This window comes from Amphiprion ocellaris, chromosome 15 (genome assembly GCF_022539595.1).
Source record: "Amphiprion ocellaris isolate individual 3 ecotype Okinawa chromosome 15, ASM2253959v1, whole genome shotgun sequence".
In the NCBI taxonomy this organism is placed as follows: Eukaryota; Metazoa; Chordata; class Actinopteri; family Pomacentridae; genus Amphiprion; species Amphiprion ocellaris.
The window spans coordinates 18084359-18228537 of NC_072780.1; the positions used below are offsets into that span (position 1 = coordinate 18084359).

The window sequence follows — 144179 nt, forward strand, 5'->3', positions numbered from 1 at the left end:
CAAAACACATGTAGGCTTGACTGGCAAATTCTAAAGACCTCTCAATCACTCATTATAGAATAAAAAGCTGCTCCCCTGTGCCATAGACTGACTTCCATTTCCTCTTTCTCTAAAACAGAAAAAAAAAGTTGTGATGACTAAACCTCAATATGAGGACAGTTACATAAATTTATCCAATTACATGTGATTTGGGGTGACTAGGTAGCAGATACCCAATAAATAAAACTACGCTTGACTGTTAATAGTAGTAGTTGCGTAGCGTCATAGTGGCAAGTGTGTATTTGGAGCTCATCTGCTAAAGGGAAAGCAAAGAATATGACTGATGTCCGATTTGTTTTTACTTATTCGTATTATTTTGCCATCCTCCTCCCAGTTTGACAGCACAGGTGAGGATATGTGTTGAGGCCAAGGTCTAGTCCTCTGCACCTCCTGTGCACCATCATTCTGTGTTGCATTGATATGTTTACTAAGCTCCGCCCACTTTTTAAATGGCAGTGAGAGTAACTGCAGAAACACTGTTAATGCATGACTAAAATGTATGACTCACCATTGATTGCTGTCTTTGTTGAACTGTACTCTTTCCTCTGAGCGCTGAGTTACTTGATTATCTGGAGCTACTTCATGAGCTCCACCATACTGCCTGATGCTGTAGCCAACTTCATCGCCATTACTACAGATGCTGACAAACCAATCATTGCTGGCTGACGTAAAATGCTTTGCCAGATTTAAAACTCGGGAATACTGCAAAATACAGAGAGATGGTGCTGATAGGCCGATTCGGCATTATGTGAACTTGTTTGGCTAGAGCTTGAATATAGTAACGGTTGTTCCTTTACATGTTGCCCCACTTTCTAGCATTGAGATCAAATGCACAACAGGTTGTAATTTTATGAGTTGGTATGTGAGAGCCTGTATCTTGGTTCCTTGGACAGACCCAGGCTAGCTGTTTATGCTAAATTAAGCTAACTCGCTGCTGGCTGTAGCTTTATATTACTCTATCACCATGCAAATATATATTTTTCCCAAAAATATGCCTTCAAGCCTCAACTCAGAGCAAGTCTTTAGGCAGTCAAGGAAGTAGGTGAACTATTCTTTACTCCTTTCTCCAATTTGACTTTCTGCCTCTTTTTCTCTTCTGCTCTCTGTAATTCAAATATATATTATTGAAACCGCATTAATTGATATGAAATGAATCTCCCGCCCTCTAATTGAAATATGCTTTATTGAAAAAGGCATGAATATAGCATGAACCTCTTCCCTTTTGCTTCTATGAATATTCATGAGGAAGTGTGTGTGTGTCCATCATCCGCATTGGTTGTCATGGGAGACAACCCACTGAGCCTGTCCTCATCCTCTCATCCCTCTCTTCCCTCTTTCATCTCTCCTGTCCTCTGTCACCATCCTCCCATTGATCTTCTCACTTTAGTACTGTTCAGCATTGGCTCAAATCCTCTTTTCCCTCCTTATTCTATTCACACAGCAGGAAAAAAAATTGAATTATCTCTTACGTGCAGATTTTTTGTATCACAACTGAAGAATTTGGATTTTTTATTTTTATAGTTCACTGTTACGATAACAAGGGCGGACTGGGAAGATACAGTGAGTATGAATGACAACACATAGCAGTGATGTGGGCCTATTCCCTCAGTGAGAACTGATATAATCTTATTCATGCTAATTGATGGGCAAGTTGGCAGCCTGATAATGAAATTCAAACCTCCATTCATGTCTCGGTGTGCGTCTGAGGTTGTGCGCGAGCGGTGTGTAATTCGGCGCAATGGCGGCCTGTAAACTGTCTAATTGACCTTTCCACACTCCACAAAGGACGGCTCTTCCACCCACCTCCTTCCGCCTGCTTTTCCCTCCCTTCTCCTCTTTCCTTCATCCTCCTTTTCCATTCACCCCTGATGCTTCCACTTGTCTCGTCCTTTAGTTCCTCCTCACTGTTTTTACGCCTCTTTGTCATCCATTCATTCTTTTGTCAAACTGTCACTGAGGGCTGTGTATTTTACCACTGCAATTTTAAAGCCACCTGGCGCAGAATTTTTTATCTACATAATTGCAGCATCTTTCAAATGATTTTGGCAGCCTCTTGGATTGAATAGTGCTACCACAGTATGTTTTTGATAATAGGACGAGGTGAGTGTCAGAGTCAGATGTAGATAAATTTTTTAAAAACTGAACCAATGGGGTACTGCAATTATGTGTCTAAAAATATTGTATCATGGGTTGGATATAAGAGACATTTGTTAAAAATGATGAGTGGAAATGGATGAACGTCACTGGAGAAGAAAAACATTATTATAGTTTCCCTGTACTCCAAGATAACTTTAGTGATTTTGTATGTTTTTTGTGATAGTCAAAAATGACACAATGAAAAGATCAAAACTAACAATGAATCATCTGTGCCAAAAACACGTTAGTGAGCCATATTATTGCACTGGGCAACACATTCATTTAAAAAAAAACATAGGTACTGTTGTTCATTTTGAAGCTTCAGTTCAAGACTCATTTCAGCGATTAACTTCATGTCTGAAAATTTGTGAATAACCTGCAATGCCTGTATTTTTGTAATGAAGAAACATCACTCAGTGCAACAGTGTGGTTCACTGAAGTGCTTTGAATAGTTTTGGACAGCAATACTTAAAGTTTCCTTTTTGACTGTTTATTGAACCCCTAAAAAGTCATCTATCTGAGTAAAAGTTACGTATGCAGAAGTTTTTATAAATGAAAATAATCTCTTCCTGGCTTAAAATGCCTTAGATGTAACTGTATTTTCCTCTGAAACGTGCACTGCCTAACCTACTGCTATTTGCACACCAGCTCACCTATGACTCTGCTGAAACACTGTAAGGCTACACTACACAATGGCAAGTTTTAAAACTGGGGTAACTCAAACATACATGTTCAAACAGGAAACTGAAGAAGAATACTGATACAGAAAGCCTCATCCTGCAAGTTGACAGGATTGATTCTTTAGGTTTGTTACATATAAAACATTAGAAGTCTGAATCTGTATTTGTGAGACTTTCATCAGTATACTACAGTTTTATAGTGGAAATTCTCTAGCATGGCCTTGACCACTTTTGCTTCTGATGTCTATTCAAATAAAAAACAAAAACAAAAACCATCATATAGACATGTTAACAGGGTAAAATTAGATTTTCACATTTGCATCCCGCTATCTTCTCTTTTCCAGGTAAACAACACACTTTGCTCTGCTGGCCATACAATTCAGGAAAAAACATGATTCATCAGACCAGGCCACTGTCCCATAGTACGTGATGTGCTTTCGGCGGTAAACAGGGGTCACATGGGCACTCTGACTGGTCTGCAACTACACCATCCCATACACAACAAGCTGCAATACGCTGTGTGTTCTGACACTTTTCCATGGTAGCAGCATTAAGGTTTTCAGTAATTTGTTTTACTGTAGCTCTTCTATAGGATCAGACCACACGGGTCAGCCTTCACTTTCCAAACACTATAGTGAGAGTTGGCTGGCATTCCATGTCACCAGTTCAATGGTTGTCCTTTTTTGGAACACTTTTGGAAGGTACTAACCAATGCATACTAGGAACAACTCTCAAGACCCGCTGTTTTGGAGATGCTCCAACTGCATCCTCTAGCCATCGCACTTCAGCCCTTTTCAAAGTCACTCAGATCCTCACGCTGCTCATTTTTTAACTTCAAGAACTGACTGTTCACTTGCTGCCTTATTCATCCCACCAACTGACAGGTACACTACATTGCCGAAAGTATTCGCTCACCTGCCTTGACTCGCATATGAACATAAGTGACATCCCATTCCTAATCCATAGGGTTCAATATGATGTCGGTCCACCCTTTGCAGCTATAACAGCTTCAACTCTCCTGGAAAGGCTGTCCACAAGGTTTAGGAGTGTGTTTATGGGAATTTTTGACCATTCTTCCAGAAGTGCATTTGTGAGGTCACACACTGATGTTGGACCAGAAGGTCTGGCTCTCAGTCTCTGCTCTAATTCATCCCAAAGGTGTTCTATCAGGTTGAAGTCAGGACTCTGTGCAGGCCAGTCAAGTTCATCCACACCAGATTCTGTCATCCATGTCTTTATGGACCTTGCTTTGTGCACTGGTGCACAGTCATGTTGGAAGAGGAAGGGGCCAGCTCCAAACTGTTCCCACAAAGTTGGGAGCATGGAATTGTCCAAAATGTCTGGGTATGCTGAAGCATTCAGAGTTCCTTTCACTGGAACTAAGGGGCCAAGCCCAGCTCCTGAAAAACAAGCCCACACCATAATCCCCCCTCCACCAAACTTTACACTTGGCACAATGCAGTCTGACAAGTATGGTTCTCCTGGCAACCACCAAACCCAGACTGGTCCATCAGATTGCCAGATGGAGAAGCGTGATTCGTCACTGCAGAGAAGGTGTCTCCACTGCTCTAGAGTCCAGTGGCAGCGTGCCTTACACCACTGCATCCCACACTTTGCATTGCACTTGGTGATGTATGGCTTGGATGCAGCTGCTCAGCCATGGAAACCCATTCCATGAAGCTCTCTACTGAAGCACTGTTCTTGAGCTAATCTGAAGGCCACATGAAGTTTGAAGGTCTGTAGCGATTGACTCTGCAGAAAGTTGGCCACCTCTTGGCACTATGTGCCTCAGCATCCGCTGACCCAGCTCCATCAGTTTACGTGGCCTACCACTTGGTGGCTGAGTTGCTGTCGTTCCCACACACTTCCACTTTCTTATAATACAGCTGACAGTTGACTGTGGAATATTTAGGAGCAAAGAAATGTCACGACTGGATTTGTTGCACAGGTGGCATCCTATCACAGTTCCACGCTGGAATTCACTGAGCTCCTGAGAGCGACCCATTCTTTCACAAATGTTTGTAAAAGCAGTCTGCATGCCTAGATGCTTGATTTTATACACCTGTGGCCATGGAAGTGATTGGAACACCTGATTCTGGTTATTTGGATGGGTGAGCGAATACTTTTGGCAATATAGTGTACCATTGTAACAAGAAAATCGATGTTATTACCTTCATCTGTCAGTGGTTTTAATGTTGTGGTGCACTGGTGCTTAAACTAATACAAACACATGGATGATCTACTAGTGAGACAAAATGGCTCCCACTCACATCCTCATATATTCTGAGCAGATCATGAACTGATCAAGAATTAGATAAACACTACAACAGATTGGTGGGCCATCTGTATGATCTAATATATAAAATTCACTGGAACAGCTTCTCTCCTCGTCTCAAGTCAGAGGGAGAATGACAGCTAATTTCAGTGTTATTTAACTGACATGGTCACAGGGGGCAGACCCTATAGAGGCTGTTTCATCAGGCTGATCTGTATACTTGACAGATGCATTTACACCTCTCCAGCATGTATTTCATTTAAAGCAGCCAGATTTTAGTCTTAAATGTTTCTGGAATGCAGCATTTCTGATATCAGATAACACTCTGATATACCCATGAAACACAAAGTAATAAACTGTAAAGTTGTTTTTTAGCGAAGCCCAAACTTAACCAAAGAGATCAAAATGGATTATTTTTGGAGGCAATCCTAGTTGTTACTTTTAGTCCAATTTCTTCTACATTTGCTCCATATTTCTTATTAATCTACCGTTCCCCACTAACTCTTCCTCTTTTATTCCCCTTCTTGCTCAGTCAAGTGTGACAACAAGGGTGTGAGCGAGCGAGATGTGGATCACGGAGATGTGAATCTGTCCTAGCCGCTAATTACCAGCACCGATGATTAAACACAGTCTGAAATCAGTGTGTGTTTCAGTTTTATGGATCAATGTGACTCAGTACTCACAGTGTACCACAACTTTTACAGTCACTTTTTCAGGGTTCAAACCTTCTGCTATATCTGCAATAGGCTCCTTGGACTTTTCAGAGAAGCCTAATCAGTTTCTTCCCATCCCTTCTTTTATTGACCCTTCTTTTCTCTCCTTCACCCTCTCTTGTTTTTGCTTCCCCTCCTCTCTTCCATCTGCGGCAATGTAATGGGATTAGGGAAAATGTCTTTAGATGGCCTTTCCATCGCAGGTCAACATCTGCCATTTTGTTTGATGGTGCAGATAGAAACTTGGTGTCAAGCTGCCTGAGGCAGTATGAGTACAGTAACATCAGACCAACAGAAGAATTACTATGCATGGAGGTTCAAAAGTAACGAAGTTTAACCTGTGCGAAAAACAGGTGTTTATTCAGTCGGATCTGATTATTCTGATTGAGTTCAAACTCCTCATTCCAGGTTGGCAGGAAGAGTGGAAGAGCCATTTTAAATTAGCTGACAGATTGTTAGATAAGATAATCAACTTGCTGATGAAACAAATCATTCCAGTGTGAAAGTATTTGTCTTCAAATTTAACACACATAATCAGGACTCTTTTGTGAGTTAGCTTCTTAATTTATCTTGCAATGTAAGGCACATTTAATCCAAAAATTACTATAGGTCTGCACCTATCATCTATACATGTAGTATGCCATTAAAGCTGTCGCTAATATGCAGTTAATGTGAAAGACCAAGCTCTAAATGTGGTTGATTGGAAATATAATTTAGGTGAGTTTCTGTCTGTGTTTTCTGTGCGCTGACCAGACTGTATGTAAAAGCTGGACGTAGATTCCAGGTCTAAAAAGTGAAGTCAATGCACAAGTGTCTTAAACCTGGATTGTTTTTTTCATCAGCCAGCAGAGGCGATTCCTCTGGTTGCATAAAGAAATCGGACACAAGTCTATGATAAAGTGACTCTGTTTCTTACTTGATTTGTTACATAAGTAAACATTTTCCTTATGGTCTCAATTGCGAGTTTCCAGTCTCTTTCAATTCAGCATGATGTTCATTTTGTTAATTATAGCCCAATTTAGGGTAAAATAGATCATAAAACATTGATCCATCGATGTAAATCAGTTAAATATGTATTTCATCGTTGCTGTGAAAACATCTTGCATTGTCCTCCAAAGTTGTCATACAAAGCTATATTAATTACTGCCTGTTTACAAATGTCATTTGTTTTTTAATGTACAGAAGATACAAGGTTTTCATGGGTCACAGGCAAGTTCTCCCTAGCATGAAAATCTACTTTATGCATATTTTGAGTGCATAATGCTTGCTATAACAACAAAAAACGGACATCAGCATTGGCCTTAACAATCCTACATTACCTTATGTCACTGGCATGAACTTTGATCTCTTTTCCCACTCTTTTTCTCTCACCTGTCTGGATGGAGCTCGCTGGTGTTAATGACCCTGTCTTTAGCAGACCAATGGATGTACCACCTTGGGCACTCAACCGCTTAATCATGAGGGGCCAAAAAGGGAGCAGACAGGGAGAGATGAATTGAGGGGAAAATGGGGAGGGCAGGGTGGAGGGTTAGGCAACCATGACGATCACCTCGAATTGGACAATGATTCCACTCCAGTGGCTTCACATGGCAAGAGGCGCAAGGGGGTGATGAGAAAAAAAAGAGGGAGCGTTGAAAAGGGTAGTCTGACAGATCCTTAATTAGCTGTGGTAATGAGTAGGAGAGAGAGGGGTGAGGAAGAAAGAGGGGGAAGAGAGGGTGAGGTAATCAATGTACAACAGTACAGGTCATTTGATACTGTTACTACACCTCTGAAGCATACATGGAGTTTACAGTGATAATTGTGGCAGAGTTGTAGTTTTGACAGCTGAATCACAGGAAACACTGGCTGGCTAATTGAGCTCCATGACTTGGCTGGCTCAAGAACTGTGTTAAAATGGGACTACACACTAAATTAGTTTGCACACATAATCACATATGGTGGTAATTGTGATGATTAGCCACAAATTGTGTGTAGAAAGCTTTTAAAAGCTAAAATGAGTTGGATGCTTGGATTTGAAAGTTTGGTTCAGCAGAAAGCAAGAGTCTGAGGTGTATTACATATGTTGGTTGTCCACCCTGACTGTGGAGGCAAGTACTGCCCCAAGTATTAAAGGCAGAATATTGTGAGAGCTGCTAGCATAAGTGAATCCGATGAATGAATACATAAACATACATGTTATTGTAGGATTTCTTAATTTATATCTGGAAGGGTTAAATAGCTTCTCCACCAATTATAACTGTAAGATTATTAATAAAGTTTCTCCACCAATGTATAAAATGTTGGATAAATGTTTGCTTAAATGGGGTTAAGGTGTTTATGCAGAATTATTACATAGTCTACCTGATATTCAACCAGCAAAGTATTTAGACAAATATAATAATGCAGCATATGAAATACTTCTTGTTGCGCTGTCAAGAAGGGTTTCAGGAATTGTAAGGGGAATTATTTATCTTGACAGGTCATGTATTCAATTTAGGTAGCTGGAATCTATACAAGTTAGGGACCAAAATGTGAACAACAAAACAACTGAGGCACTGAACTTGTATTTGTGTACATTTATTAAACTCAACAATAACAATAACAGACATTCGGATGAACAACAACTACAACACAAAACAAATAAGATGGTGAATTGTGACTGAAGGAAAAGGGAAGGAAGAGAACACAATATTTTAATGTAACACAGGGATTAAGGTTACACTTGAAATATGGTGTTCTGAGGGAAAGGGATGAAGAGACCACACCTGAAAGCAGCTGTCAATTTGATAGTAGGCTAATTTGTTAGCCTGTAAATTTTATCTTTGAAAAGTTAATTTGGGAAAGTTGCACCAAGTTCCAGTGACTGAAAGGTACTTGTGATGATGATGATGATGATGATGATGATGATGATGATGATGATGATGATGCTGCCTTGGTGGATGGTCCGGTCAGCCTTTGTTGAACAGCGGTTGATAGAGTGGAGCCTTGGAATTTTTGCATCTCATTAAGGAAGGGGGGCATCTGGACCAACCTCTGTTGGGGAGGGCTAAAGTCCAGATGTCCCTAGCATAATTACATTTGCAGATAATTTTGTGGTACCTATAACTCCAAAAATATTGTAATTTGGTGAACATAATTTTTCTAGATGCATTACTGACAGGCAGCGGATCAGCGCGATACCAAATATGACCATGTGAATGGCAGACATGTTATGAATTACTATGTTGATACCAATCTGGAGAAATAAAAGATTAAAGGCAAGGCAAGATGTAGATTGATGAAGTTTTTGAAAAGTTTGTATGTTCTGTGAAATGGACGTACAGAAAAAGGAGTTGTGTCCAGAATTGTGGGATGATTGTCTATATTGGTTCTGATGGGAGTCCAGAGTTCCTTTGTCAGTGAGTGGAATGTCTTTGAAGTTGTCATCCAGGTTCCTGAGCCCCCCTTCAATGGCGCAGGAATCAGTCCGAATGTTTATTGGCAGCCATTTGGTCCCTTGTAGGCCTGATAGTGGCTGGGGGTTTAAACCAGTCTCTGGGCTGAGACAGGCCTAATTTACATCCTGGAGGTCTGTGTAGGGGAATCCTTTAAAGTCTGGTCTCATATTTTCGTACTGATTCGTTACTTTGCACCTACTTGTACCAGATCTGGAAAGCGTCTTGTTTGCAGTGTCTTGGTGTCTCGGCTCCACTGATCAAAGTGAATCCCGTCACCAACCTGTGGCTGTGAAGATGTTAAACCCAGAGCAGGAAAGGGACAGACAAAATCTGCTCTTGTCCTGTTCTACTGTGTAATAATGGCTGGTGGATCCTACATTGTATACATAATACAAGCGTATACATGAACTCATACAGATTATGAAAACAATCCGCATCGACATATGTGTGATAAAAGGTCTGTCAGTTGGCAATTGGCAGATTGCATTGTGCTATGAATTCATGAGTTAAGCTGCAAGGCTTTACTTCACACATTTGTAAGGGCATCAAAACTGGGATGCACTAACATCATCTGTGGCTGATTCTCCCTCTGATGCATATTCCTCTGATGCAGTTTCAATTTAAAATCATCATTTGCATCAAACACACACAGAGCTGAGCATTCTTTTTTTTTTGTCAGTATGATGAACACTACTTTTTTAAAGTATCTAATACATTTTGCTCCCATTTATTGACGTTACAAATTTTCTATTCATTTTATGGGTTTTTCCCAGGGTGACACAAGTGGACATCCAAAGGGGTTGATGCATATATGTTAATGAGTTTTTTCCCCTTGCAGGAGCAGAAAAGACAGATAACTGTGGTGTTTTCAGAGTTTAACAGGATATATACAGCTGACAAACAGCACCGTTATGCAATAAACAGGATCGCTATACCCCAGTGAACCTCTTGAAGGAGAGCTGCTAGCTGAGTTTCCCACGCAGTGACACTGTCAAAACTCCACCAGACTCCCTGTCTTTCCAGCAGCCTTCTTATGGCAAATATAGCTGTGATTAACCTCTGTGTCATTATGCTGCATTGCATAAATACACTGTCAGAGTTTTCTAGCCATATTTGAGGGTGTACTGTTACCCTTGTATTTTTTTTTTAACATAACATCTTACAAGTCTTAGATTAAAACTTCCTGTCCCAAGAAAAAAGTGAGCATTCTCATAAAGTAATGATCCAATTAGAAGTTTGCATACTTTTGTGCATTTTCCATTGACTGTATATAAAGATTGTTGAACCCTCCATTACATCTGGTCTTCAGTTTTGAAGCTCAGTGTGGTGACTCTGGCCAAAGACATCTCCACAGTGCCTGACTCCTCCTAACTCCTTGTTGATCCAAAAGTAAGCATATAGTTGGATCTGAGGCAGTCCATGCAAACGTCACTGAGGGATGCACTGTCCTCTGACGGCACTCGCCTGTCACTCAAAGTAGCCAGATATCTAATTATGTACAACTTTTGAGCCTCAATACAGTTTAAATGGGTGAATTCTATTTTTTTTAAATTACTTCCTGTATAGTTTTTGTGAAGGCTGTTATTTGCCATAAAGACAAAAAAATATTTTGTACCAGGCTGTAAATATACTTTTTTCTTTTGCTATAAAATTGAACATTTTAACATGGGGGTCTACAGGGGTTGACTCACTTTTAGAGCCAGCATCAAGTGGACATTTGAAGAACTGTAGTTTTTGATACTTCCACGCTGGTATAATTTTTCAGCCCCAGAGGTTGCTGCTTGACATTTTCAAGCAGTCTGTTTTCACTCTAAAATCACATGAGAAAAGGCTTATACACTGAGAACTAAAAAATACATTTGAGACATGTATTGCTTTCTTGAGTAACATGGACTGGAGTTGTTCAGGTGTAAAATTACCCAAATCCAAAAAAGAGAAACACAGAGCAGCTGACACTAACCTCAAAACTTAAACACTGCATGTGAGGGTTATGAACACAGCTTTGAGTTGGATGTGAATATAACAAAATAAATGAATGTCACCTGGTCAGTCAAAGGAGCCTAGCCTCGGAAGCAACTCATATGGGTTGTAACTTACAGCTTCTATTACACTGTGTACCAAAATTTGTTCTCCCTACTGGACAACATGTTTGATTGTCACCAAAATGGGTTCCACCTGGTCAATCAGGTACTGTTTGCTTGTTTGTCTGGTCAAACTGTCAGGACCCAGTATAGAAAGTTCTTTGACCAAAATGCATTACACTCACAGCCAAATTTTGGAAGTGCTGTTTCCATGGCCTCGAGTAAGGGTGGAAAAACTCCAGACTCTTTCAGAGTCTGAGATTCGTGCACAGGCCATTGCTCTTCAAAATGCAGGAAAAACTGGCCAGCAGGTAGCTCAAGCCCTTGGCAGAAGTATCTGCTGGGTGCAGAAGTGGCGGCAAAGGTACAATAAAGGAGGATCCTTCAAAGACTTGCCTCACTCAGGACGTCCATCTGGCCTAACTGCAAGAGCCAAGATCTGATGAGAAAGGCCAAGGGTAAAAGACACCAGTCACAGGCTGAAAAATCTCATAGAAGATGTTTCTAAAAGCTCTGTGCATCATTATTTAACAGAAGCTCTGGATCTGAAAGCTTACAAGACCCAACGTACCCCATGACTCACCAAACTGCAAAAGGAGAAGAGACTTTTGCATAGAAGTACACAAATCTGACTCCAAAAGACTGGGAGAACTGGATTTTCTCTGATGAATGCCCTCTCTGCTTACACTGCCCATATGACTTGGCAATGGTGTTCTGAGTATCTTCCTGGCTTTCTGCATAAGGAGGAATGGCCACTAAACTGCCCAGACCTCAACCCAGTTGAGAATTGTTGGGGAATCCTGAACAGTCGCACCTTTACCAGTCCACCACCGACCACCATGAAACAGCTCAACTCTAAGGCTGTGTGGAAGTGGAGGAAGGTAAAACCATCCACACTCAAGAACCTCGTACATTCCATGCTTGAAAGACTGAAAGCCATGATCAAAGTGAAAGGTGGAAATACCTTGTGGTTTGTGTGTGCATAAATTGATTATATTGCATATTCAGTGTTTGAGCTTTGTTTTTCTGGGGAGAATGAACTTTTGGGACATGGTGTGGAGCAAAAAATTGCACATAGGGTGCTGCTGCCATTCAGGTCAGTGATGGAATATGAATATAGCAGCAATATTCCACTACAATATGGAATTATAGCAGCATCAATACAGCCTAATGTGCAATGTTATGTCATAGTTTCAAATGCAGTATTACTCAGATGTCACTATTATTCTAATCAAATGATTCATATGTCGTCATTATAGTTGAATATTGTGACTGCTGTGATGTCAGTGTTCTCGGTTCATTACATTATAAGGCAATATAGACGTCAAACACAGATTCACACATGAACACAGTGACGTGCACAGACAGGTGTGCACGCATCTGGTTGCATTCTTGCTTTTTATCTCCCTGGTCTGTCTATTTCTAGAATGCCCCCAACCTGCACACACATGTCACCGCATGACACACACACACACCTGTTTTAGATTCAAACACATGAACACACACAAATACACACACACACACCTGTCGCAGGAGAACATACACATTTCACTGCCATGGCTACCGTAAAGCTGACCCAGTTTCCATGGTGACAGAGACGGGGTCGGTTACCGGCCGCCAATCCCCAGGACACACCCATGTGTCACTGTCAGAGAGAGGAGGACACAGATGGAGAAACGGAGGCATGAAAGAGTTGGAGAAGCCAATGGAGAGATGATGACATGTGAAGATACATGAGTAAAGCAGTTAGAAACGGTGGAGAGAGGAAGTTAGCCATGTGGAAAACATGGATACATTTAGAGGTAGGCTTGAAAATAAGGTATAAAAACAAAGAAGATCATGTTAGAGAACAACGATGGCATATAGGATGGAGTCGTAAAATATTGAAGAGAAGCATTTTCAGTGTAATAAAAAGCAGGTCACCAACAGTGGAGGAAAAAAGTACCATCAAAGAATCACCATCTAATGAATTTTGGAATTATACTTTACAATAGCCACTAGCTCAATGCAATGCAAAAATAGTGTTCCATTGAGAGCATGTATATAAAATCCCGAGACGTATGCCACCAGATGAATGATAATAAGGCACAGCTATGTTGTCATCCCAGTGTGTCGACAAATATACATATTTCTTTTAAATTTGTACAAAACACTTCACATACTGTATTATTATAAGTGACTTCAGAAATTCCCTCTCCATAAACTACAACTTCTTTGCACACATTTGCATTGATGTTCATTGCATGATTAAGTAATAAGTTTGGGTGTAAATGTTTGTAGCATCACACATCATGTGATGTTTACACAAACACTAGCAATGTAGGTCGTTTTATCCAAGTGTGTGGTTATGTGAGAATTTTTTCATACAAATCTGGGGAGATGTGTTGCATTCATACAATATACATTCCATTCACACACTGCCCATTCCACAGGACCCACAACCCACAGCCCACAGGACCCAAAGAATCTGTTGCCATCATCCTGGCGCCAGACACCACAGGAAAAATCCTAAAGTCGTGTGGTGGTTTTATTGTTGCTGATCAGTGTAAATATATATAATATAGAGACTAGTAACAAATTAAAGAAAAAAACTGAACCCTGGATGCCTACAATGAGGGGATCTGGTGGCTCTGTTATGCTGTGGGGGCATTTTGATGCCATGGTTTGGTTCCACTTGTGTTCTGAGAGGGAAGGGTCACTGCAAATCTATACAAACTTGTACTGAGAGATCACCTTTTATCATTTCATGTTCTGATGAAACATTTCTGTTCTGATGGTAGTGGTCTCTCCAGGGTGATAATTTCTCCACCCATAGGACACGAAGGGTCACTGAATGGTTTGATGAGTATGATACTGATGTGAATCATGTGTTTTGGCCTTTACAGTCACCAGATCTTAACCCCACTGAATACTTCTGGGAGTAGTTGGACCAACATATTAGACAGCGCTCCCCTCTGCCATCCCTAAAACACCAAAAGAGGGAATATACTATATGTTGGAAGAATGGTGTTCATTTCTCCAGTAGAGTTCTAGAGACTTGTAGAATCATTGGCAAGATGCATTGAAGCTGCTGTAGAGGTACATGGTGGCCCAGCACTATAAGACACGCCAGCTATATTTTTCTTACTTTAAATTTGTCACCCTTCCATATATATATATATATATATGTGGTATTTTGCATGTTTGACAAAACTGTATGATGACATGAGGCAATTTTATGATTAAATATCATTCATTTTTAATCTATATTAATCACGTTTAATTTTTGATTTTCATTTGCATACACAGAGAAATATAATATACAAACAGAACTAGATATATTTAGACTAGCAAAATGAACACAGTGCAGAATTTTACATATCACCCAAGAAACCAGTTGAAGCCAGTACACAGTCCATATTTAATAAACCTGCTGCAGAGAAAATGTTTCTGCTACTTACTTACCTGACGTGTTGATTGTGCTCACCTAAGCTCAGCATCATCTTAACTTAGTGTGTTAGTGCAATAATTGCTAATCAACACTTATTGCCAACTACAGTCTGATGGGAATGTCGTTAGTTTTGCAAGCAGTGTGAGGTAGAAGTCAAACACAAAGGCAATTCAAAGAGCTTTATAAAATGCAATAAAATGTTTAAATAGAAAACCACCAAAAAAAAATCCCAAATTCAAACAAGAAGAGCAGGAAAAAATCTCAGATAAAGCATTAAAAAAATAAATAAAACCAGACACAAGTTTAGTGAAAGCCTGGACAAGTTTAAACCTAAATGCGACGAATACATGAAGGTAATTAAAAGCAGTGGAAAAATAGCATCTTAGGTTTAAAACATACTACAGCTGGGGCAAGTTTCATAGAATGCTGGTTCCAGCAGTGGGCAGCATTATGGCTAAAAGCCATTTCACCATGTTTGGTTTGATCTCTGGGCACCACTAACTGACTATTTTTGGCCCACATTGTTCAGAGACTTGTAGACAATAAGCAGGGCCTTAAATCCAGTTCTATATTGAAAGTTGGTGGAGGGATCTAGGAATCTGACAGATGTGCTCCTCCTGTTGGTGTTTGTCAGTATTCTAGCAGTTTAAAGGGGTTGCATTTGGCTAATAGTCCTATTAGTCAGGCTAGTCTGCTGGACAGTCATTCACTTTATAAGAAATAAAGGCGTCAGTGAGCTTTTCTGAGTCTTGCTTAGCAACAAAACTAATTTTAGCTGTTTTAAAGATGCTAGAATGATGATTTTGTTGCAGCTTTGATGTGACTACTGAAATTTAGGTGCTCAACATCTTCATTGAACCCATCACCAAGATTCTTGATGTGGGTTTTAGTTTATAGAGTCCCAGACTCAAGTTAATCACTGAGCGCCAGCCTTCATTCTTTACTGCCAAAAGGAATTATTTCAAGTTGAAGGAGGTTTTGTTGCATCCAGTTGTTGATTTTCTCACAGATATGGCAGGTTTATAGGACCATAGTCATTTGATCAGAGCACTAGACAGATCTGGCTGTCTGCATAGCCATGATGGGTGAAAGGAGCGCCATAATCTATGGTTCAGATCAAATTGAACTTTTGACCAAAAGAAGGCTCTGATCAAAGTTGTATCATAGGTCCTCTCCAGTCATTGATTTAACTCCTAAAAAATCTCTGTCTCTAAAAGTTACAAATATAGAGGGGTTTTCAATGAAAATATTCCCTTCTCCTTGACTTCTATGAAGACCCTGCTTCTCTCTTCTCACACCTCTTTCCACTCACTGCAGCTCTAGCACACCAGCTCATCCACAACTCTGCTCAAACTCTGTTAAACTGCTCTACATTACACGATGGCAAACTGTAATATTGGAGTAATTCAGCCACACGTTGGAACTAAATACCAATTCTGAAGAAGAATAATGATACAGGCAGCCCCAGTTACATATAAAACCCTGGAAGTCTGAATCCATGTTTTTTTTAGACTGTCTTCAGTACACTGGACTTCCTTACCTGAATTCTTATTTTGCTCACGATGTGTTTTCCTGCATATATAAGCAACACATGGATATGCTAGCAAGGTAAAAAATAAGATTTTCACTGGAGGGTGTCTTTGTGTTCATCCATAATTAACAGCTAATTCATCATTAATGTGGTACTTGAGTATTGTATGTGTTTTTATTTAAGAGTATTTAATATAATTCTTCATGAGATGGGTTTTCAAGATGCTCTCTGGTGAAAATTTAGGTTTTTACCTTGTTAACATTTCCAATAGATGTTAAGGCGTTCACTCAAAAGCACAAATGAACTAAATTTTGCATCAGTCAAGAAGATGTGGAGAAGCAGCAGCCAGGGGGATCTTCAAAGTTAATAGTATTCATCCTCTAGGGACTAGAAATGTTTGTCAAACAGCTGCTGAGGTCTTTAGATTGGACAAAGTGGAGGACCAATGTGTGCCATTAATCCATTCATCCCATTACCTTTACCTAACATCAATGCTAATTTGTTGTTTAAGCACAGTACACCATCAATATTGATTTTAAAGAATGATTGGCTTTATAGAGAATTTTTGTTCTCTAAAACTTGCTTTCAAATAAGTAACATTTCCCCCTGCAAAATATGTAAATAAAAGTGACATTTCTCTCCTCCTGTCCTGCAGACCTTTTCTTTCTGTACTGATCTTCAACCAACCCACTGTGGTGCTTTCTTCCAGCCATGAAATGACTTCTTGTGGCAGAACAAAGTTGGAAATCAGTTTCTATTCCTGTAGATATAAATGTATTAGAGCAGAAAGAAGGTGATGTATGTTACCCCCAAAATAACTGCTGGGGTAAATTTAGGCATGGATCGCTGCTGGCACAGTGGAATAGAACAGAATATATGAGTGAGGGCTGGGCTCGTAGATGAGCTGCATGTCTACATTTACTATGACAAAGATAACAGGTGGTCATTTGTGGTTTGTTTGTTTGTTTGTGTGTGTGCAGAGAGGGAGAGAGAAGTGGGGGGAGCGGGAGGCGAAGGTGACAGTGATTTTCACTTCAAAGGCAGGCAAGAGCACAGCACAGATTAAAGCACACCAGGAATCAAAGAGCCTCAGGCGGTAGGCAACACACAGGTGTCCCCCATATGCATGTGTGTGTTTGTTGTGTTGTGGAAGAGGGAGCCTACATCTATTTTTTACCGCCTATCTCTCCCAAGACCTCTTGGTTCTTGCTGCCTTTGCTTTGTTTGTGACTCAGGACATGTATGGAAGTGCTGCTGTCAGAGATGAAGGAAGCCTTCCAGGGATGAAAGCTGCTCTTCTGTGGATGTGTAGATGTCCACATAAGGTGCAGCATTTGAGCTCCTTTTACTGTGCCACTTCCTTTAATGCACAAAAAGCCAAAAAGAACATAAAAACCACTCCTTCGGTGAACATCCTGGCTTCCAAGTAGCGAATTACTCAGCAAAATATTCCTAACATTTAAAAATAAAATTATTATATATGTGCATTTAGGGCTGCACAGCGGCTCAGTGGTTGGCACTGTCGCCTTGTAGCTAGAAGTTCCCACGGTCTGGGCCTGGGATCTTTCTGCATGAAGTTTGCATGTTCTCCCCGTGCATGTGTGGGTTTTCTCCGGGTATTCCGGGCTTCCTCCCACAGTTCAAAAACAGACTAAGGTTAATTGTAATTGTAAATTATCCGTAGGTGTGAATGTTAGTGTGCTTGTTTGTCTCTATATATAGCCCTGTGATAGACTGGGAACCCGTCCATTGTGTCCCCTGCCTTCACCCTTAGTCAGCTGGGACAGACTCAAGCGCCCCTATGAACCTAATGAGGATTAAGTGGTATATAGATAATGGATGGATGATGTCTGTATTTACTTACAAACCAACTGAAACCATGTCATGTTAATGTCAATTATGTTTACCTTTTTGTACATTATTCTGGCTCTCGAGGTCTCACATGAATTGCAAATATGTCTATATTTTTGTTGTAAATGATAACAAATAAAGCTTCCAAATAAGTCTTGCAACATGAACATCATCATAACCAGTAAATGATGAATAATAACCACAAACCTTCACTCAAAGCTTAATCAGCTTTTCCAGTCAAACCATGACTGTCATGATCCCTGTTCCAACTCATGTTCTTCTACCTCCTTCTCCCTCTTTTTCCCTCTTTTTAAAGCTTCCTGCTTTGTTGTATGGACTTTGTTTTTGTGAAAAAAAAAACAAAACTTTTTTATAGTCCACCTCTCTGCCTGTAGCCTGTGTGTGCACTTGGGTTCCCTGACATCCCCGTAACAGTGGCACTGACCTGACTGATTTCAAGGGCTGCCAAGCAGACATCTATCAATATGATAAACATTTTTAAAAAGCAGCACAACCAGTTAATAACATAGGAAACAGTTTAGAGTAGCATTAGATGAACTCTCTTCCACAACTTGACAAGAGACTGGAACTACCAAATTTGAAGAACATAAGTCATTTAGATTGGCATCAAAATTCTGCCTAAAGCTGCACCAATCAATCTTTTATATTGACAATAGGCCGATGTACTAGTTGATCATTTCGTGTGAAGTAATTTAGTAGCTAAAGAGATAGATATTTCTCTCTGGTGTCAGTGGACAACAAATACAGAGCAACAAGGAGAGTGAAGTTATGGATGATAAAACTTCTGAGTTTGATCATTCAAAGTCCTTATACTTGATCGGGTGGTGGTGGCAGCAAGTCATTCCAGATGTCCTTCTTCCCAGCATTGCTTCCCGTGCTATCCTAAGGCATCCCTAAGTCCATCTCCCAACTACGCATGTCCACAAAACCTACAAAGGAAGGCGCCCAGTATGCATCCTAGTAAGATGCCTGAACCACCTTACCCGGCTTCTTTCAACATGAAGGAGCAGGAACTTTACTCTGATCTCTCTCCAGATGTCCGAACTCCTCACTCTATCCCTAAAACTGAGCCCAGCCACCCTATGGAGGAGGCCTTGTATCCTTGTAACCTTATTCTTTCATTCAATACATAGTGCTCATGGCCATAGATGAAGGTTGAAACATCGACTGACCAGTAAATCAAAAGCTTAGCCATCCCGCTCAGCTTCGTCTTCAGCACAACAGTCGAGTTCTGGGTTTGTTTTCGGGGATTAAAACTGCATTTGCATGTAGACAAAAAGTCACAACATATAGAAAAAGGAACAGTGTAAATAATATCCATGTACCTCTGAGCAAAGTACATCTGCATCAAAGTAGACTCGCTGTGGGAGGATTTTATAACCCACTTCCACTCAATGTTAATCACTTTGGGAAAGCACTTAATGTGGCAGACCCTTCATACGAATGTGCAAACGGAAGTGGAAGTGGGTAGGTGCAGGTTGTGGTGTGAGAACAGCCCAGAGAGATAAATACAGAGAGGAAAAGTGAGAACTGTGAAAAGATAAAGGCGGGGGAGGAGATCATACTGTACAGCACACATTTCAAGGCTGTATTTCTCTCTCACTTCTGACAGCTGGCACGTCTACGTCTCCTGTAAGTGTTTTCACACCAAGGACGGAAAACCTCTAACAGTCAGTCAGACATACATATGTAGGTGTTTACCACTGACAGACAGACAGACAGACAGATATATGGGCAGAGAAGAGAGGAAGCCACTTCAGACTATTGACATTTACCTTGTGTTTCACCTTGCGAGTGAAGTGTGTAAAAGTAGCACTACATAGAGGGAGAAACAGGGCGGCCAATTGAACACACACACACAGATACACAATCCCTGAAGTGCTTCTCCCTGATCCTGTTCGGAGTGCTAACCATGCAACCAAGCCATTAGAGCCCCTCGCTGCCTCCCCCCTCCCATCCCACCCAGCGTGGGCCACAGGGCTGAACCTCTCAGCCTCCCCTCGCTGCCGGCCACAGCTCTCCACACGCCCACTCTCCACTCCACCGGCGAGGAGAGGAGTGTGTGAACTGCTAAAGTAGTACCGTGCGACGACTAAAAGTGTCTCTCTGCGCTCACGCTCACCCCGAGCAAAGGAGCAGAATCCATCAGCCCGGCACCCCTCCTCTCTGCCCTGTCTTGGCCGTCCTCCGAGTACACGTAGCCATGCACATGGGTAAACACACACACACATAAATACACTTACACAAGCCGACAAGTGTCTGCTTCGGCACAGGTTGCCATAGCAACACGGTCAGCAGCGTTCTTGCTCTTTGGCTTTGCCGTGCATCACAGCGAGGTATTTGAAGTAGGCTCATGCACACATGTAGCCAGTGCACGCACATTCACATCCACGGGAAGCCAGACATGCATGAACTCCTGTGAACTCATATGTTGCATGACAGTGTTAGATGGAAGGCTGTATAATACTTCTGCTGGTCTTAAAGGTGATTTTGTCACCTGTCTCGACATATTATGGAGCAGAGGTGCAAAAAAAAATTATTTCATTGAGAAATACTACCATCTACAGCACAAACACTGCAAATGCATCAACAACCACAAACACCTCATAACATGCACATTGTGTACAGTCATGGAAAAATAATTAGACCACCCTTGTCTTCTTGAATTTCTTGTTTATTTTAATGCCTGGTACCACTAAAGGTATATTTGTTTGGACAAATATAACGATAACAACAAAAATAGCTTATAAGAGTTTCATTTAAGAGCTGATATTGAGCCATTTTCCATGGTTTTCTTGATAATAACCAAAATCACTTAAGTTCTTACATCAATAGCTATGGCATTGTACTGTCAAAAACAGTGCTTTTAGGCATTCCATGTTTTCTTTTCTGTCTGTTTTAGTCACATGATGCACACAGGAGTTAGTACTTGATTACATAACCATTGTTTGTGATGACTGCAGCCATGCATCTTGGCATGCTCTCCACCAGCTTCTGACATTGTTCTGCTGTCACAGCAGCCCATTATTGTTGCACTAATTCAAACAGATATGCTTTTTTTGGGGCTTGTAGTTCTCCATTTTGTGTTTGATGATTTTCCACAGGTTTTCAGTTGGATTTAGATCTGGTGATTGAGCAGGTCAAGGCATGGTTCCAATGTTCTGGTTCTCCATCCAGGCTTTAACTGACCTTGCCATGTGGCAAGGGGCATTGTCTTGTTGGAAAATCCAGTCATTCGAGGTAGGAAAGAGATTTCCAGTTGATGGAAGAAGACTGTTTTCAAGAGTAGCCCTGTACATGACCTGGTGCATTCGCCCTTCACATAATTGCGTTTGCCCTGTTCCACTCATACTAAAACAACCCCAGATCATCACTGATCCACCCCCATGTTTTACTGTAGGGGCAAGACAGTCTAGTTGGTAGGTCTCTCCAGGCTTCCTCCTAACCAGTAAATTGGCATTAAAATGAACAAGAAATTGAAGAAAACAAGGGTGGTCTAATCATTTTTTCCTTGACCGTATATCACAGAAGAAAGTGAGCAGCTGGACACCCATTGAACTACTATGTGATTGTTGGATGTGACATTCCTAAACATTTGACAGTAATCTCCAGTTTCCTTGAAACTTGCAAAAGTATTTGGAGGGTTGCACATTGATGTTGGGTCAATTCAAGTTTTATATAGCACAAGTGTCTCCAGTGAAGAAGAATATGAGTGGCATTATAAATTAACCTAACAAGTTTCTATATTTGGGACCCTGTAGTGTTATTTATTGTAAGAGTAATTTACATATTATGGATTAAAATCCTACTAAAATCATATAAAATACTACTACTACTTTCTAGTAGAGGAATAAAATTGGCATTACAAACTATTGAGGTTAACACCTTACAGTTTTTATTTATTACTTGGGTTTACCTAAGTTATTTAAATATTATAGTTCAAACCCTATAGTAATGTTGAAAATACAAATTTATCTAAGATCCTACGATATTTTATGTCATACAAATGATCCTACAAATGTATAAGTAGAAAATACAACAATTTTTCGTTTAGATTCCTTTTTAGCAATTACATTGGTGGTAGTGGAGAGGAAGAACTTTCTTTTAACAGACAAAGACATCAAGCAGCACTAGGCTCAGGGAGTTTGGCCGTCTGCCTCCACTGGATGGGATGAGGTTAAAGGTGAAACAGAAAAGGACAACAAAGAGAAACAGACAGCAGGCAAAAGAGCAGAAACACTGGATAGATTGGTGGGACCAGCAGCTGTAAGTCAGACTCATGCAGTTCCAGAGCCAGAAATACAAGGAGAAAGAGGACAAAGCACAAACTATGGAAGTAATGAGAAGGCAAAGAGTAAAATGCATGGAGATACTGAGAAGAATCACAGAACGCTCAAGTATAAACACATGTGTAGGCAACCATATGAGAAGGATAGCTAAAGTAAAGCATACTGGCTAGTTTGAAGAGTAAAAGAGAAAAGTGGAAGAACCAAAACAAGGGAGCAAAAGGTGAGACTTTAATTTTGATTTGAAATTGCCAATGGTGTAACTGGATTTAATGTTAAGTAGGCAATAACCTAAAAAGTCCTTTGGTATTCAAGCATGACTGTGGGAGTTGGAGAAGCAACCATGACAATGACCTCAGTGACCGAGGGGCCGAAAATGAATTTAACTTACTGGGTGTGTATTAGGGAGCTGAAACATTATAGGCTTTAAAACAAATTTTAAATTTAACACCAGGCTCACTGTCAGGGTTGCAGCTCGTCCAAAAGGGCTGCTCCTCAGCAAATTGGTTCTTTACAGACTTGGCCGTGTGCACAGGGGTATTGTCATGATGAAATAGTAAAGGGCTAAACACAGCAAGAAGCAAACCACCATCTATTATCTATAACAGCTTTACCCTGTGGAAGGATAAAGTAGTCCATTTCAGATGACATGGGGCAAAATGCAGGGTACATCCTGGACAGATAACAGTCCATCAGAGGGTCAACCATGGACAGTCACCCTCATACCTACAGCCAATTTAGAGTAATCAGTTAACCTACCATGCAGGGAAACATACCAGCTGGAGATTCAAAGACCTTCTACCTGTGAGGTGATGCACACTAACCACTGCTGCTCATTAGAAGCACAATGTTATCTAAAATCATCACCAGCTGCAGAAAAACAAGGTTTTTCTTAACAGGAAGTAAATATGAGGGCAGTCTAAATACCTATGTTCATACAGCGTACCAGAGTCGTAGCGTTCACTAATATACACGTCTAAGCTGAGGAAGGAACATTTCAGCACCATGGTCAGTGGCGTGAACTCTCTGCAGTGAGCACGTTCACCACTAGAGGGGGCTGCAGCTTCATGTCAGCAGCACTCTGATAAAGCATGAAGTAAACGGCGGACATGACTTCTAAGCATTATCTTTTTTACATTTTCACATACTAGATATCTGAGAGATGCAGAAATCTAAGTGAGGAAGTCCTAACAGTGACACATTTAGTTCAAATTGAGGGCATTGGAGGAGGTTGGATTATTTTATTCACCCTCTTACCGACTGGTTCCTGTCATGTATATGGTATTCCTAAAAGATTTAGTAGCCTCTCAGTAGCATATCACTAAAATACCAATGGAAGTGTTTGAAACAGGCAGTCTAGCTATGATATTACCTCCCCCTTTTCATTTATTTCACGAAGCTGTTAGTCTGTTTACCAAATATTCCAAAGAAAGAATAAAACCGAATTCAGAATAGAAAACAGGATGAAGAAGGTCCTGGCTTTTACCTTGTAAGTACTGAATTTTAAACGAGGCTAGGGCTAAACATATTTTCCACGAACTGCTATTAGCCAAATTCATATGCATTAATATCTCTTGAACCTTTTGTAAATATAATACAGTAACTATTTTACATTTCTTGTGTGTGTGAAATATTTCAATTACATTCTCTGTAATTTAATTCGCATCACGCATGTCTAATCGATACGTGCTGCTGGTGTTTATTTGAAAAATGTCATAACCTTATTTTGTTTAATCAAAAAAAAAAAAAACATCTGTACCCTTTTTCTTGTCTTTCCCACTCATTCTGTAGTTTGTCCTTTGTTACTCTCTGACACAACAGATAACCAGCACTACAATCCACCAGTTCTCTATTTGATAATCATCCATGAGATATGAGCCTCTGAATGAAAGAACCTGATAAAGTGCTAAAATGGGAAAGTGAGTCAGCTCTTCGGTTCATGACTGATGCTAATTTCACACTCAGTGAAAGGCTGCAGCCGGTAACATTATTCAAAGGATCTTGGGTAGATTATCAGCAAGCTTCCTATCATTTAAAAAAAAATGATAAATCTTTTATATTAACATGACTTTAATATATTTGATTTCTGTTATCAGCATGTATTATATCATCTTGTCTCGTAGCTAAAAGCGTATCCACATTGTCGGGCAGGTCAGCATATATTGGATGTGTATGTTTGATTCAGTGATAAGACTGGCATACAATTAGCATGGATAGACTAAAATGAACCCAGCATAATAATGAGCATTGATGCTGTCAATTCAATAACCTGCTGCAAGATTTCTCTAAATGAAAAGAAAAACCATTAACAAAAAACATCTCCAGTGTTTACATCACCTTGGGAACTTTAAAAAACAAATATTTTGCTGTTTTTGTGAGTCAATAACCCAGATCACTCAACTACGAGCACAACAGCAAAGTGGTGGTCCCATAGACAGTCATCTGTGAGTGGAAGAATTTAGATTCAGTTTCAATTTTTAACACCATTTTCTGTATGATGGAGGTAAACGTATCCATCTGATACTTCCAATAATGCCATGAGAGCAATTTCAGACCACCAGAACTAGAACTTTAGCGTGAAAAATGCCAATTTCGATGTTATAATACAGACTGACTGTTTTCTCCGCATCTCTAACTTATCATATACAGGCTTCAATGATATTTGATAAATTATCTGATTTAATTTTGTAATCTACTAATATAACAATGTCTGTTTATAAATAGGAAAAAAATGCTTTGAAATGCTGCTATCTTGAGGTTAAAAAAAGTTTCAAATTTATTAACACACTACTAACATTGTGTGAAAAAAAATCTTTATTTGGTTATTGCATGTTATATCAGAGCACATAGGTAAAGAGTCTATCAGAGGGGCGTACTGTGAAGCACAATTAGTGGCTTAGTGAGGTTTGTTGAGCCAAAAGTTTTTTAACCTGCTAGATCACCATGGCAACTGATGCTACACAGCTAACCGGATGGTAAAAAGGGCCAGTCTTTCACCAGTTTTTGTCCTGACAGTATTCTCTCCCAGCGATACCGATTCTCAGCTTAAGGACTACATTATATCTGCAAACCTGTAGAGCTACACATTAGTAATGCCACTGAATGAAGCTGTGTAGTTACAGTAGCACAAACTGTATGCATAGTGTTGTCATAGCAACCTACATGTATTCAACTGCTGCTGCAGAAATTGCATAAATATGTTTTTATGGGTTAGGATCAGAGTTGGCTCAGGTTTCATTGCTCTTCATTTACAACAACCAGATCCTCTAACTGATGTAGCAGTTGGCTCATTTTGTGTGTAACAACAGTCTAATGCGTGTCAAATGCCTTATTTTATATGAACACACAGAGAGTCTGGTGAAGAAAACTTGAGTTAACAAATAACTGTCAGTTTACCAATTATCCCTGATTGAGGTTTTACATTTTTTTTTGAGCCAGCTTACACAAAGAAAGCCTGACGATGTTAAACTTTCTTCGCAGTGCACCCCTCTGATGGCTAATCTAAGTGCAACACCACACACAGGAAAAGAACAAAGAGTATATGATATGATATAACTGCACATTATATTATGTTGTATTGAGCTCAGAAATAAGCTGCATAGATTTAATCAACAGTATATTCTCCCAGAACTTCTGCATATTAACTCATATCTACAAAGTACATAGTGTAAACAACAGAAGGCCTGCATGTCTGCAAAAACAATCTATCATCACTGGCAGCAATTCTACATAGAACCTCTGAGTGGATTACTCTGGGAAATACTGGACATTAGGTCAACATAGAAAAAAAAGTATTTTTGGTGCATAGTTGCAAAGTTAAAGGTGCAATAAGCAAACTTTAGGACATACACACGGCATTAATATAGCAGCAATCAATTATTTGCTACATACAGATATAGAGGAGTAATAGCAGAGAATGAAGTCACACTCCCTCTGTGTTATTTTGGTAGACAGTATGTTATTCCCTCCTTATGAAACTTTTAGTTCTCTTTCTGATAAAGCTGAAGATCAGGAGTGATCTTTGATACCGCAATGGAAAAGCCAAAAAGCAGACCCCCAAAAAAAAAAAAATAAGAAAAAGAAGAACTGGAATAATCTTGTTTACCTAAATTATGAGCATGCGTTTCATTTCAGGAGGGTGGAGTTGCGGCCAGCGTGCCATTTGTTTTGAGTTGCTGGAGCTTCAGCAACATCCAGTGGTTCTAAATTTTACACACAGAACCTTTAAGATGTGCCTTTAAGGCTTTAAACTACAACACACTGACTATAGTGCTGGTTACTGCACGCAGCTGACCAGGATTAAATGCGTTTTAGCTTCAGAGCAGAGTCGTGCTCTTAGCTTTGCAGACAACAGCTGACTACCTTTTAATATGACAACATACTTTTCTTTGGTGGTAAGATTTGAATGGTTCCATCGCATTACACACACTGGCAGGATTCGCAAGTAGTGTGACGTATCTCCAGTAACCGCTACAGAGACCAGGTGGCCGTTGAGACCACTAGAAGCACAGAATGTTAAATATGTGCAAAAGGTGTGTGTTAAGTGCACTGTTGTCTGCTACCTCAAGGCTCTTGAACACACACTTTACTGCTCAAGTGTAAGTATGACTCCCTTTAATATTTCACACCAGAGGCAGTGTAGGGCAACAGCGTTCTGACAGGGAGAACCCAGCATTGTTCACAGCTCTTACTGTACCAGCAAGTGTAGGAGGACACACATACTGTGCATGTAAGTATGCTGGTGGTAAATGGCAGCTATGCGCCAGTAAAAGAGGAGGAGAATGCCACAACAAATAAAGATGTAAACTATGCAGGCCTTTGAGATATTAAAAGGTGCCCTTGAAAATACGCTCAATGCTCACTTTATGAGGCTCAACTGTAAAATGTAATGCAATCCATAAGAACAGCTTAGCTATGAATTCTTCTACTTTTGATATGATAATAAAGTTTAGTTATGATGACACTGTAATTGAATTATGTTTACCATGACTACATACTGAAAGAACATACAGAGGCATTAACATTTGTGCTGGATTGCATTATATTCAGGTTATACATGGTGTGTGGTGTCCCTAATTAAGTGGCCAGCGAGTGTAGTTTATGAGGTAGCAATGTGTTTGTTACACCTTGAAGGTACAAGCTAGATTTTTTTTTTTTTTGGTTAGTAGACTTTAAAAGTAAAAAAACATGTTTGTTAATTACACTAAATCTCTACAAGGAACCTCCAAGTTTCTGCATTCTGATTTGACATGCTTTGGAAACAAATGAATCACAGTATAGTAGCACCTGGGAAAACACAGACATCTGGCTCAGCTTTTAAGTGATTTTAACTCAGTCCCATTTCATGAGTGGAGATAAATGTGCAGTGTGGATCTTTGTAGTCGCCTCTAAAGTGAGATCACTGTTGGCAAGGTGGCAGAAAATCCTCAGTGTTTGGAAGTTACATGAAAAGACCTCATCAGACGGATGAACTGTCACTTTGAGGTGGGCTGCTCTTCCATACCTGCCTGTGTCATGAGCTCAGCCACATTCTTCTCAAGGTCATCGATGCGAGTTCCCATCTGATCGAGTGTGACAGTTAAGAAATCGGCACATCACAAGGTAATAAAAGAAGAAAATGTAATTTTACATCTACATTATGTTCATGTTTCAGAGCCATGTGTATTATAACGCATCCAAATCAGCCTTTAAAAGTAAAAACAAGATAACAGCATCAAAACTAGGCAGTCGGAAATAGAAGAAATAGGACTGACAAGGCTAAAAACATACAACGCATGATGGTGTCACATGCCAGCAGGATTTATTTATGGAAAAACACCCGGAACTGTTATTGTAGAAAAAGCATAACATACATACAACATATAATAATAAAAATTAATTTTGACAATTCCTGTACTTTGGCTAATACTACCCTATTCACAACTGGAATTTGAGTGACATCAGTATCAGAATAAATTATTTGGATAAGAGAAAACACATTGATGCAAAAGGAAAAACTGACAAAAAAAATAAATATGTAGGAAGGTCACCTACATCCATCTCTTCATGATAATTTAAGCAGGAAGAGGTTAGGTCAGCAAAAAAACACACAAAAAAAAACAGAGAGGCCATATGGCAGCGTGGCTCTCTTGACCCAAGATACATCATGTTTGTTGCCATTCCTGCCTAATTGAGTTGCACGTGGACGGTAGATCAAACTATGGGCATGATTAAGATAGAAAAAGACACGTTTATTCCAGGTGATAATACAAACACACATGGATCAGATATACTTCTCCAGATATTGTAACCTGATACGGATCACGTATAAATACAAGGTGTAAATTTAAAGAGCCAATGATGGATGATCTCCATGTCTATCTATGAATAAATAAACACTACAAGACTGTTAGAAACACGTTGGCTTTAGAGTTTTGTTCACAATGCTATGCTACCAGGAACATGTCTCACAGGCCACATAATCAGAATCATTCTGTAGCAGGGCAAAGAGTCCAAACACAAAGTAAGCATCATGTGGAACTACTTTTAGAAGAACAAGGAACCCAGCAATAGATTCACAGCATCTGACAAACCGACAGAAGACCCTGAGACAAGCTAAATCAATCTTAGAACTGTGGCAAGGTCTCCAAGAAGCTGAAGAACCTGGTGAGTACCTTAAAAAAATATATGTGCAAACATACGCTACCATTCAAAAGTTTGGGGTCACTTAGAAATGTCCTTATTTGTGAAAGAAAAGCAGTTTTTTTCACTGAAGATAACACTAAATGAATCAGAAATACAGTCTAGACATTGTTAATGTGGTAAATGACTATTCTAGTGGGAAACTGCTGATTTTTAATGGAATATCTCCATAGAGGTACAGAGCAACATTTCCAGCAACCATCACTCCTGTGTTCTAATGCTACATTGTGTTAGCTAATGGTGTTGAAAGGCTAATTGATGACTAGAAAACCTTTACAATTATGTTAGCACATGAATAAAAGTGTGAGTTTTCATGAAAACATGAAATTGTCTGGGTGACCCCAAACTTTTGAACTGTAGTGTATATGTAGTAAATCTGATACTGTTCAAAGGGAAAGGATGCCCACACCGAATATTGGCTTGATTTGTTGTTTTTTTCTGCATACTGCATTTTGGATGGTGTTAACTGATATAAAAATAACATCAGTGAAATCATTTTTGAAAGCGTCCTCAGTTTACTTTGAGTGGCCAAATCTTGTACAATATTGGACAGATGCAGATTAAGCTCAATATCATTCATACTCATGCCACATTTCTATTTATAGCAATAATTTTTATTAGGTTTCCTCTGGCTGGAGATGACATAAATAAGTGACAAAAGACAGTGAGACACTGTGTTAGAGATTTTATTGTGATTCTATTATTTTATTTTTTATCTACATTTTTAATGAAAAATGCAATGTCAAAAATATTTGTAACCATTCTTAGGATTTGCTTCGACAGTAGTCAAATGGTTCTCATAAAGTGACTGGCTGTCTGCATGTTTTCATCCTCAAGAAAGACGATGTCCAGGTCTTTGTAGTTGAAGGTTTTCTTCCATCACTTTGGATTTCAGTTCCCTCCACAGATTCATGATGATATTCAGATCTGGACTCCGGCTGGGCTGCTCCAATATGCTGGTATTATTTTTTTATTAACCATTTTTGACCGCTTTGGCTGCATGTTTCAAATCACTGTCTTGGTAAAATGCTTCAGCGCTGCCCAAATCCAAGTTTCTCAGCAGACTGCCAGATGTTTTCCTCCAGAACCTTAACGTCCTCCTGTCTTCTCACGATGGCTTGTATTTTGACCTGCCTGCCTGGTCAACTGATTAAAAATCTCCATGTTAAAACATGGGGGTGGAGTTTGTGGGGCTGAATGATTTTCCTTTGTTTTGCCAAACAAAAGCTACGTCCCTGTGTCCAAACAACTCTATTTTTTTTTTCATTTGACCACAGAACTAAAGACTAAAAGCTTTCTACTTTGTCCAGGTAAGCTTTTAAAAATCTGATTCATCGATTCATCGAAAAAATAATCGACCGATTTATCGATTATTAAAATAGTCGTTAGTTGCAGCCCTAGTTGGTACCAGAATTTCTCAGATCCATCAGGACTGTCTTGGTGGTGATGCTTGGGTTCTTCATAGCCTCTTACATTACCACTCTTGCCAGTGCAGGTCTTACTTTTGGCTTCCTAACATATCATTCAAGATTGTTCATGCAGTGGAACTCCTGATTTTTTCATGCTACTTTGCACTTTGACCACTGCTACTTTAAAACACTTGGTTATGGTTTCATTGCCTTTCCCCGTGTTGGGAGCAGCTACTGTACAACTCCCTCTTTAACAATAACAAGCTCACTAAGCTCTTTGGTTTTAGCCATTACTTACAAAGCACTAATAACTGACTGAAGAACCACTACATTGGCTGTCCTCAATTTATAGTGTATTTGAATGCTTTAGACTGTGCTAGAATTAAGCAGAACCACGTGGAATGGAAAATAAGCTGCACTTTCTTTGAAAAATGACAACTATTTCTGAGGATATGAATAAGTTTGGGCAAAAAAAAATTTAGAACGACCATGGAAATAGCTAAAATATGTCATTAACACACACAGCACAATGTCTTACTGTCTTTTGCCACTTGTTTGCGTCATTTCCAGCCGGAAGAAGCCTAATGCTCGAATAAAAAAAATCCCTAGAAATGAAAATTTGACTCAAGTAGATACTTTAAGTTAGTATGAGTTTGACCGCCCCCTAGCGGCCATGTTTGATGCAACAGAGACATTAGTGTTTAGTTAATGAGTGCTCTCAGGTGTGTTTAGCTAACTGCACTATCAGACTGCAGGTAAACTGCATTTTACTGCGTCATTTCCGAGTTGCCCCTCAAACGCCTCACCGTAAACACAATGTCACACAATAAAGGATATTTTTCGATTCCAGCTGTTCAGACATTGTCTGGAATCTTCCCTGAAGTCGCTGCATCGTTGTCTCCATCTAGAGGGACAGAAAGCCGTCAGAAAAAGTCTCCATGCAGATGTTTCTCCGCCCAGCTGTTCCTCTACAGGACACACATAAACGTCCAACAAACTTACCGCCTCGGTCATGTCGTTAGCTGCTCTACACTCCGTCTTTGACATCGTTATTCTCAACAACACACACACCCTTCAGACGAATTTAACCAAGCGACGCACAACCAGATTGTGAGGATTTGTTTGGTCGAACTGGGAACGTTAAACTGTTCAGCTGAGAGTCCTTTCACTAGTGTTAGCTGTGACTTCTGTAAGTTTGCGGCACCGACACCTCACAGTGAAAACACCGACCACCGCCCGGAGCGACTGTCACTTCAAAATAAAAGCCCTTTGCAGAAAGCAGCGCTTCATTTCACCGTCTGTGACAGAACAGGTATATTTGAAAGAGTGAACGTGTCAGTGAATGTGCCCCCCCAAAACTATTTTAAATAATGTACTGATGTTTATTTAATTTGCATTTCTTCATGTATAGTCCATCACTGACGTGTATTTTATGTAACAGGGTCAGTTGTGCAGCAGTGGTTATGGGTTAAATATATGTACTATTGTATTAGTAATATATATTATACCATATATATTTTATTTCATTGTTCTTTTATTGTTATGATTACACAAAGTTTGGTCTGTCTCTCAACTGTTGTGTAGAACCTTTGCTGGGGGCCCTGTACCCCTATGTACACTTTTAGCCGTCCTATAAATGAGTTTTTCCCACCTTACATCTCCCCTTTTGTTTATGTGTTCTGAGAGAGGGGTAAACGAGATTGTGCTGTAAATTAATTCTACCTATAACTTTACTTTCCCATTCTAATGTGGTTATGCATTATTTCATTTCTGTAGGAGTACAAGTCTGTGTGACGGAAGATTTTGTGTGTCTTTTTTATCGATTGTAAAGGTATGTGTTCCATCTTGTACTGTACATCTACTGTACATGCACTGAATGTTTCCCGCCTTACGCGGTGCCCTTTTGTTTATGTGTTCTGAGCGAGAGGAGTAAAACTCTGTGTGACGGAAGATTTTGTGTGTCTTTTTTATCAACTGTAAAGGGCTGTAATAAACAGAGATCGCTTCCAAAAAAGATCTATGTGTCGGCTGAATTAACACATACATTTGTACAAAAGTCAAAGCTGCATCGTATCATGAAATCATATCTATGTTTTAGTTTAAGGGAGTTTTGGACATCTGGAAGGAGACCTCAGAGCACACCAAGAACTCTCTGAAAGGATTACATATCTCATCGGGCCCAGGAACTCCTCTGAATCCCCCCGAGGAGGACGTAGTGGTGGATAGTGGAACATGGTAGCCGCCTGCATAGCCTGCTGCCACCACAGCCTGACTCTGGATAAACAGAAGAAAATGGATGTGTGTTGAATCAGTGGTGAATATATTTGAAAAATCAATCTACAGGACAATAAATACTTGAAAGCAGTTCAGAGTTCCTGAGAGTCTCGCTGCATAATATTTCATTATGATATAAATTGTCACCTAGTGCCAGAATTTTGCGTTTTCCTTCAAATATAGACGTATCCACAAAAATTTGATGCTGAAAATAAACACAAATTGGTGCATCAGAATGAACTCCTATGCATCCAAACAGGTGATTGAACATTTTCAGGGGGCAGGCCTCCAAACCTCTGTTTAATCAAGGCACTATGCATTTAAGGATTTTATCTACCGCAAAAACAACAAAAAGAAACCCATTTCCCCACGTGATGTTTTACGCTTTTAATATGAAGGTGTGTTGGTTACATTTCCGCTTTGTAGCTTGACTTTAACATAGTGAATTGTGTTTGTATGCATGGTCTCACATGGGAAGATCTTTTTTATTAACTCTTTGTAGACATGTTGATCCTGTCAGAGAGGCCACTGTGTGTTCTGTGAGCTGAGCAGCAGAACTCCCCCTCACTGAGGCTTTGGTTTTATATAAGACTTTATCCTGGCTCACTGTCACACATGAGAGATGAGGAGCTGTCTGCCCTGAGAGTTACATAACTGTCATTAAGCCTTTATAAATCTTTATAATCTGTGCTTTTTGTCAGTGACAGTCTGCATCCACTCCTGCTGGATTTGATAAATGTGTACTGAGCAGTATAATTACAGAAGCCTGTTAATATGGATTGCAGCGCTCAGTCTGCCTCGGTGGGTGCTGCGGTGTTACATGCTGAGCAATAAGTCAACTAAAATAAACCAGGTTGCATGAAATATTGAAGATGTAGCTCCACAGTCAAGGGTGAAAACAGGCAGAGCAAGATGTGTCGCATTCTATTGGATTCCCTCTGTAATGGAAGTTAGTCATAAATACAATATTTATCATCTGCAGTATGGTGGAATCTATAATTCTGTCTTTTCATCCAAACAGAGAAAGGCCTTTTATAAAGCAGAAAAAGCTAATATCTACAATACATTGTTCTATCTATTACTACAATTACTGTATATATGTGTTGGTAATTTAAAAATGCAAACAACATTTTGGTTGAAGGTAATCCTAAAGCTCAATCAAGTTCAAAAATAGAATGTTGATCCTCAGATGCTTTTGTCTGTATGGAAATACTTGACCATTTAGACTACATAAAAGTTTAGGTTGTGTAATTGCACACAAGGTCAGATCGTTTAAAACAGGGATGTGAAACTCATTTTAGTTCAAGGTCCACATTCAGCCCAATTTCATCTCAAGCGGGCCGGACCAGTAAAATCAGAGCAAATTAACCTAAAAATAACCACAATTATTCACTTTGTTTTAGTGCAAAAAAAGTTCATTCTGAAAATTTTCACATTTAAGGAATTATCTTTTTACAAAGCATCATGAACAACCGGAAATTTCTTAAGAAAAATAAGTTAAATTTCAACGATATTATGCCTCAGTTCGTTTACACAGAGTATCTACAAAGGCACAAAACATTTCGTCACCAGTATCTGGAACTGAACAATATAGTATTTTATTTTATGATCAAAATGACAAAAGTCAGACAAAAAAAAGACAAAAAACAACAAAAACAAGACAAAATAGGACAAAAATGAGACACAAAATGACAAAAACGAGAAACAAAATGAGACAAATGACACAAAATAATAAAGAGACCAGAAATTAGACAAAAGAAGATATAAAGCGGCAAAAAATGGATAAACGGCACAAAACAAGACAAATAAATAATTCCTTGCATTTCAATAGGGTCTTCGCACCTTTGGTGCTCGGACCCTAAATATTATGCAAATGACACAAATGAGACAAAAAATGGCAAAAGCGAAAAACAAAATGACAAAAAACAGACAAGCAGCAGAAGCGAGACAAAAAAAACACAAAACGACAAAAACGATACACAAAACGATGAATAAACACAGAATGGCAAAAATAAGACAAAAAACACAATTGAGACAACAAGGGAAATGACAAAAACGAGAAACAAAACGACAAAAACATGAGACAAATGACAAAAGTCAGATAACAAAGACAAAAAACCCCAACAAAAACAAGACAAAATATTACAAAAATGAGACACAAAATATTACAATAATGAGACACAAATTAACAATGAGCCATATAGTATTTTACCCAAATTATTTTAAATTTACAGATTTACAAATTTACAATTTGCAGTGGACGTCTTCTCTGTAATTTTTACTCTTGATAAAGTCATCCCATGGGCCGGATTGAACCCTCTGGTGGGCCGGTTTTGGCCCACGGGCTGCATGTTTGACACCCCTGCTTCAAAATATGAATTAAATCCGATGTGAGACAAAAGCAAAACGTTATACACTTGAAAATGAAAGGAAATAGTAATACTGAATCCTAATGACGGGATATTGGGATTTCAAATAACAATTATCAGCAAAAATGAGTTTGTTTGGCCAGTTGTTTAAGGTTAATGTGTAAATTATTCCTTTTATTCACTAACTTTACTTGCAATTATCTGTAATTTAATCACACAGGAAAATCTCTAATATAACAGTAAATTGTTCTTGAAGCTCTTATCATTTCTGCTGCTGTGATGCTGCATTTATTAAAGTCAAAGGAAAGGTTGTGATACACAGCAGCTGTGGGCAGCAAACTGGGCTTCACAAGGTCTGCTAGTTTTTCTGCAACAGTCTAAATGACATCTAGTGGCACCTGAATGATATTAATATATTAATGTAACATGAATCCAACCCTCCTGAGTCAAGCTTCTTTTATGCTTGGTGTGTCTGCAAGGTCCGTGTGGCTCCGGGTGTACGAATTACGTCATTTTAGCAGCCACGCCCCCTCGCGGGGTCCCAAGTTGTGCACCCCCAGCTCTTCTGCTACCAGTAGCTCCTGTTCTTCCGCCATGTTTTCCGCGCGTCTCCGTCCGCGTTGTTCCAAACGTTTGGAAGTGCGCATGCGCGAGGCGGAAGCTTCCCGCTTGAGAAGGACCGCGCGAGGGGGCGTGGCTGCTAAAAGGACGTAATTCGTCCGCGCGGAGCATCGCGGACCCGAGGGACACAAAAAAAGTTGAACTAGCTTCATAACAGGGACACGCAGATAACATGGCGGAAGAACAGCGGCTCCTAGCAGCAGAAGTCATGAAACACAGGCATTTATATGATGCATCACACAGTGGTCACAGGGACCACACATATGTGGACTATTCATGGGGTGAAATTGCGGCCACAGTTGGCAAAGAAAAGCAATGGGTGAAGAAAACGTGGAAAAATCTACGCGATAGATACGTGAAGGCAAAAAGGAGCTACACAAAGCAAAGTGGAGACCCAGGGAAAAGAAAAAATGTCCCCTCGATTTTAGAAGAGTTGAGCTGGCTCTCAACTTTTGTCTCGCATAGGGAAACAGACTCAAAGTTCCATGAGGTTGAGGTAAGTCAGTTGATAATCGGGTCATTCCAGAATTGGAGGACATTTGGGCTTCAAAATTTTTGAAAAATAAACCTTCTCTTTTACAATTTTTTGCTATATGTTCATCAATAATAGATAAACTATCAAAGGCTCAGCTTACACATCATTACTCACCATTTTTATTCCATGTTTTATTTGTTGTTAGCTTTTTCTCAGGAGTTTCCCGCTAGATGTTTAGCTAGCTGTTACTGCTGAGCAAGAAGACAAACTTATGTAAAAAAGTATAAAGTACCCATCCATCCATCCATTGTCTATACACCGCTTAATCCTCACTAGGGTCGCGGGGGGGGGCTGGAGCCTATCCCAGCTGACTCAGGTGAAGGCAGGGGACACCCTAGACAGGTCGCCAGTCTGTCACAGGGCTACATATATAGACAAACAAGCACTCTCACATTCACACCTACGGGCAATTTAGAATAATCAATTAACCTCAGCATATTTTTGGACTGTGGGAGGAAGCCGGAGTACCCGGAGAAAACCCACGCATGCACAGGGAGAACATGCAAACTCCATGCAGAAAGATCCCGGGAAAGCCGGGACGCGAACCAGGGATCTTCTTGCTGCAAGGCGAAAGTGCTAACCACGACGTCACTGTGCAGCAGTATAAAGTACCTTATCCTGATAATAGGCATAACAGGGTTGCATGAGGTAGAGGTGAAACATTCAATCAAGGCTGACAATGTTATGAAAATTTGAAATAGAACAGCTTTGCTCTACCCATTCTTTTAGAAAACTGTTTGAGGATGTTAATTCCAGCGTATCGTGTGATTCACTGTTTTCTGCTTCTTCCACCAGATAAAAAGGTTATGCTAACAGTGTTGCTGTGGGACACATGTTCTGTGCATTAAAATTATTCAAAAATATTATGTTGATTAAAAAAAAATGTTACCACAATTACGAGACACATCAATGAAAAAAAAAGCCAAAATAGGAGATTTAAATTTAATTTTAGCTGTTTTATTTGTGATTCAATATGGTCATCAGGGGAGTGGGACAAGAGAAAAATGGCATTTTAGGAGGAACTCCAGACTTATTTGATATTTTAAAAAAATATTTTCAAACATTCTTTTCTCCTAGTTTTTTTTTTTTTTTAGATTTGGTCTCAGGACAAGTAAATTTATACAACTGCATGTTTTGGTATTTTGTGCATGGATTATTTGACATTTGATGGGTGGGATGTAAAATGTCCTCCAATTCTGGAACGAACCTGAAAACTAACTGCTGAAATGCAAGTATTCGGTAAAAATTAAGTTTATCACATTTATATATTTAAAGGTTGCTTTGGAGGAGACAGAAACAAACAGCTTCCAATCTCCCCCTTTACCCTCAATTTCACCTTCATCTTCGACATGGTCGGCAGTTTCGCCAACCTACTTTTCAACCCCGGAGAATACCCCCGTACCAACTGTGGAACAGATGTCTCCTACTGTCAGTGGTGGTAGGTGCTGTTTTTATACAATGTACTGGACTAATTATTAAGTTGTTCTATACTGGTATCCTACTACAGGTTCATATCGTTCTACATACACTACCGTTCAAAGGTTTGGGATCACCCAGACAATTTCATGTTTCATGAAACCTCACACTTTCATTCATGTGCTAACATAATTGCTCAAGGATTTTCTAATCATTTATCAGCCTTTCAATGTGATTAGGTAACACAATGTACCATTAGAACATAGGAGTGATGGTTGCTGAAAATGGACCTCTGTACCCCTATGTAGATATTATATATTTTTTTAAAAACTGGCCCACCAGTGGGTCCAATCCGGCTTGTGGGATGAATTTGTAAAGTGCAAAAATAACAGAGATGACATTAAATACAAATTGTAAATTTATAAAACTAAACTTAAAATAATTTCGTGACCATGGCAAGTTGTTTTGATCATCAAGTGAAATATGATATTACTCATTGTTGTTTTCTCACTGTGTCTTCTTTTTTAAATATTTTGTCTTGTGTTGTTTTTTGTCTTTTTTTTGTCTGACATCTCGTTTTTGTCATTTGTCCCATGTTTTTGTCGTGTTTTTTTTTTTCCTTTTTGTCTTGCTTGTGTATTTGTGTTATTTTTTTTTATTGCCATTCATTGTTTTGTGTATCGGTCTTGTAGTTTTGTGGGTTTTTTTGTCTCACTTTTGTTGTTAGTCTGTTAGTCCCATCTGCAGCACAGAAGGACTCAAAATAACCGAAACGTGTCTGGCAACGCATTTCGGGCAGTTTGTCCAAGTAGACTTACCGTCGCGCCTGCCGCCGCGCATGCGCAAATAGGTAGTTGATTCAGTAGTGGCGGAACCAACCAACTCGAAATGGAAGACCGTAAACAGCACGTTGGCCCTCTCGGTGGGAAATTTGAATATAAAAAAAACCAAGACGGAACAATCGACCGACAAACAGTAATATGCACACTCTGCTGGAAGGAATTTTCCTTTCACAGAAGCACGACTAGCTTAAAGTACCACTTAAACGCGAAACATTCGTTCGTTGGGGATTCTGCTAGCACCTCGGCTAACGCGTCGCCTAGCTTGCGACAAAAAACCCTCACAGAATGTCGGAGCCTTGGTAAGTCTACCTCATACAGATTGACTGACACAATTGCCAAGTGGTTTGCAGCAAACTGCAGACCCATTAATATCGTCGAGGACACGGGCTTAACAAAGGCTTTGCAAGTTGGCTCTCAAGACGCCAGCATCTCTAAAGCTCTTTGTTTACATCCCATACTTTGTAAAAGGTACAAAATCAAGCTTTTGCTGTGCTGGGAGGCAGATTTGTCTCAGATTTTGTACAGTGCAAGGGTATCTGTTTCCCCTTGCAGCTTCGATTTACAGAGGCCAATATTGGCCATAAAGGACACGTGATAATGCTAAATGCTGCAAGTTATTCCAACAATATCACAAGTAGTCGGGTATCTGTATTTTACTGGATTTATTTTTCAGACAGCCTTTTAAATTTTAAGTTAAAATGTTAGCATTTTTTAACACAAATGCCAGTCTCAGTAGCTGGCTGAAAAAAAGGAGTAATAGGGACACAGTATGGGTAAATGTTTGTTTGGGAAAAGATAAGTTTTTTGTTAACATGAACCTTTAAATGTGTTTAAAAAACACGTTAAGTGCATATGTATTCCTTTCTTTCTTGAGTCTGCTTGCTCATGGAAAATGAAACGCGATTAATATAGATTGAAATGGATGATATTTAATCCTGCTTTATCAAAATTAATCCACAGCAACCCTGTGATTAATCTGATTAAAAATTGTAATCGTTTGACAGTACTGCTTTTTTTTGTCTGACTTGTGTCATTTTGATCATAAAGTAGAACACTATCATTCATTTCCAGATAATTGTGACTAAATGTTTTGTGCCTTTTTAGATCAACTGGGGTCTGTAAGTTGTAATGCACAAATGGTAAACTGAGGCATACTGCTGTTGAAATTGAATTTATTTTTCTTAAGAAATTTCAGGATTTTAATAATGTTTTGTAGAAATATAGTTCCTTAAATATGAACATGTTCAGAGCATCCAAAGCATACAGTGAAATCAGAGCATTGGTTAATATGCTCTGATTTTACTGCTTCGGCCCTCTTGAGAACAAAATGGTCTGAATGTGGACCTTGAACTAAAATGAGTTTGACACCCATGGTCTAGACTGTATTTCTTTTTAATGTTATGTTTTCTTCATTTAAAAAAAGCTTTTCTTTCAAAAATAAGGATGTCTCTCAGTGAACCCAAACTTTTGAATGGTCACGTATATTCATATTATATTGCATTTTGTACCTGTTCATATATTTCATATTGTAATACTGACATCATTTCTGCCTTTCTGCTCAGGAAAAAGAAGTCCCTCAACGAGTGCGGGGCCAGAGCTGAAGACAAGGAAGATTGAAGATATGGTTTTAATGAGACTTGAAAACTTAGACAAAGAGAATGCCACCCATAAGGACATGGAAAGTACAAGATTTGGATATTTTGTTGCTGACATGATGGAAAAAATCCCAGATCATAAAAAGGATGCAGTCAAATTGAAAATTTACCAATTGCTTTATGAGGCTGTTCAGCCAGAAAAGATCCCTTCCAAGCCACTCGAGAACGGCAGGGACAACTCTGTGGAGGATCCGGCCTCTGCAGCAGGGCCCTCCACATCCTCCCAGTCCATAGATAACATGCTGCCCCCGTCAGAGGAGGAACTGTTGGGATTCCTGCCAGAATACACAGGCTCCTCAGATGACGTGGCGATAAAGCAAGAGCCTGACACTTGGAGCTCTGACAGCGAGCACACACAGGACTCCAGGTAACAGGAACTAAACAAGAGACATGTTGTAAGATTGTGTGTGCATGTGTGTCTTTTAATCACTGCTAATGGTAATAACAATTTGATAAAACAGACCTTTGTATTCTGTTGTTTCAGCAAAGTCAAAATTGTCTGTTTCTGACATTTTTGATGTTTTTGATGCATTAAAAGTGGAATGCATGTTATGTTAATTAAAAAGAGCTAAAAACAAGAAATTTATGTAATATCCCATCACATGGAGTAGTCACTCCAATGCATTAAGTGAAATGGGGTTTTTACATTTTGTTCTCGATAGATGTTCCTTTTTAAAATTGAATAGTTACCTTCACTAAAGGAATATTTTATAATATTTCAAACTTAACCACTCCAAATGATGTATTCCACTACAGTAAAAATGTGACATAGGAGTCATTTTGCCAAGCTAGGCTTATTACCTTTTTACCATTTAGCATCAGTTTTTTTGTTTTCCATTTACAACATATCAGTTAAAAACACGGTAAATTTAAATTGGGTGAAACAACAAGAAAATAAAATACATTTAACAACTAAGGCTAACCCTATCTATCTTTAGCTTGCTAGCTACAGCTGGATTTGACTGTCTTGCTATGGCTGTGTTTGGTATTTAGCTTCATTTTGATAGCTAAGTACTAAGCAAAGTTTCCACTCAAAAATTATTTATTTATTTAAGACCTAAAAAATGTCCATGATTTTGAAACAAATTTCTCAATTCACTTTTAGTCTAAGTGGGGCGGTACAAAATCAGTCCCAATTTCACAACAATATAACTTTAGTATGTTGAATTACTTTGGAAATGCTTTTATTGCTTGTTGATGATTTCTGCCTTTGGGAGAGAACTACAGATGTTCAGAAATTGCACAGATAAGCATTGCCGAAGACTGTAGTGCTAAAATGTGATCTGTTCTGCCTTTTTTTAACGTTTCCTATCTGTTCTCTAGCTCCCATCATATTTCAACCCAGACGAAAAATGCCAACAAGCATATGTCCATGAAGAAAAAGAAACTCCAAGTTATGCAGGCCATGCTGCAACAACAAAAAAGGTCGAGCCAGGCCATAGAGGAGACGGGCAGGGACGTCCGTCAAGCCATGCAGCAACAGAACCTCCTCCAGGAGCGCATGGTGAACCTGCTGGAGAAGATGATTCAAAATCCGTCCAACACATCCGCGTCATCGGCTCAGAGTGGGGTAAATGAGGGTAATCACGAAGGATAGAAGTAGTTGTTATTTTGGAGAGGTCATGATATTGCAGCCTTGTTGAGGGAAGGGATATATTTTATTATGGATATGAGTTAAGCATTAAACATTTTTAACATTCATCGTGCTATAGGTATTGGCGTTATCAGTGCAGAGATGGGATGGACAAGCTTTTGCCGTTACTTAAGGTGTCTGATGATCATTATTATTAGATGACCATGCTGATGACTGTAATGACATGTTGGTAGAGCAAATCAGGCTCCAATGTGATTTAAAGATAGCTGTATCAGATTTTTCTTTGATCATTTGCCAAGTACCCTAATAAAATTACTTGTGAACAAAAACCATGCAAAATTCTTGTCACATCATTACATTTAAAAATTGTATCAGGTTACTTGCATGTTGAGAAAGACTGATGCCAAAACAGGGCAATTTGAAACATTGCCACCCTGGAAATTTAGCAATAATCCCTACTGTTGATGAAATATTAGAAATGAGCTACGAGCAAATGGCAACACAAACTGCATCGGACTTCTAGGGAAAGGAAATTCTTACAGCTCTGAAATATGTCATTTATGTGCAAAAAATAGCACTAGAACCACTTCTGCTAAAACGTGGGCCAACACTAGTCTCTCAAAGGACTTCATGACCACAGACGCCAGAGTGAGATGTCTGTAGTCCTGTGATGTTGGGTTTCTTGGGGACTGGGACGAGGGTGGAACGTTTGAAGCAGGAAGGAACCTCGCACTGCTCCAGTGATCTATTGAAGATCTGAGTGAAGACAGGTGACAGTTGGTCTGTACAGGCTTTCAGGCAGGCAGGTGAGACTAGGTCTGGACCTGCTGCCTTCCTGGTCTTTTGTTTCCTGAAGAGCTGGCAGACGTCTTCTTCATGGATCTTGATTGCAGGTTGAGTGTCAGAAGGTAGGGGGTGCAGGGCTGCAGTAGAACCGGTTCAGGTCATCAGCTGGTTGGCTCCCTACAGAGGTGGGGTGTGGAGGCTTGTAGATAGTGGTGTTCTTCAGGCCTTTCCACACTGATGCAGGGTCGATTGCTGAAAGATGGCTCTTCAGCTTCTCCAAGTAGCTCCTCTTAGCTGCTCTGATCTCCTTTGTCAGTGTGTTTCTGGCCTGGTTTAAAAACACTTTGTCCCCACTCCTGTAGGTCTCTTCTTTGGCCGTCTCAGTTTTGCAGTGAACCATGGTTTGTCATTATTAAATATTAAATGATTCCTGGTGGCAACTCACAAGTCCTCACAGAAGCTGATGTAGAATGTCACAGCATCGGTCAGCTCATCCAGGTTGTTAGTAGCAGATTCAAAGACACTCCAATCTGTGCAGTCAAAGCAGGTTTGCAGGTCACCCCTGCTTCTTTGGTCCATCTCTTCACTGTTTTCACCACAGGCTTAATAGTTACCAGTTTCTTCCTGTAGGCTGGGAAGAGATGGACAAGAGCCCTACAGCTGCTCTGGGAACTGAACGATAGGCATCTTTAATAGTGGTGTAGTAGTGGTCCAGTGTGTTATTGTCTTTGTATTTCGGCAGTTCACGGGTTAATTTTGCTCTATTAAAATCTCTGAGGATAATAAGAGAGTCAACATAACAAGAGATTAAAGTGAAGTAATATAGTCAAGGTGATGCTTATTCAGTTGTAATAAATGGATTGTTTTGGTACATAACATTAAAATGGTAAATAAGACACTGACATGGAGAAAAATTTTAAAGGCTGAAAGATTTTTAAAAGTAAGTATTGTTGGTGAAATAGATGGTACATGTTACAAGACAAATAAAACGCTGGGTAGAATTAAATTGGTCCTCCCCAGATTCTCTATCGTGCTGCCAGGATACTAAAGCTGTTCTCTGCCACCCAGCTGGTGATTCAATGGGCATCATCAAGGTTTTTTCCTGTAAATGTAATGAAAATAGTTTAAGTTTTTATACATAAACAGTTGAAAATCTCTGCTCTAATGCCTCGTTTCCTCAGTTTTGCTGCAGGTCTGTATGATGTGCGGACTATGCCCTCTGGTGTTTAACAAAAGGAAATGCATTTCATTACAGATCGATGGTAACTTCACAGCCAGGGGAGAGAAGCTAATCAGAGGCTATTATGTAATATTCACGACACCCTGGTTATAATCAAGCAAAGGAGTTCTTCTATTGGTTTTATGACTGGCATTACCTAAGTTCTATAATAAAAGACACAACACTTTGTTTTGAAGGATGAAGCCTTACATGCAACACTGTGTTAACAGTGACTTGGCCAGAATTGATGGCTGCCATGTTGTACACACTATTATGTGCTATAAAATTAAACCAATAAAGCCATTAGAGTATTATAAGTCTCACAATTGTAATTTAACAAGTGGGCTGAGATTTGCCACGATTGTGTTTGATACAGGTCATAATGATCATGGAAATCTAACGTCAAGATCAGGGAATAATGGTATAAAATAATCGAATATTTACAAAACAAGGCGGATATCAAATTAAGGAATAGAAGAAGTGGATTTTAAGGCCAAATCCACTGCCATATCTTGCTAAATTCACAGTAAATTTAACAATTGCACATGACTATGGCCTGGCTCTTAGTTTTAATTTGTTGTTTTGATATTCATTCAGTTTATCAGTAAATGCGGTTAAAGTTTTGATGGTAGTTTTAAGTGCTGTCGAAGATTTGAACATTTCTTGGTCCACTGAGGAAGTTCTTCATGACACTATTGATTTTTAATGTCCAGTTTAATGGAATATGTACATGGAGCTTTATGTGTCTTTGGCACAAAAAGAGGACCGATAGTACAGAATGTATGAACCAGTGTGTGTCCTCTGTATGTTACACAGCTAACATGAGTCAAACTAGCTAAACAAGCTTCTTATGTACACATTTACATGATCTGATTGTCAACATAGTCAAATAACGAAATAGAAAGTTAGCTCATTTTTCCAGGTTTCTATCACACCTTCTCTGTAATCCATCGCTAAAGTTCAAAAGTTTCAATTACTTGGGGCAAATTCCAGACTGGAAAAAAAGGAGTTATAAAAAAAGCATTTGCTCCCCGACAACCTTCGCAGCTCTGACTTTCTCACTGACATCTTTGACAGTTAACTTCATCTGGTGACTGACGCCAAAGAGAACTGTGGGTATGACTCACCCTGTGCTTCAATCTTTTTTTAACAGGGTTAGAGACTAGCAGGGGGGGATTTCTGGTGTAATTATGATAATGCCACCAGGGAAATGTTGAAGAAGCTACTATGGGACTACACAGAGAGACAGACAAGCACACTCACATTCACACCTACAGAAAATTTAGAATCATCAATTAACCTCAGCGTGTTTTTGGACTGCGGGAAGAAGCCGGAGTACCTGGAGGAAACCCACGCTGCATAGGGAGAACATGCCAGCTCCACACAGAAAGATCCCAGGCCCAGGCCGGGATGCAAACCGGGGATCTTCTAGCTGAAAGGCGACAGAGCTAACCACCGAGCTACTGTGCAGCCCAGAAATCAAGAAGATGAAACATATAAATATACATTACCAGTCAGAAGTTTGAACACCATCTCATTTGATGTTTTTTCTTTATTTTCATGACTATTTACATTGTAGATTCTCACTGAAGGCATCAAAACTCTGAATGAACACTTATGGAATTATGTAGTAAACAAAAAGTGTGAAATAAGTCCAAACGTTTTGTATTTCAGATTCTTCAAACAGGCCACCCTTTGCTATAACTACTGCTTTGCATGCTCTTGCATTCTGTTGATGAGCTTCATGAGGTAATTGATGCCTCTGGTGAGAATCTACAATGTAAAGAGTCATGAAAATGAAGAAAGAGAGGTAAAAGAGGTAAACTCTGAGGCAAAGCTATCTGTCAAATATGTCATTGACAGAGTCAAAGCTGTCGTGGATGCTGGGGAGCCAATGACTGAGATCATAATCAAACTGTGTGTCTCCCCCAGACACTACGGTTCACCACAGTGATGACAGAATTAATTATGACAATAAGAGTGAAGTCCTCAGAGACAGCTAGAGAGCCATGATTTTTATTTATTTAGGAAGCTATACTAGATGAACTTCTGTTTTTGTATGCTTCTCTATCTAAGGTCAGGTAGTTATAAGCTATGTTCCTCCAAGTGAATGAATTTTAATATTTTCAGAGTTTGGACATATCTGGGTAAAAACTTTCTATCATGTGCCTTAGACACTGAATAACTGCAGAAACGTCTAAAATTAGACACACTTGTATCTACTGATGAATTTAAGGGCATATCAAAGACTGTGATAAGGAAGGTAAGTGTTATTTTTCTTGAGACGCTGTGTTTGAACAGTTATTTTTCATTTTGTTGTACATTTTTGTATATAATGTTGTATATATTGAATTTTAACATGATGTGAATATGTACAGCTGCTGTCATGGCCATGTTTTTGGAACTTCTTGGTATAGCAAAGGCCTAAAATCATGTTAAATTAAATTATATAACATAGCGCATTTCTGTTATATTGGCTTTTTTAGTTAAACTTTTGTTTGAATTGCTTTGTGTAGGACATTATTGAGTAAAAGATGTGTTCTTAAGACCAAATACAAAAAAACTATTAAGATAACATTAAACAAAAAAGGCATTGAAATGTATTTTTATGTTTGAAGTAATACTAGAACCATAATAAAGGGATGGTTTCCGTTTTGCGCATTAGCGTCCAATTGGTCAAACGTTTGGACAGACAGCTGATTGAACCAATTATATTGGGTGTTAGTTTAAAGAAGGCAGCTGAAAGTAAAATGCTGTAGTTTCTGATTGTTAACAACCAGTCAAAATAAAAGTAAGCTTCAGGAGACACTGGGTCTACCGCAATACCCCCAGTAGAGAAACCTCTGGATTCTTCGTATTTTATATGGATATATACCGTGTGTGTATAAACACATATGTAAATAAGCTGAAATAATATGACACCCCGCCTGAGTTTGTGCTTAATAGTGTACGCGCAGACATGACAAAGCTTTTATTTTGAAGATAAAAATATTTTTTTTTTATCTGACTTGACGTCGCCATTTTGTGTCAGTTTCTTCCTGAACTTTTCAAGCTTTTGAGACTTCCATCGAAAGTGTGAATTTAACAAATATGGGTGCATGTTTGGCTCTGGGTTCCCTTGCCAGTTGTGTGAGTACACATTTCTCGGTCTTATCGTGGGTGTATGAAAAGCAGAGACTCCGTTTAAAAAAATAAAATTCTTAACTAGTGTCGGAAATGTTTGTGCGTTGTTTGGCTAGCTAAGACAACAGTACCTCAGGATATCGTCACAGATTCACATGAAACTAGGTATAAATATGATATTTTGCTGTTGCCTTTGGATAATGTTTTGTTTAGGTGTCATTGTACTTACTCAGATTGGCTGAATACTGATTAACTTCGGCATACATCCTGTACACCGAGTGATTTTAGACATTTCATTAAGTTGTGGCGTACATTTTTTTAAAACCGGGAAGTTGTTAAAACATGCAGCGGCGAAGTGACACACCTCTGCTGCTTTAAGAGTTAATACTAGGCTAGAGTTAACTCTGTTTCTAAGTCAAGGCAGCCCAACTCATAAAAGTCTTGATCAAAATTATGTTTCATCAGGATTTCCAACTTTCGATTTGCGAGGGGGCAGTGAAATGCTAAACGTTTGAATAGAGCTTGGTGTGAGAGCAGGAACGCCGTAGGCTGTCCTTTGGCTTTGTTTACAGTTAATTCGACTTTATTGTTATGAACTGGATGTATCCCTACTGGCAAGTTTCTGCAACTTTCTAAAAAGGCGCAATTTCCGGGTTTTACTTTGGGCATTACGTCATCCCCTATGGTGGGTGGTGTCACCGTTTCCATTTCCCTTCATATAATCTGAAAATTAAAATATGTTTGAGACTTTTGCGCAGATGAAAGATGTCTCAAAACACATATCAATAGATTGATGGAAACTGCAGAAAAATGAAAGGCTGAAAAGTAAAGAAGTATCCACCTCTGTTAACCATTATGCATGACAAACAAAAAGTGTATTTACACACTCAAACAAGACTTAATACATGCCCAAACCCTTTCCATCTATACACAACTGTCAGCATTTTAAAATGCACTTTTAGTCAAAACACCAGGTAAATAAGGTGAAAAATGTTAATTCAGAAACTTCCCCAGTTGATTACTTGGTTGATGACAATTTTTTTTGTATTAGATGTTTTCTGAAGTGTTAGGAAATCAGGCTATGACTGATATATGAGCAAACCCCTCTGAACTCCCTATTCCTGTCTGTCTTTCAAAATACAGTACAGATAGGGGGGAAATGGAATAGGTGAGTGTGAATAAAGGGGTGATTTTTGGCTCAGTATGGAGGGATTTTTTTTTTATTCTATAATTTTTTTATTCTAAACTATTATTTTACAAAAGTTGTTTCAACATGGAACCTCTCCAGTTTGACATTTACGTGTGTCTATTATCCAGTGGTTCAGTTATTCCCAGTTTTGTTGTCATAAGTTATCAGATAAGTATTAGTGTTATTAATCTATAACGTATAGATGCATGATGTCCACTACAATGAACAGTTACATTTTCACTTGTAGTAAAAAAAATAAAATAAAATTACATATGACATATGGGTTAAATTGTCATCAAAATATTCCCTACACTACAGTCAATCAGAGAATATTTTTGTACCGGGATATTTCTTGTAGAATTACAGGTTTTAGCCCATTTCACCACTGTCCTATTTTTTATATATATGATGCAATTTTTCAGGTTACCAAGTACCGGTATTAAGGCCATGATCACATAGCAATTCAGATAAGGCTTGGGGGATTGTTCACTACTGGTTTGGAGTAATTATTGTAAATAATGGGGTTTCAGATGAAATTTGAATAGCTATTTACTGTAGTTAACGCCATGCTTGAAAGAGTTAAATATGACCTACCTAAATCATCACTGGTGAAGACAGTTATTTTGTAGTTGTATAAATGTTTGAGCGAAACTTACCTCTGTAAACAGTGTATGAAAAGTGATTTTAGGTCTAATACCATTGTCACATCTATAGGATCTGAATGCGTCTCAGTTAGCTTCCACTCAAAAGCTACAGAAATATTAAAGGAAAATTCCAAACAGCTTCCAGCACAGGTTGATGCTCTTTTTGCTTTGCATTGCTGCCTGTTGCACATCCAATGGTGCCATTAGTACAGTAAGCACAATTCAAAACACCAAATGCAGAACGGGTGCAATTTTCAAGACACTGAATACTCTGCATAGACCAGTAACATCGGTAGTTAAAGTGTGGCACAGCTGTAAGTCTGCCTCATGCAGGCCAGGCAGAGCTAATCAAATCTGATTTCTAGAGGTTTATTTTCATTTTGGCATTTTCTCTTCCCATTTAGGCTGTAATTCAGCATAACAGTGGGGCGTCCGTACTAGTTTTTGATATTTGTCTTTGGTTTTAGTGCTGAAACAGTTTTCAACATCAAATATTAAATGTTTGTCTAAACACATCTTGATATTGTAAAAAATGGCAGCATCCTGATTTAAATCAGCTCTCATTCCTTGACAGCTTTCACTACCCACATTTTGATACCAAAAACGTATACCACTATACATTCCTTGCAAACATCTTTGGAAAATCTAAAATCTGGATTTGATATTTGTGTAGTTTTTGCCTCGACTGTTTAAGGATTGCAGTTATTTGTAAGTACTATTTGTTGTCGAGGCAATGTTACATAGGCCCAGCTGAACCATGGAAACTAGAATCTTCTCGTCACAGCTGCTGTGTTTACACCCTAGGCTTGCGTACACTAGTGCATGGTCATATTTCGAGAAGGCTAGCTGATCTTGGCTACAGTCTCCGCCTCAGTGCTTCCCACACCTCTCAGCAGTCTGCATCTGAATCATGAATCAAGAATCTGCTGTGATGCTGTTTGCAGCGCTGAGTAGGAAACAGGGAGAGAAAGAGATTTGTTATGATGGCAGCTGTAATCACAGGCTTGGTTACTGCCACTGGAAATTATCATTTGTCTCTGCTTTCCAGAAGTCTTGTAAAATATGGAGAAAGATGGTTTCCCTGACAGCAGACAGTGTTTGTTTTGTTTTTTCTTTCAGTCAGTCTTTGCACCCCATGCATACATTAACCTGATAACCCCACACCCCAGAGCCCTATTCCTGTCTTTCATAAAATACAAAACTATGTTGATGTCCTGGTAATTGTCTTCCGTGTCCTTCTTAAAGGCATCTTGTTTGTGCGGCTCGGCCTCCTGCCTTCTGTCATCATGCTGCCCCTCGACGTACAATTCCACCATTAGCCGGCTGGCCTTCTCCTTCCTGCTGCTTCTTGGGACTCTGGTGTCCATCATTATGATTCTCCCAGGCATGGAGGAACATCTTAAAAAGGTACATTGGACAAGACTAGATAAGAACAGACTCAGTGATCCAGATGGGCTGTTGTATTGACGAGAGTTAATGGTCTCATAAGACCCAAGTGTAATGGTATTTTCTCAACCCACATGGCATCTCCAAGACAAGGAAAAATTGGAAAAGTATTCATTTTCATGAAGCTGTAACCCAGCAACAGGGATACATTACAACAGGATGCTTGAATTCTGAAGTCCCAGAGGAATTTTAAAAAAAAATAAAATAAAATACTAAAAAGCAGTCCAGCTGGCTCGTTTTTAATCTGGCCTCTCTTCCACTCTTTATTTCTTTTGTACTTTTCACATTGTCAGATTCCAGGTTTTTGTGTGGGTGGGTCAACCATACCTGGCTTAGAGAACAAAGTGAATTGTGACATCATCGTGGGCTACAAGTCCGTGTACCGCATGTGCTTCGCCATGGCCTGCTTCTTCTTCCTCTTCTCCATTATCATGATCCGAGTGCGCAGCAGCAAGGACCCCCGAGCTGCCATCCAAAATGGGTTTGTACTGCAGCTTCAGTACCACAGCTCTGTAGGGTGACAGCACAGTGCACTCTGGTGGCCAAATATGGACACTGCAACTCTAACATTGTGTTTACGCTGTGAAAGAACGTTTGCTATACACATAATAACTTTGACTTTGTTTGGTCAGTTTCTGGTTCTTCAAGTTTCTGGTGCTGGTTGGCATAACTGTGGGAGCGTTCTTCATTCCAGATGGCATCTTTAATTCAGGTTTGGAACCTTTTCACACACATTAGTGTTAGCCAATTTTTGCACACTTAACCTTCTTATTTTACCATAGATTTAAACTGATAAGAACTTTTTCAACCGGTTTTGCTTTTCATCAATCCCTAATCACAGGTATCATCAGTCAAATATTTTCAATTGATTTCCAACCCCTATCTCAATTAGTCATTAATGGTCGAGGCGGTCACTGTGTTATTTTGTGTTTCTTTCTGTACGGAAAGGTCTATGCTTTAGCCACAGTGAACACATAACATATGTGGTCAGTAGCGGATGTGTCATGTCCATTATATGGTTGTGGCAAAACAAGACTTTGAGCATTGATATTCAGGTTGTGTTTTCTGTTTTTGAACACTTCCCAGTGCTCTGAAACGTACAGTTTTGTATCAAGTTTGTGTAATATGGGTAAGTTACATCTACAAACTCTAGCAGACCCTGTAAGGACTAAAAGTACTCACTGATCATCAGGGGATACTGGCAAAGTAATTGTAGATGGGTGATGAAGACCCAGTTTTATACATATTTAGTCATTTCTTGTATTTCAGTAGTTTAAATATTGACAATTTGTGATCCATTTTTGTATAAAAGACAGTGTTGCAGTAGCGTTCTGCTAACAGTCCACATATGTTACATGTTTAGTACAGCTATGGCGTTATAGTCACCTTTCGTTGATGTTAAACAACCACTTGTAGCCATCAAATACTCTATGTAGTTAACAGGAATGTTAAAGAATTGTCAGTTCTTAAAGTAAGTTCTGATAGTCGTTGTTCATAAATTAGCTTAATATTACTTTATATAACAACTAGTTCTGATCAAAATTGAACTGTGACAGCACGTTCTGTAGAGACAGTCCACTGATTTATGATTTTGTATTATAATCTGATGGGTCAGGCAGTACACAGTACTAACACTCTTAACCCGAGCCCTCCTCTCGCTGGTCTCAGTGTGGTATTACTTTGGCGTGGTGGGCTCTTTCATCTTCATCATCATCCAGCTCATCCTGCTGGTGGACTTTGCCCACTCATGGAACCAGGCCTGGCTGGAGAAGGCAGAGAATGGAAGTCCCAAGTGCTGGTTTGCAGGTAGAACAGCAACACACTTTCTTAATAGACCTTTAAATGACAGTTCAAAATTTAGGATTCACCCAAATGGTGTTTAAAGAGCAATGTTTTTTTGTCATAGGAAAATATTTAATCAGAAAATAAAGATAAATGTCAATGTTTTGCCTTATATTGTTGGAAAATTACATAAAAATGAATTAAGAGGTGCTATGAACTAAAGTAGTATTGATTCATTACAGTAAACGTATAATTAGCCTAACTCGATCAAATGCATGAAAGTAAACAAGATACATTTAAGTTTTCCTGTAAAAGCCTGGGAATTTGATAAAAATACTCACACATCATCAAACAAATACTTCTTTTTTACGTAGCAGTGTTGAAATTGGTTTCACAGGATTGTCTAGTGATTGTTCTTTTTTTTTTCCAGCTCTGTTGTCCTTCACCTTCATCCACTATGCTTTGGCTTTCGCTGCTGTCGTGCTCTTCTATGTGTTTTACACTCAACCTGACGACTGTACAGCGCACAAAGTGTTCATCAGCCTCAACCTTATATTCTGCATTATTGTGTCCATCGTGGCCATTCTGCCCAAAGTTCAGGTAAAGACTTTAGAAGACAGATACCAAACATTGATAGTTGGTGCCCTTACCCTTATTTGTATTTATTTTACAACACTTTACCAATAATGTACATATATTATCAATATATGACGATGCCTTCTATATATTGCTCAATCTGGATAACTAGTTATTATGTAATTGATATGTGTTTGAGCTGTGACCTCTTCTTCCAATAGCCGGTTCCATTTTGGATCAGCTTCCCAGTCAGCAAATAACCCACGTTTGTTAAGCTCCAACATCAACACATTGCACCCCTTAAACCTTTCATCTCTCTTTGTTATCCAGTGGTGACAACATGGTAGTAACATTAGAAGGCTTTTCATTTATGAACAGTAGGGGTAGATGATTCCAAATCCTCTGCAAGTTAGAGTTCATCTAAAGAAAGACAGCATTTTGGTGCATTTTTAACTCAATGATGACACTGGTTTTGTACCACAAAAGTGAATTAGCTGACCATCATATGCTGCAGCACTTCAGTCACCTTTGATGGGGCAAAGAAAATAACTTATCCTATGTAGTGCTTTCCATTTCAAAAGCCCTGCTCAGGTACAGTGTTTTGGAAAACGATGTCTCTCCCTGCTATGACTGTTGCAGCAGAGACTCTTCTCTCCACTGCTGCAGACACTTTGCTACACAGTACAGAATTCTTCTTTTTGTCCTCATGTTACTGATGTTGGTCAGCAAATAACACTGTCATTTTATATTATTCATGCAGAAAGAAATTTTCATGCCTAGCGTTTATCTGGCTTTCTGGTGAAAACAATAATCTGCACTGGCAGTATACAATACATTGTATGACCTGTTGCGAATCGGTGTAGATGTAATAGGCTTCTCAAAACTTGTGTCTGTCTTGTGACTGTACTCTTGCAAAAATTGTCTATGAGCGAAAAGACACGTCACTTTGTAACATCACTTTGTAACATCACTTTGTAACATCACTTTGCAACAGCCACCAAACTGTATCTTTCTACTTAAGCAGAGTGGAGACTCTACCCTAGAGAATTATCAGTTAGTTTATGAAAAGTCACAAGGTTAATCAGGTGTAAAAGTCACAATGTTGCAGCTTGTGTGACTCTGTATGCATTTCAGATTTGAGGAAAAAATGACTTTAGCAATGAAGAGAGTTCAGTTTTACTGATGTTTTGATTTCTTTTATGACTCATGACTTCCTCCGTGTCTCCACAGGAGGCTCAGCCCAGCTCAGGCCTGCTCCAGGCTTCTCTCATCTCCCTTTACACCATGTATCTCACCTGGTCAGCGATGAGCAACAACCCCAGTAAGTCCAATGAGTCTGAGCTTGAGGCAGCATATGTAACTTGGGAAAGAAGCATAAAGAAACAGAACAAAGGGAAACATTTTAAGATGATTATTTGAACTTAATTAATCTAAAAGCTCTTACGGACCTAAAAGCAGCTTTTTACTGTTTACAGTTATATTTCGGCTGTTTATACAGTTTTCTGTGTTTTCTCCCTCAGACCGCCAGTGTAACCCAAGTCTGTTGAGTTTGGTCCAGCCCAGCAGTGCGACTCCAGCACCAGGACCTGCTCCTCCTACCCCAACCCCAGGAAATGTCCAGTGGTGGGATGCACAGAGCATCGTGGGACTGATCATTTTCTTGTTCTGTACTCTTTATGCCAGGTATTTATGCTGGGTATTTTACTGTTGTTGCAGGTGATTTTGCTTCACCAGAAGAAGCATGCGATTTGTTAATGTCACAGCTGTTATCACATGTAGTCTGAAATGGGAAAAAAAAAGCCTGTTTTGAAATTGTTTAAATGTAATCAAACTGCCAATGCTCAAACTGAGATATTAATTTATGAAGAGGATGGAGTAAGAACCTGTTGAGTTATCTTTGTCTTCTTGAATGAGTGTGAGACCAGGACTTTTTGTTGTCTCCAGCTTTTTTTTTGTCTATGTGTTCCAGATCAGTCTTACAGTTTCCATCATCTCTTACACAGTGTTCTGAACTGTGGGCATACTGCTAATGCTAATGGTAACATTAACCACATTAGCTACACAATATGCCAACACTAAGCAGTTTCAATTGTTGAAGTGACATTGCAGTAAAAAAAAAGTAATCCACTGGGTCCTCAGTTCTTCAGATTCTGGCAGTGCATGTAGACTCTTGTGTTCATTCTTGTAGCCAGCAGTAGAACATTTGGTGTGCTTTGCTCGTGGCTGAGACATTTTAGAGTTAGCAGAGGCAATTGTAGAAAGTAAACACACCTGGTGAACTGCAAGGCAGCTGCTAATTCTGAATTGCTACCTTGCTTACGTTCTAGCAACAGGCAATGAAGTGACAAGATCATACAGTGTTTGAGTTTGACAACTATTGGATGGTGGTTGTATTTGACAATTAGGGCAAATTCTTGCTTGTAAAGCTGGAAGGCTATTTAGTTGTGACGAGGCTTGAGGAGTGGCAAAAGTAAAAATCTTCATATCTTAACAGTTTTTTGTTTACACCTCCAAGTTTCTAACAATCACAAAACACAATGCAATGGATTTTCATTTTAAGAGAAGCATAGAAATTGAATTTTTTAAAAAATGGATATAGACTATTTTATAAAGCAGCCAGACTATCCGCAGTAGTGAAACCACTGGTACTCAGGTTCTGTAGATCAACATTTGTGGAAATCATCATTGCCCAGAGTGACAGACAGCTACTTGATTCTTCTTTGTGTGTACACTCAGGTAGTTATGCCTCTATACTTCAAAGTAGCTTTAGAGAATCAAACTGAAAAATACCACCGCTTATTGTGCATTTTAAAAATATTTCTTTCTTCTCAAACATACCATATATTAGTTTGTTTTTTTCCTCTGGGATTTGCTTTTGTAGAATGCATTGTTGCATGATAGCCCAAAACCAGTTTACATAAATATACACCACAAAATCAGTCAATCAAACCTGAGAAAATCTGAAATCTTTATTGAGAAGAAATTGTCTGCGTGTAAAACGAGAAGACAGAAACTTTGTAGTGTCATATGCTGCTGTATATTAATGAGTTCTTGGGGTTTCTCCCATCACAGTATCCGCTCCTCTAACAACACCCAAGTAAACAAGCTGATGCAGACTGAGGAAGGCCAGGGTCTGACTGCTGCTGACCATGAAGCCGCCACAGGGGAGGATGGAGTCCGGCGGGCCGTGGACAATGAAGAGGAGGGAGTCACCTACAGCTACTCCTTCTTCCACTTCAGCCTCTTCCTGGCCTCTCTCTACATCATGATGACTCTCACTAACTGGTACAAGTAAGTATCTGTTATTTGCTGTTCTTGGCTAACTCCTTCAGACTTTTCTCTAACTCTACCTCCCTCTCTGACTCACCAGGCCCGACACAGACTACGAGGCCATGCAGACCACCATGCCGGCTGTCTGGGTGAAGATCTGCTCCAGCTGGCTCGGCTTGGCCCTGTACCTCTGGACCCTGGTGGCCCCGCTGGTGCTCCCCGATAGAGACTTCAGCTAAATACGGTGAAGTCTGTCAGCATGTGGCTGCTGGCCTGTTGGCATTTGCACCTTGAGTAAAGATAGCTTTAGTTTTTAAATCTTCTGCTTGAATCTTTACCATTCGTACAACTCATACAGTTAAAATAGGGATTTGTAATCTGCTTTTTTATTTACCTCAGGTTAGCATACACTTAAAGTTACTACCATGTGGCTTAAGGTTAAAAAAAAAAAAAAAAAACTTTTGCAGACAGACAAGATTGTTTAAGTTTTAATCACATTCCAGCCTTTCACCTCAGGTCAATTTTACTTTTTTACTCTACAAATATTATGATCGAAAGCACTACAAGCCCTTTACAAGATAAAACCAAATGACTTATAAATGATGTCTGTAGGGAACTGATGGGTTTGTTTCACTAAATTTACACTGTGCTTGTACCTTGTTTTTTATCACTCCCTTCAAATCAGTTGGATTTCATGGGGCAATGTTGGTTACGTTTCTAAAATCAATTTTTTCTAGTTACGCATTTTTATTGCATAGTTTTGTCCAAGTGCTCAGTTTTATAAAGAAGAGTGCCTTATATTTTGCACATAAGTAAACCTTTCTAAATTTTTATGACAATCATTTTTCTGTAAGGTTGCTTTCTCACTAAATGTTCACATTTTAATATAAACAGTAAAGCTGACATTCATAGTCAAACCAGTGTGGACAATAATTGTGTCCTGTAGGTGGAGCTGTTGTCATTCAAATGATACCCTTTCTATGCCACAGACTTGCTGGATCTCATTAGGTATAATTTATTTAGACATACGTGGTGTAAAATTTCTAAACCTGTACGGTAATCTGTTTTTTTTTTAACATATACTACAGTGAGAATTACCGCGTGTTTTCTTTTGAAGCTGTGAACACAATGTCATCAACTCTGGTCTGCAGGGATTTCCAAATGCTTTGCTGCTCTCCATTAATCACATGAGCCTGCTGAAATGTGATTTATTGTGTTCCCTCTATGCAGGGTTCCCTGGTGCAAAACACACACATTTGGCAAATAATATAGAGAGAATGTGATTTTCCCCCATCACAAGATCGCCGTGAGCTGGGCGGGTGAACACAGCACTTCATTATACTTCACTATATTCATTTAAGACTTGAGTTGGGCAAGAGCAACAAATGACTGGTCTGTGAAGTCTTGCTTGGACATGTGGGGGCAAATCCGAGAGACCTGCAACGTAACTGTATCTTGTTGCCCCTGTCTGCAATAACAACATATTTTCTTCCACAGGGAACTCTCGTGCTTGTTTTTCATTGTCTTATTTTTCCTTTTCATATTAAAAACCCTTCGTTCAGAAGCTTAGATAAACCAACAGAGACTGAAATATCCCAACTTTTAATAATATACAACAATCCAAAATCCTACATTGCATGGTAAGTGCAAGACATTTTTGACTTTTTTTTTTTTTTTTTAAGGAAAGTGTTCTACGGGTGTAGCAGTCTTACATCAGTATAAAAATATCAAAATCAGTTCAGTAGAATTTGAGATTCTAATATTACACTCAATCCTTTTGTCAAAACCTGGTGTCTGCACTACCCAAATCAACTGTCTTAAATGAGTGGGAGTGATATGCTAGTAGCTGATTAACTGAATTATTTGTGGCCTCGCTGTATTTGTCATTTCAAACTGCTTCCTCATGCATGCAGTAGCTCTCCCTCATACCAGTATGTAGACTTTGATGTGTAAAAACATCAGAATTCCACTTTAATTCCACCTCCAGTGCTCTGATTAGCTCATTTGTTTTTCCAACTGCAGGAACAGCCAACTGCACCGGACCTAGTTGAGTTAATGAACAGGTTAAGAGATGTGGGCAGCGATTCAGGTGTCTGGAACAAGACAACTTTTAGAGTTCCAGTCAATGTAAAATTATATATTCAAGCCTTGAAGGCCATGAGAACTTACTTTCTCAACTGCTTACAAAAGGTAACCTGCATGAACATACTGTTTTCTGTAATAGTTTAAACAGCTCTGGGTATTTCACGAGACATTTTTTTTGTTGTTGTTGCTTTTTTTCTAGTTTTAAATTGGTGGAGCTCTTCACCTACTTCTGTTTCCTTATTCAGTCAGAATGTTAGGCGTTACCATTATTAATGTCATAAAGACAGCATTACATATGCATACAAAGACCTTTGTGAGAAATAGTTGAGTAGGTTGCTGAATAAGATGACCTTACGCTAGTCAAGTGTTATCCCCTTTTAAAAATGTGTATACAGCAGAGTAAACCTCTGTTCCCTTCAGGCTGATTCTGATTGTTGACTGACAGAACATCAAGCTGGCTAATTCAGTGCATTGATTATGTCAGTAATCTGTCGTTGGTCCAGTTTATCCGTGGAAATTCCGCCTGCTTATGCGTGTAGGATTTGGTAGCAAATGATATTAGACGCAGTGACAGTGGAACCCCTGCTACACTTTGACACACGCTAACCACCACCACCACTACACACACACATATGTATAGATGTGTACATATTTCTACATAAAGTTGTGATTTGACCCATATTGTTGTGGATGACAGCAACAGTGGTAGTCCCCAGCCCAGCTGTGAGCAGTAGGCCAACCTAATGCTCTTATATAATGCTAAATGAGGCTCTGATCAGTTGCATAAGCCAGTTATAGGATCATGATTTCATTGGGGACTCTCCACTCTGTTCTGTTTTCATTTGGTATTCTCAGTGCTCCCCTTTGTCTTCCTCAACAGCGACCGCACCCCTGATCCTTAGAGGGTTCCAAGCACCTGGCAACCCATGTGGAAAAACACTGAAGTGAGCCCTGTAACACATGAAGACTTTTAATAGGCCGACCCCAGTAGTCTTCATTAGATGGCCGTTCATTTCTTGTACAGGCCTAATTGTGGGGATGAAATACTGTTGGGATACGTCCCACATTCTTGCAATATGATGAGATGTTAACAGGGAAAGATTCACCTTTTAAATTTCAACATTCAAATCAATAAAATTAAATATTTATCAAATAAATGATGAGTGCAGGTCTTGGTAATGAGAGGGTATTAAGAATGAGATCATTCATCTGAAAAAGTAATGATTCATCTCCTGCATCTTCTGTGTTGGTCTCATATGCGCTAGAGAGACTTGTCCATACTGAAAAAGTCCAATTTTTGTGTCAAAACAAACAACCGAAATAATCCATAATATTACAACAAGTGTAATAATGACGATGTATGCATGAAAACCCGTTTTAATACACGTTATAGCTTTAAATTAAGGTAAAATGTTGAAGGTTACTTTATTTTCCAGCGTTACTGTAGGGGGGTCGGGTCTCGCGGTAGTACGCGTGGGTTTGAGGTCGTGCGTTTGTCTCGCGCTCTAGCAGCTAGTTAAGCTAATCTAAATAACGCGCAGAAACCCCGGGATTTAGCCGATTAAACCACCAGCATAACTGCGTAGAAATTGACTGCTGTTATTATTATAGCTGTTTTGTTCACCAGTATGATTGCTAATAAGATATTTGTGATAATAATTTGATAAAGTAAGTCGAATTACCTTAAATTTACGTCATTTAAGCGATTTTCGTATATCTTAAGCGGGCCTATGTAAGCTTATATTTTAGAAATGTTATTTTCATTTCACCATAAATACCCATTTTTGTTTGTCGTAACGGCTGAATGCTAATTAAGCTACCCCCCCACTGGCTTTTGTTGACAAAATTGTGGTCGGAAATGTTTTCTCCTCGGTGATGCTGCGCGGCGACAAACTGCAGCATCAACTTTCAGGAGGATTCACTCCGTCCCGCTGCCAAACGGCATCTGGACCGGACGATTCACGTCAGCAGCCGGTAGCAACCGAGCTAGCTGTCCCTAACGGTGTGCTGTGAAGCAGGAAGCTGCAGCATGTCTACAGGTCAGGGGAGCCACACATCAACAGCTGGATGCGTTACGATAAATTAGCATAATTAATGTTATCTGATGTGCTGTATGACGAGGTGGGACTGAGCGGCGTCAAGGTAGCTAGAATGAAACATACAGTTTCCGCTCTGAAAAATTACATCTGCCTGTTATGAGTGAAATTTAGACCTAAAACGGGGTATTGAAAACACGCGTTAAAGCTACGCCATATTTCAGGTATAGCATAAGCGGGAAATGGGTAAATATTGTCTAAAAGTTGAGTGTCATTACTGTCCTTCGAACGCCGCAAGGCTAAAAGTATACACTTTTCGCTTTTATTTTGAAGACCATATGTGGGTATTTCCTGCGTCGTCCTGGTGAATGTCTGCTGAGCTGACGCAGCTGGTGAAGCCGTGGCCGCACCGCAGAGAAGTGAAGTTGAGCATCCTCCAGGTAATGTAAGCTCATACATGGTGTCAGCGAGGCGTCTTTGCAGATATTAGCATGTATCGTGTTGCTTAGTTTATTTGTGGTGTCATACATGGTGCTGCAGGGCGGGCGTTGTTATTTAATGTGTTTTTTTTCTTGTCGCTCTTTCTTCTCAATGGTAAGACAAAATTAGCTAACGTGAGGTGAATGGAGCTGAGAGTGAGAGCTGCCGTGTTTTTGGAATGCTCTTGACTAACATGTTCGAGGGGTGTCTAGCTCCCCTAAACTGGTCTTGGGCTTGTCCATTCCCCCAAACTGGCTTCATTCATTGTCTGGGAGAGGGAGGAGGAGGAGGTGGTGAGCTGCGGCAAGTCATCCACAGTTGGACATAAAGACACAGGAAGCGGTCAGATTTCAGGTTCAAAATAAACCTCTCCAGTTTCTCTCGTGTAGTCAAACAAGTAAGATAATGGGCACGTAGAAGAGCTTGGGTGGTGTTAGGATGCTGGACTATATGGAAGCAGGGAAGTGCCGTAATTTGCTTCTGTGTACATGCAATTCAAATGTTATTTACACACCGCTACAACCCAATAAAGCTCTGTTTTCTGATTACAACATCACTTTATTTGGGATAGCACTGGTTTTCATGGTGCTCCTGTTAGATTTTATTAAGTGCCGGTTTTTCCCTCATCGAAAACCTGTTTGTTGTGCCGGTTTTTACTGCCTTTTTTTTTTTTTTTTTTTTTAAACTGTTTTTCCACAGGTTAAATTGTATTTGTGGAGCAGCAGGGAAAAAGTTTTAATGATGAACATTTGTTTTAAACACCCGCCTCTTGCCCGCACAGCCCAAACCCAGACAATTAGGCAATCATCTGCATGACTATTTGAGCACTAAGGAAAAGATAAATTTACAAAGTAAGTAGTATTAATACAAAGTAAGATGATCACATTGTTATTGACCAAATATAAACTGTGCAATTCACAACTATTCTACAACAAATGAGGACAGACCCACTCAGTATAGATGTATTCACGCAACAGTGATCCATGCAAGTTATTTTAAGAATTTGTCGATGATTCTGTGCATTCTGTTCTCAGGTAAGTAAATATCTAACTCTCTGAATCCAGTACTGTACGACTCACAACCTCAAAAATGGCAAGCACCTTTCATAGATGACTACTTGGTTAGAGAAACTCTGAATTGATTGGCTGCAAAACAGATGGAGGTGCTTTGTTAACCTATGAAAAAACAATGTTCAAACTGGCATAACTAACAGGTCTTTGGCAGTGTAAAAAGTGGCATCTTTGTACATCTCACTAGAACGACATACACTACCGTTCAAAAGTTTGGGTCACTTAGAAAATGTCTTTATTTTTGAAAGAAAAACATTTTTTTTCAATGAAGATAACATTAAAGTAATCAAGAATACAGTCTAGACATTGTTAGTGTGGTAAATTACTATTCTAGCTGGAAACAGATGATTTTTTTATTGTAATAACTAACCCTAGCACGCCTGTCTTCTAATGGTACATTGTGTTAGCTAATGGCATTGAAAGACTAATTGATGATTAGAAAACCCTCGTGCAATTATGTTAGCACATGAATAAAAGTGCCTGGGTGACCCCAAACTTTTGAAAGTTAGTGTAGATATGGATTTTGATGGCATACAAAGTAGCATTGTAATTAGAGCGCTGTGAAAGGTGCTGCATGTTTGGCTTTTGACAGATGAAAAAGCAGTGTTTTGGTATGAAGCTCGTGCAAACAGATCTGAATCGTGGCACTTCCCGCTTTCCATATTTGCCCAGTACCAGGCGCAACTGTGTCTAAAACACCGGGCAACAGAATTAGCTGGCTGTATGGTGCAGTTTTATTTTGAAGACACGGCATTGGCAGGCTTTGCTGTTGCTGTGAGCTTGACGCTGGTCGTAGTAGCTCATCTGGGTTCGCTGTGTGGCACCATGCAGGAAAACTGGAGTGGTCTGCCTCTACATGTCCCGAGCGTTGTGTTCATCTACATAGCTCAGTGCGGAGGCTGGGAAACACGGGCTTTGTGGGTATTTTGTGGCTCAGATAATAACAGCTACCGTCGTTTATCCAGTTTCTCCATTTTTTAACATCCCCCGAATGAGGCTGTTTTACACAGGTGTGCATCGCTGGCCATTTCTGTCGGCAGCGCGTCATGTTGCTCCTCAGACCTCTGCGCCTCGTTTGTACCAACCAGCCTCCATTCAAAAAATCTGGCACTTTAATATTTATTAAATCAAGCGCGCATGCCCGTTCAGACTTAAGACGTTCAATCAGTTATTGGCGTTTTCTGGGAAATATGTCATCCTCTTAGATCCTCTTTTTATTTATTTATTTATTTATTTAAAAAAAAAAAAAGACTCAGCCCTGTCCCCGCCGCTTATCTCTGTTTTAGTGGAAGATGATTATAGAAAACCAAGACTACAGGTCCGCATTTACTGACTGCATGAATGCCGAATAGACAAGCAGACTCAAAGTATTTAGAAAATGTCATCACTTCCCTTTATGAATACGTGCACCTCGTTGAGAAACATATTTGGACTGATATTTGTTTAACGGAACGCGACGCTGGTGTTGCTACATGCAACAGAGAAGCTCCCAACTCTGTCTGCATAATGCCTCCCGCTGCTCGGTCATTTCTGCATAACCTGCTTGCAAGGAATCCAACATGACATCATGCGTGAGAAACGGTCTCTTTCGGGGCGGATTTTATTTATTTATTTATTTATTTATTTATTTAGCAGCGGGATCAAATCGCCGATAACATTACATAATCACAGCTGAGCTTAAATTTGTGGGTTGATTTTTGGATGTCAGTGTAGTGGCCAAACGGATCACTTTCAGCATCCCTGTGTTCAGTGTCAGATTTTTTTTGTAGCACTGTAGGATTTTACTGTTTTGGAATAAAATTAAAATAAGAAATGCTTTTGTGAGGATGTGCCTACACAGAAGAAAATGCCCTACTGTGCAGTTCAACTCAGCAAAGCTAAAACACTCCTCTTTGCAATGATGTCTGCTGGATTAGAGGGCATCTGAGGATAGCTGTGGCTTGCAACATTGCTCGGCTGCAAAAACACTTGCTACAACACAGCCTTTTTCTTTCATTTCCTCCATGTGAATGTGATTGTCTTTAGATTTAGAATGAGCTCATTCTCAGAAAACTCGGAGCATTTCAGGACACAACGTGGAGCTATATGTATCAGAGTGTTTCATCATGATGATAAATCATCAATTATCAGGCCACCAGTCTGGTAGGGAGGTGCAGTTCTCCTGAATAGCTCTGCAAATAATAGCATTTTTTACTGTCAGTTAATCTGTTGATAAAATATGATAAAAGAAAAAAAAATTCCCTTCAGTTGCTCTTTTTCCCTGCTGACATTCTACCATTTTTCCTGGAAAGCAGCTGGAGCCAGCAAGTCTTTCCTATTATTTCTCAATAGATCATGAAAATTAATTTTTCTGACGATTGACTGAGGAATTGATAGAGTCAGTATGAGTTCTATTTGATTATTTTCAGCATATTTGGTGTAGCATATGCAGCTGATATCTGTGAACACAGGACCACATCTAACAGCAGCATGTTTTTAACTTGTACATACATGGAATGGAACATGTATCAGATAACCATTGCAGATACAAACTGATGCATATGAGTTAGGCCAGAATGAAGTGTTTTCATCCACTGTCTGTGCTTTACAGTCAAGCCTGCAGTACACTGTCATCCTTTAACTAGAACCTGAGACTCACTCTCTGTGTGCCACGCTGTACTGCTGTCTCACCTCGTAGTGAAGGGGTCAGATTTTTGGCATTCTTTTGTCACAGTGTCCTCAACAGGGAATTTCTTTCCTCAAAAGGCTCTGTGGAAAAGCCAATGGCAGTGACTGTGGTTGTTTATTATCATTTTCTCTTCCTCCAGAGTTGTCCTTCACCCCAGGAAGGATGCACAGGGGACATAACAATCCACTGCTGTGTGTTCCAGCAGTCAGATGTGATGCTGTGTACCTGCATCAATCACTCACCCTGCAGATGAACAGGAGCAGCTCCTGTCACCTGTTGTTGTATGATTGCTGGTTGGGGTAACATTGACCTTATGTACCTATTTAAAAGCACACTGTCACATGTTTTTGAAACAAAATGCATCCTTTATGTCATAAATCTGTCTGTAGTACTGTGAATATAGACTGAAGTCCCTTTCAGACGTGTGCCAATCTTTAATCTGTCAATAATTTAATGTGTCTGTCTCATGTCTGAATAAATGCGGTCACCCTGACAGACGGACACACACAAGAATACGCTCATCAGCCATAACATTACAACCAGCTGCTTAATATTGTCCAGGTCCTCCTCGTGTTGTCAAAACAGCTCTGACCAGTCAGTGTTTGGACACAAAACCTCTAGGGGTGTCTGACTCCGGGACATTGGTCGCAGATGCTTTCGGGTCTGTGACTTGCAGAATGGGGTCTCATGGGGATTAAGTCTGTTCCAGCTCATCTCATAGATACCCAATTTTGATTGAGATCTGGGGAGTTTGGAGACGAGGCTTTGGGCTCTTTATGTCCTTTGAGCTTTTCCTTAACTGTTGTTGTGTGTGGCAGAGTGTACTGTCCTGCTGCTGGAGGCTGCTGCCATGATGGAGGCGTGCTTGGTCTGGAACAATGTTTAGGTGGGATGTACATGTCAAAGTAACATCCACATGGATGCCAGGGCCCAGGGTTTCAACATGATCAGTGTTTGTCACTGATGAATGGTTTTAATGTGACAGATCTATATGAGACCTGTTGATATAGGATGACTTTACAAATAGTGTGCCTACCAATCACCAGTCTGTACAGAAAGAGATTTAGCTGCAGCATAATTCCAGACATCATTGTGACAGCTTGGACTACATAGAGAGTTTCAGATTTTTTAAATCGTAACAACACAAACAAAAAATATTTCGCAAAAATGGCTATAAATGAGTGTGATGTATAGACCAGACACTTGCTCTCGCTTTGGTCTGAAAACAAGATAACCAGACAGCTTTGTAGGATTGTAAGGGTCTCATACATTATATAGTACCTAACTTTGCATACTGTTTGGTTCATTACATGGCAAATATTATGTGTGCTGTAACTCTTTACGTAATATTTTTTGATGTCTGTATAAGAAACAATAATGTTACCCAAACCACAAATTTACAAAGCTGCAACAGCTCAACAAAGCACCTCCATCACCACAAAAAGGGCTGTCATAAAGGAACAGCATGATCCCTCATTACGTGGGCTTGTCATACTGTGAAAACAGTTGCATAATCCTGAACTGTATATAAATATAGACGTAGCCTCCAGGTCAATAAAATAAAGCCAATGCAAATGTGACTTAAATCTACCCTGTTCCTAATAGCCATCAGCGGGCAACTGCTCTGGTTGCAAAAAGAACCAAATTGTACATAAGTCTGTAAGAAAATGAGCCTATTCTAACTTGATTTTTTGACCCAGTATGTATTTTTGTAATGAGTTTATAGTCTCAATCTCTTCCATTCAGACTCCTTCAATACAGCATAATGCTCATTATGCAAATCATTGTCCAATTTAGAGTAAACCAGATGATAAAGTGGGTTCTGTTTTAAGACAGGGCTACCTTGTAATTGAAAGGTCACTACTGTATTGGTTGCGTATTGTCCTTGACTTTGAAAACAACACCCCCATGATGTCATCAATGTTAGCTCAGTAGGGCTTTGAGAGTGCAAATTTCTAGTAGAGGAGTTTTAGAACATTTCTTCCTATTCAGTGTCAATTTTAACTATCATGTCCGTAATTTCTATAGACTGGACTACTGGCCGGTGGAAAAGCTCCCAGGAACTGGATGTAGGATGGTGATGACAAGTAATGAAGTGAAAAACAATGTTGTTGACAACTGCCACAGTGCGTTTTGGTGGCATTTAATCCAGAGTAAAGCTCCTGATGTGTCTGCCGGTGTGTCACCATTAACCAACCCACTATTCTTGTCACCTTTAAGCTGTAATTGTTGTGAGTTAATTATGGATCTTTGTAGGCCAGAGTTCCTCCTATCAAGCATTATGTTCTAGTGGGAGCAGAATGGCCTTATTGTGGCACTGATAGGCCCGAAACCCACATGGCTTTCACGGTGTTTTCCACTGGACCCAGGATGATATGCTTGGATTTCTTGACACTGGACAAGAGCAGTGCAACTCAAAAAGCGACCAGTCTCAGCAGTGACCCCGCCAATTCATAACACATACGGTGGTGGTACGGTAAACATTTATGCCGCGTGCAGAGTCTCAGACTGTGTCCTGAAGTCCCACGGCGTGCTGTTGCATTATGAAATGGCACACACTCCTGGTTTTTGCTACGGCCCTGTCAAAGGTCCCTCTGTTCAACCAAGGGCAGCAGAGCCTGAGAGGACAACATTGATATTCATGCAGCTCGTTCTTATGGAGTCACCAGCGGGCGCCTCATCCCTCAAGTGTCAGTCATTACAGTGTCCTTGGTAGCAGGTGAAATGTGAGGGCACTTGTATCTCTGGAGCCTCACTGATGTTGTCCGTATTTCTCCTCCACGCACTTAGTAAAGGCAAAAAAATGCTAAGCAAACATACAATCAGAACTTTATTGAAGCATAAAGAAAGCAGTCTTCCAAATGAGGGAGTGAAGCTGTATTTGCCTATAAGAAAATGTGTAATCATCCTACACAACTTTGTCAGTTTAAACCCTACGATTGTGTTTCACTTCATTCTGGCATTAATGGCGTGAACAACAGGGCTGGGTATCATTAGTTCAAAGTTGTCCAGTGAGTACAAACCAAACTATTTTTTCATTCGTAACACAACTGCTTCTGTCACTTTGATGTGTAAAAACATGGCCAACCACATGAATGCCTTCAAGGCAAAAGAAATTATTTAGATTTAACTTATTTAATAAAGAATATTTAAACGAATCTGATCAGGTACCAGTTACAAGAAGGACACCTAACTTCTTTGGAAAGCTTTGCTGAGATAAGCCATGTTTAAAGCTGTACATGTTTCACATTTCATAGTTCAACCACAACTAAATAGAAGTCCTGCAACTAATGCTCCGTTTTATTGCTAACTAATCTGCTTAATTTTTCCTTTCATTGTTTTTGTAAAGGTGTTGGAAAACAGTAAAAAATGTCCATCATAATGTTTCACCACCCAAAATGAAAGTCGTATTCAGTCCAAAACTGAAATATGCAGTCAAATATTTGGTACTTTGGCTAAATTAATTAAATGATTAACTGATGTTAATTAAAGTTTAGTTAAATTAATAATTTCAGCTGTTCCCTATTGGGTGGTAGCATGTCAGTGACCTAAAATCAGTCTGTATGTGTCCTGATGGTCAGAAAAAACAAGCTCAGAACATCACAACCAATAATTTCTGTCCATCCACTCCAGTTTAAGTAGGAAAAACCATTCACCATTCCCTTCAATAGCTACACTATAATGCTGAACTTGCATTGCTCTTATTGGAACAAATCTCTTCCCAATGCAATATATCATCACACTCCATGTCCTTCCGTGAAACCTGAAAAATTCCAATTTTTTAACTCTTCGTGACTACAGCAGTAATAAATCATGGATTCCTTACACAAAACCATGTGTGTATGATTTAAGATGTGTCATTTAACCAGCACTCACATGTGTGTATGGATGTGTCGCGTGCACAAACACACATGCACGTGTGGAAAAAGGTGACAACGTTCCTGCTAGTCGTACAGTAGGGGACCCTTGGGTGGCTCTGGTCATCAATCAGGAGGACTTCCCCCAGCCGCAGAGACACAAGCTTAAATGTCAAAACTGCCACAAGCAAACAGATTTCCTCCCCGCCAGCAGCCGGCCTAAGACGACGGGAGCGGAAATTGACTCTCATCCTTGTTAATGAAAGGATACACTCGCCTGCGTGTGTGTGTTTGTGTGTGTTTACATCCTTGCCTATGCTTTTGCTTGCCCGTGTGCTTGTGTACAGGAAAACGTGTTGGCAGAAAAGCTTGCACGTGTGCTTGGTGAATGCCGTATGCTCGGGTGTTAAGTGTCGTGCCTACATGCCGTGCATGTGTGTGTAGAGGTGCATGGGAATCAGAGCATGTGTGCTCTCGCTGCGAGTTGTTAGGCCCGTAGCCGAGCTGCAGCCCTCTGCTGGAAGGGGTTGGATGCCGTCAGTGACCCTGGAGGCGAGCGTATGGACGCAGCTTGGGTTGCTCTGCGAGGTGGAAGGGCCTCTGGTTTCTGTGACCCCTGTGGAGAGAGCAGCCTGTCAGGCAGAAGGCCTGTCAGCTGCAGTTCTCATTCACAAATCACCTAGTGGACGCACACACACACACGCACACACACACACACGCAAACACACGCACGCACACACGCACACACACACACACACACACACACACACACGCGCGAATAAGCCACAAAATGTACCCAACGTCAGCGCCGCTTTTTGGAAACGTAACTCAGGCACTGTTAAAACAGTGTTTGGTTGTCATATTTGAACATCTGCTATAATCTACTCAGAAACGAGAGAAACATGCTTTGTTTTTACTCCTAGACTGCTAATTGTTTGAAATATGATTTCTCTTTAGGTCAACGTATTAATAACATAAACTGTTCTCGAGCCTTGGTATTGACTCACTGGGACACTTAACCTGAACATAACTTTTTATTTTAATGCTTTTAGTTACACCTCTATGATAAAATCTTTGTGAATCTGGTTTTAAAAAATGTCCAGATAAGGCAAATAATGATGTCATCTGTGATTATTGTAGAAAATATAGAAAAAAACACTATCACAAGTTCTCAGTTTCTCAGAGACCCTGTGATCTCATCAGATGGCTTGTTTTGTTTATTAAAAATGGTTACTGTTGAACAAATAACTCAGTTATCAACTAGTTGTTCTGATCAAGACACTACACTAAAGTAAAATTTCTCTTTGAAAAATGAATAAATAATTAGTTTTAAATACAGATAAAAAATAATCAGTCTCTTAAAATACACACTGAAGGTCAGTTATGCTCAGTGACATTTCCAAGGAAGTTTATTCAGACAAGATGGTTGTGCCATCAGTGTTGACAGACAGGGAGAAAGGTGGCGTTACTTTGTGTAGAAGAAAACAAATGTGTACCTCTGTTCAGTGCGAGCTCTTTATGGTTTCTGGATGATTGACCTGTACAGCATGAGCAGAGAAGTCACAGGTTCTGGCTGCATGAAGACTGATTCATAAATGTAGTGTGAGTTCACACATTCTACTAAATACATTATAAAAGTCACACAGTGTCTGCCAGCTCTCAAGACTGAGTTAGCATGTTATAGCTGATGGACAATGACTGCTGCACTGCCAAAACATTCCAGGTGGATCGTGAGTTCAAGAACTTTCCCTCCAGAAGTACAGATATGTAGACAGTAATAGAGCGAATCACGGCTACAAGATGTTCCTGGTTTCAAAATGTAGGTAGAAATGATACCTTTCATTTGGTTTAACTGTTGCCTTCCGGTTTGGAACTATGACATATCCCGTGATATTGTAGCTGGCTACAGGAAAAATCATGCTAAAAATTACATTTTGGCTTGAGATTGTGATACCTGGAGTGAATATAAAATTCATTTGGTTTCAGTTTTTTTAATAGAGCCCAAATGTGTCTTTCAGCCCTGAAAATTCTATGTGTTTGGGTTGTGTATTTATAAATGAAAATTATTATGAGGACTCCAAAATGCTTGAAAAAATATCACAATTAAAAAAATGGAAAATTTTGGCCAAACTTCATGTACTTGAAGGGCCGGTAACTTGGAAAATTTTAATAGTATGAAGATACAATTTTGCATGGCTTAATTAAATATTCTGCTGTGATTGTTGAGGAAAAAGATGCTCAAAGAGGTCAGCTGGGAGGCTCTTATTATTTTTTTTCATTGAATGACCCAGAGGTTTTTTACTGGTGGATGAGAGGGGATCGCAACAGTGAAGTAGCAAAACACAACACCAAAACAAGGAGCTGAAAAACACTCAAACGCTGCATGGAGTTGAGGGGGATGGCAGAGTCAAGTGATAATTCACTAAGAGCGACAGTCACTTGAGCCATTGTTTCTATAAAAATATTGATTCTAGCAGAGTTGAAGCAGTGTTAACAGGTCATTGAATGTGTAGTATACACTGTGGAAAGTCTGGATTGCATCACGCTGTGTCCCCCTCTCTCCTCTGCATACTCCTGTTGACATTGCCACCGTCCATAAAGGTCGTGTTTTTCTGAGCAGAGAAAGGACTATATGATAGTAGACTGCAGGCTTTTGTATTATGTAACAGCAGTTGTGTCAGTTTGTCTGGATTTATCCCTCGGTTGGTCTTTTGTCCGTGATCCTTCTGTGATAGAGACTGCAGCACTGGTGACAGCCTGGTTTCTCACTTAGCTGCTGCTGGCTCAGCTGGTACCTACAGGTAGACCTCATCGGCAGCCACGTCCCAGTTGTTGCTTTGCATCCTAAGTGCGTGTCAAAATATTACCGCTGCCTACAGAAACACCAGCTTCTCCCCATCTCTGTGTGTGGACGATATAGATTCCTGAACAGGCAGGCTCTTTGGCAGCCTGCCTCATCCCTGTCTGTTGATTCACTGTTGGTGAAATAAGAGACCATATGGCTGCTCTCTCCCTGCATTACATCACCTTAAGATCCAAGCAGACTGGTTTGCATTTACAGCCGAGCTCAAGAAAAAAACAAACAAAAAAAATCATTGCATTTGGATGGATTTGATCCGAGCTGTGCTCTTCCACAAAAACTGGCCTTGGAAATGAACTGTGCTTTAATGAGGTAGATGCACAAAAGGTCAGCAAGTATTTTTTTTTCTTCTTTTGTTTTTTTTTGCTTGAAATAAAAACAGGCTGGGATGTACCTTTTGTAGTCCGTATACTGCTTAACCCAGGCACACAGCCCAAACCAGATGCATCAGGCTCAACTTTGTTAGTATTGATCCATCTGAGTTATATCACATCATGCAGAGTTACTGCTCGCTGCACACATTCAGGCTCCTGAGAAGACTTTGCATGTGGTTGTTATCAGCTATTCACTGGTTTCCATTAGCTTCCTGATTTAGCTTTTCTGCCTGGCTCCCTTAATGCAGTGATTCACCGTGCACTCTCACTGTAAGCATATTGGTAGTGATTTGGTTTGAAACATCTTTATGGTGTCTATGACTATTCTAGCTGGAAACGGCTGATTTTTAATGGAATATCTACATGGGGTACAGAGGAACATTTCCAGCAACCATCACTCCTGTGTTCTAATGCTACATTGTGTTAGCTAATGGTGTTGAAAGACTAATTGATGATTAGAAAACTCTTGTGCAGTTATGTTAGTTTGATTTTCAGTTTAGGGCTGCATAATTCTTGGGCTTTATAAAATGTTAGAAAAAAGCAACAAATATATATTTTTTAAAATTGCCACTGCTTACAGAGGTGTGCTCAAATAGCTTGTGTAATTCATAGGGCTACCCCTGATAATTTCCCAAGATCAGTCAGCTAGTAGTTGACCAATTGTTGCACATTTATAATATGATGTAAATAAAATTGTTAAAGCTGTGCTACATTACAGAGAAATACAAAACCACAGCTAATTATGAACACTTTAAAGATATAAATATTAAAATCACATACACAAAGAAATATCACAGAGATCATAGAACCTCACCTTACGGCTGCCATTACTCTGTCACTGGCCTGTTGTGGCCCCAAGTCTAAAAGGACCTAATCTAATCCTAGTTTACTATGACGTATGATGGAAAAATTCACAAATGTTCATGTGAAAAAGTTGGAACTGCCAGATGTTTGGCTTTTTTGCTTGAAAAAAGACTAAAGCTAAAAACTGCTTCTGAAACTGATTCATTTTCTGATGACTGATTCGGCATCCGAGCTCTATTTTAGTTTTGTTGTCCCCATCTTTCCATAAAATAACATGTCTTTTTAAAGTGGATTAACACCTAACCAGAGATGCAGAGCTCCACTGATGTCATGTTGTATAAAATGTGGAGCTGCTGAGTGTCGGTGGGGATTTCCTGCCGCAGAAATGATATCATTGCTGTTGAATGAATCATACGAGGGAACAAACACCTGAAAAAATGAGTAATCTTGCTCAGAAAACTTGTTTTAAATCTGTGTTATTCCTCAGGTCACTGTAATAGTGCTTATTCGCTTTCTGTCCAAAAAATATTGATTCCCACAGCCTTATGAGTTTTAGGCTACTCCTCTGACTGCAGGTGTAGCCTTTAGCAGTGTGCCTTTGTCTTCGTGATGGTGATGAGTTTGTGCAAACAGTGTCACAGTTTCATTCGGTGGCCAAACTGAAACCCACACTCACACCCTGAAGCCACACACTCACAGACACAGCCAAACTTAGATGTGGGGACAAATATAGCAAGCGGCTGGTCATTTTGCCTATAATTAGCATTTCCTCTCAACATTTTTTCAACTTGTTTTCTTTTTGCTTGCACAGTGCCTCCCATTCTTTGTGCCTCTTTCCTTGTTCCTGATTTAGTTCGCTGCTGCTCTAAATATATCAATTCTCTGCTTTTCTGTCATTGAACCTATTGTCACTGACTTTCTGTAAATATTAACACTATTGTTATTGATAGAGTAGCTTCTAGCTATCCTATACAGTGTTTGGCTATTTATCCGAATCTTGTCCTCTGCTGTGTTTATAATTTAAGACCACAAAATATTTACTTGTATCAGCCTGTGCTGCTGACCAAAGAACTGCAGCAACACCAGCCAGTTTCTGGCACAGCTGCCAGCAGGCTGTAAGAAGGGTTTTTCGTGGATCAAAACAGGGCTTTGGTGGTGGACCACCCGTGCAGAGCAGTGTGTAGAACATGATCGAGTGAAACTGTTAGGGGAATGGTTCACACTTTTGGTGATCCATGCTGTACATCTGTCGGTGCACATCAGTTCCTGTATACTTTGATAAAGATTATGGTTTGTTCGTAAAATAAAATCCATACGATAGACACAAATGTTCCTATGAGTGTCAATAAACTAAACTGAATGACAGTGTTGATAGTCACACCTGACTAAGAAATTACTCCTAGGTACTCAGAGAAATTCTTTAAGTTTTAGTGGCCTAATATTTTGCTTGACAGTTTAAAAATGAAAAATTTTAAGAATAGTTTTCTGTTGCAGACAGTTACTTTTTTTATCCATCATTATACTTTCATAGACGGAAGAGCTACTATTCAGCTTTGAATGTTCCTAATCTAAACCAAAATAGTTGAAGTATCAGTGCAATATTATTAAAAGTGTAAGTGTGGGATTCTGACTGTTTGCAGTATTTGCCTGCTATTTGTTACCTTTGCTGGTGTTTTTAAACAGCAAAGATACCACAATCCTCTGGTTTGACATTGTGGGGAAATTTAGTCTTTTTGTAGCTGAGAGTTACGTAACTGGAGTGTCCCCAGTTCAATTCTAGACAATGACCTTTGTAGCCCGACATTCCCCTTGTTTCCCATCTGCCTCAGTATTTTCGGCTCTTATTAAGCCAAAAATACCTATAGATACCAAATATTTTTTGACAATAAAACAAACATGAAGCTAGAATGAGGAAACAGTCAGCCTAGCATGACTTACACTTTTTCAAATCAATTCAAACAAATTCAAACCGGCATGTAATTTGAATGTAATCCATATGCTGCATTACCACATCCCTCTATTTTTTTACTGTCTTAATGTGGCACACAGCAAGGTGCAATATTCTTTCATATAATTTAGGGATGGTAATGATTATTATTTATTGAATAATTGCTGTTAATAATCTAATCGGTTACAATATGTTACCTGATTAGGGAGAAGATGAGGCATATACTGGTTAGAACATGTATTGTAGATTTGCTGTAGTACCTGGTTGCACCGCCATTTGGAGCCTCTTACTCTTTAATGAAATAGAGTTACAGGTGTGTTTGCTAAGCACCTGTGAGGGTCACTAAAACAAACACACCTCCCTGCTGTCTAACTGCTAATTGTGGCAGTCATGTTGATAAACTCTTATTTTATTCATTTCAGTAATTAATTTATGATAAATCATAAACATGGCCAATGATTGTTTAAGGAAGTTGTTTAAAATCTGTATACCTAATATATAGCATGCTCTCTTACTAGTGTGTGACCTTCTGACCAAAGAACTTAGTATAAATGTTGAAACATGTTGGCACTAGCAAGGTAGTAGCTGACGCTTCGCTGGTTTTTGGGGCCTCTGCTGCCTCATTATGTTGCTACTGTCAGGTAAACTTATCCGTAGTTGTTATCACTTTAATGGTCCACGGGAGTCCTCTTGGAAGACTCTGTTCTATACATGCGCAGTATGTCGTCTATACATATTGCATGCTGTGCTCAAACACAAATGTTGGGTTGCCCGTGGACATGTATAAAGGAGTAAACGCAGAGTCTTGCAGACTTGATGGGGGAAAATTGATGGAATTTACATCACATGGACACTGGTGGACCCTCGCAGATGTGGAAAGCATAACGCTGGCCTTACTGTTGTAAAAAAAGGCTGCTTTCTTTACAAAGTCAGCCAACAACCTTATCTTTTGACATCTTCAGTGAAGAACTCCAAGTTTAAGAATGCCCTCTGCTGGGCTGTAATGCAACTACTTAAACGCAGTGATTCTTTCATTCTTTGTCTCATTTTCACATTTTAAATCAAAGTTGTCTTCCTCACATCTTATTTTAGCGTAAAGCTTGGTAACATGGAAACAGCTAGCCAAGCTCTGCAAAAATGTCTACAATACACCTGTTAAGCCAGACATTTCTTGGCCAGGAGTGCTGCTGTCAGATCCCGGCTGTTTCCCTCCAGGCTTAAGTCAGTGACACTATATCACACTCTGGATCAAACCTTCTATGTTTTAAAAAAACATTCTTGCTGACCTTGTATCGGATGCATTTGGTTAAATTTCAATTTAGTAAGGACCACAGTTAAGACCCTTGCTGTGACAAAACAAATTGTCACATATTAACACAGTGAACAAAACTGGTAAATTAAAGCAAGAATTTCAACAAAACAGGCAATATATTACACCTGAAATAAAAAAAAAGTACTTGACATATCAAAATGTATTATACTGTGTGATGAATTTGGAGAATATGTGTATTGTGGTGCTGTGGTCCACGGTAAAAATCGTAATTATTGCACCCTGAGCACACAGACAGGCCTCTTTGGTCCATAAAGGTACATTTGTACACACGTGGAATTAGTATGTTATTGGAACATTTGGTAGTAGAGTCTACACCAGCACCACCCACCACAGCTGAGCTCTGCACAACATCTGTCAACATGGTCTACTGTTGGGAAGTCAGGTCATCCAGCAAGCAGAGCTCTTTCTGGAGCTCATGTGGCTATTTATCTCTGTGGACTCTTTAAAGTGTGGCAGCGTGGCCTACTCTGTGTCGGTCAGACTGCTGTTTTCTGTGGCCATCGGGGCAGGTTGAGGTTGAGAGGGGCATCTGTTCCGTTCTGGTTGGCGGTTGAATGTTTGAGGGGGGAGTCTCTGGTCTGTTTGTGGCTGGCCGTCTGGAGGGAGGAAAGGGGACCTTGTGGTTCTGGTTATATGTTGGGATTTATTGGCTGGGTTTACACCCGTATACACACACAAATTCTTGCAAAAAGGTACACATGAGCCTTCTAGATCCAAACACACCGTTGTATTTTTTGCCAGGTACACTGTACTGAAAAGAGACCGTCTTCATCTGTGCTTTATATATTGTGACGTTACAATTTACGATCCCAAAGATGTGTTTTACAACAAACATGCAGCCCCACATTTTAAACCATCAGTGATAATGCATTTCAGAGGCCATTAAGTACTACAGGCTGACTTGGTAAAGACCACCCTGTACTGTAGCAGGCAGCGGCAGTGACAGATTTTGCAGCCTCAGTAGTGTTTAAGGGCCATATGTGAAACCCTGGACCACTGGGATGCTGAGGAGGGACACTGCCTGTGTTGTCTCTCCTCTGACAGGTGGCACAGTGCCCAGAAACTCCCTTTGTGGCCCCACAGGATGGAGACAGTACTGTCCTAAGCTTGGATGCAGCTGCTGACACTCCACCCCAAACCAATCATGGTCGGACCAGTATATGTGTTTGCCAATACTGGCCTTTTAGGTACAATCACATATCGACCGGCCACTGTCATTTTCTAATTTGTTGGAGGTTTGTCCCCCAGTCAGCAAATCATCCAAGTTGTTTCAGTAAGGTGGAGCTCACATTCTAAAAATGTGCAGTGAAGCTTCTTTTCCTGCTTTTAAAGATATGCTAGCTTGCCCTAAAGCTGCTATCTTGTTGTTGGTAATGTATCAAATGACTACATGCACTATGAAAGTTGTTGCTTGAACTGAAAAGCTTACAGAGAATTTCTGTTTTCAGGAGCCTGATAAGCCTTTAGCTGATGAGCAGTTGATGGAACTACAAAACCTAACATAACATAGCTTGAAAGAGAGTAACTATGCTGGTTACATTTGCTCACATGTTTACCACATACACCTAAATAGTGATGATTTGTCATTGTTGTGTTTACAACTTGTTCTGCTGCCCCCAAGTGGCAAAAATAGTGCGCATTCAATTTTATTTCATTATTTATATTATTTTATTATTAAACTATAATATTAGGCTTGTTTCCCTTAAAGGAGCAAATAGACAAAGCTTTGTTGTGTCATCAGAAGGTGACAGTATGGACTACTTACATATGACTGCAGTAAACAGAGTAGAAGTTGTTGGAAAAGGAACTGTTGTTTGGCAACCTTTGAACAGCCAAAGAAGAAACAAACCCAAGTTTGGCCATCTGCCATAGAAAAATGGGGAGAAGCCTCTAGGAATTGTTTTCAATTGGGCACATTGCTATTATTTTTTAATGTCAGCTGATATTGGCCATGTTTCACGCTGCCCAGAGAGTAGGAGTGTGTTCCACTGTCCATAGTACCATACTATATATTATATGCCAGGAAAAGATTTGATATGTCCCAGTACATGATATATCAAATGTAGTATACCACAATTACCAGGATGTCGTACAACATTGGACTGGATTTTGCAGTATGCAGGCCTAGCAGACTTTTCTGGCCATTCTGACCCACAATCCTCCACATAGTTATGTTACATAGGTCCCAGTGTCTTGCACAAGTATAAATATGTTTTAGCAGCTAGGAGAGCACAGAGAGCTCATTTCACACTACGGACTGTGACTTTAAGGTGCAATATTATAACAAAATGGTATGTCCTAATTGTATGCAAACTACATGAAACGGTACATACTTTATAGGAGCAGTGATTGTATGTATTTAAAGAAGAAAGAGAAAACGTGATTTGGAATGGAGCTGAAGACAACAAAAGAAGCAGAAACAACTAATCCATCATGTGAGTTAAATGTTATGTCAGAGCCTATTCGAAACAGTTGTTTCCTTCTGCCACTGAGCACATTAACATAGAAATACTTTATAACAGCTATCGTGACTATACCATCAGGGCAGTGAACTACTGAATACGAAGAGAAATAGGTTAAATAAATGGTTAAACTTAACAACCCTGGATCCTACATTCCCCAACAGCTTCTTCCACCGTCACTATGTTGTAAATATGATAAATTTGTGGTCTCTGACACAAAATACTTGAGTAATTTTCTCAGACACACACCATGGACAGGCACATTACAAGTACACACCACCGCGTGATAGACTTGATGAGTAGCAGTACATGAGCATGTGTTTAGTGTTTCTTCATCCAGCCAGAGGCTTTAACATCCTGATTTGCCCCCAGGCTTTTCCTTGAATCCTGCACTCTGTTAAGCTGAAGGTTATCTTTCTCAGCCTTGTTCTGCTAAAGTTTAATGTACATCGCTATTAGAGATGAGATGGAAGATGAAAATGAAAACACAAGGCTTTACTGTAAAGCAGCATTATGGGCGGGGAAGTTCTTGACCTGTTTTATGTGTGACCTTCCATAAATTGTGAATTTTACGATGAAAAAATGCTATTTTTGCTGTAGTTTCACACAAAGGCCAGCAATGTCGGGATTAAATAAAAAGATAATTTGGGCAGAATCTTCCTGTGGGAAATTATTATTATGCGAGTCTGAAAACAACAATACAAACAAAATCCTTTGTGCTTTCTCCTTTAAAAGATTCTTTATTCCGCACCACAGGTTTATTCCAGTTTAAAAAGCGGCATTATAGCATTCTGCAAATAAAATGGTGGCTAAACTGAAATTAGGCAGATTTGCCAACAGCATCTTCAGAAATAACCCTTTTTTCCTATTCAGCCGCTGCTAAATGTTAATGTATTGTATTGCCTGAGGTACAAAATGAATCCACAGCATTCAGTTTAGAAAAAAGAGGACAGTATTGTGAAACCTTATCTTTTTGTTTCCATCCCTTTCTTATCCTACATTCCTAACAAAACGAAAAAAAACCCTGTTGAGAAAATGTGTTTGGTAGCATGATGTTCACAGTGTGACAAGGCCATTCAGACAAGCCCCAGCTGCACAGACAGAGCCAACACTGGCAGCTCTGTCACCTCCAAAAAAAGCAGACGTGCGGAGTTAGAGCCAATATTAGTCTTCTTGTCTTACTCAAATAATTTGACAACAAACCAAAATACACTGAAAGCACTAATCACCTGTATTTTCAGATGATTCAGGGCCCAGTAAACATTTGTCGTCAGTGGGTAGTTTTTTAGATGCTTTCAAAAGCCCAAAATATGCTCAGTCTTGCTGTGTGAAAGTTTAATGTACAGAAGTATACACAGCCTGCCATTGGCTGGGAACATCCAAAGGTTTCCCTCAGCAGCTTGCACTCAATTAATCTCTTGTCTCCGTACAAAATTTGCTTTGGGTCACCTCTACCATACTGACAACATGCACTGACTCATATGTAGAAAGTCCCAAATTCAATACTGAATGCGGATTTGTTGGGAATTAATAAGCAGCGTTTAAGAAATATAAATTTTTTTTACAATCCCTTCCATTTCAGACCCAGTACCATTTATCATAGCAAGAAACAAAAAAAAAAAAAAAACCACATAATCCTCAGATTTTGAACTTTGTGATGGTCCATGAATGTATCACATGTAACGTATGGTTCTGTCAGGAAAAATATGTTATTTTTTTATACATACACTACCATTCAAAAGTTTAGGGTGACTTAGAAATGTCCTTATTTTTGAAAGAAAAGCATTTTTTTTTCAATGAAGATTACATTAAATGAATCAGAAATACAGTCTAGACATTGTCAATGTGGTAAATGACTGTACTAGCTGGAAATGGCTGATTTTTAATGGAATATCTACATAGAGATACAGAGGAACATTTCCAGCAACCATCACTCCTGTGTTCTAGTGGTACATAGTGTTAGCTAATCGTGTTGAAAGGCTAATAGATGATCAAGAATTTGAACCTGGTGAACTGCAGGTGTAGACACACAACAAGAGAGATTAAGGGGAAATAAATCATACGTGATCAGTAAAAAACATGGCAGAGCATGGCTTAGAAATGGCATACACTGGAGGAGGTTGTCAGCTAGTTGTTGGAAGATGCATTCAGCATGATGAAACATCTTCCTAGAGTTGAGTCATATAGCCTATCTATAGCATGTGGAGCTGCTGTTATTTTCCAGTATTGGTGACACCTTTGGGCACTTTGTTATACATGTTGATTCCATTTTTTTATATTTTATTTTCTAAAACAAAGTCTTTTTATATGATTTATGGAATTTATTGTGGTATACTGCACAAAAGGTATTTTTCAGGTCTCTCTGCTTCTATCCTTGGTTGTGTTGTTTCCATAGAAGTGCAGGACGTTATATTGCAGTGATGAGAAGATGAGCCCACAATGAGAGAAAAAAAGGCCCAGAAACTACTTGAGGTTCAGATGGTTTAGCTGGTTTATTTTTGTTCTTGAACAGGCAAACAATCCAAATCTGAACATTCGCGATCAGGAAAATGTGCAGTTTTCCTGTTCTCTCTACTATTTCCAACTGGTGTCAGTGCAGCATTAGCATTACATGGTTGTACTTGCTTTTGGTGACTATAGTTGGAATTCTTACAAACAATAGCAAATTTTTGTTTGGCCAGTAGCCACATCTGCTACATTTTATTAATGAAAACAAATGGGTCAAAAATTACAATACTAGTTTTTTATGCATAAATTCTAAGTGAGCTTTAAACAGGTGTTTGAAATAATGCTTTTAGTAGTGTAGATTGATATAATAATCACAGGGATTTCCTGGGGTTCCTGCAGGGCTTAGGTGCAGCATGTGGAACTGGTATATTAGCATTTTCAGACTAGGCAGTTTTCCACCGCAGGAACTCGGGGCAGGCGCCAGCGTTTACAGGAACGACCCCGTAATCTACCCTTTCAGCCTTTCTGTTTCCATTGCCACGTGGAATCCGACAGCTTTGACCGCAAGCTCTCCATTCAGAAACAACATCTGAATACGTAATTGTCTAGTCTTATGATTTATTATGACCTCCACTTTTATTTGGGCCAACACGATATCCTTTCTCTCTAGAGTAGTGACGAACTCTCAGAATAGTTTTTCTATGCATTTGGCTCAGGCGGTGCATGAAACTGTGGTGCTCTGCCGAAGTGTTATAACGGCTGGGATAGCCCTGATCTAGATTCTTAAAGGAACTGCTGTAGTGTTGCCTTTTAGGTTCAGTTAATGCTATTTAAGATGTTTTATTGATAAGAATGAAATTGTATATTGGCAGCTTCAATCCAGAGGTGTCAGATGGAGAGGCCCTTTCATATCATTTTACAATCTGGAGCACTGGAGTCACAGGGATTCTGTGTTGTCTGGTGCAGGATGGACACCCTGGGCTCTTTTCCATTCCCCTCTCAACTTCCCCTTTTCACGCCTGGCCAGATGAGAAGCACACCGTCTGCCTTCATCCCACCTGCTGGTATTCCCTCAATGCTCCACATGTCTGTGAGCTTTCAGCCTGCTGAAAAAAGTCAGTTAGAGGAGGAGGAGGAAACAACCTCATGGCATAAAAGAGGGGCAAGTGATGTCAGAGTTGCCTGGACTCGTTTCAGTCGGACCCCTGGCAGGAGCACGAATGCTGTAGACATTCTCCAGTGCTGCTCTTAAAAACCGGATCCCTGTGCCTTTCTTTTTTTCACCCAGGCCCTTATATGTATTCAATTTTTCCAGAGTTTTTCTCAGAATGCAGCAGCAAAATTTCTCTACCTATGCTGGAAAAATGAGCCCTGAATGGGGAAACTGTGTTTTAAAAATGTAAAGTAACCTCCTCTCGCAGTCAAATTAAAACAGCGACCGCTCACCCTGCCCCTCTACCTCTCACCGCTTTGCCAGCTGTGCAGCCCGAGACCGCTGCCAAAAGAAACACAAGCTTACGTCAACTTCCAAATAAGGAGCTGCTGCTTCACTTTGACCTGAAAGAGAGACACCGAGAGGTGGGAGAGAAGGGGTGGGGGGGAGTGTGAAAGAGGTGGAGATGGACGGAGAGAGTGTCCCCTCCTCTCCTCATTCATACGTATAATATACTCCGCTACCTGTTTGTCAGCCCAGTGCACGTAGAGCCGAGACTCGATTACCTCTCTCTCTCTTCACCGTCACTCTCATTCATCCTTTCGCTCTCCCTCTCTCTCCTTCTCCTCACCTCTCTGTGCTCTCCCCGTTTCCAGTCATTCACAATCGGAGGACATCACCACCTGCAACCAGGTAAAAAATCCCCAAAAAAAGAAACGAGAAGCCATTGATATCCTTTTGTCATCTGCGGTGATTTTGATGTATGAGGTGTGTGACGTGATGTGGGGACGTTGGGGATTTTCTCCATTCAAGTCTTTGTTATTGCAAAAGGGCTGCTACATCAGTGAGCCAGCGAGTGGTGGGATAACACAAGAATCATTTGTGCAGTTGTACTGTGAGACGTACGAAGGAAGAGGAGTGTTTTTTTGTGCCGTTTTAAACAAATGCAGGTAGCGCAGCTTCTGCGGCGAGAGTGTGTGTGTGTGTGTGTGTGTGTGTGTCTGTGTGTGAATGAAGGAGAGGATGCATATAGTGAGTGGTTCGTGGGCTGTGTATGTATTAAAGCTCACAGCTCTGACTGGGAGTGAATGAGCTCCCTGTGTTGTGCATCCTTACCTCCTATGCTTGGCATGTCCTCCTGTGGACCTGTGGGAGCGTACCTGAAGTGCACACGCATGCACACGCACACACACACACACACACACACACACACACACACACACACACACACACACACACACACACACACACACACATACAGGGGGAAGGCTGTGCATGCCATGACTCCCAGAGGGCTCTCCTCTGTCCCTGGAGAGAGTGCTGTTATCAGGCTGCTGATGAAGCTGCGCTCTCTGACTCGACGGCTTTGCTAATGCTCAGCTGACATCGCGGTGGAAACACAACAGATGAGAGCATTCGGGGTGTTGCTCAGGTCTGAGTCTGCAAGATAATGAAGTCCAAATGAGAGTGTTTCCGTTGCATTTCATCATGAAATCGCCAATGAAATTCCTACTTTTTGCTTCAGCAAACAAAGCTTTGAATGCCATTGTTGTCATTGTAACTTCATCATTTTTAAGCACATTTTTACAGTCATATCTCTTGCAGTATTGTACCATTTTTAGTCAACTGTAGCTTTTTTAGGTCATGCTAAAGAAAAAATAGTAAAAGGTGGGCTTCAAATTGTTTTTGTGCTCGAATTGTTGACTCGTCCTGGGTTCTTTGTCATCCTTGTGTATGCATTTTCTTTGTGATTTTCCCTGAAAGAATGGAGGTGTATCAGTGTAGTACGGATATAAGACTCCCAAAGTATTGATTTTTATTTTTTTTTTAGATGTGTTCTCTCTCCAAAAAGCAGTAGCTTCTCGGAGGGAGGCACCTTCGCCTGCCTCTCTCTCTCTCTGTAGTCAGTGAGGATGCTGGAAGATAAATTTAGCCCTCCAGCTCTCCTTCCATCTGCTACCACATGGTTTAGGGCCGTTACCATAGGAACCACCGCTGGGTGCCCATTAGTGTGAGAAGAGGAAATTGACAAGATTTTTAAAAAGCCATTTATACAATATTCTTCTGTTTGTGTGCGGGAATGGACGTATCATTTCAAAATGTATATGAGACTTTTTTTGTTTTTTTTAGCCTAACTCGACATGTTGGGTTACAGTACCTGCAGATTTTGCAGATTCGAACTGTAGCTGTATGCCCACTCAGCGCTGTGACCATTCACCATTTTTCATATTGTCTCACTGTATATTGTCGTAGCTTTTTCTGGGGTGCGCTAATGAAAGTGTATTTTTATATTGCATACGTTGCTTATATCACTGCATTTTAGAATCTGTCAGCTTTTTTGTCACTGCAGGTTGTGCAGGCTGATGGCTGTGGCATGTGCTATGTGTAATTTGTAACAATGAGAATGGCATAATTGAAGTTTTTCTGTTTTGTAAGTTACTGGGATACATGAATTGAACAGAGCTGTGAACTGAAATGTATAAGATACGAGATGTTTTTGAGAAAGAGGTCAGACAGCGGTTTAAAGACTATCTCACCCATTTAGCATTGCACTCTTATAATACTCTTCAACTCATGGACTCACTATGCACTTTAACTATAGACAGTTGGGGGAGAGATTTAGGTGTATACTCCTGGAAGCATTTAAGGTAGCCTTGAGTTACAGAGGTCTGATAAACCTCCTTCTTTTTTAACTCCACACCATCAGATTTTAGTCTTCAGTCCCAACCAAAAGTGACGCAATTGACATAACTTGAAGCAATTTTGCAGTTTTAACATAGCTACCTCTGCATTTACAACTCTTTCTCACACACAGAAGTACACATAAAGTCACTGGTGTGTAAAATCTGTGGAGTTCCCCTTTAATTAGAGATGTATTAATTCTTTTTGTGGATTGTTTCTATGGAAGGACTCTGATATTCAATTCTATTTAAATATGCTGTTATTTGTTCCAACAAGCAGCCGTCTGATGTTAGCACTGGGAACATTACACCTAGACGAGTGTTTTCTAGCACAGCCTCTAGCAGGCACAGAGAATCACAGAGGCTGAGCGCCAACGACAGGGGGAACACTGGATCCGTGTGGAGAGGGTTGAAGAAAAAATAAGGGTAGCTGTGAGGTTCACTTGCACTATGTGAGCTGTAAATGAAGATTTTAGTTAACACTGAAACAAGACTGAATGAGCAGATGCATGGCGTGATTTTAAATATGTTGCTTATATTAGATGCCTGCTCTGTGCTGCAAGTGATCCATTTGAAATGTAATTCAGATTGAAGTGTGCGGGTGCTCTGAACAGTATGAGGAGTTATTTTCAGCATGACTCCACCCTAGAAGGTCTACCTGCTTCACTACTTATAAATTTCTCGTCCAACTCGAGTTCAGTTACACTACCCGACTGACCTACATTTACAACTTAATAATCTCACAATAAGACAGCTAACCTTGTGATCTTGATAGTGCTCAGCATTCTCCACTGATTCTGTACCTATATTGTAGTATGCTTGTTTTGTTATGAAGGAGAGTGTTGGTTTCATATTTATCCAGTACTGGCATGTATACTGTTCCCACAAGTTAAACCAAAGATGGTTATCAACCTGTTATCAGTAATTTGGATAATATCCAGCAGCTTAGCCGTCTTCCACCAGAATGTGGGTGTAGAAACCAGCTGGTCAGTGCGTGGGATGCCTTGTTTACTGTTTCAGTATGCTGGCACAAAATAACACTGGGAATTTTCTTCAGTATCTCCACTGAGTCACCTTGTGTATGTACTCACAGCTAACAGCCATCTCTCGCCTTCATTTGGCATGACCCTTTAAAGGAGCTGAAATCTCCGTTAATCCAATGAAATTCAGAAGTAATGAAGCAGGTAGAGCTACACATAAATGGCATGACCTTAATTTAAGCGCACTGCTATGTTCACATGCCACAGTCCATAAGTTAGCCCCAATGTAATCAACCATGCAAAGAAAACTTCACGTGTTGAAACAAAGAAGGAACCGTGACAATAAAAAAAAAAAGTGACAATGTGAATAAGAACCACAAGAGATGGTTAATTAAAATATCACTAATGTCATTTTTACTTTACTGCTTGACCTCCTTAACCAGTGAGATCTTGCTCTTCCGTCTCAATTTGATGAAATCTTCATTGAGCATTTTTTTTGTTTGTCTTTGCTCTGTCTTGCAGCAGGAAGATCTGGCTGGCTATCTAGGAGTGGGTGGGATATGTTATGTGGTGCTGTCTATCAGGAAGATATTGTGGTCTATGGTTTTGAAATAAGTAAAGGATGGCTGATAAGACATCACTGAAGACCATGACAATTTCCCATTATGCTGTTACTGGAATGCTCCAGTCACAGTCAGTGTACATATTGCCTCTCATGGGGAATGTTAGCAGAATCATCACTTTTACTTACTGCATGCTGATATTTTATTTTATTTTTTTTTTATTTTTTTTTTTTTACAAAAAATATTACATAAACCATTCTAATTTAAAATAGTCAGCAGCCGGGGGAAAGCGAAAGATGAATGTTATGACACATAGAGTGGTTATGTAACACATGAAACATAAATATCCATGTTTGGCAAGCAGAGGAATCAGGGGGTCATCTGTTTCTCAAAGTTGAATAGTATACACTATCCTATATAACGAGTTATTTGTTTTCACAGATCTTCATGTTGAGAAGACAGAAGAATCAGACATTCAGCTGAGCCAGCTGAGCATCAGTGTGTGGCAGCAAGACTGGCTGAATGCTTCATGATGGAATACTTTAGGTCAGCATTCCAGAGGACTTCCTCCAAAGCACATGACCTATCACACTCGCATTCTTCAATGCCACCATTCTACATTTGATGGCATTCTGGTGTCAGGAAATAAAGTTTGAATACAAGTGAAAAATTATGAAGCCTGACAGTCAAGCAAGGTGGATAAACTGGTAGAATTCACATTTACATTGAACCCATTACTCAGTTAATGATTTAATTCTGTAGCCTGGCTCAGGCAGACGCATCCCACGTGTCTACCTGAGGCTGTCCTTCCGTTTTATGGAGGCCTTGCATAGTCGCCTGACGACTGGGGAGCAGACCGGAGGTCAAGAACATTGTCAGCCAGAGTCTCCTCAGCGAGGCCCACAGGCCAAGTCTCCCTCCCAGCCTCGTCAGCAACAGAAAACCAGCTCCCCAAAGCCCCATGGCACACAACAGCTGCCCAAACAGTCCAGAAGACAGAACCCTGAACGTAAACGTCTCAGGCACCAGCGGCAGAGCATTGACTCAGATACATCACTGGACACCAAAAATGAGGCAACGGCAGCAACAAAAGCCACTGGAGTTTCTAGTTTGTCATCAGGAGTCCTACCTTCTGCAGCAGGGGACCAATCCCAGTCTAAAGCAGAAACCCAGGAGGACACCCCAAAACAGAAACGTGAGCGTAAGCCTCAGAGGCCAGGCAAATATGTTTGCACTTACTGTGGCCGTGCATGTGCAAAGCCTAGTGTCCTACAGAAGCATATTCGCTCCCACACAGGTGAAAGACCCTATCCCTGTGCCCCATGTGGCTTCTCCTTTAAGACCAAGAGTAACCTGTACAAGCACCGCAAGTCGCATACCCACAGGGTGAAGGCAGGTCTGGCACTTGGGGAGCCAAAATCTTTAGAGGAGCAAGTCACTGAGTCAGAGGATGAAACACGACAGCTATCATCAGCTTCGTCTCTTACAGACAGACAAGGCAGTGTAGCTTCAATCAAGAATTGTGAAACAGATGGGGCCAAAGACAGCACTGGACTAAACAATGACTCCTACGCAGTTAAAAAGAGACTAGCCCTGCGTCTAAGTAGAGGAAAACATGCTCCTCAAGACTCCTCTGATGAAAAGACCTCGTCTTTAGTATTAGGTAGTAGAGGCAGTACAGAATCTGGCTATTTCTCTCGCTCTGAAAGTACTGAACAGTCACAGGACAGCCCACCTAACACAAGTGCCAAAAGCTATGCAGAGATCATCCTTGGTAAATATGGACGCCTCGGACACCTACAGAGGATGTCTCATCAACATAACCAGCATCCCTCTGGTCAGGAGGACAAAAACATCTCATTCACAGTGCCCAAGAAACAGGTCATTGACCATATCACCAAACTCATCACCATCAATGAGGCAGTGGTGGACACCAGTAAAATCGACAGCGTAAAACCAAGGAGATTCTCACTCTCCAGAAAGAACAGTGGGGAGTCTCAGAAGAGTTCATGTATAAAAGAAGCACTTATTCATAGCCCGAAAGCTGGTGATCTGGGCTATAAAAACAGTGGATCTATCACTATGGGAGTTCCATGTGAAAAATTTCATCATCCATCCTTAAATGTGGAGCAGCCAGCTGGCCAAACATCTACCGCCCCTCTGGTGAGAAGTCATTCAATGCCATCTGCAGCTAGTTCATTTGACTCCTCCAGTGGCGGCCCCAGCAAATTCCGTCTAAGTCATTCCTTTGATGAACGGCAGCCATCTGAAACACAGACTTCCCGTCGTTATGGGATGCTAAGACGGCAGCCTGCTATTGAAATCCCACTTGGTGCTGAACTTACTGAAGAGGAACATGAGGGTTCTCATTCATTCTACTCTGACGTAACCACTGTGCCTGACCATCAGCAAAGTCAACCACAGCCATATGAGTGTGAGGCCTGTGGCACTGGGTGCAAAGATTGGGAAGGTTATAAGAAACACAAGCAAAGCCTGTGCCTAGCACACCATCCCAGAAATGAAGTGGTAGTTAGTCAAATGGAGTGCTCACAGCTAATTAACCATGCAGTTAGAGCAGGATCGTCAACAATGCGCAAAAGAAGGAAAGAGGAGAGTTTTGAATTTGATGACCCCTCCTCTCCTTCATTACCCTCTCCTGCCCTCTTGTCAGGACAGTGTAAAGATGAAAGCAGTGTAGCTTATGAGGGCCCTAGAAGGCCTGCGCTGCAAACCTGTTCAGTAATTCAACATACTAGTTCATTTGAAAAACAGGAATCTTTGTGCAATGAAAATCAAAGTGCGGAGGCAACAAAGAACTCCCCACCACATGATGATTATCAGCTGGTGCCACAGAAACAACCCCAACAGCAGTTGACAAAACTAGCAGCCCGAAAACTGGTCCGCCAGCACAGTGTACAGGTTCCAGAAATACTTGTGACAGAAGATTCCAACATGAGTGCAGAGACCTCAATAGAGCCAACCTCCACAACAAAACATTTAGAGAAACCTGATGAATTTCAGTGGCCACAGAGAAGCTCGTCTCTAGCACAGCTCCCTATTGAAAAACTTCCTCCAAAAAAGAAGCGTTTACGTCTTGCTGAGGTTGCCCAGTCCTCAGGGGAATCCAGTTTTGACTCTATATCATTGCCCCGCAGCCCTAGTCAGGACAGTAGTGCATCATATGCATCCAGTCGTTCCACATCATTTGAAGAGCCAAATAGGCCAGATATGGAGATAGCAACGTCAACACCACTGAGGAGATCAAGAGCTCCTCACATGTTAACGGTGCCTGGGGTGCATCAGCACAGAGAGATGAGGCGATCAGCATCAGAGCAGGCCCCTCATGACCCACAACCAAGCGTCCTAATGGCTGAGACCCGCAGTAAATCTTTTGACTACAGCTGCTTGTCCCCTGAGCGCTCAGCAGTTGGCTGGAGGGAAAGAAGAAAATGTCTTCTTTTGAGACACTCTGCTATCAGAGATCCAGACGAGGAGGAGGAGGAGCTGTGCAACATCCCGAGCCGTAGTCCTGAGCATGTCAGCCCGAACAGGTCCTCTAAAACAAGCCCAACTTCTGTGTACTGCAGTAGGTCCTCTTCTTCTCCTTCGTCATGTGACACAGTCTTGCGTAATCCAGTAGGATCACAATGCAAAGAGATCTTCTCTCAGTGGAAACTTCATCAAAACATTCAGCTAATAGGCAGCACAGAACTGCCACTTGCTCATGACCCATCTGTAGGAGTAAAGGAGGAGGCCTCACATATCCATACAGAGCAGCCCCTTCCTCAAGCACCACAGCCTTATCCTACACACGGACCATCTGGAGCAGCCAGAGCCCACTACCTTCCCATGTCCACTGGGCTGAAGCTAGAGATTCCCTTACAGCATGATGACTGTTCAGAGGTGCGAGTTAGTCACTCCCACATACAGCACTCTGTCCCTCACATCACTTCCAGTCTTGAAATGCTGAGGCCAGTCACATCTCCAGCAATAGCGGTGCGTCTCCAAACAGACACCTTGACCCCAGCATGTGCCATTTATACCACGTTGTCCCAGTCCACCTCTCCCAGGCCGCGGGAGGCAGTTGATGCTGTCTCGCACAATATCTCAACAGCTGAATACAGAAACTACAGGAACATGAGTCCAGATCTTCAGCTATGGTCCGATGATGGCCTGAGATTATCAGGCTCAGGGGGCAATAAGCGTATGCTTTCTCCTTCGAACAGTATAGAGCTCCCCCCTGAGTCACAACAGCAGCAGAAAAGGGTAAAAGAAGAGGAGGAGAGGGAGGTGGGATGTGCTGACAAGGCAACAGTTGACACGTGCAATCAGGAGCTCAAGCGGGACAGTCAGTCGTGTTTACCAGGTGTTTCCTCTCCAGTCTCACATGTTGGACCTTCGTTCCCCAGTCTGCTGTCCAGCACCTGTAATAGCTGGTGCTATTTGAACTACATTAAACCAAACCCCTCTGCTCTGGATGAACAGAAGCCCTCAGTGTATTCATCGTGGTCTACTAGCGGCTATGACCCCAACCCACCTGGCCTCTCCAGCAAAACAGCTCTCTCTCTGCTGCACTGTAAGCAGAGGCTCAGTCCCTCCATCTACACTATATCACCCATGTCAGTCCAGGCAACTGAGTCAGTGGAGCAAGAGGACAACAAAAGACCCTGCCTCACTGAGGTAATTACAACACAGACCACTAATTACACCTCACAATACATCTGTAAGGCTGGCTGTGTAATTACAAAAAGCATGAGTCACTGAGGTACTCAGGTACAAAGTCTCAAAGGAAAATTGTTTGCAAACTTTGACTGAACAAAATTTATACTGATAACTTCAATATGCAAGCCTTTACAAAGATCACAACATACAGAGAAAAAGAAATATGTGCTTTAAAACATGCTATCAAAGGCATCGTTCAATGAGAATTCCCAATTTTTGTCTCCCTGGGCATGCTGGAGCAGAGTTGGTGAATTTGCCCATGTCTCTTTCGAGTGTAGGTTTACGACAGCCAGTCACACCGCAGAGACCATGAGGGAACGGGGAAGGGACAGACGTCAGCAGATGACAACAGGTCAGACAGAAAGGAGGAGAAGGAGGAGGAGAAGACGCAGCAGCATCAGGAGGAGGAGGAGAAAGTCCAGCTTTGCTCTAGAAATAAACAACCTCCTGAAGTCTGGATATCTGAGAGCGGGTAAGTATAACCTTCTGACAGCTCAGCCCTGCGGAAGAAGAAATTAGCTAATTATATCTGGTTTACTAGTGACATATTGCCTTTGTCACGATGTAACTCATTAATTACAGTGCTTAAAAGTGTGCGTCACATACTGTGGTATGTTCTGGAAACTGTTGTCCGTCCACCATGTTGGAGGGGCCAAGGGTTGGCTGTCTGCACCAACAGAGCCCGTCTGTTGAGGGGCTGAAGCCAGGAAACTACCTAGCTTCCTCCGCTCCAGCAGAGATTCATTTACACCAGCCATCACAGCCATTCACATGGGCCAGCAGTACATTTTGTGTGTTGGTGTCACACTGACACCAAAGGAATAATTATAAAATATAGATGTGTGTACATACGTGGCATAAAGAAAACCTGCATGGCAAATAATAATATGCTAAAAGGACATGGAACAAAGGATTTGAAAATGTATTCATTTTGTTGTTAGCTGGGCAGGCATGTACTATCCTTTCACTAAGGATTGAGTATCTGCCAAGGAGGTTTAATATAGTAGGTGTAATGCCTTTTTAAGCCTCTAAGCCTTTTTTCCCTTCATTGTGTCCTAAATTCTCTTTAAACATTAAAATTGTGTATGAACTGAGTACTGTAAGGCACGAGCAAGTAATTGATAATATTTTTTGAAGTTAGAAAATCAGAAAGTCAAAAGACAGGTAAAAATACATTTCAGTTTCTAAGGAAATCATTTGACTTCCACAGCAAACAACTATGTGCAAAAGCCCATCTTCACATCTGTAGCCCATTTGTAACCCCTAACCCAGGTCTCAGGTGAAAAACAGGTGAAATAAAGGACTATTACACCGACAATCATAACAATGTACAAATTTTTACAGCAGCTACATGTGAAAATTGTTTCCACATTTGTAGCCCAAGACATCAAGTGAAAAATTAAATATAAATTAGACAGTCTAATCATGAAGTCTTTATTACACAGAAAAGCCATACTACTTAAATTTATAGTTTAATTTTAAATATTGTTTGTTGCTGTGTTTTCACTAGTGTCACTTTGCCAAGTGAGCAAAAAAAGCGGATCTTAATGTAGTGATGTACACTATCTTGACACATTATTTATTCTTTCATGCTACAGTCCATTTCTAAATGCTTTGGACACAGCAAAGATCTCCCAAATCACATGTGTAAATTGGCAATACGCCATTTTGCAGCCTTCACTGGTGCAGTGCTTTTCACACAGTTTGCCATCTAATAATGCAGCTTGTGACTGGAGAGGAGAGTTAACATCACTGCCAACAATCTCATTCACCAAAACAGTAAAGAGAAGCTTGCATAGCTCTGCATTAGATAAGTAGGTACATATAAGATCAAATTATCACTTTTAATATTTTATAACACTGCGCAAAAATAGCATAATGGATTATTGAGCCCCTGGGTGAATAATAGGCTGAAGGCTCCTTGTAACAACTGAATGGTGTGTTTCAGGACATTTTTTAAAGTAAGTTGCCACATATATTGGTTGCAGAGATATTGCAGAGATAGAAGATATGGTGTGAGTGCTGATCTAGAAAACATCACTGAAAACTTTAAAATTCCTTGACATAACATAGACATAATAAACAAATTCTTACATTTGAGAACCTGCAACCATCAAATTGTTTGAAATGTCAAATATAAAATTGCATTTAGATTTATGTTGATTGACTAATTTGGGGGTTTCCAAACTTTTAGTCCCTGAAAAGAAAAATGGTGCCAAAGACTCTTTTATTGTAATATAACATTAGCTGCTAGCAGAATACATCAGCCAAATTAATTTCCTTGTACAAACTGTAGTACTGAGTAAATATACAGAAGCAGTGTTTCTATATAACTGTCATCAAATATGAAGCAAACTTTTTGGGGGAAAAAAGAAATAGGTTTGTTTCCATTGGCTTCTTTGGAGTAAATAAACTAGGCTGTGAAGTGTCATCATGAGGTGGCAATATAAGCTACATTACATATGGCTGTAATAGAGGAGAAGAATTCCAGCAAGAAAACACTACCACACCACTGCTAAAAAACCTTGAAGAAGATGATATAAACAAAACTTTGGCCATCTGCAAGATAATTTTTAAGGAACTGTTTTCAATTCAGCAAGGTGTAATTACTTTTTTTTGTCAGCTGGTACTTTCCGTGTTTTATGCTGTCCAGAGACGAACATGATGAAAGATGTGGAAATGCACTGGCCATGTGACTTTAGATCTGACGTTTACATTTCTTTTTTGAAAATGGTGTTTCGGTCTCCCATTATGCACATTAACATATTTCATCAAAAGTGAAAAAAAACTTGAAGCTAGTGTGTAAACTCTTTTGCAAAATTGGGTAAATTCCCGCTTCCTTCAACTTATTACTCTGCCAAGGAATGCAGTGGAGTTATGTGATGATCACCGCATGTTTGTTTGTTGATCTGTCCTTCCGTCTGTGGGCAACATTACTCAAAAACAGAAAAATTGATTCAGATGAAATTTTCAGGGAAAGTCAGAAATGACACAAGGAGCACCTAATTAGATTTTGGCAGTGATGTGGCTTCTAGTCTGGATCCACGGATTTGTTAAAGATTTCTGTATCATTGCGAGATAGCAGTATGGCGTCACTGTAACTATAACTACAAGTGAACGCTACGTAAGCTGCCTGCTGATGATCACGATTGCGATCCTACTCCAAATCCACTGCTGCGGTCTTATCAGGACGTATTCTTCAGAAATTGTACAACGGCTGAGCAGCCTTAATGGAGTACTGCTCTCTCTAAGTGCTTTTCTTGTTTTTCTAAAACGATGCTTCAAAATGCACAAAACACGTTGCAGAAACAAGGCTGGTAAATATTAGCAGCAGACTCATTTTTGTTTACCTTTAGTAACCATTATGGCTAAAATTTGCAATCTATTGTCATTTTTACATTTATTTATTTTCGAGAAGTTGTTTTGTGACCCCTACTTAGTGTTTCCTGACCCTCTGTGGGGTCCCAACCCTTACTTTGGGAACCACTTGACTCAACAAATAGTTGCAAGTCTTTATCCTGGGTTAAAATCTGTCTCAATATAAGGTCTGATATTGAGATTTTGTTATCCTGTCGGGCCTAGCAAAGGGTAATGAGGCTATTAAGCTACTATAGGTGTTTTTTAGTAACAAACTGATGGCTGGATGTCAGATGTACACCATCTGAATTAAATGTGTTGAACTATAAAAGGCAGGAAAAACTTCTGATTGGGTGTCAGATTAAATTTGTATAAAAGGACATCTCAAACAAGCATCTAACCTTCAGTTTAAACACTTTTCCAAATCAGTTTGCAATTCAGTATATGAAATGGTAAATTGAAAATGTGAGTAACCATAGCAACAATACTTCTGCTTAATGATGTCTTACCAGATATCAGCTATCACAGAGCAGAAAAATGAGCTGAAAAGAAGCCATGATTTGAACACAGCCCCAGCTTGTTGTCCTTTAGTGAGTGGCAATGGCATAAGCATAACAACACACCCAAAGTCTCCTGAAATAGACAACAAAGGACTCAATGGAGAAAAACCTCTGTTCAGATTTGGCAGAAGTCATTGAATCCCAGATAACAAGGAGGAGCAATAACTGACTTCAGTGTCTGCTGAAACTCAAAGATACATGATGGAAACATGTAGGTGGGGAAATTGTGTGGTCCTAGTTCTCCTATTTTACTTTAATCAGAGCACATACTCGCACACGTCTTCTCAGACCAGTTTGCAGCGAGGTTAAACCGCACACGCTCAGTAGTTTTGATACCTATCAGAAATAAACACTGCAGCGATGCGACACAGGGTAGTGCAGAGAGTTGCCATCTGTGTGTCTCTTTTTTGGTTTGAGAGTGTGTCTGTGAACAAATCCCTGTTGTGACTCATGTTGACGCTCATCGCAGCCTTCCTCAAAGAGTGAGTCATCCTCACGCCCGCTCGCTCTCTCCTTTCGCCGTCTGTTAAGTCTGTCTGAGGCACAAAAAGACAAAACGGAGGCAGCAAGGTAGTCGAATGTTGCTATTTTTTCAACTTGCCTGGGGACCGCCAAGGGCAACAAGACTCCTATCTTGGGTGTGAATGGGCGTAGCATGAAACGCCTATGTATATATCTGCCTTACAGTGTAGGAGTTTAGTGTACAGGCATGAAGGCAAAGTGTTTCTCTTTCATTAACTTGAAAGTTTTTGAGACTGTAAAAGCCACCATTTATGATACCTGCGGAGTTTATCCAGCCGTGCAGCCTGTAGTGAAAATAGAAGAAAAAACAGCCGATTATAACCAGAACCATTGTTTGTCGTCGGAATGTGTTTTCGTTTTTGGTGTTTTTTCATGCTTATTTGGAGCAGCAGCTGGTCTGGGCCAGGGTTTCCCTCCCTCTCTGGACTGTTTTTATTGGCTGCATGAAGAAAACCCCCGGACCTTGAGCTGCATCGTAGACTCCCTCTTGTTTGGACTCGGTGGTGGTGTGAGCTGTGAAGGGGTTTTAAGGCAGTGGGAGGGTGGGGGTCGAGTGGGGTGTGGGGGGGGGGTCTGGTTTTGGCTTATGAAAGCTGCTCTGTTGAAACTGAAGTGGGTGCCTCGCTGAGGGACCCTCAGTGTACATGAAGGGGTGGACCCTGGGCCCAGCTGCCACAGTGTGAGCTCCCTGTGTAGTAAAGGCCAAACAGATAGCACACTTCCACTGGATAAATACAGGCACTAAAAAGCTCCTTACAGGTGCTGAAGGGCTCACGGCTCATCTGTCAGCTCCTGTTACACTCATATTGATCGCTACTATCATTCTGAGAGGAGCAGCATCAATAGACAACTGACAGGGAAATGCTCTGAGGACCAAACTGAAACCTCTTGCTCTCTTCACACCTACAGATCAGGAAAGAAGTATGGCGTAATGCACAGTGGAGGTGGAAGGAAGTGTCAAAGTGAGGATGCTGGATTCCACTGCCAGAGTACTGGTGTACTTTCCACAGAAACACCACCATATAACTGTAATCGCTGTAACAGCACTTTCAAAGCTAAAGGTAAGAATAGTCAGTGAAACATTCTTGTTTTTTCCTAATGTGTGCGTTCACTGTGCATCCACTATGAGCTGCTCTTTTGTATTTCCAGGGAGCCTCACTGAACACCTGAGATCTAAAGTACATGGAAAAGAAACCTGCTGTTACCCAGAGGACACACGTGCAGGTGCATAGTGTTGTTTGCATGAGTTGTCCATTACAGGACCAGTGTTGCATTCTACATACAGCACTTTTCATTTTATATAGATAATGCACACTTCAGGCACATGAGGGTTGTTAAAATGAATCCAGTGTATATGCAAGACAGCTGAATAACTCGCAAAAAGCAAAAACTTGGATTCTCTCCTTGAACAGTCTCTTCTCATACCAAACATCTGTTTTAAGCAGCACTTGTTTTCCTGGCACATAGGCAGTATTCACGCTTTCAATGCGGACGGTCCTAGCAGTTACAAATTTTGGGCTGAATGGGACGATCCACGTGAATACTCGTGGACCCTTGTAGACTTAAGTGGATGATGAAATTTGTTTTGCGCATACCCTGGCGGATGCAGATGTGGACAGAACATTTAAACAAAAGCTAGGGCCTCGTAAAGAGCTATAATCTGTGTTTAAAATGTAGTGTTTGGCCCCAGTGCCGATCCTTTACACAGGCTCGCGGCATACCTATTAAAAACATTTATAAATATTGTCCAACTAAAATGAAACTTCAAGTTTTTGTTTCAAATGCAGCTGCTTTGGCAATTTCATGTCCTGTGCTCTCATTTTGTTCTAATTTTGCAAACATTAGCTACATCTGATTGGAGGAACGTTTTACTTGTGGGCTGTCAGCTCCTGGATTTTAAACTGGACCAACATGGTGGCTCTTTGGAAACTTTCACTTGTATTGTGAAAGCACTTCACCAACGTGTTTTTTGACACACTTAGGTGAGAAATAAGCAACGCAGTTCGTGAATCTGTCTTTGTTTTAGATTAACATTTATTTTAAAAGTTTGTCCGGAATTTCCAGAGGCATCAATTTTAAGCTAGACTCCCTGATTTGCATAAAATAGCCCAGATCTTAACTTTGTGCAGATGGAGAGTCAACAATGTGATGCCTCATCTCACGACACACATCACAACATTACCAGAATGGATTGCTCAACTGCTTACGTAGACAATAATTGGGAAGCACTGGAGCAATGGATCCAGTGGACACGTACCATTGTAGTTCAGTCTGTTGTTGAGCTCAGGCTTGTTGAGTATAGAAGTAATAGCTGTCTCTATTCAGCAGCTCTGACTGAACTCTGAATTCTGCCCAGTATAAGTTGTGTGTGTGCCATTTTACAACATTTTGCTGCAACTATTTGCTACAACTACACATCCAAGCTAGCACATGTGTGACTACATGTGATAGTGACAGCCACCTGACTTTTATAGCACATTAACTATAGGTATAGTACATTGTTTTCTCCACCACTGACATAGTGTTTTGGGGATAGTTCTTACTAATATCTCCTTGTTTCTGAGCATTGAGACAAGACATGTTGTGTTATAAATAAACTACCAAACAAATGTATGCGTTTTAGTGACTTCATGTCTACACCAGAAATGTGGTTGCATCACACTGTGTAAATTGGCATCTGCCCCTTGCATCACCTTGCACCTCCACCTGGTGTGTTTAATATGAATATGAAGTAGTGACAGATCTGGAACAGCATGAGAGACTTTCTCCTGCAGCATTCTCATTGTTATGGTGACTACTCAGAATGTGTTTGTGTTATGTTTATAACAGTGTGATATCACCATGATACCCGTTTGTGGCCGTTCAGAACATGTGCTAATATATTTCACCATCCAAAACACAGAATCGCTACAAAGACACGAAGAGTCAGTGACACTGTTACACACAGAACGGTTTTTCAGTCACTAACTATGATATATTAATATTGTGTAGAAAAGCAAATGATTCCAAATTCTGTGGTGAGTACCAATTTTATTGCGTATTACCTATTTCGGTGAAAGTTTAAATTCACGTTGATAAATTAGTTTGGAGATCAACAAAGCAAAGTCACTGGTTTAGTGATCATTTGTAAGAAATTAAAATAATATTTATTTAATGACAAGCAGTATCATGCCGTTAAGTTGAGCATCAGAGCTCATATTGAGCTTCTGCAACACGCAGTAATGTTGCTGTAATCTAATTAGAACCTACCTTTGCACAAGCAATTGTATTTTTAACCTGATATGTGTAACCATATCTGCCCTACAAAGGCAGAGAGTACCAATTACAGAAAGTGAAAAGTTGAGGAAAAAAAGGATTTCAGGTTTGACGGCTATATACATTACTGTTCAAAAGTTTGGGGTAACTTAGAAGTGTCTTTATTTTTGAAAGAAAAGCAGTCTTTTAATGAAGACGACACTAAATTAATCAGAAATGCAGTCTAGACTTTGCTAATGTGGTAAATGACTATTCTAGCTGGAAACAGCTGATTTTTAATGGAATATCTACATAGAGGTACAGAGGAACATTTCCAGCAACCATCACTCCTGTGTTCTAATGCTACATTGTGTTAGCTAATGGTGTTGAAAGACTAAGTGATGATTAGAAAACCCTTGTGCAATTATGTTGGCACATGAATAAAAATTAGTTTTCATGGAAAACATGAAGTTGTCTGGGTGACCCAAAACTTGTGAAGTGTTCATATATTATTGTGGCATCATAAGGTTTATGTGGCAAGATAGCTGCATGTTGACAAAGTATGGAATGAATATGTTTAAAATGAAGTGATTAATTTCATTTGTTTTACTGGTTGGAAGACGACAAACAGATGTTTGATCTGTTGGTTATGTGCAGGTCAATCCACATACACTTCGTCCCTCCTAGTCTTTGAATTGATTAATAACTTTAAACAGTGCCCAGCTGACTCGTTTATGAAAACAAGAATGCAAAAAAATGCCTAGGTGTAATAAATATATGGAAAATATTAATATTACAAAAAAGTAAAAAACAGTAACTAAACAATAGAAGTTGGTTGGTTGGGTGGGTGGGTGGGTGTTTGGTTGGTTGGGTGGGTGGGTGGGTGGTTGGTTGGGTGGTTGGTGGGGTGGGTGAGTGGTCGGGTACACAATATTGTGATCACCCCTGCCTCATACACTGTTGGACCTTTGATGTGCCACCACCACTGCTGACCTCATAATCCTCGTTGTTTCTGAGATGCTATGACCCAATCATCTGGCAATGACCATTTGTCCCTTGTCAAAGTCACTCAGATCTTTAAACTGCCCATTTCTGCCACATTCAGCCCATTGACTACAAGAATTCACAGCTCACTTAGCACAGACCTTAACATGTGCTGTTAGTATGAGCCAATCCACATTATTTGCTGCATCTGTACATGATAAAGGTGGTGAAAGAAAATGCCTAGAAGGCTAAACAAGCAAAATGTGTTAACAAGATTTTTTTTTCTGTCTTAGGAATCTGCGAAGACCAATCCATTCACCCAGACCAACAAAAACATCATCAATGCTCTATTCAGGGTGGAGATCATAATGATGTAAAGGACAAAGATGGCAGACATAAAGAAACCAGCAGGTCCACTGTGGCTGAGAGCTCTGACAGGGAGAAAGCTCATCCAGGAGGCCAGCCAATGGAGCCCGAACACAGCCCATCCCTCCCAGTTAGCCCCAAGGATTCTACCCACAGGGGCTCGGCTAGCGCCAGGAGGGCCCTGTTCGCCCGCAGACGCCTCGACGCTTCAGCATCAGTGTCCTCTGGAGGCTCCCATTCTCCAAGTACTCATTCCCTACCTCCACAAAGGGAACTGTCTCCACCTTGTAGCCCATCACCCAGACCTCGCCACTCCCCCACTCCCACTTCATCATCCCTCTCTCCATCCAGTTGTCATGTCTCCACTGCCCCCCAGAGACCAGTTTCCCCAGTTAGAGGCCTCTCTCCTGTTATACTCCCATCCCAGGGAATGGACTCTTCTGGGCCTCCAGGGTCCCTGGCAGACACCTCTGCTCAGACTCTTCATCCAAGGGGCCAACCATCAACAGCAAGACTGGTGAGACACCTCAGCATTTGCTGCAAAAAACAACGTGATGATATAGCATTTGTTTGCATCACCTCAATTAGTCCTCTTCATATAATCTAACCCAGCCATTGTTTGTTTTATGTACTTTCAGAATTTTGCTGTTTTTGCCGCGTGTATAATTACCACTGGTTAAAACATGGCTTTTGTTCAAACCACAGTTGTCGCTCACCTGTGACTTGATCCAACTCTGTTAGTTCAGCGTACAGTTTTAAATAAATCAACTTTTGGCGCACAAAGCCAATCTTGTGTGGCTCAGTTAAATCCCAGTAAGTCAACATCTAGAACAAATATAGATAGGCTGGTACATACGAGGTTATTTTAAAGTCGCATATTTATTGGAAAAGGAAGGAAAGGCAACTCTCTTGTTTTATATCAGTCAAACCAAGCCTGCAGCTCCCAACCTTAAAATAATGCAGGAGAGCTCCCAAATAGACACAACATGTTTTCCCTGGGCAGCCGCTGATAAAATGAGAAGCAGGCCGATCGTTAAATACCAAAGATTGGAACCACATGTCAACGGCGAAAACAACATGGGTGAATATCTTAGCTCCCCCTAATAAAGTTGAAAAAAAAAACAAAAAAACGTGTCTACTCCAGACTTGTGGCTGTGTTATGGCGTAACCTCACCACTTCCTCCTCACACTAATATAGGTCTCATAGGAGTTGATACTAGTTCTCTATTAGGCTGTTTCTCACGTGTGTGGTCACATTAGCTGCATCTGTAAACTGGGCGTATTTGATATTTTCATATGCCTAAATATTTGATACATACCTGTACCAGCTTCTGCAGTCTATGAGAGCTGTCATTTTAAACATAGGGGGAAAAAATAAATATTCCTGCGGTAATGACCTGTTCATGTCCAGCATTTACAGGCTGTGAACATATCAGAACACTGGAAGTAGTTTGTGTTGTGAACCAGTAGAAGGCATTCTTAAGAATCACTATCAGCTTGACCCGTTGTTGCCCCACTGGCCAATCCGTAAACAAACCAAACAAAAACAAAAAAGAAGAACGTTAGCAAACATCAGTCTTATAATCACAATACTAAAGCAGGAGCAAATGTGGAAATATTTTGGGTTCTCTGTACATGAGAAAAAGCTGGTAAAAAGCAAACATATATAAGTATTGCTTTTGAAGTAGTTTGAACAAACTGTGCCAGTTTCAACTGAACCTTATATTTTTCATTTTTACTCCACCAAGGAACACGGCTGAGGTATGTGATGATCGGCGTACGTGAATCTGTCTGTCTGTGCAAACATTACTCAAAAACGGACTAATAGATTTGGATGAAATTTTCAGGGAAGGTCAGAAATGACGCAAGGACCAAGTGACTAGATTCTGGCAGTGATGCAGCTTATAATCTGGAGCCATGGATTTGTTAAAGATTTCTGTATCATTGTGAGATAGCGGCACGGTGTCACTGTAACTATTACAAGTGAACGCTACGTTCTGCCTGCTGATGATCACATGATTGTGATCCTACTACAAGTCGACCGCTGCGGACTTAGGGTTAGGGTTAGCAGCTCATCAGAATTCAGCTTTTAAAAGGTTTCTCAGCATCAAAACCAAGTAATCGTCGAGTCATTGCTATTGATCTACACCATCAACGATTGTGGCCATTAACCTTCCTGTTATCCTCATTTACGGGCACCAAAAAATATCGTTTCCTTGTCTGAACAAAATCCAAAAATTCTGCAAAAAAAAATCCCCCAAATTTCTGAAAATTTGCAACACCTTCAGGAAGAAAATTCCAATAATTCCTTAAAAGTTTCCCTTAAAAGTTTTATTTTTAAAAAATCTCCCAAATTTGGTGAGAAAATTCTTGTAAATATTTTCAAAAAATGAGTAAAAATCTTCCCAAAAAATCCTAAAAATATCTAAAGTGATTATGTAAATGTCAGTAAAACTTCTAATATTTTCTTTAAGAACATTCACAAAAAATCAACCAAAATCCAGCGAATTTCGCTGGATTTTGGTTGATTTTTTGTGAATGTTCTTAAGAAACATTTTTAAAATTTCTTTTTTCCACCAAAAGATGTTCAAAGATTTCCCAAAAATGTTGAAAATGTGGACATCAGAAGTTTCACTGTGAAAATATATTTTTTCTCCACATTTTCAAACTTTAAAACTGGTCAATTTTGACCCGCAGGACGACACGGGGGTTAAAATCTTACTGACTGTGTGACCTAAGTTTGGCCAACAGAACCACTCATGTTTCTTTTCATGTCATTGTTGCAGTCTGTGGATGAGGTCGGTCTGACCCACGTCACCCCACACCCCCCACGGCCTCGTGGAGCCCACAACCTCCTGAGCCACCTCCCTCTGCACTCACAGCAGCCGAGCAGGGCCCCGAGCCTCCTGATCCCTATTGGGGGGATTCACATGATCCAGCCCAGGTCCCCACTCCCTATGTACAAGCTGGTGAGCAGCCCCACAGCAGCCCCAGCTAACCCCGCGGGGACAGGGGCATCCAGGAGATTTAGCGACGCTCCGAAGGGAAGACTCGCTCTGCCGCAGCGCTGGGACGCTCTCAAAGAGACGTGGCCCGGCAGCCAAGCCAGCCCGCCACACCCTGGGGCATCAGGGCAAATGCCCGTGGGCGCTCGATTGCACAGAAAGAGCCAAGGATGCTTCAGCATCCAGCAACCATCGAGTCCCGGGACAGAGACGAGACACCCAGAGGTGAGCGGAGACGCACCTGTTGCAGAGAGGCGAGTTTACCCCGAGAACACCCAAGGCCAAAAAAAGGCTCCTTCCTCCCAGACGCAGCTCTGATCGGAGGCAGAGTCTGAAGGGACAGTGCAAAAAGACTGAGGACCAGTCTGTGGGTAAGACGCTTCCACCACACTCTGGTTCAGAGTCTGATGACAAAAGGCAAGAGCACTTGAGCACCGCTTCTGAATGACGCTGTTATGTAATTATATGAATAATATATACAGACACTATGTTAGATATGCAGTATGTTTTGTAAATCTTTTTTACCCTCTTGTTTGATGTCATCGGTGTTTATTTATTTATGTGTTATTATGCAAATTCTGTACTATATGCAAAAGCAGCTGGAATGAAAATAGACAAAGTTTTAATCAATTTCCCTATTAACCCCGTTGACAGCTCTAATATACTATTGCTGTGTTAATGTACTGTATTACCAAAATGGATATAGAAAGGTACCACAAATATTTATTCACCCTGACCAGTATTTTGAAGTGCAATTTTATGTCAACATTGTGGTTTGAAATGTCATTCTTAAAGGCTGTGATTATTATTATTATTATTATTATTATTATTATTATTATTATTATTATTTGTCTGATTTTTGTTGTTGTCTTTGTGTTAAAAGAAGCAGGGTTACGATCAGCTCCTTTCTCTAAGATCTTTAGGAAATGAAGCTTCGGATCAAGACATTTGGAGTGCACTGACAAACGATTTGATATCCAGTGGAAACCTGTTTCACATAACATGGTAGCTACGGTGCAGTTTTTTTCATAAACAGATACATGTATTTTTGTGTTGTTGCTTTTCTAAATGATACAATCACTGTCATTTTCATGTTTACCATTAAACTTCTCATTTTTACAGATTTATATTAAAACTGTAGTATGCGTGTGGTTTTTGGGTTTATTCTAATTCTCCAAAGAAACATTCTGTGAGCTTTGATTGATCCTCAGAATGCCTAGAAATGAATGAAAATCAATGGCTGCGTGAAAGACAGGAAATGCTACAGTATGAAAATGATTTGAAATGCAGAGTTTGTTATTTGTAATTAATGGGCCAGGGTGCCTAAATTACAAGAAAAAAAAATACTCAAAATATGAATGTGAATTACGTAAAACCCTTGAGATTGGATTTTCTATCATAGACAACTGAGAAACTAGGTAATATTCACATTATAGAAACTGGCATCAGTGTTGGGGGCATTTTTTAGTTTAAAGTCATAAGATTATTTATTGAGCAATACAGTGAATGTCATTAAGCGTCTGTCAGGTAACAGCTCTACTTGTCTAATCGTTTCAGCACCAGAGTGGTGGTTGGTTTCTGGTTTAAATAATGAAAATGCCAGGCATTGTGGAGGCCAGTAGAAGCTCCCCAGGAGGTTAATCTGGCTCTGCCCATTCCTGCAGCTACTTGGAAATATTTTCACAGTGAGCAAACAGAAATATCAGAGAGCTACTAATTAGAAATGCAGAAAGTAGCAGACAGCCGATCTGAAGAGCATATTTTCACAACATAGAGGCTTTCATGTCATTTGTACAAAGTGTTGTAATCCAACACTTGGATTACTTGCTGTGAGCAGAAAAATTACAGACCTCCATGAGGAATGAAGATAGATATATAGCTAAAAATGTTTAAATATTTCCTATTTGAACTGATCCTTGAACCGTTAGATGCATAAGTGGGTCAAAAGTGACCCAGTGAGATCATTTTCTTGCAATATCTTTGTAATGAAAAGTTTTTTTAGCATTTCATATTCCAGCTGTTCCTCAAAAAATATGTTTTTGATATCAGTCAGTTTAAATATTTCAGTTCCCTTTTATACTTTTAAAGAAAGGGTGATATTTGTATTACTATCCCAAGCTCTTTATCACTGATAACATCATACAAGAGGTGATGAAGTACACAGACTTGTAGGCACAGAGAGCAGCAACAGCTGAAGGAAAAGAATGGAAGGATGTCAACAAAATGGATGTTGCTGTTCTGTCTAATATTCTTCTTTTACAATAATCAAAATGTTCAGAATCCATCATAAAGTGAAAAATAAATTTCAAACATTAAATCTTTCTTCTGTGGACAAAATAACACAAGCAATAATACAAATTATTATTCTTATCCAAAATGACAAGAATGGCATAAAAACACATTGATTCTTAAACGGGTCATTTTTGACCCACTAATGGAAGAGGCATCTAAGGGTTAAAGAGCTTCCATTTGCAGCACACCTGTGCAGATAAAAGAGTCAAGGGCTGTCAGATCAGATCTAGTTTTCCTGACCCAACACACGCCATGCTGATGAATGTGGCGCCACCCTGTGGCTGTGGGTAGGTTGTGCTTGATGTTGAAATTCCACTTCTCATAATGAACACTCACTTTGCTTGAAATCTGTTTTTCTGGCCCTCCTTGATTTCTGATTTTCATTTCACTTTGCTGTATTTGACACTAATCTTCCTTCCATCGTCTGCGCTGTGTGCCGTCATCAGCTCAGGCAGCTCGTCTTTGTTCCCAGACGCTGAAGATGCTTTGCATAACCACTGGGTGGCAGGAGAAAGCAGCATTATGGTCCACTGTGGCTCTGCTCAAAGAAATGACATCATCCACTGAAGGTACTGGACCACATACTAAAACAATGAGGAGGGATCAGACCTTTTAGTGTGTATTTTCACCACGGACTGTATATTTTCACAGTTTTCTTTTGAATTTCATTATGAGAGAAAGGTCTGTGGAATAAGTGAAGATTGTGTTTTGCATCTACTGCCGATATCCAGTTTATTATTTCTGCTATTATCAGCAATCTCCAGATAAGCTCTGAGGGAGAACCCCTTTAAAGATAATGTTCTCTGTAAATCCAGAGGCTCTACAGCAGCAGAAATAACAACAACCCAATGGTTTCATGAAGTGGTGGCTCATCTACCAGTGAATCCCAACCAGGGGTTTTTCCCAACCTTTTGCAAATTTCAAGTGGCATTTATAAAATTAGCTCAAAATGCTAAATAAATTGCAAAATGATTAAAGCTGGTGTAACTGTGATGAAAAACAAGGTTGCAAAAAAAGCACAGAAGTCTAAACAGTAAGCTAAACTTAACAGATACATAGTTGAACCAGCTAAAATAATATACTGTTAGCTGTAAAATAACATGATTAAATTGTGAACTAAAAGCAATATACTGCAAGTTTAAAGGAATTAATAGCTGGCTGAAAGTAACCAACCAAATGGGTGGATAAAAGTAATAAATAATTAGCTAAAAAAATGATAGTTAAATGGTTGAAATAGCTAAAAGCAAAAGCTTGCTGGCTGAAAATAGTGGGTTTAAGCAGTTATCGCTAAAGTAATAAACAGTCAGATACAACAGAGTAACATTTGAAATTGTTAGTTAACAGTAATTAGCTAAAGTAACTGATAGTTTGTTGAAAGTAGTGGGGTAACTGTTACCCAAAAGCACTAAATAGATAATTAAAAGTAACAGTAGTTTGCTAAAAGTAATATGTTGAATTTAAACAGGGTTAATTAGAGTCCATATAAACATCTCCTTTTGTGGTGGAAATGTTCTTAAAACTCCAAATTCACAAAATGTGACATGTTTGTTGATGTTTTAATTAATGGTGAAGGTCACAGAGGTTCATTTTTCAGTAGATGGTATATTTTTTTTTTATCACATAGCATTTTTCTTTGTACAGTAATGTTATATTGACTGAAAAAACATTAGTATCCCAACTTCATGTTAGCCGCTTGTTAGCTTCAGTGGCTTCTAGGCAGCAACAGTATCATCCATGTTGTTGTTGACTAGCAGTGGTGTTCTCATGACTTACAGCCAACAGCACAACTTGTAACAGTTGCAATAGATAGCTAAAAAAATACTAAATTCATAGATTATAGGAATATGTATAATGTTGAACTACTCATCAAAAAGTTGTGATATTGTTGAATTTTTTGATTAAATATATAATTTGTAAGGCTAACTAAAGGGTAAAAAATTGTATTAGCTATAGCATAGACAGTCTATTAGCTATAGGCAATGAAAAGATTGACTTAGGCTACCAGTAGTTAGCTAAAAATGTTTATTAAATTGTTGAAATATCTTATGTAAAACTGCAAACGTCATGCAAAGCAAATGACCCAATGGTTGCTTAATTTCACAACAAAAAATGTCACATCAATAGTAGTTCTTATGCACTGAATATCGTCTAGTAAAAAAAAATGTAACTCATTGATCTAAACATTATTAATGTGGTTACAGCAAACTATTAGTCAGGATGGATTTCCAAAGAAAAAGTGCTGTAATAAGGTTCACCAGCACCGAGCCAAACAATACCACCTTCATGATGGGGAACTTTTCTGGGGAGAGTCTTCCTCTGTGTGCAAAATGAAACAAACATCAGCAAATATTCCAGACTTCTATGTAATATCAGGAAAATTAAACACTAGAATGTACAAACATGTTCCATTTGCTTGTATTTGGCCTTGTCGTTGTCACAGTAACAATTAAATTAAAGCTCTTACGGTAGGGCTGTTTCATTTAATGCATTTATGCAGGAGAAGGAGGAAAAAACTGAAGGATGTCTTTATCATCACATTTTACTGTGTTTTGTTCTCCTGTATTTGACACACAGCTTAAGGGCAGACTCAGGTCACACTTGTATCTGCTGGCATCAGACAAAATAACTTTATATGTGACACAGGAGGTATTATAACCTTTTTAGTTAGACCAAAGTAGGAATGTAACACAAGGTATTAAATCTTGCATTCCAAACAGTACTTAAGTAGAAGTATTATCAGGAAAATAGACTTTAAGTATCAAAAGTAAAATTACTTGAGCCAAATGCTGTGATATATTTTTATATCGTTATTGCTCATACACAAATATGTAAGTGGGATTTTTCTGTTGTTGCTCAGTGGGATATACTGTAGATCATTTGATATCACTGATTAACTGTGTTGATGTAATTATAAATTCATCAGAAGGTTCCTGAAAGAACTATGTAAGGATCCAAAATACATGCTAGTATCACACAGACAGTTTAAGTTGTTCTCTGGAAATTAATAACTGTTTATAAGGTCAATGCAACTAGGCAATATTGTTTACTTTAATGTCATTTTAACTATTTTGTAAACTTTTCTATGCATTATAGTGCCATTGTAAACAGTATTTTGAATTAGAATGCAGTGGTTTACAATACACTTTTACTCCTGATCTGTAGTGGAGTAGATGATTAAAGTGTCATGAAATGTAAATACTCAAGTCCAGTATGTTACGTGCAGTATGTTCCACCATAGGTTCCTGTACTAAATATATGTGTACTTACTACTTATATACTTACATCCAGCAATGACTAATTTTTCAGAACTTTGTGGTGTGACCATTTCTCTACAGCCATTTTCCCCATACAGATGCATTTTAACAGCACATCCACCTCCCATTCAACCACATACAACCAAGCAGTTCTAACCAACCACAAAATGTTCACACTGATTGTGTAGAAATTCAAAGATGTTCTCATATTTTCATTAAAAAGTGTACAGACAGTATACAAATGCTTCTGTTTAATATGTAAATAAGAATGTGTTTTATCAATTACAGTGTGTGTAATTTAGGTTTAGCTGTGAAATCATCTGAAGTCCTTGTACAGATTTTTAAAGACGGTAGGCTGAAACCTACTTCAAAGAATCAAATGGTACATACTGCTGAACAATACAAGACTGACCAAGAACCTGCAACCAAAAGAATGGTGTGATATCTCAACCAGGAGTGTGCTGAGTCCAACAAAGACACTTTTGACATCTGCTACCGTTCAAAAGTTTGGGGTCACTCAGGCAATTTCATGTTTACCATGAAAACTCACACTTACCTTATGTAATTTAAATTGTAATAGTCTTAAAGACTTTATTAGCAATTAAAACTTAAGCATCCTTTAGAAAATTTCAATCATTTAAGGGTTACATAAGAAATCTCACTGTACATGAGTTGTTCTGCATGCCAGTCATGCCTGAATAGGCAGATAATAAGAGTGAGTGACCAACAAAAGACCATTTGTCCAACAGTGATTTCTTAATAAAACAAACTGTGCCACCCTGATGTGACTAATAGTCTCAGCCTGGCCACCACTGTGGAAAATGCTTCACCATTGTTCAGTTTATCTGTTACATTTAGCTGTTTAGAATAGTCTGTTTTTTAAATGCCTTGTTTTCGCACACTGTCAGTCACTTGGAGTAACAGCTGAATTCTTGTTTTTTTTTCACATTAGTTGAGCTTATCTTTGGAATCTGTTTGGGAATCACTCCTACATTGCGTATCTCGCAGTCTTCAGTCAGTGAATAGAACTTACTCAGTTGTCATCATGTGTCCCTAAATTCCATATTTGGATTCCATAGTGGTTGTTTATGTGGGAGAGCATCTTACCTGACTTAATCCCCGGTGTCCTGAGCACACTGTTCATTAAAGAAGGTTGTGAAATACAACTGAAATCTTTGAAAAAAGTCATTATATGAACCTTGACTTGTTTACATTTTTGGACGATGTTCATTTTGTCGTTAATTATCATAGGATAACGTTATTTTTTATACCGACAAATCAAGGTAAAGATGGTTTTTACCTTAGCTGACATGTTTCAACTGCAACGGACCAGTATCATAACAGACGCTAAAGACAAACAGGAGGAGGAAAAACACATCAAGAACGCACTCATACTCTGCCAATACCCGATATGGGCCATCAACAAGGGAAAACAACAACCTAAAAACAAAGTAAAGAAACAAAAGGAAACACAAACAAAACGCACACAACAACCGGACAATAAAAACAAAGACATAATCACCATCCCATATATCCGTGGGATAACAGAACCCATACAGCGCATAATGAAAAAACACATTAACACGGCAGTAAAACCACATACAAAACTCCGGCAGCTATTAGTCCATCCCAAAGACAAAATAGAACCGGACAAGAAATGCAACATCATAAACGAGATTCCGTGCAAATCTTGCGAGAAAACATACATTGGAGAAACAGGCAAATCATTCAACACAAGACGAAAAGAACACCAGACAGAATGTGAAAAGGAAACAATCGGACGACTCACAAGAACACAAAAAGAAAAAGCCGAACAAGAAAACAAAAAATCAGCCTTCACGGATCACTGCAAAAGAAATAATCATATCATGGACTGGGACAGGGGGAGGATTGTAACATCGGAGACCAACAAGCATAAACGATGGATCAAGGAGGCCATCGAGATCAGGAAGCGGGCGAGCTGCTCCATGAACCGGGACGAGGGGGTCTACACCCTCTAATACCTGGGACTCCATCCTCCAGAGAGCACCTGGCGGTGGGGGGGGCGTGGCCTATCTGACAGATTCTGACAGATCTGTCAGACCGGTCACCTGATAAAAAGGACACGTCAGCACACGTCAGATGACGCTCTGAAGAAGATTGCAGTTGCAGTTGAAACATGTCAGCTAAGGTAAAACCATCTTATCTTTGATTTGTCGGTGTAAAAGAAATAACGTTATCCTATTGACTTGTTTATGTTTACTTGTTTTCACCCAACACCACCAAGTTAGCAGCAGCTCTGATCTGTCTGCACAAGACTTTCTGTTGTATTTTCATGACAAGGTAGAAGATATCAGAATCAAAATTCCTCAGTCCTTAAGTGACAAAGTAGAGGGTTTAGTAGCTTTTCCTATCTATGGTGGTGTTGGCTTCTTGGAATTTGAGCCTATTTCTGTAGACAGTCTCACCAAGGTTGTCATGGCAGCTCGTGATCCTCTGCCAGCGTGGGTTATTAAAGAGCTTTGGTCCACATTAGGCCCACATGTGTTATATATTTTGAATATATCGCTTTCCACTGGAGTTTTCCCAGCTTGTTTTAAATCCGCCATTGTTAAATCTTTGTTGAAGAAACCTGGCTTGGATGCTGACTCCCTAACTAATTATAGGCCTGTTTCAAACCTTTCCTTTTTGTCAAAAGTCTTTGAGAAAGTGGTCTCAAATCAGCTTTTGAAATATTTGTCAGTGAATAATCTTTTTGAGTCTCTTCAGTCAGCTTTTAGAGCGAATCACTCCACAGAAACACCGCTGACAAAAGTGGTGGACGATTTGTTACTAACTGTTGACTCAGAGCCATCATCTGTTTTGTTGTTGCTGGATCTCAGTTCTGCTTTTAATATGATGGATCATTGTATTTTACTAGACAGACTTCAGAATTATTTTGGCGTCTCAGGTCTCTGCTCCAGTCCTTGAGGTCTTATCTGTCAGAGAGATCTCAAAGTGTTTTCTTTAACAACGTGTTCTTTGAGTCCTGTGCTGTTAGGCATGGGGTACCGCAGGGGTCTGTACTGGGTCAACTGTTGTGCTCTCTCTATCTGACACCTTTGGGTCAAATTTTGTGTTCTTTTGGGGTCTCTTTTCACTGTTATGCGGATGATCTACAGTTATACATGCCGTTGGTCCTTCAAAATGGATCTGACTCTAATAAGCTTCACGCCTGTGTCTCAGCTTTTAGGAGCTGGTTATCAACAAATTTCCTGCTTCTGAATTCTGCTAAGGCAGAAATGATGGTTACTGAACCTGTGAAACTTAATCTTCTGTTTAACAGTTTTGCTCTATCTTTGGGTGACTGTGTTATTCATTGTAAAGACAGAGTCAAGAATCTTGGTATACTCTTTGATCAAACTCTTTCGTTCGAGCCCTATGTTAAAGAGGTGACCAGAGTGGGCTTTTTTCACCTCAGAAACATCTCCAAGATTAGACCGATTCTGTCGTTTCAGAATGCTGAGGTCCTAATTCAGCTTTTGTTTTGTCACGTTCAGATTACTGTAATGTCCTTTTATCAGGTTTGCCAAAGAAGAGTTTTCATGGTCTGCAGATGGTCCAGAACGCAGCAGCTTGTGTTCTGACCAGAGCGAGTAGATATGAGTATATTACTCCAGTGCTGGCCTCTCTGCACTGGCTACCTGTTCATGTTAGAGCAGACTTTAAGGTGCTGCTGCTAATGTATAAAATTGTAAATGGAATTGCTCCACTGTATCTGTCGAATTTGGTGAACCTGTATGTCCCCACTCGTGTTTTGCGTTCCCAGCAGACTGGGCTTCTGAGTGTCCCAAAGGTCCATAGAAAGACGGTTGGAGAACAGGCTTTTTCTTTCCATGCACCAACATTGTGGCACAGTCTACCTGTTGAAATCAGGCTGAAGACCCACTTGTTTACTGTTACATATCAGTCTTAAATAGTTTGTTTTTCTGATGTCCTTTTTACTGTTTCAGTATGTTTGTATATGTTTGTGGATTTCTGATGTTTTTATTGTTTTTAACTGTATGTACAACACTTTCACTAAAAGCGCTATACAAATTAATTTATTATGATTATTATTATTATTGTTATTAATCTTACTATTATTATTATTATTATTATTATTAATTAATGTATTTTAAGTTATTCTCAAGATCTATCTTAACGTAGAGCATGATTAATATAGAGCATGAATAGTCCAATAAACCATGGTTGTATCAGACAGGAGTGGCCGACACCATGATGAACACACAACCTGTCTCAGAGCTGTGAGTGTTGTAGTTTCGGTCTGTGTGTTTTACATGCTGGCAGTGATGCTGCTCTCAAAGAATCCATATCCCGCTGCATGCAGGGGGTTTGGCTCATATTTACCACCTCACTCATATCTGGGTCCAATGGGTGTATGTGAGTCACTGGCTCTTCTCTCACCTGAAAGTCTGTCACTGGCTGCCAAGTTTTCATCCTGTCTTCACTTTTATTTATTTATTTTACCCACCAGGGTGAAGGATGACATGTTGGCATTCCTCTTTGATGTGGTGTCACATTCCTGAAGGAGTAATAATTTAAATGGAAGCCAACATGAGTGATTTCTGGGGGAGTTAACTTTTTCTCCCAACCATAAAGGGATCAAAGTACAGTGAAACCGTTCCTGCTGGTTTCAGTAATCTGTAGATGATAATCAGTCATTACAGCAGATAACAGAAAAGTCTTTCTATTTTACTGATAAATAAAAAGATAACAAAACTGATAATACACCATCATTTGGTGCTGTTTTTTTATTCTCTTAACCTCTTCTAGAGCACCAAAAATTCATCTGAGCAGGAAGAAACATGCAGGTGTCACATTGTAAATACTGTAAAACAGAATTGCAAGCAAGTCAGACCCAAAAACACACAGAGAGAACAAAAGCTGACCATAATTTTCACTCAAACACACACATCAACACAGCAAAACTTTAAGCGGATGTGTTACTACCATACACCATGTAGGCCTGTGGCTGACTAAAAACACAGAGCATCCAGCAGCCTTAATATATCAGCTGTTTACTCTGAGAAATAGTCTAGTAGAAGAAATAAATCAACACTCCATTTCATCTAATTCAGTATTCCCAATAGCACATGCTGTACTGTTCCTATTACTGAAATGAATGGATAAGAAAAGACTCAGACTATAAGCTTATAAATGTAAGCTAAAGTGACTCCTATTTTTCAATATTTGGAAAATTAGAAACAAATTGCTCCAATGAAAAAGACCCTGTACAATACAGATTTATTTTAAAGCTACAAAAAATAGATTTTTTGTGGTCTATGCCTTACCTATATAGTAAATAGGAAGTGATTTCAGATAAACAGGCCTTTTTCCACATTTTGACTGTTCCTAATAGGATAACCAGTGGATCTCTTTTGCAGTCCCAGGAATTATTTTCTTTATTTACATCTTTGTCTGGCATGTCAAAGTTTGAAAAAAAAAAAAATGTCAGAAATTCTTTGATTCAGAAGTTCAACTCAGACTGAGATGTAAATGTTTGCAGGTGACTCAGGAACGCTGAAGCATGTTCCTAAACCTGCCTCAGCATTCAGTTTTAACTCCTGAGAAGTCCTTCCTCTGCAGACTTTACCACTCTGACACACCCTGATCAGCATCCTCTGCATTCACCTGCAGCTGCTTCACTAATCTGTAAACTCTGGATCTGCCTGCTCGCTCTTGTTTAGTCTTGTAACCATGTATAAAGTATACTGGACACAGTTCTAAAATTGGGCGTTATGCATTTCCACCTTTGCTACTTTAAGTATATTTTGATACCAATGTACTTATGAATTTTTAAATGTAGGACTGTAATTTGTAACGGAGTGTACAGTGTTATTGCTGCTGTACTTAAGTAAACATGATTACTTGTTCCACCACTAGAGAAGACTTTCTGGAATCCAGCATGAAAAGACAGAACTAAGTGCATACATCCATCAGGCATAATATTATGACCACCTGCCTAATAATGTGTTGGTCGCCCTTTTGCTTCCAAAACAGAGCTGACCCGTCGAGTTATGGAGTCCACTAGACCCCTGAAGGTGTGCTGTGGTATCTAGCACCAAAATGGTATCAACAGATCCTTTAAGTCCTAGAAGTTGTGAGGTGGGGCCTCCATGGATCTGACTTGTTTGTCCAGCACATCTCACAGATTGGATTGGACTGAGATCTGGCAAATTTGAAGGTCAAGTCAACACCTCTAAGTAGTTGTTGTGCTCCTCAAACCATTCCTGAACCATTTTCGCTTTGTGGCATGGTGCATTACCCTGCTGATAGAGGCCACAGCCATCAGGAAATACTGTTTCCATGAAAGAGTCTGCAACAATACTTATGTAGGTGGTACGTGTCAAAGTAACATCCACATGGATGGCAGGACCCAAGGTTTCCCAGCAGAACATTGCCCAAAGCATCACACTGCCTCCTCCGGTTTGCCTTCTTCCCATAGTGCATCCTGGTGTCATGTGTTCCCCAGGTAAGTGATGCACACGCACCCGGCCATCCACATGATATAAAAGAGAATGTGATTCATCAGACCAGGCCACTTTCTTCCATTGCTCTGTGGTCCAGTTCTGATGCTCACGTGCCCATTGTTGGTCTTTTGGCAGTGCACAGGGATCAGCATGGGCACCCTGACAAGTCTGCAGCTATGCAGCCTCATGTGCAACAACCTGTGATGCACTGTGTATTGTGACACCTTTATGTCAGAACCAGCATTAACTTCTTCAGCAATTTGAGTAACAGCAGCTCATCTGTTGGATCAGACTGCACAGGCCAGCCTTCGCTTCTGAAGTGCACCCATGACCCTGTCACCAGTTCACCACTGTTCCATCCTTGGACCCCTTTTGATAGATACTGACCATTGCAGACTGGGAACACCCCACAAGAGCTGCAGTTTTGGAGATGCTTATCATCCCGATTTGGTCCTTGTCAAACTCGCTCAAATCCTTACGCTTGCCCATTTTTCCTGCTTCTAACACATCAGTTTTGAGGACAAAATGTTCACTTGCTGCTTAATATATCCAATGAACTAGCTGGTGCCATGATGAAGAGATAATCAGTGTTATTCACTTCACCTGCCAGTGGTCAGAATGTTTTGCCTGATTGGTATATATTAGTATCCAAGACAGTCTTCCAGGTGACGGATGTGCCAGTCACGAAGAGGAATTTGGTAAACTCTAACCCCACAATATGCACTTAGGTAGTGTTACGTTAGCTGGCCCACATATTTTGGTACTCAATGCCATGATGTCTGAATTTGCATAACAGCCTCAAAATGCACGTTTCAACATTTTATCACCATGTCCTGAATGTGAGCACTCCTTGTGTGTTATTGTGTCACAGTCCGTACGCTTCACCTCATCCCAGAGGAATTTTAAGGGATTCTGCCATCAGGGCTCCACTGTTTGTCATCGTGCCGTCTCACATTCCTGAGCAGCCGCCGGAAGTGATGAACAGATAAGGCTTCATTTTTTACACTGCGGCCGGCATGTCTGGAGAAAGCAGCAGGGGAAGGGGAAATCAGGGGCAGGAGGCACCTTCAGAATGAGCCCAGTCCTGCAGTCTGCACCACTTGACAAATATTTGTTCTAGACAACTGCTTTTTTTCTTCATCCCTGTAACAAATAGTTGGTCAAATGCCAGTCTTTCTGCATTGTGACATCCTTTCAGCATTTCCCCTTCCTTTAAATTCTTCCAAACTATGACAGCACACAAATATGACTGCCTCAGCGGTGTTTTTTCCTCCTGTTGTTCTGCCTTTTTCCTCTATCTTCTAGGTTTCCGCTGGAGCTCTGATGTAAAATTCCTCGACAGTTGCAAGACTTTCCATCCTTCATGACGGAAACAATTGTGCTCCTTCCTGTTTTTAATGTGGCCTTTTGGTCGGTCTTTTACTTCAGTTGGACTGAGAACCATTTAAGGTAAACAGTGTGTACAACTGATTCATTCACTGGGACAGAAACTTCTGTCATGGAATGTATTGTCATGTTGTCGTACAGTACAATAAAATCCAATAAGAGGGACATTTGAACTGACAGGAAGATGCAAAAACACAGTGGTATCTACTTTCACTTTCTTGAATATTGACACTACTATCCTTATTGACAATAAGTTAAAAAAATGTAATATTGGTCAGAAACTTTTGCATAAACGTTAAAAGTTAATCAAAAATCTGAATAATAATAAAAATTAAGTTGAACTTCAAAGAATGTGTCCGTTATGGGACATGTCTATATATATATATATGTATATATATGTATATATATATATATATATATATTAGAAGTATTATTTTACATCACAAAATGAAAACATATACTTGAAATTTGGGTAAGAGGTCAATTCCATATAAAGAAAATATACACATTTCCATTGTATAGTATATTTCATGTGATGTAAATTACACTTTAAAAACAATTCCAGTCTCCTGACTCATTGCCACAATGTGAAGCCTATAAGTCCGTAGAATTAAAATATGTCATTCTGTCCTGAATATCTGTACATTCAAATGAAATGCTGACATGAGATTTGACCTTTTTTTTTTTAAACCTGTCTTTGAGTTTGATAAGCTCTCTTGTACAAACAATTAAAACAAACAAGCAAAAAAAATAAAAAAAATAAAACAAACAAGCAGGCAGAACCAAATCTAGGCCTGAGAGCTGCAAAAATATCACGTGATATGAGGTGTGCCATTTGTAGTAATGAACTCACACAGAAATATCAGCAAACTCATTCTGACACAGTGCTAAGAGAATGGTCTGTCTGCACTTCATTATCATTCTGCTATAGGGGTAAGAAAAACAACAACAACAAGCTACAAACAAGCTCTGAAATCTTTTGAATCAGTCACAATCATGTTTGGTGGAGCTAAGAACAGGATGCACTGACAGTGTTCAGTGAAAATAGTGCCGGGGAAATTGTTTTGGTGGAAAATTGGCATGTAGGGTGACGAGAAGTGCCTTTAATAATAATGCTAATAATGCTAAAAATATCAATACTACTACTACTACTATTACTACTACTACTACTACTACTACTAATAATAATAATAATAATAATAATAATGTGATGGGCTGCACAGTGGTGTGGTGGTTAGCATTGTCACCTTGCAGCTGGAATATCACCAGTTCTCATCCCCACCTTCCCAGGATCTTTCTGCATGGAGTTTGCATGTTCTCCCTGTGCATGCATGGGTTTTATCCGGGTTCTCCGGCTTCCTCCCACAATCCAAAAAAACATGCTCAGGTTAATTGGTAACTCTAAATTGCCCGTAGGTGTCTGCAAGTGACGGACCAATCCTTAACAAGGAAGTAGAGTTCAATAATAAATTGATCTGAGTTATTAAATGGCTGGACTTTGTATTTGCACTTGTAATGTTTGTAAACACATTAACAAATGTGACCACTGTAGTTTAGTTGTGATACCGATAATAGTTTTTATGGGAGGGAGGCCCCCGATAGGCCTTTAGATACATCAAGTTGCCTTAAAGCCATCAGAAAGACTTTTCCTACTTAATGATAATGTTCTTGTGAAGTACAAAGCAAAGAATGCAAATAAAAATCAGGCATCTGAAGGCCTTTAATATGTTAAACTGGTATTAAGTTTCATCATCACCCTCAGTACAACCTCCCTGTTTGTATGTGGCATACCAGTGCTATCATGTTATCATATGCACATACTGTATTAACTCCAATGCTGGTACATAAATTATATAATCCATTCTATAGCTGATAAGAGAAAGAAATACCTAGAGGTGTTTAGATAGCTTGACTGTTTATACTGTGAGCCTCCAGGTTGTGGTCAAATCTCTGATGTCTGATTATATCACAAGTAAAAAATGTGTCAGTGGACTTCTATTAAGCACATGGCGGCATGTGTGTGGGCTGCAGAAGTGTGATGTGTCAGGTGGCTGCGTATCTCTTTACCAGCATGAGGAGACAGTGTTGTCGTGGGTCGATGCTTCCATGACCTCAACTTCCTGCGGGGGGGCGCTGACAGCTCTGCCCTCATCCTCATATCAGCTGTGTGGCACATGCAAACCCTCCGTCGCTGCTCATCCCTTCCTCTGCCGCCTCCAGCTCCATCCGCATGCCTGACTAATGTGGAATAAAAAAAAAGAAAAAGAAAAAAAGAAAGAAAAGACCTTCAGCGCCTCATTTAACCTCTTCTCTTTAGTGGACAGTAATTGTAATCAAGTTTTCTTTTTTAACAAAACAGTGTAATGATCAAGAACGAAACAGTTTTTATTTGTATTTCCTTGATTTTTATGAGCATGTAAAAAAAATGCAATAGCAAATACTGTGTGATAAGCAGTATATAGAGTTGATGAATCATCAGCAGTATAAGGTAATACAGCTGTCTTTATCTTCATCTCATGCACACGATGCACAATTTGGCAGACACAGCCTGTTAACAAAGGCTATGAGTTGCAGTTGAAGGTTGAAGCTATTACATGTGACCTTGGAGTGAGATTTTTTTATTAAAAAAGCCAAGAACAAAACCTTCATGCTCCACATGTAATTCAGACACATGAATAAAGTCATTTCATGTCACAAAAGGGATTTATTCATGTTTGTTTACATATCATTATGAATACCATTGCTTTGTGTGTTACAGATCATTTAAGATCAGAATGTATGCCATTAGTTGATTAGGACCTAAAGGCCAACTCATGCATCAAGTATTAAGCAAACTATGGGATAATCATACACTGTATATAAAAGATGTAAGTAGTTCCTGGCAACTTACAAGTGAAATAAACCTGCATTCTTTCTAACAGCCAGCAGGGGGCGACTCCACTGGTTGCCAAAAGAAGTCGGATTGTATAAAATTCTCACTTGAACTCTTACCTCAGTAAACATTTTCCTAATCAGTTTATGGTCTCAATCGCTAATTGTAAGATTTTTTGAATACAGCATAGCATCCATTGCGATCCTACTACAAATGGACCGTTGAGGACATATCGGGACTTATCCATCGAAAATGATACAAGGAACAATTGATTAAATTGTGATGGTGTTTCCGAGTCCCATCAATTCCCTCCGCCCGCTACATATTTAGGTCACCTGATTCGGTATCCGTACATAATGTAGAAATGCATAACACACACCTGTGGTCATCGCAAGGTCATTTTGTTTGTGGGTACATCTATATTAAATGGACACATTCTATGGTGCCGTGATTTCTGCCACGAATTTTTTCAAGACTTCATCCATTGGAAATGATACAATGACTGAGCAGCCTTGGTGGAGTACTGCGCTCTCTGAGTGCTTTTCTTGTTTGTCTCTTTTCTCAGCACTGTGCTGTTCACTGATATTTTTCCTTGCCATTGTACATCCTTTCCCTCCACAGTATTTTTCACTATTGACAAAATCTTACCCTCTGATGTAACAAATTTTCTAACTGACCGTGTGGGAGCGATTAGCCCAGTTGCTAAGAGCATAATGAGTTTTCATCATTGTAATCATTGTTATCAATAGATTACAATAATTTAACCAAAATAAAATGCTTTTTTTAGCCAATTTTTTTCAAAATTATTTTCACATATACAGGGCTACTACATATTCAATGATAAACAAAGATTTAAAAAAAAAATGTAGGATCACATTTTAAAAACACTGAGCATCAAAAGAGTTAAAAAAATGGAATGCCTAAAAAGATACTTTAAATTTAATAATAAGAAATAAAATAAATTGATTATTCCATTTTAAATGGTGAATTCAACAGACCTCCGACTCTCTACAGTTATATTTATTTTTGATGTCACTTCTCTTACTCCATTGTCTCATGTTCTTTAGTTTGCCTCTCATTCTTTCATATCTGGATTTTGACATGTTTAGTTCATTGTAAGTTTAAATTTGAACTTACAGGATAACATACTGTTCATTGTTTCATCGTTTGTACAGTCTTCTTTCATGATATCTGCACTCTGATTCAAAACACAAAACGCCTAATATGGACTAGATTTGAATGAAAAAAATGCATTCCATTCCAATTTAATGTCACTGAATGCCAGCAGAAAATAGAGTCCTGTGTCTCTTCAGTTCAAAAACAATGACGATGGAAAATCTGTATTACTCAGAGCTCTTCCTGCAGCGCCTGGCCTGTGGGGGCTCTGACAGTGTGAATAAGGTCAGTGCTGGAATGTGGTGGTGGCGGTTGGGGGGCAGGTGGCGTCTCACTGTGTTGTGTAACAACAGACATGTACACAGAGGAAGGAGGGGCCATGGTGATGTCAGCACAGAGGGTGTATAAGAAGGAGATCCTGGCGCAGACTTGAACACAAAGCACCTGTTGCTGCTCTCCAGCCTCAACACACACAGAACCTCTGGGACTCTGTTGGTCTATCAGAGCGGGAAACAACTGCTGCCGATTTTCCAACTCAGAACTTCATCCACACTCCATTCACAGAGGATGATGATGGCTTCTTCCATGTGCAAGATACTGGCTGTATTCACCATCTGCATGGCTCTGCAAGAGGGTGAGTGACTTTTCTTTAGTTTCATGGATATTTATAGTGCTATAGTGGAATATGTTCTGCATTGTCTGAATTTTATAGGTGAAATACCATATGAATTTGCTTTCATAAAATCCTCTTTTTAGCTGTTTCTGCAAATCATACTTAGACTTTGGTTAGAGTTAAGATTAGGCAATGTTGTAAAATAGATGGAGGGTGGATTAGTTTAGTTAAGTAATCATGATACTGGAGTTTTGTGGCTGTGTTATTTCCTCCTGCAGGATTTGACCCTCTGCCAGCTCAGTCTTTTATTGAACTGTCAATTATTTCCCTTGATTCATAACACATTTCTTATTGATGAGCGATTATAGTATTACCACAGTAGGGCTGATAAAAGCTCCTCTAAATGATTGTTTGTCTTGGATTAAGCTCCTGGATTTATAATGTAATAAAAATGTCCCGCAATCAATCACATCCACATTTGTTTGAGGACAGTGTTGAGTGTTATCCCGCCAAGTGGTTTGTTTTTATTTACACATGATAGTCATTACCCACAAAGGCTTAGTTGGCACATTTTAATCTCGAGATCCTTTGTGTTTTGCTAGGCTGTGGACTCCCCTTATCAGCCCGGTCAGAGTTGGCAGCTCAGGCTCCACATCGCGTCAGGACCAAACGCTGCTCCTGTAACAGCTGGGATGATAAAGAATGCATCTACTTCTGCCACCTAGATATTATCTGGGTCAACACGCCAAGGTGAGGCTCCAAAATACTCTGTTAAAAGACCAGAAAGCTGAGTAAAAACCATTATCCTGCTGGCACCTAGGGCATGGTTACTAAACTGATCCAAGAAGCCTTCATCTTCTAATAAGTTCCATTTTTCCTTCACAGTAAACTCCTTCCTTATGGTCTGGGAAGTCCCCCATCTCGCCGCCGCCGGTCAGCCGACCGATGTGAATGCCTCAACTCAGCTGATAAAAAATGCCATGGCTTCTGCCGTAAAAGGTGAGCACTCTGCCCTCCATCCACCCAGACCTACAGCAAAGCCAGTCCGTCCCCTCACGTAGACTAGATAGTATCAAAGTAGCTTCTGTGTCTCCTTTCAGTGTCAGTCCTGAACAATCTGTTGCTGCAGAGGATGAGTCAGAGGCGAGGAGAAATGATTGAATCTGTGATAGCTGTCGTCCAGTATGAGGGTAGCAGTCATAGTGATGAGAACGGCCCATATATTTGTCAAGGCCTTGAAAGAAATCACAGAGAGTTTATTAGCAGTGCTGCTATTTTTGGCAAGTTTACATTTCTTCTGTTGCCCAAGGAATGCTTGTTGCGTCTTTGAGTTACTGTGATCATGAAGCCACCAGTATGAATTAGTCACCATCTCTAGATATTATCAAGGAAGGTGCTTAGTAAGACCCACCCTGCATTCTTACCCAAGGCATATAAAACATACTAGTCTGGAATTCCAAGGAAATTCTTGATTTATCCTGTGCTTCAGATAGCATAGAAATGCCGGGGGCTTTGAGGAATGATTGTATTCTTGTGTTAATGTTAGTATTTTATCTGTCCACAGCTCAGAGGACCCCAGGATTGATGTCAGGGGCCCTTTGGTTCAGCCTGCAAGAACAAACAGCAACAAACTGCTGGCATCCCTCAGGTAAATGAAGACGAATTTGAGATCATCCTTTCAATTGATACTGTGCTGTTTTTGATGGATTTCTCTAAGACACAAGAAGCATCATCTGATCTGGTTTCTTTTGTTGTTCCTATAGATCTGCTCTTGAAAGCAACATAGCAATTGCAAAAGGCTCCCGGTCATCAAAGAAGAATCCTTCTGGAGTCACCAAGTTAAAAAGTAGAACACGCAGGTAGAGGACTGTTTGAAAACCCGACGCTGTTCAACCGTCATGAATTCAACCTCTATGGACTCCTCTGGCTGTCTTCAGTTTTGACATCAGGGTTTGAAAATGTGTCAAGACTTCTAACAGCTCTGGGGTACAGAGGTGGAAACATGGAAGGCAAAAGAGACCATGGATCAATCATCTGACCAACAAGGCAGAGCTTCGGAAGACTCAGAAGACTAAAGCCAATGATGAGCAATGACGACTCTGAATGTAGAGTCATTTCTTGAACTCCCCATGAACTTTCGGGCTGAGAAATGAAGGACATGGACTCTTACCTTGGGGTACCATGATCAATTAGTTACCAGTAATTTGGCATCAATGGACTAAGCCCCTGTGTGACTCAAATGTATGGACAGTTTTACATCCACAGCTGACCTCTACAGAGGATTACTGGATTGTTCCATATTCCACAGTCACATCAACTCTATTTATGAAGAGTTTATCCATATTTATTCAATGTGTCTTATGTCTTAAAACTACTCTGTCCTTGCTGACTTTTGGTTTGTTCAGATATTCCTCTGTATCAGAGCTGGAATCTGCTGTCCTGCCTAATTTTTAGGCCAAATTTGCTTTGTAATTGTCAGGCAGTACTTGGAAAATGGCAGCTTGTTCACTCTTGGCAGACGGTGCTGCAGGAAAGTGAAGGTCATTTCTTTGGGAATTATTGAACAAACAATTGGCTTTATGCTGGGTCCACTGTAAGCTTCTCCACACACGCACGCACGCACGCACGCACGCACGCACGCACGCACGCACGCACGCACGCACACACACACACACACTCTGTTAGCAGAACAACAGTAGGTCTCTGGATAAGTCACTGAGATTCAACAATATGAAGCTTGACAAAAAAAAAAAAACTAAAAAAATCCTAAAACCATTGTTTTTCTCCTCTGACATATGTTCACTTGATTCCTTGGTAATTATCCAAATGGAAACTCATGACTGGTATGCTGCACTTCAAAAGCCATTTATCTGTTGCCTGCATTTTGTTTCTGTGCAATGATGCCATTTAAACCATCTGCTCTGTCTATCTCTGACTGAACTTCTGGACACATGGAGACATTAATGCTCATTGTGACTCTGAAAATATTCCTCCTCAAATATCTAAATGCTGTATCTGACAGATAGTTTACCAGCTTTTAGTTTACTGTTGATCATAAATGATAGCGACAATTGTAAATAGAACTATTTATTTATTCTGTAACTTATTCAGAGATGTATTTATATTTCTATGACTGATCCGCTGAATTTTGTATAAGAAAATAAAAATACACAAAAACAATTCTTCTTAGAGAATGTTTATTTCATTTTCCCACTTATGACATCAACAGTCACTCATACGACATTTAACTACAACTAACATATTCCTGCAAATGTTATCATTTGTTACTCTTTTATTTGAACTTTTTCAGATAACTATGACACTCACACAAACATTTTTGATGACAGTATTTTTAAAGGGTTCATTGTTACTACAGAGCAGTTTTAACAACTCGTAGAGGAAATAATGAATGTATTCCAATAACATATATAGCTATACTCAACATAATACTGTTTATCGATTTAGTCACATATAGTTGTTGGACATGGGTTGGAAAACCTACAGTACTGTTCAAAAGTTTGGGATCACTTAGAAATGTCGTTATTTTTGAAAGAAAAGCATTTTTTTTCAATGAAGATAACATTAAATTAATCCCAAATACAGTCTAGACATTGTTAATGTGGTAAATGACTATTCTAGCTGGAAATAGCTGATTTTTAATGGAATATCTACATAGGGCTACAGAGGAACATTTCCAGCAACCATCACTCCTGTGTTCTAATGCTACATTGTGTTAGCTAATAGTGTTGAAAGGCTAATTGATGATTAGAAAACCCTTGTGCAATTATGTTAGCACATGAATAAAAGTGTGAGTTTTCATGGAAAACATGAAGTTGCCTGGGTAACCCCAAATTTTGAACAATAGTGTATTTACTGAACTCAACAGAACGAAGAAACTAAGATCTAATATTGTCATTACATGCAGCAGAAGATTTCAGTGTAGAATTTTTAGATTATTAAAATTTTTAGAAAATTAAAATGAGGGAAATTCTTTTATTCAAATTCACTCAGTAAGTCCTACAGTCTAAATATGTCATTTGGAGAAAAAAGGAATATTTTTTACAATATTGTCTTATTGTTTTATGTTGACTGAGTCTTATAATCACATTTGCATGTCTAACTAAATACATTTATCCATCATCTATAGACTGCTTAATCTTCTGTAGGGTCGTGGGGGGGCTGAAGTCTATCCCAGCTGACATGGGGTGAAGGCAAGGGACTTATCAAATACATTAATTTATTATTCTTGACAATTGAATAAAACATGTGCCCATATAAATCCATAAAGCAGTTTTTCAGCATCTTAGGAAATACAGTTTATTCACTGCTTCTTGCTGCTTTAGCTCTTTGTGCTAAAGCTAAGCTAAATGTCAGTTGTTTTCAGCTTCGTTTTTAACAAACAGTTAATGCACAGTCGTGTCAGTCTTGTCATCTACCTCCCAGCAGGAAATCAAATACGCATTTTTTTCCTACCATGTCAAACTATTACTTAAAGGACTATTGCCTTGATTCATGTCTACATGTACAGTGCTAAATTAAACCCTTATGCAGGAAAGAAGAATATTTTAGTTAAAGTTTGCACCTTTCTTTTGCTGTTTTTGGTGTTTTCTTCTTCATGTTCATAAGAATTTCTGGTTGTTACCCTTAAAGCTAACTCCAATTCCAGTCCAAACTACTGGGTGACACTGAACTTTGCTTCATTAGTCTTTATGTATGGTCTAATCCTTTTTAGTGCAGTTCATTTGGCTGATGCGAAAGCTGCCACTTAAACTGTGGCTCAGACCAAACATTTGGACTGAGACCACCTGAAAAGAAGGATCCAGTTTCATTCATTTCATGTGTGGTCTAAAAGCAAATGTGACTTTATTAACAATATGAGAGACAATTCAATCCAACCACCTGACTGATCTCCAGTTAAGTTTTTAGGGAAGCAATCTATATTGAAACACATACATGATAGCATCTATGTGTCTGTCGTATGTTGTTCTTTTACACTGTTTATCTTTTCCTAATTTGTGAAAGTGAACCAGCTGATTCCACTTGTGCCATTTTGCTTTTTTTAAATCACAAAAAGGTTTTCCACTGGTGGAGGACTTGTTATTCCACACAGCCTCCATCTTTCAATCATCCTCTGGGGAGGTCAGTATTGTGATATTTGCATATATCCAAAAACCTGTTGTTATCCAATTTTTTCATCGTGTTAAAAAGTAGGTGTGTTCCTTTTCCTTCCAGAAATGTGTTTTGCTCTCTGCCTGGCATACTGATGGCTAGCTGCTTCGTATATTGTAAAAACCCAAATTGAGATATGTTACCAGTCAAAAGTTTGGACACACTTTCTCATTCATTTCAATCAGAGTAATGTAGTCAATAGTGTATATTCTGAAAACACCATAAAAATGTCCAAATCCTGTCACTTAAACAAATATTGATGTAAAACACCTTTCCCCATAAAGTTTACTTTTTTGATTTGTTTCTTCCTTTTTGATGGACTCTTAGTCCATGGTCCATGTGCTCTAGCATGTTCGCTAATGGGTTCCAGTTTCCCCCTTGCTTTATATTAGGAATGAGACCTAATTTGGAATATCCCAACAACATATGCTGTTTACATATTATCATGATCGTAAAAATAGTGAAATATTAATTTGCATCTAAGCATTGTTAGAAACTTGGCTGTCAATCTGTATAATATTGTTTTCTCCTGACTAGATCCTTTACCTTTCACTTGTTTGTATTGTATCTACTCCAAGAGATACACTATCATTCAAAAGTTTGGGGTCACTTTGAAATGTCTTTATTTTTGAAAGGAAAGCAGTTTTTTTCAATGAAGATCAGATTAAATGAGTCAGAAATAATAATAATAATAATAATAATAATAATAATAATAATAATAATAATAATAATAATAATAATAATAATAATAATAATAATAATAATAAATTTTATTTATAAAGCGCTTTTCCAAAAGCTCAAAGACGCTGTACATAAAATACAATAAGATAGAACAAAACAGATAATTAAAATCAGTAGATAGTAAACAAGTTCAAGATAAAATACAGAATCACTTAAGGAAAGCAGATCTAAAAAGGTGAGTCTTTAAAAGGGATTTAAATGTGGTGAGGTTGGTGCAGTCACGGAGGGCATGGGGGAGTGAGTTCCAGAGTGTGGGGGCGGCAATGGCGAAGGCTCTGTCCCCCCAATGTCGCCGGCTGGTCCTGTGCGGGATGGAAAGGAGGTTTGTGTGGGAGGAACGGAGATTCCTGGGGGGGGTGTAGGGGAGGAGCAAATCGGTAAGGTAAGAGGGGGCTAGATTATGGATGGACTTGAAGGTGAGGAGAAGCAGTTTGTACTGGATGCGGTGTGAAATGGGGAGCCAATGGAGGTTCTGCAGGACGGGGGTGACATGGTCGTGAGAACAGGTTCGGGTGAGGAGTCGGGCAGCAGAGTTTTGAATGAAAATACAGTCTAGACATTGTTAATGTGGTACATACTGGAAATATATTGGGGTACAGAGGCCCAGTTTCAGCAACCATCACTCCTGTGTTCTAATAGTGCATTGTGTTAGCTCATTTTGTTGAAAGGCTAATTGATGACTAGAAAACCCTTGTGCAATTATGCTAACCCCTGAATAAAAGTGTGAGTTTCATGGAAAACATGAAATTGTCTGGGCGACCCCAAACTTTTGCATGGTAGTGTATGTCGCTTTGGATAAAAGCATCTGCTAAATGAAATGTGTATGTGACAGCTCTTGGTTTGCTGGTGAAATTTCAGTGCGAACACTAACACCAAAACTCTGGGCCAAATGAACCAAACTACAGACTAAAGTGACAGTTCAACCCGGTGCTGTCAACAACACCCAGGGGTGCAGCCATATTGTTCTCTTCTTCCTCGCTTGGCAGGAGACTGTATGAAGTTCAGGTGCAAGGTTTCGGCAGATAATTAATAACAGAATGACGAATTAAGCAATTTAAAAAGCTTCCTCTGTGTTCTTTGTTACAACAAAATGCAACAATTATCATGTTACTGTTAATGAAACCCTTGAACCATTTCAAGCCCTCACTCCAGCTTGACTATGTAAGGTGTGTCTACAATGAAAACGTGCTTAATATTTAACTACAGAGTGGGCACACAGTGACCCTTCTGCAGGCGAAAGAAAGCAAAATAAAAAGAAACGTGTGGCCACTACACACAGGATTTCTTTGTCTATAGTGTGACGTGCTGTGGTTATCTCTGCACGGTGGGGAGTCTGTCCCGTGTCGCTCCATAAGCTGATGTTTACTTTAGATAGGCTGTTCTCTGAGAGGGATATGAGCTTAGATTTTGTTTATTATAGAGGATGCTGGTGACTTTTGGCTTCCTATTATCTGCAGGACATCCTAGGCCATAGGTGAAGTGTTTAAGGGACGGTGGAAAATAGCAATGAGTGAAGAGCTGGCTCCATTCAAAGTCAGCCACAGGTTAATGGGATGCTGTTGTGCTGGCTTTTGTAACATGTCGAGAAACTGGATCAAGTCTGTGGTTGTGCAAGACTAGAGGGACTGAAGGATGAAAAACAAACCAGGCCATGCAGTGACAATATGCACCTGTGCCTCCTTTAGTTCATCTAGTCATTTACCCTTACGTCACCGAGAACTTACAGATCTCCACGCGAGTGCTAGAGTGTGAATAGCTGACTAAGAACGAGGAATGAAAACAGGATGCTTTTTCTGCATTCCTCCCAAATTCCTTTGGCGCAGGAGAGAGTCGGCAGAGGAAAAGAAACAAAGGGAAAACAGGAGCATGCATGGTGTTTGCACAGGGAACTGATATGGGCTGGATGGAGGATTGAGATTACAACCTTAATCACTTGGTTGTCATAACAGTAGATGCATTGCTTTGCTTTGTTTCGTCCTTATTTAATGTTGTTGCCCTGATTCCTTTTGTCCAGCATGCTGGCTGATGGTGAAATATGATTTCGAGATAGTGAAAGTCTCCCTGGCCTCCTTCTTGTTGTACTTGCAAAAACACATTTGGAATTAGGGAACTGTGACTCATGTTTAATTCTCTCCTGTGCACTAGCAAAAGCAAGAAAGTTAGCAGGACATGGAAAGTAAATCTTATTAGTGTCAAAAACTGCAAGATTGCCCCCAGCATTCTAAATATTTTATCTGAACTCACACTTGACCCCAAATTACAGCTGATTGCAGCACTGCCAAATCAGTGGGTGGTGATATAAACCCAACCCTAAAGCTTTGTCGGTCAGTCAGAAGCATGAAAAGAAGGTATCACTGGGTCTAGCCATAGACCATTTGGAAGCCTCAAGTATTAAAATTTGTCTGTTGCCATTTTGGTTCAGAGAACTCAAGGACACTCTGTACACTCATACAGCAACAAGTTAATCACAACATAGTCCCCTCTTTTGAACATACCCTCTTTTATCATCTATTTTACTCCAAATGGGATGATAATTTATGAAATGAACCTCATGTATTCAGAAAGTCTTTAAATTAGTAATTGAGACCATTAACTCATCAAGACAATGTTTACTGAGGGAACAAATCAAGGGAGAAGCACAGTCATTTTTCTGTTGGCTTCTATACAATAAGGCTTCTTTTTGCAACCAGAGGAGTCGCCTCCTGCTGGCTGCTATAAAGAATACAATTATAAAGCAATTCTGTGTTGGTTTCACTTTTCACACTCAAAGACGACATTGATCTTTCATATACAGTCTATGGTTTAGACAGACTACCAACAACAGTGTATTGAGGAAGGTTGGAATCCTATGTGTAGATTGATACTGATTCCTTTATTTTGAATCTTATAAGCCAAAACTGCAGTTCTCCAAGTCTACACTTAAACACTAAAAATAACTTTCTAAAGATCTATACCCTGGATGGAGTTTTCCAAAAGGTCAGTTTTCAGCGACTAAAAACTGTGCAAGTGGATCAAAGGCTAAAACACACAGAACAAAGAAAGGCTGGACTTTTATTTTGCTTTCAGTTAAATGCTAACATTTACTTGGTAGCGTGTTCGTATACCCATTTATTTCAGCATGTTGGCATGCTAACATGTGTTTGTCCATCCATCCATCCATCCATCCATCCATCCAACCATTACACCACTTAAACATCTGTAGGGTCATGAGGGTGCTAGAACCTTTCCCAGCTGAATTAGGATGAAGGCAGGGGACATCTTTGACAGGTCACCAGTCTATAACAACCATATTTGTTTATTTGCAGACAGTAAATAGAAAGAACAGCTGAAAACATATGTCATTAGTTTTTCAGGTTATTGGGTATAAACCAAAGTACTGGAGAGATTACAATTTTGAACTCCTAACAATCACAGTTGTTTGAATGTATGTACCAAATTTTGTAATAATACATCCAATGTGACATGTCAATAAAAGTCAAACTTGCCCATTAGCAGGTGGCCCTAGGGGAAAAGTCATTGGATCACATCCAAAAGTTTCATCCTTTGGGGATTGTGCATGTATGTGCATAATTTTATGGCAGTCTATGTTGGACAGACTAACTGACCATGCAACTTACCTTGCTGAAAAGATCTTATAGATTAAACATGCAGAAATTAAACAAAAATATATTCATGGGATTTCACAAAAGCTTCAAAAGTACAAATCATCTTCAAATTTTAGGAAAACACTACAAAAGGCTGAATTTTAATCATATTATAGGCCAGCATTTAACTTCCCCTGTGCCCCAAATAATTTGTGTACGCTCCCTTAGTGCAGTATAATGTGACATGTGATACTGGCATCATCACTTGGATTAGAAGTTTGTGCTGCTGCAAATAGTAGATAAAAAATATTCTAAAACGTGTTGTAACATTATCTGTACACTAAGACTTCTTGCCACATCAACTGTTTTCGTGTTTTGACTTGTTGTGCAGTTTCTGTCCCAACCGGCTGCGATTACAGTAAAAGCTGGTGTCGGTACATTCCTCCTCTTCCTGGGTTTGTTTGACCCTAGCAGCTCGGGGACAGACTGGGGACAGACTGGGGACAGACTGGCCTATCTGCACCGCTGCTCCAAACATGACTGCTGATACCAAAACATGAAGTCTAGCCACAATCAAACAGCCAGGACCTGCAGGAAGGAAGCCGGCTCGGCCAGGGAGAGGAGAACAAGTTTTTCTCTGCACAAATAAGTAACTTTCCAATCATTTCGGAACATGACTTCAGAGAGCTCGCTCACCGAGTAGAGAATAAACAGTTACAAAGCTATTCTGAATAACAGGCATTCCTCAGTGCTTCCTCACTGAGTTCATAGGTTACCCTCATTACACAGCAGCAGTTTAATCATTCAGAGACAGTCTATTTAAGAGTATACAGTACATGTGGTCAGTGTTTCCTCTGGGAAATGACTTGTCAGTAATTTTTCTTCCAGTAATGGCCTCAGACCACCAGACATTCCTGGAGCTGCTGACAGACAAGACACATCTTTATTTTTTAATACGTACCACCTTTCTGGCATGCTGGTACTGGACAGCATTCTTCAAGTTATAGATTGTCATCACATCTTCTTCTGTGTCTGGGCACACGTACACCAGATACAGTGATAGCCGCTCACAGTGCATCTGCGCTTCACGTTGCAGCAGCATAAACAATGTGTGCAACTCTGTAAACAGCCACTGTCCTCTGTGCGACGCTGCTGATACCAATCTTAATTTCCCATTCAGACTCTTGATGATGTCCATCTACTGTCTGAGCAGGTAAATCTGCAGCAGGTGAATACGTGATGGACTGAGGAGGAGACGGGCATTCCTGTGCACGTCCACTCAGACCCAGTGGACAAAGTTAAGCTGTACAGATGGCTGTTTGCATGAACTTGTCATGATTCCAGTATGTTCAAGTGCTGTCTGCAATCCAAGCTGTGTTCAAACTGCACGTCGGCTATCAGAGACAGAGAAGGAACCTGTTTTGTTTCCATGCTGCATTAACATAGGTATGGGCTGCACAGTGGTGTGGTGGTTAGCACTGTCACCTTGCAGCTGGAAGATCCTCGGTTCGCGTCCCGGCCTTCCCGGGATCTTTCTGTATGTGAGTTTGCATGTTCTCCCTGTGCATGTGTGGGTTTTCTCTGGGTTCTCCGGCTTCCTTCCACAGTCCACAAACATGCTCAGGTTAATTGGTGATTCCAAATTGTCTGCAGGTGAGACTGTGAGGAGACCAACATAATATTTAGCAGGTGGCCATAATGTTATGCCTGATCGGTGTATATGTGTCTTTAAATTGAAGAAATAAAACGTTTTAAAAATAAAACAAAACTTGCAGAAGAAAACAGTTTGTTTGTTCTCATGGTTAATGTATTAAGAGCCTATTATGTTTTTTCAGTTTAGTTCATTTCAGGATGCTTTATTGCAATGATTATCATGTTAATATCGCCAAAGCATCAATGATGGCTTAATTCCAAAAAGACAGGTCAATAATTCAAAAGAAATAAAACAAATAAAGTACATTAAAGAAATTCAATAACAATGACAATGACAGAAAAGAACAAGACAAACAATAAATACGTGTTCTGTGTAATATGTAAAATGTCGAGGTAATTGTCATATTCAGTGATGGTTTAATTATCTGTTCCTCAGCCTGTAATTGTGTTTTTTCCCTCAGCGTATGACCAAACACAAACAAACAAACACAAAAAAATTAAGAACTGAGGTTAACTCAATCAGGAAAAGATAATATATGACATGCCATGGAATTTAAATTTAAATTTAGGGCAATCGTAGGTCAAGGAATGTAGCACTGTCTTAGCACGGTGTTGCTGTCTGTCCAGCTCAGGCCCAAAACTCAACAAGTGGTCCCAGGTCAGCTAACTGAATGGTGGACCAGTGTTTAGGTTTCTATGTAGGTGCTGGAATGAGCATCACAATAGATAGCTGGAGTCAATAGATGTGTTTTACTGAACATAAAATATTCAGAATTTTCAAAGGGAAACAAAAACTTAACAGCTGGTAGTTCTTTAAACAGCTAAATCCCTTAGATAGGGCACTTGGCGTATGAATAGAAGCACGAGTGATTGGACCCTACACGCTTCCATGAGTGGGTCAAAAATGACCCGTATAAGAATCAATGTGTTTTTATGCCATTTTTGTCATTTTTGCTAAGAATAATCATTTGCATTATTGTTTGTATTACATTTTGATCCACACAAGAATGATTTCATGTTTGACATGCAAACCTGTATGTAACTATATAAATAAATAGACACATGCATGTGCACACACACACACGTTCAATACATAGTTTAATGCTAGCTAGCTTAGTTAGCTAGCTAGGGTTAATTAACTATAAAGTAGGCTAATTTGATGATACATAACACAAGAGTTATGAATATGCAAGTATGTTGAAAAATATCAATTTTATGACCTTTTTTTCTGAAGTTTTGCATGTATCATGGGGTAGCAATACAAATTTGATAATTTCTTAAAAAGTATAAAAGGCAACTAAGAAAAAATCTATGGAATGATATAAAAAACATGTTTTTTAGGAATACTTGGAACATGAAATGACAACAACTTTTCATTACAAAGATATGGCACGAAAACGACCTCATCGGGTCATTTTTGACCCACTTATGCATCTAAGGGTTAAGAGAAGGACCACCAAGCACCAAGACATCACAAAGGTTCCAGTGATGGACACTGTCATGCCACATTGCAATGCATTATTGAGGTAAAGCAGTCAGAACAAGAAAAATAAAGAAACTACTTTTATTTAACTTCTCTTGAAGAGTTGACAGTAGAAGGAGATATGAAAGCTGGAGAGAGAGAAGCTGAATTTAAACCATGTCACATGGCTGAGAGGCATCGAGCGCCTCACCTCAACCACCAGCTTTGTGAAGGTTACACATTTCTCAAATTTAGCCCCAATTTCTCTTTTTCTTTGTGTTTTGGCAGCAGTTTTGTAAAGGTGTAGTATTTTGAGCCACGGTGACAACACACAGGCCTGACTGAATGTAATGACTATCAATGATCTGAGCTGAACATCCATTCCAAGCATGACCGCATGTCTGTGACAGCTCACACTGATTTGCTTCTGCAGCCTTTATGATAAAGCCAGCGAGGAAAAAACAGTGGAACTGCCTCTGCTTTCTTTGGATGACCTGTGAGAAGACTGAAATTCATTCCAACAATAATCCTGAACCGTTACGTAAGGCCATGACATCTAAGATGAGTTTGACCTTATGTTCTTCCTGTTCATGGGGACCAAACTCATCTCTGGATGTAGGACAGGAGCTGGAGAGGCTGCAGGCCTGAATGAAAGTGTAGAAGCAGAATTAATGTTTAATCCTCCGCACAAGTGACAACGTGCATTTGTGTCTGGAATTCAAAACAATAGGTCGTTGCTTGATTCATGTGTTGTAATGTCATCCACACGGACCATTTCCAAAAATGGAAACCACCACCTGCTCATGCAGACAAATATGCGGAAATCACACGTTAAGAATTTCAAATTGCCGTGCATGGAAAAAGCAGGTTCGTGCACATCATGTGAGCGTGCCGAAGTGTATCTGTGAGCGTACTTCCGTAGTACGCTAACAAGGGAGCATTCCTGCGAGCTCTGATCGGTGACAAAAGCAGGTTTAACCTTTCCTCCATTCTCGCTGCTGTGACTGTCTCTTACTCTCTTGCTCATGTAAATCATCTACCATATTTTGGTCACTGGTGACAACTCGTTTACGACACAAGCACTGATATTTATTTCATGTTGTTTAGTCACTCTTATCTCTCTGTGTTATATTTTAGAAAGCTGATTGTAATTTTTGCCTCTACCTTGAAGCAGGTTCCATTTCACTAATCCAGCCAGGTGTGACACGGACAAGTTTTTATAAAATGCTGTTTGCATACTGTGTGTGAGCATTTTGGTATTCATTTAATTGATTTATTGTTTTGGTATCTTTTACACTACCGTTCAAAAGTTTGGGATCATCCATGGAAACTCACACTTTTATTCATGTGCTAACATAACTGCACAAGGGTTTTCTAATCATCAATTAGCCTTTCAACACCATTAGCTAACACAATGTAGCATTAGAACACAGGAGTGATGGTTGCTGGAAATGTTCCTCTGTACCCCTATGGAGATATTCCATTAAAAATCAGCTGTTTCCAGCTAGAATAGTCATTTATCATATTAACAATGTCTAGACTGTATTTCTGATTAATTTAATTTTATCCTCATTGAAAACAACTGTGTTTCTTCCAAAAATAAGAACATTTTTAAGTGACTCCAAACGTTTGACAGGTACTGTATATTATATATTATGTATTGAAAATCATGAAAATTCAGTAGTGTTGGAATCAAATGCAAAGCTTCTGGTATCATGATATTCCTACTGCTGGCTAGAGAAATGAAAAATACATGCTTGAAGGTACAGTGAATATACAGGGAGATGACAATGTCTAAACAAAATGTAACGTCAGTATTTGTATCACACAGGGGTCGTTGTCGAAGTCCTTCCATGTAAACATGCAGGTAATTTATGCAAGTACGATACAAACCAGAGACTGAGGGTGTTGAAAGTGATCATCCAAAGGAGCTGAGATGTCAGCCTGCCTTGACTAGTTAGTTTGTTCCTTGGTGTCTTAACAGGAACAAATGAGTTACGACACCAAACAAATCAACAGACTAACTAGTAGAGACAGCAGTCACTCCCTTAGACTGTCAGGCAAAATTACTTTCCATGTGAAAGGAATCTGGTGGCTTCAAAATTAATGATATAGCAGGCTCAGTGTCCAGCCAAAAGGGCTTTCAGCGAAGGATAGAGGTGAAAATGTGTTGTACACTTAAACTGATTTAGATTTTTTTCTTTTCAGCAGACTAAATACATGTTACTGCTCACTCTGTCCACAGCAGCTCATTGCTTAGCTTTAGTGGCTGTACTTCTGTCTGCTTCTCCAAACTGGATGGTTCCAGCCTCCACCCGCATACATGGACTATTAGTAAGCACCATATGCAATTAAAATAATCTGAATTAATTGTTTATTAAGTGTTTTCAGGTAGAGAGACCAATATAAAGCAGTATATATGTCCATTAATCATACTAAAATAGGCAACGTGCACACACCAGACCTGCACCTGCAGGACTGCATCACCACCTCACACCTCATCACAAAGCAATGTTTGTTTGCCCCTTTATTTTCCTTTCTTACCATTTCCCAGAAGATATGGCACTTGTTATGTGATAAGTAGTGAACGCCATTTTCTCTGAAGGTCAAACACGTGAAGGGGAAAAAATAAATAGAAGGTCACAGATGGTTTTACAGGAATTAGTTTTACTTCAGATAAACAGTTTTGCTTTGATTCGTATCACTTTCAGTGTCAGCTAGGGTATAACCACATAAGGGTTGGATGTTCCCTGTTTGTCATACCTGACTTTGACTGAAGCATAGCAAGTTATCACCACTACCTGAAAAATGCTCTTTGAAGGGTGTTGAACTTGGCGACATCAGCTGCAGCTCAGTGGTTCCCGGTGAAGACAAAAGACTCACAAATACACACTTTATTCTGAAAAGGCTGAGTGATTTATTAAAACAGATGGCCACTGCAGTTTATAGTTAGTGCTCAAAACAGGAGATAGAAGGGAACTGTTTTCAGTGACAGTTTAATACGTTTTCCATAAACATCTTTTCAACATACGTAATCTTTTTTTCTACATGTTCCCCTCTCCAATCTCTCCATTTAATTTATTCTGTGGTTTCTTGCTTACTTTGTAATGCTCATTTAAGCATCTTGAAAAGCGCTTTATACATATTAATAATAATGAGAAAAGAATTCTAATCATAATAATAATAATAGTAGTAATACACTTTTGGTGACAGAGAGCATGGGAACTGTGTTGCAAAAAAAGCCAAGAAGTTATAATATACTAATAAATAAATGATTGAAATCGATAACTAAATGTAATGGTTAACTTAAAGCAGGAGTGTCAAATATACGGCCCATGGGCCAAAACCGGCCCACCACAGCATCAAATCCAGCCCGTGGGATGACTGTACAAAGTCGAAAAATTGCAGAGAAGACTTTAACTGCAAAATGTAATTTGTAAAATTGTAACTGAAATAATTTCTAGACCTTGACAAGTTGTTTTGATCGTAAAGCAAAATACTGCATTGTTCAGTTCCAGACATCTGTGACTAAATGATTTGCGCCTTTGTGGATACAGTGTGATCTGTTAGTTGTAATGTGTAAATGATCAACTGATTCATAATGCTGATGAAATTCAATGTATTTTTCTTAAGAAATTTCATGTTGTTCATATTGTTTTGTATAAAGATAGTTAATTAAACGTGAACTTTTTCAGAATGTACTTTTTGCACTAAAACAAAGAGAAAAGTTTGGAGTTGTCGTCATTTATAGGTTATTATGCTGTGATTTTACTGTTGTGGCTCACTTGAGATCAAATTGGGCTGAATGTGGCTGCTGAACTAAAATGAGTTTGACACTCCTGACTGAAAGCAATCGTGGTTAGTGGATAGCTAAAAACAATAGATAGTTTGCTCAGGCTAGTGTTACATTTTCTGTATCCATGTACCATCAGGTCCACCTGATGATGTAAAATCCATCACCTGCCCAAGTCCAGAGACATGTGCAAGTTGGAATTGCTGTAGGCCGCAGGAGGTCGAAGCATTCAACCACAATGATGGATGAATTATGCAAACATCTATTAATAATGGGAAAATAATTACTCCGCCAAGGAACGCGGTGGAGTTATGTGATGATCAGTGAAGATCAGTGATCAGATTTCTGTATCATTGCGAGATAGCGGCACGGCATCACTGTAACTATGACAACAAGTGAACACTACGTCAGCTGCCTGGTGATGATCACATGATTGTGATCCTACGACAAGTCGATTGTTGCAGACTTATTGGGACTTATCCATTGGAAATGATACAAGGAACAATTGATTAAATTCTGGGGGTGTTTCTGAGTCCCATCAATTCCCACCACCCGCCACATATTTAGGTCACGTGATTCTGTATCCAAACATAATGTATATATGCATAACACACACCTGTGCTCAGTGCAAGATCATTTTGTTTGTGGGTACATTCTATGTTGTCATAATTTCTGATCATCAGAAATTAAGAACTAAACAAATGTTGCCTTTCTAAAAAAAAAAAAAAAAGCATTTCTGACAATGCCATATGGGGGAATGAACAGCCTCAGTGGAGTACTGCACTGATGGATTTTTATAGTTTTAAATAGCTGAAAAATGTTCATTTGTATGAAAACATCACTTCTCTAGTTGGGACTTATTTGGCAGTGAGTATGTGGGGCAGCAGGACAGAGAATGTGGAACTGAATCTGTGTCCTCAACAGCTGGCTCACCTGAATGGAATGCAGCCATCATTAGCGTTACTAGTCCCACCTGGGCTTTCTCTGCTGTGACAGGTAAGAATGTCTGCTGAGAAAAAGGTTGTTTACAGTCACTCAGATAAATTCTAGTAAAATGAGTTTTTCTCTTTTCCCATGTGGTTAAAAACAGTTTGTCATTTCGCCAGTTCTTTGTCTTTCCTAAGCACTTCTGTAACTTTAATTCCTTTTCTACAAGCACTGAAAGCTTACAAGACATGAAATTCTGTTCACTGTATGTTTTCTGAATGAAGAAGGCAAATTTTTTTGTTTTGTTTTGTTTTTGGTTGCAAACCCATGTAAAAACATTATCATCACTACATCAAGAAAAACAGTCATAAACACCTTAAATTCCCAACATATTTCTGGGAATGGTTTCATATTTATGCACTTTGGGAAAAGGGGATAAGAATCAAGACAAAACATGTAAGTGTGAAAGCGTGACTTTCTGTAATTTCCACAGAAATTTTGCTTTCACTTGCACACTTACAAGGAACCAGGCGTTCTGTTTTTTTCTGTAGCTGTTTTAATAAACTTAAAACGCAAAAAGAAATTTAAATACAAAATTGCACTAAAGCTACTGCTGTTCCCTGCCTTGGCTTCATGATGGCAAAATCAAATATAGTGGAGAAATGAGATGAAGATCACTCTCAGGTGTGTCTGTTAAACATAAAACTGGATTCAGAACGTGAACAGCCTAGCTTGCCATAAATACAGGAAGGAATGTACAAGTAGCATGTGCTTCTATATCTACTTTAATCCACACAGAAAGATGTACATAAAAATGACAGTTTGTGAGTTGAATGGGGAATGTAGCCAGTTTAATGTATTTCTGTGAGCCGTCTTTGGCTGTGGTTTGAATAACCAAACACTAAAATGATTTAAAAATTTATTTATTTGATGTTTTTGTTCATGTTAAAGAAAATGGTTAAAGAAGAAGTGATACCAACATAACATCTTCATGAGTAAAATAGCAACCCTATCTTAGTCTTATTTTCATTTTTATACAAATAAATTGGAAAATAATTTCAATGCAAATACATTATGCTTTCTGTTAGTCTCTCTCCATCATTGACTACATTCCTAGAAAATCATCTTCATGTATCAAAGCTTGAGCACACCAGCTCTCATATGACTCGCTAAACACCGTGAAGTTAGTGACTAGAGTCATAATGTATTCCCTAATCTTAACATAAGTGCTATTGTTAGTAACAGAATGTGGACACAAATGCATATCTCTGATGTGGGAGTTGAGAGCTTTGCAAACCCATCATCCCCCCAAACCACCTCCTGGCATCACCTCTTAATGTTACATTGTGCCTAAACATAGCCGGTACTTGTAGGAAATTGTAATTTCTTGGAGTTGGCATTAGAATTGACTTTAAAACAAACCAAACAAACAAACAAAACCCAACTTCTTCTTCAGCTTTGGACAAAACCAAACTAACTTTTTGCCGTGTGTCTTTTGCTTAGCTAAACCTCTACTAGTGAGCTAAATACACCAATCAGCCCCAACATTATGACCACTGACAGGTGAAGTGAATAACATCGATCATCATGTTATAATGCAATGTTCTGCCAGGAAACCTTGAGTCCTGACATTCATGTACCACCCACCTAAACATTGCAGGTCAAGCAATCCCCACCCCGCATGGCAACAGCAGTCCTTAATGCCACTTGCCACCCTCAGCAGGACAATGCACCCCAACACACTGCAAAAACTGCTCAGGAGTGGCCCAGGGAACACGGCAGAGCTGAGGTCTTCACCCGGCTTCAACACTCCCCAGATCCAAATCTTATTGAGCATCTGTGGGATGTGCCAGGGCAAGTCTGATCTAGGTAGGTCCCACCCTGAAACCCATGGTGACTCACTGCCATCATCCTGGTGCCACAGAACATCCCCAGAGGTCCTGTGTCCATGTCCCACTGGGTCAGAGGAGTTTTAGCGGCATGAAGGGGATCAACACAATATTAGGCAGGTGGTAACAATGTTTTGCCTCATCAATGTATTCACTAAGCACAGAAATACTGCATTAATGTACAGCCAACAATTTTTTTTTGACTGGATTAACAAAAGTTAAAAATCCCTCCCAATAGTATTTGCTTCCCTAAATTAGCTGTGACCAACAACCACTGCACAAATGTTTTTTGTTTTTTTTTGCAGAACACAGGACACCCTGACCCATATTTCAACTCTTCTAACCATAACCATTACCTCAGCCTCAGGCACTCTGCTCATCTTGAAGCTAACATGCTACGGCACACTGAAGATCAGAGGACCAGTGTAATTTGCATGGCAATGACACCCTTCATTTGTGCCGCCTACTTGAGCTGCCGTACACACAATTAAGCCGCTAATCTTCAAACATTAACACTGCCTTCAGGTAGTATATGACTATGATCTTCAGCTTGAGCAAAGCTAATGTCTCACACATTACCATCTAATCTTGTTTCAGTATGAGTGGTATTCGTCCCTTTTTCTTCCCTTCTGGTTGGATTTATCCACTTTTAACATGTGGCTGATCTAAAGATGTGGGAGGTAAAACCAAAACAATGACCTTGTTCACAAAGGAATGCAAATTCCAATGGTTAAATTCCATCTCAGTCGTAGACACTAACATGTCATCGTTGTACATGTGCGGGGGGGAAACTGATCTAATGCCCTGCTAAGAATGTTTATCCTTTTATAAACAATACACTGCCCAAACCTCAACCTTATCAAGCTACACTCTCACAGATTCCATAACTTCAGACACCTTTGTTTTATTTTCTAGTCTAAATATATCTGACACTCTGCAGATCTTTGGGGAACTAATAATAGCCTCAGGAATCTCCCCTTAAAACAAAGAACAACTGTCACAAACAGCCTTTTTTTATCGACTTTCCATGATGTTCTAGCTCCTCTGGACATGCTCCGATCCTTGGCTTTATCAGATGGGGACACCCATGACGATGGCCTTTATTCACGATGACATGAGAGAGGGTGGCAGGAGGAAGGATGGATCCTGCTGGGCTTCACAATCACTGCCCCACACAATGTGCATCAACAAAACAAATCAGCACTTCATTGGAAAACCTGTTATTTCTAGAGAAGTGTTATCACTGGACAGTTCTATCATCCCTTTGGCAAACTTTAGTTTTCTCCCAAACAGTGCCTAGCAACAAACCTAGAGACTTTTTGGCCAGGACTTTCCTCATACTTACTCCAACTGAACGAGTCAGTGCATCCCCCTACTTTCTGAACACTGTCAGTCCAGAGAGCCACATAAGAACATTCACTGAACATACTGTAGAGAAACGAGCTGTGAATAAACTGGATCCTCTTTGTTTTCCTGGAAGGTCCATGTATTCCGATGGTCAACTGCGAAATAACAGCAACGACAAATCCCAAAAAGCCAAGCCAAAGGTACAGTGGACAAAACCTTAGATGAAACATTTACCCTACACATAACCATTAAAAAAGTAGGTCAATACGTTTATACATTACAAACCCCACAAGATAACTTTTTCTATTGTTAGGGTTTGATCCATTCTGAGCTCGACTGTCAGGAATCTCATTTGTGCTCTCTATGCAACTACCTAAGAAGCAGGCTAATGTACACTCTCTATAGGCCCCAAATCACAAAAATGTGCTGAACATGCAGACACCTGAGGGAGGAAATCCCCACCCATTTAGTGAGGAACACCTAAAAACTCATCCCTGTGTTCCAAAGTTCCATATTTAGACGTTTTTTATTTCCATGAAAATAATCAACTCCTGCGTTAAAATGGGTTGGATGTAACTGCACCATTGCTTCCTTATGCCCTTATACCAGCTCACAAGACCCTAAGAACACTCTAAAAGTGCTCTTTGACAATGTCAAGTTGTAATACTGGAGTAACTCATCCATTCATGTTCTAACTGGAAACTGATTCTGAAGAGGAGTCATGATACAAAAAGCTCCGCTACAAGTTGACAGAACTGGTTCCTTTGGTTTGTCAAATATGAAACCCTGGAAGTCTGAATCTGTGTTTTTGACAGTGTCACCTGTACACTGCAGTTTCAAGGAGAAAATAGACAGCCTGCCTATTTTGCTGTCTTCCAGCATATAGTATGAAAGTCAGTAGTGTGTGAAATATGTATGTTATATTGATTCACAGACAGATAAAGTTAAATAAAAGTGAATGGTGCAACACAGCCAGTAACCTGCAAAACCTAAGAATCCAACATGGAGGAATGTTGGATTCTGGCTCTCTTTTCAAAGGCCCTGCACTGCACTGATGCAACTGGATGCAACAAGTTTTATAGATTTATTGTGCCCCACTGAGGGAATCCACTAATCAATGGCAAGTCCACTGCAATGAACTGCCTTTTAAATACTGCTGTTACCAAGGCTTAGATTGATACTTTGTGGCGTAAAGATTGGTCTTCAAACACCTTATTTGATGCTGAGTTCACTTCCTTGGGTATTTCTTTTTTAGGTAAACATAAAGTACATTTTTGTTGCAATAAACACTATCAAAAAGGATTTCAATTGATAGATGCAATTTACTAATTGTAAAGTGTATTAATGTTAAGCAGCTTTTTAAATTCGGGATCAGTCAGCATCATCGAAAGTTCAGGAGTCCAGAATTTTGTGAGGCTTTCCAACCCAGCCACAGCTCAGTGCTGAGAGACTGGATACTGATAACAGGGGAAACATCTAACCAATTAACTGAATGAGTTTTAGTAGCAAAGGCTTCGATATCAAAATCCATGCTGCCTTGCTAGAGTTGCTGGGAAAAAGGAAGCCACTTCATTAGAGTGTGAGTCGGCAATGTAATAGTGTCTTTAATATTAAGGACCTACGCAGCTTATGATGAAATCATGTTTTTCTTGGACTAACTGATCAATTAGCCTATCCACTGATGCTGTCTCAACCGCTACTGAAAGACAGTCTTTTTACACAACTTGTGTTATATAGTGAAATTTGCATTTATACTTTCTTAGTTCATCCCTAACTAAAACTTAATAATAATAATAATAATAATTAATTGGGTTTTCCAACCCCTAACTTTAGTGCTGCTGCAACTCAAAATAAATGATCTGTATTTGCTGGTTTTCTTTTCTGTTTGCACACCATTTTACATATGAACTGTGATGGGAATATATTTTAGATTGCATTCAACTTTATTCACGTTGCATAGAGTACAAGTACTAAGACAGTAAAAAGTACCAACCCACTAATTATATTAATATGTAGCTGTGGATTGAATATAAGATAGATAGATTAATTAATTAAATGCACAGGTGTGACTTAATAGTAACATATAAACAGTATCTACAGTATAATTAGCACTGCTTGAATAAATTGTATGAACAGTTTTTTAGGGGTCGAGGTGTTAGGGTAAGGTCTCTAAGGTCCTTGTGGATGTGGATGCTGAGAAACAACAATCTATTCAATTGATGTGGATGTTGTGTGTGCAGCATTTGGTCTTCCTAAAGACCACGAGCAGCACCTTACAGCCAAAAGGTAAATTATTACCTGTTCATCTACATGAGTATAAGACACCTAGACTATATTTTAGTGTGTTTCATATTTCTGAACTTTGAAAAGATCATATTGTTCCTTCCTGTACCTTATCTTCAAACTGTGACCAGCTAGCCAGCCACACACTTAGTACACATATTTAAGAAGATGTGTCAATCTTATCATGTTATTATGAAAACAAATGGGCCTGAGCTAGCTCTTGAAAAGGTTGGACAAAGCCCTTAAAAGACAATTAGTACAACTAAATGTTGATCTTACATAACATATGGTTATCATTGTTACATCAGCTTTGATAAAATTCGTGTTAGATAGTGTATATATTTACTCATTGCTGATACCAAGTCCCAATCTAACACCATTTTCCAATCCATCATACAGTCAGGTCCATAAATATTTGGACACTGACACAATTTTCAGCATTTTGGCTCTGTACACCACCACAGTGGATTTGAAATGAAACAATCAAGCTGTGCTTGAAGTGCAGACTTTCAGTTTTAATGTGAGGGTATTTACATTTAAATCAGGTGAACAGCATAGGACTCATAAAACATTTTATTTGTGCCCTCCACCTTTTTAAGAGACAGAAAGTAATTGGACAATCAATTCCTCAGCTGCTCCATGGCCAGGTGTGTGTCATTCTCTCAATATTTCATTTACTAGGAGCAGATAAAAGGTCTAGAGCTTATTTCAAGTGTGGTATTTGCGTATGGAATCTGGTGAAGTCAACTCTCAATATGAAGTCCAAAGAGCTGTCACTATCAGTGAAGCAAGCTGTCATTATGCTGAAAAATCTAAACAAACCAATCAGAGAGATAGTAGTAACATTAGGCGTGGCCAAATC

General features: G+C 39.7%; 5 protein-coding genes across 7 annotated transcripts; 4 read left to right on the forward strand and 1 right to left on the reverse strand.

The window, feature by feature from the left end:
* Positions 1–25258: 25258 nt before the first annotated feature.
* LOC111583893 (heat shock factor-binding protein 1-like) lies at positions 25259–31777 on the reverse strand. Its single transcript, XM_023293151.3, has 3 exons — positions 31555–31777; positions 31390–31456; positions 25259–28031 (listed from the first exon to the last, which is right to left on the reverse strand). The coding sequence occupies exons 1-3, from the start codon at positions 31597–31599 to the stop codon at positions 27937–27939; spliced, it is 207 nt and encodes a 68-aa protein (XP_023148919.2). The 5' UTR covers positions 31600–31777; the 3' UTR covers positions 25259–27936.
* Positions 31778–38617: 6840 nt separating this feature from the next.
* On the forward strand, positions 38618–42187 carry LOC111583895 (osteocalcin 2-like). Its single transcript, XM_023293153.3, has 3 exons — positions 38618–38908; positions 40172–40631; positions 41588–42187. Exons 1-3 carry the CDS (start codon positions 38656–38658, stop codon positions 41859–41861), a joined length of 987 nt encoding a protein of 328 aa, XP_023148921.1. The 5' UTR covers positions 38618–38655; the 3' UTR covers positions 41862–42187.
* Positions 42188–46837: 4650 nt separating this feature from the next.
* On the forward strand, positions 46838–56810 carry serinc2 (serine incorporator 2). The gene is made up of 10 exons (XM_023293152.3): positions 46838–46992; positions 50065–50226; positions 50559–50746; positions 50898–50977; positions 51934–52071; positions 52478–52647; positions 53854–53944; positions 54144–54306; positions 55696–55914; positions 55994–56810. Exons 1-10 carry the CDS (start codon positions 46954–46956, stop codon positions 56130–56132), a joined length of 1389 nt encoding a protein of 462 aa, XP_023148920.1. The 5' UTR covers positions 46838–46953; the 3' UTR covers positions 56133–56810.
* A 140-nt stretch (positions 56811–56950) lies between these two features.
* hivep3a (HIVEP zinc finger 3a) lies at positions 56951–103580 on the forward strand. Of its 3 annotated transcripts, XM_035958593.2 has the most exons (8): positions 56951–58922; positions 60348–60454; positions 86137–90375; positions 90696–90889; positions 95766–95917; positions 96006–96080; positions 99368–99957; positions 102227–103580. In XM_035958593.2, exons 3-8 carry the CDS (start codon positions 86512–86514, stop codon positions 102761–102763), a joined length of 5412 nt encoding a protein of 1803 aa, XP_035814486.2. In that variant the 5' UTR covers positions 56951–58922; positions 60348–60454; positions 86137–86511; the 3' UTR covers positions 102764–103580. The 3 variants fall into 3 exon arrangements, with proteins under 3 accessions (XP_035814486.2, XP_054873825.1, XP_023148910.2); XM_023293142.3 differs by lacking the exons at positions 56951–58922; positions 60348–60454 and adding an exon at positions 81930–82164; XM_055017850.1 differs by lacking the exons at positions 56951–58922; positions 96006–96080.
* A 16700-nt stretch (positions 103581–120280) lies between these two features.
* On the forward strand, positions 120281–123649 carry edn2 (endothelin 2). The gene is made up of 5 exons (XM_023296469.3): positions 120281–120490; positions 121072–121219; positions 121355–121468; positions 122034–122117; positions 122233–123649. The coding sequence occupies exons 1-5, from the start codon at positions 120424–120426 to the stop codon at positions 122330–122332; spliced, it is 513 nt and encodes a 170-aa protein (XP_023152237.3). The 5' UTR covers positions 120281–120423; the 3' UTR covers positions 122333–123649.
* The last annotated feature ends 20530 nt before the right edge of the window (positions 123650–144179 follow it).

Coding starts and splice junctions, on each gene's coding strand:
- edn2 (XM_023296469.3), top strand. CDS start 120,424: ATGATGATGGCTTCTTCCATGTGCAAGATACTGGCTGTATTCACCATC. Junction 120,491..121,071: donor CTGCATGGCTCTGCAAGAGG/GTGAGTGACTTT, acceptor GTGTTTTGCTAG/GCTGTGGACTCCCCTTATCA. Junction 121,220..121,354: donor ATCTGGGTCAACACGCCAAG/GTGAGGCTCCAA, acceptor TTTCCTTCACAG/TAAACTCCTTCCTTATGGTC.
- serinc2 (XM_023293152.3), top strand. CDS start 46,954: ATGGGTGCATGTTTGGCTCTGGGTTCCCTTGCCAGTTGT. Junction 50,747..50,897: donor CGAGCTGCCATCCAAAATGG/GTTTGTACTGCA, acceptor TTGTTTGGTCAG/TTTCTGGTTCTTCAAGTTTC. Junction 52,648..53,853: donor CCATTCTGCCCAAAGTTCAG/GTAAAGACTTTA, acceptor GTGTCTCCACAG/GAGGCTCAGCCCAGCTCAGG.
- hivep3a (XM_035958593.2), top strand. CDS start 86,512: ATGGAGGCCTTGCATAGTCGCCTGACGACTGGGGAGCAGACCGGAGGT. Junction 90,890..95,765: donor GTCTGGATATCTGAGAGCGG/GTAAGTATAACC, acceptor TCACACCTACAG/ATCAGGAAAGAAGTATGGCG. Junction 96,081..99,367: donor CCCAGAGGACACACGTGCAG/GTGCATAGTGTT, acceptor TTTCTGTCTTAG/GAATCTGCGAAGACCAATCC.
- LOC111583893 (XM_023293151.3), bottom strand. CDS start 31,599: ATGTCAAAGACGGAGTGTAGAGCAGCTAACGACATGACCGAGGCG. Junction 31,457..31,554: donor CTAACGACATGACCGAGGCG/GTAAGTTTGTTG, acceptor CTGTCCCTCTAG/ATGGAGACAACGATGCAGCG. Junction 28,032..31,389: donor TGAACAGCTGGAATCGAAAA/ATATCCTTTATT, acceptor TAACTGTCACAC/TCGATCAGATGGGAACTCGC.
- LOC111583895 (XM_023293153.3), top strand. CDS start 38,656: ATGGAAGACCGTAAACAGCACGTTGGCCCTCTCGGTGGGAAATTTGAA. Junction 38,909..40,171: donor CACAGAATGTCGGAGCCTTG/GTAAGTCTACCT, acceptor CTTTCTGCTCAG/GAAAAAGAAGTCCCTCAACG. Junction 40,632..41,587: donor GAGCACACACAGGACTCCAG/GTAACAGGAACT, acceptor TCTGTTCTCTAG/CTCCCATCATATTTCAACCC.